Source organism: Pseudonaja textilis, chromosome 2 (assembly GCF_049901715.1).
Source record: "Pseudonaja textilis isolate UNSWEBS1 chromosome 2, rPseTex1.2, whole genome shotgun sequence".
Classification (NCBI taxonomy): Eukaryota; Metazoa; Chordata; class Lepidosauria; order Squamata; family Elapidae; genus Pseudonaja; species Pseudonaja textilis.
Window position 1 is genome coordinate 16,955,216 of NC_141991.1, and position 140,918 is coordinate 17,096,133.

At 42.4% G+C, this 140,918-nt stretch overlaps 5 protein-coding genes across 9 annotated transcripts; 3 read left to right on the plus strand and 2 right to left on the minus strand.

Moving 5' to 3' along the window:
* Window positions 1-5,441: 5,441 nt before the first annotated feature.
* LY6G6F (lymphocyte antigen 6 family member G6F) lies at window positions 5,442-19,790 on the minus strand. Its single transcript, XM_026720401.2, has 6 exons — window positions 19,592-19,790; window positions 16,692-16,967; window positions 15,325-15,654; window positions 10,733-10,877; window positions 9,096-9,133; window positions 5,442-7,444 (listed from the first exon to the last, which is right to left on the minus strand). The coding sequence occupies exons 1-6, from the start codon at window positions 19,707-19,709 to the stop codon at window positions 7,398-7,400; spliced, it is 954 nt and encodes a 317-aa protein (XP_026576186.1). The 5' UTR covers window positions 19,710-19,790; the 3' UTR covers window positions 5,442-7,397.
* Window positions 19,791-22,835: 3,045 nt separating this feature from the next.
* Window positions 22,836-71,167, plus strand: ABHD16A (abhydrolase domain containing 16A, phospholipase). 3 transcript variants are annotated; one of them, XM_026720408.2, is made up of 20 exons: window positions 22,836-23,037; window positions 31,531-31,587; window positions 33,781-33,847; window positions 39,237-39,323; window positions 40,662-40,747; window positions 41,200-41,273; window positions 42,520-42,624; window positions 52,046-52,160; window positions 52,773-52,874; window positions 55,053-55,116; window positions 56,203-56,252; window positions 58,523-58,646; window positions 60,656-60,760; window positions 62,943-63,006; window positions 64,770-64,826; window positions 65,780-65,842; window positions 66,722-66,798; window positions 67,513-67,611; window positions 69,114-69,160; window positions 70,857-71,167. In XM_026720408.2, exons 1-20 carry the CDS (start codon window positions 22,840-22,842, stop codon window positions 70,938-70,940), a joined length of 1,725 nt encoding a protein of 574 aa, XP_026576193.2. In that variant the 5' UTR covers window positions 22,836-22,839; the 3' UTR covers window positions 70,941-71,167. The 3 variants fall into 3 exon arrangements, 2 of the variants coding, with proteins under 2 accessions (XP_026576193.2, XP_087779465.1); XR_015741560.1 differs by having other exon boundaries at window positions 22,860-23,037; window positions 60,656-60,872; XM_087923339.1 differs by lacking the exon at window positions 33,781-33,847 and having other exon boundaries at window positions 22,883-23,037.
* Window positions 71,168-74,214: 3,047 nt separating this feature from the next.
* Window positions 74,215-88,004, plus strand: LOC113449348 (uncharacterized). 3 transcript variants are annotated; one of them, XM_026720416.2, is made up of 8 exons: window positions 74,215-74,351; window positions 75,380-75,691; window positions 79,939-80,223; window positions 82,200-82,413; window positions 84,780-84,803; window positions 85,975-86,003; window positions 86,668-86,732; window positions 87,671-88,004. In XM_026720416.2, exons 1-8 carry the CDS (start codon window positions 74,222-74,224, stop codon window positions 87,770-87,772), a joined length of 1,161 nt encoding a protein of 386 aa, XP_026576201.2. In that variant the 5' UTR covers window positions 74,215-74,221; the 3' UTR covers window positions 87,773-88,004. The 3 variants fall into 3 exon arrangements, with proteins under 3 accessions (XP_026576201.2, XP_087779472.1, XP_087779473.1); XM_087923347.1 differs by having other exon boundaries at window positions 74,281-74,408; XM_087923346.1 differs by lacking the exon at window positions 86,668-86,732.
* Window positions 88,005-88,580: 576 nt separating this feature from the next.
* LOC148126772 (uncharacterized) lies at window positions 88,581-104,134 on the minus strand. The gene is made up of 7 exons (XM_087923348.1): window positions 103,997-104,134; window positions 101,918-102,229; window positions 98,193-98,540; window positions 96,745-96,865; window positions 94,901-94,953; window positions 92,057-92,106; window positions 88,581-90,705 (listed from the first exon to the last, which is right to left on the minus strand). The coding sequence occupies exons 1-7, from the start codon at window positions 104,073-104,075 to the stop codon at window positions 90,577-90,579; spliced, it is 1,092 nt and encodes a 363-aa protein (XP_087779474.1). The 5' UTR covers window positions 104,076-104,134; the 3' UTR covers window positions 88,581-90,576.
* Window positions 104,135-123,550: 19,416 nt separating this feature from the next.
* LOC113449341 (TNF receptor-associated factor 1-like) lies at window positions 123,551-137,127 on the plus strand. Its single transcript, XM_026720411.2, has 6 exons — window positions 123,551-123,655; window positions 129,930-129,999; window positions 131,629-131,907; window positions 132,647-132,824; window positions 134,704-134,852; window positions 136,438-137,127. Exons 1-6 carry the CDS (start codon window positions 123,651-123,653, stop codon window positions 136,654-136,656), a joined length of 900 nt encoding a protein of 299 aa, XP_026576196.1. The 5' UTR covers window positions 123,551-123,650; the 3' UTR covers window positions 136,657-137,127.
* Window positions 137,128-140,918: the final 3,791 nt, after the last annotated feature.

Sequence of the window (140,918 nt, forward strand, 5' to 3'; positions counted from 1 at the left end):
AGCCGTGCTGAGCTTGGCCACTTTCTAAATTAGTGTGACACCCCGGGGCTGGGCACAGAAAACAACACAGCCAGAACAAAGGCAAACTGCCCTTTATTATTCCACCTCCCCCGCCCCCCCCACAAAAAAATCCCATCATTCACTGCAAGTCCAGGAGCAAAACTCTAAACATGCACCTCCAATAATTCCTGGCTGCTATTAGTCTACCGGAGCAGCACAGGTCTTAAAGCAACCAAACTTCAAGGAATTTGGTTGCAGAGTGTCCTTATCACAGGAAAAGTTCCCTGGGACTGCAGTACTGTGGTATGCTGCCGGTTCGTACCGGTTCTAGAGATCTGGTAGCGCCAGTCAGCAGTTGGCTCCGTCCACCTGCCCCGCCCTTTCCTGCCCTATATTTCCTTTGTTTGTAGCTCAGCTGGTAGGCACGACAGAACGGATTACCGTGCCTCAGCTGTTTTACTCACCAGCGCTGGCAGTAAGGTAAGTTTTCATAATTAAAACTGCACGTTTTAGAACACTTCGCGCCCACAGAACCGGTAGTAAAATATTTTGAATTCTACCACTAGACCACAGCATCACCTGCAGTATAACTGTGTCATTGTGACTTTGCATGTAACCAGGGCAGGCCAGCATGGCAAATAAGGCAAACAAGACAAGCACAGCAAAGTATCCAGATGTCCAGATAAAGTATCCAGCATGTGAAACTGGAAAAAGCAAACACTTGTTCTTGTCAAACACCCCTCACAACAGCATCTCTTTTCAATCTCATTCCCCAGGTGAGCCTTGTGAAGAGAGGCAGGGCACTCTCCTCCCAAGTTATCAGGTTGCTTGCACTGATTCTGCCTCCTCTCCATTCTTCATGCTCAGGGATTGGGGGGAGGTAACAGCTTGTTGCCCGAGCTTCATTGCTCCTCTGCTCTGCTGCCTGCCCTGTCCTCCCCGCTTGCCTGGTCCTCCTGCACCCCTCACCCCTCACTGGCAACTGTTCTCAGACCCAAGGGACCTGGGACTGCCTCGCCCTCCTCCTCCGATTGTTCCTCCGTCAGCCCTAGCTCTGTCGCATCCTCCTCCTCAGACTCAGGCTCCAAAGGGACTGTGACAAGTAGGATGAAATAGGAGGCACTTGTTGTGGTCCGTCGGCAGCCTGAGGAGACAGCAGCAGAGTCAGACAATGGGGAGGAACATGGGCCAGTCCAGGAGTCTGGGGAGGGCTCGGACAAGGGATCTGTGTCCGACACAGAGGTCATCTGAGAGTTTTGTGCAGAGCTTCCAGAATCTGACAGCAGCAAAGCAGAGGGACAAGGGGAGCCTGCCAGAAGGCAAGAGCAGTAAAGACAAAAGGGGCGACTCGGGAGTAAGGCTTGGAGGTGATTGGCCCTTCCATAAGACATAAAGGAGGAGCAAAGAGACAGGAACCTTTGCAGGAAGCAACTTTGTTCATGCTGGTTGGTTTGAAACCTGAAGCTTGGTGTTGAATTTGTGTTCCATTTTGGCCTGTATAATTAATTGGACATTTGATCATTGGCAGCATTTCAAGGAAAATAAAGGTGCATGTTTATCAGTTATCCTGAAGGATTTGGCAGACTTCCATGGGACTATTTACAAATTGTTTCAGACTCATTAGGGGCTGTGAATGACTAAAATTCACAGCCCTTGAAATAAAAAAAAATGGTTTTAGGACTAATGTGTGTTTGTTAGTATCTCCATAAGCCTTGGTCAGAACAGCACTTCACAAAACCAAGAGAGAGTTGAAGGTACTACTTGGCCCTAAGTAAAGACTTAGTTTTACACTGTATTTGTTTTTCTCTAGGAATTCGAGGTATTGAACGCAATGTTCCATTCTCTTAATTTTATATTCATCAACCATTCCATGATGTTGGCTATTTGAGCATCTAAAGTGAAGGCAGGAAATAAATAAATACACAAATAACCTCAGTACGAGTTTCCTCCATCTTGTTTTTACAGTGGAATCCAAATATAAACCAGCTGTATCCTCGTTATGAGCCTCCCTCTCAGTCTCTGACAAAGCCTCTGTCCTTTGGTGCCATGAAGCATATAAACACTGTGGTGTTTGTTCTAAAATGTGTTTAACATTTTTTAAACGGGTGGGGGGGAGAGACAGGAGGTTTCCAAGGTTGGACAGTTATTTATCTGGGATGGTCTGATGATTTTTGCCCTGGATAGGAGAGTTAGACTAGGACAGACTTGGTTCTCAACCTGGGCCACATTAAGATGTATGGACTCCAATCCCCAGAATCCCTCAGCCGGCCTTGCTGGGTTTTTTCTTCTCAGATTGTTGGGTCTTTTGGTCTCCTTAGGACAGAGGTCTCCACACATGGCAACTTTAAGACTTGTGGATTTCAACTCCCAGAATTCTCCTAGCTGGCTGGAGAATTCTGGGAGTTGAAGTCCACAAATCTTAAAGTTGCCAAGTTTGGGGACTTCAGCCTTAGGATGTTTCGAAGGGCTTTAGTTGCCTTGTGTGCTATGCTGATTCTATGTGGTTGTAGTAGTTTGTTGGTGGCTTCTGAGATATTCTTGATGTATGGCAGTGTAATTCTTTTTAGGGTTTGTGCTTGTTGTGTTGTATTGGGTTGGACTTTTTGATAAAGTTGCCGTGGATATCCATTTTGTTAGAATATGTCGTACAGATGTTCTGTCTCCTTTTCTCTGCTATTGTTGCGGTGAGTTTGGGCTCATCTAGATAAAGTCCTTACACAGCTTCTCTTGTGGGAAGTTGAGTTGTTGCTTTGGTAGTGGAGCACCTGGTTAGTGTGTGTAGTTTTGCTGTAGACTTGCATTTTTAGTTCACTATTGTAGTCTTTGCTGACCAGGATGTCCAGGAAGAGTAGCAAGGTGTTGTTTTCTTCTTCTCTAGTAAACTGGATTCCTTTAAGAATGTTATTGATGGTTCTGTGGATGTTCTCTAATTGTTCATTTTTTATTATGGTAAAGATCCATATTTTCAGATGTATTTGTGGAAGTGCTATGTCTTCTAGACATTGAATGATGGCCTCTGTTATAAGTCTTGAGCGTGATGATCCCATAGGTGTCCCTTCAATTTGTTGGTAAATTTGTCCATCAAATTGGAAGTATGACGTTAAGCAGAGTTTTATGAGATCCATAATCCTGGATGTTTCAATCTTCGTGTATTCGATTAAGTCAGGTGTGCTGTTGAGCAATGCGGTCATGGATTCTTTGGCTAATTCTGGGTTTATGGATGTGAACAGGGCTATGACATCAAATGAGACCATGATTTTGTCCTCATCTCTAACAAACAGTCTATGATCTGTGCTAGGGAGTGTGGGATTTGCTTCCTGTTTATATACAGTGGTTTGCTTTGCTAATGCTAGTGAGGGTCTGGTTTTCTCCTTGCTCATTTATTTATTTGTTTGTTTATTATATATCAAATTTAGAAACTGTCCATCTCCCTCATAGCGCAACTCCAGGTGACATACAAGTAAAATATAAAAGCTGTATATAAATATTACGTTAGGAGACCATTAAAACCAGGAGGAGAATAATTAAAATTGTACTCAATAAGGCTAAGCTTAATAAGTTAATAAAAATTGTAAGTTAAAAGGGCAGAAAGAGGACCTTCAAGCTCCTTATGTTTTTTGTTTGTTTGCCTGATGGTTATCTGGGTGTTATAACCTGGGGCATGGCACAAAGGCAACACAGTGAAATAAGCAAGAAGAGTCCCTTTATTATCTCCAACTTTGTCCCCAATGTCCAAGTTATCTTCAACTGGAGAAAAACTATCCCAGGAACAGCCTTTAACTGGAGAAAATTTAGTCCAAAACAAAGTACATACAGACTGTAACTAAAAATCCAGATAAACCAAGCTGCAGTCATTAACTTGACAAGGACTTTCTGACTAGAAAGCATGGCAAAACTCACACAGTTGGGAAGACGCCAGGAACACAGATAAACCTCAATGATACCAGATAAATTCACGATTTGCTCCCAACAGCTTGCTGCACGCACCTTCCATTTTTAAACACTGTGTTCCCAGTTGCAACTAATGAAGGGAATCAGGGCCCTTTCCTCCCCCATAAGCCACGCAACTCACACAACTCACGTTGCTCCCTTCTCCATTCCTCCCTGCGTGCCCTAGGATGAAGAAGGGATGTGCCTGGGTCTTCCTCCGAATTCCCTCTCTTCCTCTACCTATCCCGTTTTGCCCAGCCAGACTTTGCCCTTCCCTAGTTTCTTCCACAGCCAACGGGAGCCACACTCCCACTCCCTGTCAGCTGTTCAGCCTCCCTCTCCGAATCAGATTCCAACAGGGGCATGACACTGGGTGTTGCCTGCTGGAGAGGATCTATTCTGGTTTTTTTGTTTCCCCTTGATTTTTTTTTATTATCTCTTTTAAATGGTGAGTACATGTGGTTTACCTCTAAGTATCTATTGATGGCTGATTTGACTGAATGCCAAACTTCCAGGAATTTCCTAGCATATTTCCTTTGGGATTCTCAGTTTCTCCCTTGAAACTATGATTGAGTCTGTCTCTATGTTGTGATTTCAGAATTGTTGTTTCATAAATATTAGCATTTTTTTTTCTATTGCAGATTCTTTCACTCCCTCATGGAAATTAAACCACAATCTCCTGAAAAACAGGAAATATTTAGCAAGGCATGTTTTCCATGTTCTTAAAATGTCCAAAAGGTTTCTTACAAGAGAATCACTTCATATCACATAGAAGGCTGAGTTAGATTGGTTAAATTTGGTTCTTGGCCTTCTGAAAAATTCTGACACTCTTCCCAAGTTAACCCGTCCAAGAGATTATTTCTTCTATACAATTGCTAGTAGGGCAGTCAATGTTTAGCTCATATCTGTCTTCTGTTGTTTTTAATAACTTTGTGTTGATCACCGGTTGTATTACCAGATGATATAAATTATTTCCAATATTGTGAGAATGTTCACTTTCTCATTCCATCAAGGGGCAACTAAAAACACAGCTAGTTGGGGGAAAGAGGTAATAAAGAGAAAGAGCAGTGGTTTCCTTATATTTTAATGTCCTATGTTGAACAGATGGTCATCTAAAACATGTTTCACGACGCTACAGGTAATCCTCGACTGATGAACACAGTTGTGACTGGACTGTCTGTTGCTAAGCAATGCGGCCATTAAGGGAATCATCATTTGTCCATATCCAGTTTTATGACCCCTTTTGCCATGATTGTTAAGCAAATCATCATTCATATGGCTGTCAAACAATTCTAGCTTCCCCCTTTGAAATTCCTTGTCAGAAGCCAAGTCAAGATTTCAAATGGTGATAATGTGATCCTGAAATGCTTCAACTACCAGAAATACATGTCAGGTGCCAAACACCCAAATGACAATCACATAACTATAGGGACCTACAATGGCTGTAAGTGCAAGGATTGGTCATAAATGGGTCATAAAAGTTTTAACGATGATATAATATAATACGCATAGTTGATCTATATAATATGAATTTTAATAATGTATTTAGAAGGGAAAGACTATTGATATTGTGTATAGGAGATGTGTACCAACTGACACACTGTACAATGGAAAGATGGTTTTATTTGATGTTTGATGTTTGTATTTGTTAATGTTTGTTGTTAAAATAAATAAAAAAATTTATAAAAATAAAATAAAATAAATGGGTCATAAAAGTTGCGGTGGTGCAGTGGTTAGAATGCGGTATTGCAGGCTAATTTTGCTGACTACCAGCAGTTCGATTCTCACTGGCTCAAGGTTGACTCGGCCTTCCATCCTTCCGATCTGGGTAAAAAGAGGACCCAGATTGTTGGTGGCCATAGGCTGACTCTGTAAACCACTTAAAGAGGACTCTAAAGCACTATGAAGAAGTATATAAGTCTAAGTGCTATTGCTATGACCTGTGAACTTCAACGTGGCTGGCTAGGAATTCTGGGAGTTGAAGTCCACAGATTTATAAAGGGGCCATAGTTGCTCATCCCTATGCTAAGCTGCAGTCACTGTCACCATGGCTTTGCTGAACAAGCTGCTATTGGGTAAAAGATATTGTGGTTGGGCGGGCTACGTAATCCCAACGGCAGACATTTTCAAGGATAAGGGGGCAGTGTGAAAAAGATATTATTATTAAGAATTGTGGTGGCACAGCGGTTAGAATGCAGTATTGCAGGCTAATTCTGCCAACTGCCAGAAATTCAATTTTCACCAGCTCATGATCGACTCAGACTTCCATCCTTCTGAGCTGGGTGAAATGAGGACCCAGATTGTTGAGGGCAAATACGCTGAGTCTGTAAACAGCTTAGAGAGGGCTGTAAACCCCTATGAAGTGGTATATAAGCCTGAGTACTAGTACTGTTGCTATGGTCTGTGAACTTCAACATGGCTGGCTCAGGAATTCTGGGAGGTGAAGTCCATAGGTCCTTCCATGTCAGCCTTCTGAGGTCGGTAAAATGAGGAGCCAGATTGTTTGGAGGCAAGGTGCTGACTCTGCAAACTACTTACTGGTATGTAAGTCTAAATGCTATTGCTAAATGGCTTTTTTTCAGAACTGTCGTTAACTTTGGACAGTCACTAAACAAATGATCATATGCTGAGGACTACCTATACAAATAAAATTATTAAAATACAAAACCAGGAAAATGTATTTCACCAGGAAGGTCCTTTTTGAAGAACTCCCCCTACTTTGAATGGCAATTCAAAGTTTGACCCCTTTGGATGACCAAGAAATCCAAATATTCAAAGCTCAGGACTTTTTTCTTATTGCAATTACACACAACATAAATATACCCAGGCTACCCCCGTCCTCCTTTTTTTTTTCCTTATAGCCACCTTATTATTGTTCTCTACTCCTTGGCTCATGAGTAAGGCTTAAACAATCCTTAACTGTATTGATCTTAAAATAGTACTTTCCTCCTATTTTCGGTATCTCCCAAGGGCAGCTTCAAAGTGTGCTGAATCCATTCGGCTTTGTTGCTTGGAGAAAAATTACAAAAATCAAGTTTTGTGTGAACTTCAAACCAAGGCAGGAGACGAATCAGCCATGGAGACCGTACATGTTATCCCTCATTCTTTTCTGCTGACTCAAGGATGGGTGGAGGCTTCTTTTAACTCACATGAGAGGAAATTCTCCAAAATCCAAGGCTTTGTTTCTTTGTGTCCTACCATACTCCGGTGCTTTCCTGATGTGCTACACTAAATCAAGCTATCTTCACCGGCCAACCTAACTAATAGATGATGGGAGCTACAATCCTGGCAGGTTGATCAGAGGATTAAGAACAGCTTGGCAGGGTTAAAAAGCACACACAAAAGCCAGGAAAAATGGTTGATTGTGGAAAACATAACATTGGTCAAGAGTTGCTGGGTTTGTTCCAAGGTTGTCTGACTCGGTGAGAACCAAAATATTTCCTTTGTCACAGCGATAGACCTCCTGGTTAGATATTCTCATAGATCTGTGGTGTATACTCAGATAGGGGGATATCTGTAATTAGCAGAGGCAGCAGAATGAGTAAGCCCATTTGCATTAACAAATTAAAAATCACTGTGTTGTTCCAAACTAGCTAAAACTCTCCATCCCTAAAATAGGGATTTTCTAATGGAAAAAAATGACTCCATAGATGTTTGCTTCTTTGGGGCAGGTTTTTTCACTCCTTATATATATATCTGAAGTTCTAAGCCACAAGAATGCAGATGGGTTTTAGAAACCCTTAAAAGAGTGTGCTTATTTGTATGTGTCCAGGTGAGATATATATCTCTATCTATAGAGAATTAAGGATATATCTATATATATCTAAGTTCTATAGAGAACTTCATAGATAGATAGAGAGATAGAGAGATAGATTAGATATAGATATATAGATGTAGATAGACAGATAGAGACAGATTAGATAGATATACTGTAGATATATAGATAGAGATAGATAGAGATAGATAGAGAATTATATAGATAAAGAAATGGAAATAGAGATAGAGATAGAGATAGATAGATAGATAGATAGATAGATAGATAGATAGAGATAGAGAGATATAGATATACATATAGATATATAGAGATAGATAGATAGATAGACAGACAGACAGAGACAGACAGACAGACAGAAAGACAGACAGACAGACAGACAGATAGATAGATATAGATATGTGTATATACACACACAACACAAGCACACTTTTTAAAGGGCTGCTAAAAGCCACCTGCATTCTCATCGCTGAGAATATCCCATCTGTAATTAAATACAGGTAATCCTTGATTTACAACAGTTCACTTACTGATCATTCACAGTTACAACCGCACTGAAAACAGTAACCGTTTTTCACACTTACGACATGGTCATAAGTGATCAAAATCCAGCTGCTTGGTAGCAGAGTCCTATTTATGACGGTTGCATGATCCTGGGGCCATGGGATCCCCTTTTGCAACCTTCTGACAAGCGAAGTCAATGGAAAAGCCAGGTTCACATAGCCAGCTGTGTTACTAACTTGACCACTGCAATGGTTCACTTAACAACGGTGGCAAGAAAGGTTTTAAAAGGGGGGCAAAATTCACTGAACAAATGTCTCACTTAGAAACAGAAACTTGGGGCTCAGTTGTGGTCATAAATCAAGGAGTACCTCCATGTGCATATCTGTAAGCCATTACCTGAATGTTGCAAATGGGTGTGGAGCCTTTTTGGAACTAAATCTACAACACAGTCCTTTCAACAGTTCCAAGAAGGTTCCACACCCATTTGCAACACTCAGGTCAACCTGAGGACACAGATAAACCTCAGGTGACATTAAAGACCTGCTAATAGAATGCAAATATCCAGCTGTCTGCAAGCAGTATAAATCCTTCCATTCCCCCACCATCCTGTCAGAGCTGAAGAAGCTTCTTGGATGAGAAGCGAAATGTCTTCAAAGAAAAACCAGAAAGTCCAGTTGCCTCCTGACAAAAGCAACTTTGGGACAATCATGACCTGGATGACTGAGAATCTCCATAGATACTTTCATCCTTAGCAATACTAACTGAAGAACTCATTGATCTGGATTTTCTACCCAATCTTATGTCCTCCTTTCAAGCTTGGTCCCCTTTTGAACAGAATCTAGACAGCCCAAAATGGAGACATGCAAGCTGAAGATATCAGCACACCCACCTTTTGGGGGCTTCTTCAGATGGTCTGTATACTTCTGGCTGAAAGAAGAGATGGCAAAAATTAGTAGAATCCAAAGTGAAGATTTGCATCAAGGGCCCTCTACTAGCCAAAAGACAATGTGAGGCGATATGCTAAAATCGAAGAGTATCTTCAACGCACACAAAAGCAATAAATAAATGTTTCCATGAATAAATAGCCAAGAAGGGAGGGAGGGAGGATCATTATTATAGCATGATAATCACTTATTGAATGTCTATAGAGCCCAGCTCCCTGCCAAAGGAAGCTGATTTGGCTAAAGCTAAACTTTCTTAATATTAAAAGCCTGAAGAGTTCCACAAATTTTTCTGGGTTCATTCATTTGTTCCAAAGGAAGGGAGAGAGGGAGGAGAAAGGAAGGAAGGAGGGAGGGAGGGAGGGAGGGAGGGAGAAAGGAGGGAGGGAGGTGGAGGCAGGCAGGCAGGCAGGCAGGCAGGCAGGCAGGCAGGCAGGAAGGAAGGAAGGAAGGAAGGAAGGAAGGAAGGAAGGAAGGAAGGAAGGAAGGAAGGGAAGGGGAGAGAGAAGGAAGAAGGAGGGAGGGAGAAAAGGAAGGGAGAAATAAGGGAGGGAGGGAGGGAGGGAGGGAGGGAGGGAGGGAGGGAGAGGGAGAAATGAGGGAGGGAGAGAGAGAGAGAGGGAGGGAGGGAGGGAGGGAGGGAGGGAGGAGGAAGGAAGGAAGGAAGGAAGGAAGGAAGGAAGGAAGGAAGGAAGGAGGAAGGGAGAGAGAAGAAGGAGGGAGGGGAGAAAAGGAAGGAGAGGGGGGGGAGAGGGAGAAATGAGGGAGGGAGGGAGGGAGGGAGGGAGGAAGGAAGGAAGGAAGGAAGGCTGGTTTTCAGATTACCTGTTGTACAAAATTATCCCATGAAATGAACAAGACCACCAGAAGATCTGGGTTAGGAACATATGACTTGGACCTTAACTTTTCTGTACACCCCTATAAACCCAGGGTCTCCAAACCATGCTGGCTGGGGAATTCTGGGAATTGAAGTCCACAAGTCTTAAAGTTGCCCCATTTGGAGACCCCTGCCCTAAACTGTGTCCATAGCCAATCGGTGGGTGTCCAGAGATTTATCCATCCAGATTTTAGGTAAGAATTTTAAGTCCCTAAAATGGACTGGAATGAAAGAGACCTTACAGGATTTGACATCCAACTCCTGTTTGAAGACCACAGTGAAGGAGAATTTACCACTTCATAGGACAGCCCAATACATTAGCTGTCTGTCCGTTCACATATAGTGGAAGTTTCTATCTGGAATCAAATTTCTGCAGCCTCAACCATTTATTTTAGCAACTTTCTTGATATTTAACAACTATTATATTTCCTGTGTATATTTCCTATGTATATTTACTTCTTCTGTAAGTTAAAAATATCCAGATCATTCATTCGTTTATTCGTTCATTCATTCATTCATTCATTTGTTCATTTGTTCATTCGTCTCCCATCTCACATGACTGATTCTAATTGTTCCTCATAAGGCTTGGTCTCTAGACTTTTTGCTATTTTGGAACTTTTCACTGCATTTTCTGTGCCACTATCATTATTTACAGGTTAATTGATCCTAATGCCTTCCCAAGATCCAATTCATATGATTTCAACTTACCTACAGCCCCTCCTCCACAATACCACCAGAGTAAGTATGATTAGAAATTGCAAAATAATGCAAACAGCCAGTGGAATCCATGGTACTCCGTTTAGTTTGACTTTTGAGCATTGAGACGATAAACCATTTTTCACTGTCACTATATCTAGGGAAAGGCAGAAAAAGAGGACATCAGCGCGAACAAGCTCAAATAGCACAACATATCATGGTTTATATATTTAAGATCCCATTGCCCTGTCATTTCAAGTGGGGTTATATCAAATTCAGCCCTGAAATCCTTGAGAGATTCAAAACTTGAGCAGATAGAATGATTTGACTCAGATTTCAGTAGCTTCCTAGCTTCCAATGTACTGGATCTCTTTGAAACATCAGAATAAGGTTCTTAGTTTCTGACGCTCAAAATTCAAATATCAGGACAAAGGCAGAGGGTGATTTGGACAGTCCTTCCCCTCAGAGAATTATAAATTATATAAATATGCTTTTTAATCATATATATACCAGGGATGTCAAACTCAAGGCCTGTGGGCTGGATGCGGCTTTTGCGGTGCTTAGATCTGGCCTGCGGGGCTGGCCTGGAAATATCAAAGGACCAGCCAGCAGTGCCTCTGCTGGCCAAAATGGGGCCTGGTGTGTGTGGGGGTTGTACATACCCCCCCTCATGGCCTTGTTTTGGCCTCCACGGCCTCCTGCAGCACTCTGCCAGGCATAAATGGGCTGCGGGTGGGCTGTGAATACAATCCATGTCCCATTTTGGCTGGCAAAGTGCTGCAGGAGGCCATTCAGGCAAAAAATGGAGGTGTGGGGGGCTGTGCATGCTTCCCCGGGCCCCATTTTGGCTAGCAGGGTGCTGCAGGAGGCATTCATCTCGTCTCCCCCACTTTCCTGCCCCTGCCCGCCCCCCCAGCCTATGGAGGAGAACTACAGTGCTGATCCGGCCCTCGAAGAAATCCAGTTTGACACCCATGATATATATGGAACAGCCCTTTCCATCCACCTCATCATGTCCTTAATCCAAAAGTGAAGACATTCATCAATGATCTCACCATATACAGTACTCAATTTTGCAATTATTACTTCGGAAAAGCCCTTTTTTCCCTGTTTCACTTTTGTATTTTTTAACAGCAGCTATGCCATGTTGAACCTATGTCTGAATCACAAGGGGTCCTCAAATTACGGCTGTAAGGGAGCCAGTCCATTACAGTCATAAGTCATAACGGTCATAAAATGCATTGGTTATCATGGGACTGATCTGATTTTATGTTCTCTTTGCAACATTAAGCGAATCACCATGGTCTTAAATGCAAATGCTCAGTTGCTAAGCAAGCATGGCAGTCATAAGCGTGAATCCCTTCTTGTGATGGACACAGTTTTTCTGAAGGGTTGGTTTTCAGCAAAACCATTGCAAAACATGATCACGTGACTACAGGATGCTTGAAATGGCCATAATTGCAGCCATGTTGCCAAGCAACCAAGTGTGGTCACATGACCATTAGGGAGGGGGAGGCATTAGAACTTCAGATCCAGGTCATAAGTTCTTATTTCAACAGTAGCTGAAACAGTCTCTAATAATAGAGTAGACAGATTTGAAGTGAAGGAAGGACACCCCCGCCTCCCCAGATAGAAGAAGAAACCATGAGGCAGCAAATAATCCAAACACAATACAAATAATTAAATCATAAAGGGAAGAAAAGCCCTGTCTTGCTCATTGGCAGAACTCATACCTCAGGCAAGCTCAGGTGTAAACATCTGAGATAAACATAACTACAAAAAAATGCAACCTCTGTGATCATATTAAGAGCAACTGCATTCTTTTCGCTGATAATGTAAATCTGTTCAATACCACAGACAATACTGCTACCCTTCAAAAAGATCTTGACTATGTATCAGAATGGTCAAACAAACGGCAACTTCAAATCTGAACAAATAAATGCTCTGTCTTACATACTGGCAAAAAAAAATCAGAAAATAAAATACAAGCTGAATAGTCAAGATCTTGTTGATGATCCAAGCTCTGTAAAGGACCCTGAAATACTCATCTCTAATGATCTAAGTGCTAGAGCCCACTGTAACTACATAGCCAAAAAGGCATTAAGAGTTGTTAACCTAATCCTACGTAGCTTTTTCTCTGGTAATATCACACAACTAACTAGAGCATGCAAAACATTTTCTAGACCAATACTCAAATACAGCTCATCAGTCTGGAACCCACCTTACATATCTGATATTAGCACAGTTGAGAAAGTCCAGAAATATTTCACAAGAAGACTTCTCCACTCCTCTACTCATTGTAGAATACCTTATGCCACCAGACTTGAAATTCTAGACCTAGAAAACCTTGAATTACGCCGTCTTCAGTCTGATCTAAGTATGGTATATAAACTCATACATTGCAATGACTTACCTGTCAATGAATACTTCAGCTTCAACCATAACAACACAAGAGCACACAATAGATACAAACTCAAGGTTAACCTCACCGAACTTGATTGCAGGAAATATGACTTCAGCAACAGAGTGGTCAATGTTTGGAATATTCTACCTGACTCTATGGTTTCTTCCCCAAACTCCAAAAACTTTAACCTTAGACTGTCTATTATTGACCTCACCCCTTTCCTAAGAGGTCTGTAGGGGGCGTGCATAAGCGCACCAATCGTGCCTACCGTCTCTGTCCTATTGTTTCTTTTATTTTTCTTATATGTACCCATTTCAGGTATTCATAACTATGTATATACTTATACCTATTATCTTGTAAGCGATTGACAAACCAAATAAATCAAATCAAATGTAGCAAAAGAGCAAAGGTAGTATCTGTTGCTTGTTAGATCAATTACCAGAACAAACAGACACAGGAATTAGATTTCTCAACCTTGCTTCCTTTCAGGAACAGAGATTAACCTTCCTCCTTCCAGACAAAGTTGAACAGGGAAAATTATCCCATCAATAAACACAGGATTAAACGTCACCAAAAACCAGTTTTAGACAAAAACTCAAAGGGTATATAACAATCACCTTCGAATATCAGTCTTTCTAGCTAGCCAAAAAAACTTTGCTGAATGTCACTCATCTTGGTTTCTTGCCATTAAAAGACCTCTTTCCGGCAGTTCTGTTTCATTATTCCATTTATTCGTCAGTGTTGTTTCTCAGCTGGAAGAATCCTCATCAGGGGGCATTTTCCTCCCAACAGAAGGAAAGGGCCTAATTCCACATCATACTCTGCAATTTTCTCACTTTGTTCACACATACACATACACACAAACACACACACACACACACACACACCACTCCTTGTCTCAACACAAGCAGAGTAGAATTGGATTTTTTGTCCCAAGTGGCAACATGCAAAATTTAACATTGTTATCTATGTGATGGTATCCTTAATAGAATGACCATTTTGGCCTTTGAGAAAAAGTCAGGAACAAGTGGTTAAATATAAGGAGCGAATATAAAAACCTACATTGCAGTTTATAAATCTCTGGAAGGAAGAGGAATTTAACTACCAGATAATAAAAAAATAAAATATCTCTGGTTGGAGGCAATCAATAAATTGGGTCAACATATAGTAGAAAATACATTTTTTTATTTGTAGGAATATGTGTGATGAGAAGTGTTTGAGCCATATTGAAATACATACTACTTTGGCAGAAATGTTCTAATATTTTACTATAATAGTTTGCACTTTATATGTTTAATAGTTTATATGGAGTTATTAGTAAACCTGAAACCATTAATAAGTTTAATATACTGTATAAGGTACCTTTTTTTCTTTGAGTTTTTTATCCTTTGCTTTGCTTTTGGTTTCTTTTTTTATTTCTTTAAATATTGTTTCATTTAACTTCAGGATTTTTAAACCGTATTTAGCCGATCTGTCAATACATTGCTTTGTATTTTGAATAATAATGATCAGTATAAAACCATATAACATAAATAATAAACTACAAAATAAATGAAGGAACAAAGCACAATTGATTTATGATCTGTGGAAGGAACTATGTTCTGCAAACCATTTGTATTTTCCCCCAAAGACTGCTTTTGTTCCTACAAAACATGGGGATTCCTTTTCCTTCTCACCTAGGTGGCGCTGTTTGACCAGAAAAGAAATAATATTAATACCCAGACTTTAGCAATAGAAAGAATGAGCTATAAAAAACCAACCTGAAATGTTCCAAAATACAGGTTGTCCTTGACTTACAATCACAGCTGAGTCCAAAATTTCCGTTGCTGAGCAAGACAGTTGTTAAGTGAGTTGTGCTCCTTTATACAACCTTTTTGCCATTGTTCTTAAATGAACCACTGAAGTTGTTAAGTGAATCATGTGATTATTAAGTGACTCTGGCTTCCCCCATTTGACTTTGTTTATCAGAAGCTCCCTAACCAAGGTTGCAAATGAGACTTCAAGATGCTGCAACCATCATAAATACATGCCAGTTGCCAAGCACCCAAAATTTGATCACCTGACTGCAGGGATGCTGCAACGAACAAAAGGGTGAAAATTGGTCACAAGTCACTTTTTTCAGTACCGTTGTAACTTTGAACAGTCATCGATCAAACAGATATCAGTTGAGGACTACCTGCATTCAGGAGGAGAAACCTACCCTGAAAAGAAGGCATCAAAGTACTACAAGTACAGAGATCGTGATGATTATCTGTCAACTTGAACGTGATGTCAGTCTTCCGAGCAAAGCTGCATTTGACTTGCTTCTTCATGCTTTTTTCCAGAGCTGCTTTTTTCATGCAAATGTGGAGTTGAGAGGCCCTTTCCCCCTTAAATATGCTGGGTCTTCCCATCTGATCAGCATCCAGGATTTGTTTTCTACCTTCCCACCAGGTTATCACATCCCTGTAGTATTTCTTGGATGGGAATAAACAGCTCAAGATGAAGCACACGCTATCAGCCTGGTAGGACTCCATCCTTTGCTGATTGCCTGGAAGAGAAATGTTCAACAAGAAATCAGAGCAAATGATTGCAGCTGGACAGTACTGGATTGTTTTGTTTGTTTGTTTGTATTTTAACCCACCTTTATTATTTTTATAGATAAGGCAGCGCGCATACATAACATTCTTTCCTCTTCCTATTGTGGTCGTAAATCGAGGACTACCTGAAGTGTTTTCTGCCCAGAAGAGGCTGCGCTAATCTAAATTAGTGAGACTTTGTTTTGCTTCTGGTGCCAGGATAATTTGGCTGGCCTCAAGTTTCTATCCACCTGGTGATATCCGGAGAAAAGCCTCCATTTTCTGCTTAGTCTGCAGATGTTTTAACCATATCCCTGGTTGCTAACAACAACAAAAAATTACTTAATCTGGAGTTCCTGTTTATGAACAAGAAGAACCCCAAGGTCCCTTTCAACTCTATTATTCCGTTATACATGGGACCTAACCAGTTACAGAAGAGCCTCAGGCATATAAGGGGTTATCGGGATGTTGGAGGTTAAAACCCACCCCTCCCCTGGAGAAAATGAAATGTTCTAGGATATACTAAAAAGGCAGAATATTTCCCCTAAAAGAGAGGTAGAAACTCAGAGAGGTAGAAACTCAGCCCCACTCCACCTTTGTTAATGGGCCATTAAGGCCTCAGCCACTATTCTACATAACGAAGATCTACCTCCTTCAGGCAGAGCCATTTCATTGCCTTTCATTGTACCACCCACAAAGTTTCAACCAAATTTAGCACACACACAGACAACTTATAAAGCTAGCTATGACCTCTGACTGCAACCAATCAGGATACTCTTCCTCTGCCCCAGGAAGTTCAAAGCCAGAGGGGGTATAAAACCCAAGCACTCTCAGCATCTCCTGCCCTTTTCTTCGACCAAGATCTCCAAGGTGATCCTGTTCATCAATAAACCACCTTTCCAAACAGCCTCCATGTTTCCAGTGTCTTTCTCCCCACTTGGAACTGAACCCAGAAGGATATTTTCTTCCAACAAGGATTTTACTATCTTTCAAATGCTACCCCACTTACTTGTCACCACCACAAGATCATAAAAATGGTTCATGTCACACCAGTAACGGCCTGTGTCATTATCCCTCACATGGTGAAATTGAAGCGAGTTATTCTGAAGCATCTCCAGCCAGCTCCAGGCAATTGGAAAACGCTTTATATGGTCGTTGGAGAATTTGCGGAAGAGTAAAACTGTTTTGCCTTGCTGGGCATAATACCAGGACATTTCCTGAGTACCAGAACAAGATTGACATGGGCAGGGCAACTCTAGGGAAGAGCCTCTCTTGGCGTATACATCTATGAGAAGAAAAGACATAATTAGGTTCTCCAAACTTAAATAGAGATAAACTAGCAAAAAGATCAGTAGGCAAGCTATGGCCCATTGACAGGATCACAAAAAAGATGTTGAGATTCTAGAAAGAGTGCAGAGAAGAGCAACCAAGATGATTAGGGGACTGCAGGCTAAAACGTACAATGAACGGTTGCAGGAACTGGGCATGGCTAGTCTAGTGAAGAGAAGGACCAGGGGAGACATGAGAGCAGGGTTCTAATATTTGAGGGGCTGCCATAGAAAGGAGTGGGGTCAAGCTATTTTCTAAAGCACCCGACAAGGAATAATGGATGGAAACTGAACAAGGAGAGATTCAACCTGGAAATAAGGAGGGATTTTGTGACAGTGAGAATGAGCAATCAATCAATGGAACAGCTTTGCCTTCAGAAGTTGTGGAAGCTTCATCGCTGGAAGCTTTCAAGAAGAAACTGGACATTTCAGAAATGATGTTGGATATGCTTGGGCAGGAGGTTGGACTAGAACTAGATGACCTACAAGGTCCCTTCCAACTCTGTTAATCTGTAAATTTTCTAGTTCAACCCCTTGCTCAAGTGGGAAACTCTATACCAGGGCTTCAAACTTCCGGCCCATGGGCCGGATGCTTCACATGCTGGCTATGCCCATGTCCAGTTTAGCAAAGGGGGAGAAGGTCCCAATACATCATGTCACTTAGCCATGACAATGTGAATTTGACATCCTTGCTCTAGACCATTTCAGACAAATGGTTGTCTAATCTCTTCTTAAAAACTTCCAGTGTTGGAGCATGTACGTACAACAAATTGTTCTACTGATTAAATGTTCTAACTGTCAGAAAATGTCTCCTTAGTTCCAGGTTGCTCCTCTCTTTAATTAGTTTTCATCCATTGCTTCTTATCCTGCCTTCAGATGCTTTGGAGAATAAATTGATCCCCTCTTCTTTATGGCTATCTTTAGATAATGGAAAATTACCATCATGTCACCCACAGTCCTTCTTTTCATTAGACTAGACATTCCCAGTTCCTGCAACACTTCTTCATGTTTTAGCCTGTAGCCCCCTAGTCATCTTTGTTGCTCTTTTCTGTATTTTTTTTCAAGAGTCTCAATATCTTTTTATATCATGGCAACCAAAACTGAACACAATATTCCAAGTATTCCAAGTGTGATCTTACCGACACATTATAAATTGGTACTAACACTTCGTGTGATTTTGATTCTATCCCTTTGTTAATGCAACCTAAAACTGTATTGACTTTTTTGGTGGCTACAGCACACTGCTGACTCACATTTAAGTCTACTAGGACTCCAAGATCCTTCTTACAGTTACTGGATCATAATTAGTCTAGCAAACAGTCCTCACCTTGTATTGCCTACAATGGCTAATAGCTAATGGCTCTCCAAGAAAATCTTTCCAGGCCTTCCTGGAAAAATTAATTGACCTAAAATCCTGTGGGTATTTTACTGTTTTCCTGTCCTTTCTGGCTCAGTTACCTCTCCAACTTGGTCCTTTCTAGATGTACTTGAGAACAGTTCTCAACATCCTGCAGATGAAAAGAACCATAGCTTTTCTTTCCTATGGATCTTGATGATTACCTAAAGTAGATCAGGCTTCTCTACCCATTGCAGGAAGGCACTAGTTCCACATCCCTGGTAAATGACCATCCAACTTCTCTTTAAATGCCTCCCCCCAGACTACCAGAAATCCATCAGCTCCTGAGAAAATCCATTCCAGTTCTTAGATGATACTCTCAACATCTGTATCAGGGTACTAAAATGGGGGTGGTGAGTCAAACCAATCTTTGAGAACATGCCTCAGTCTTCTGTCCCACACCTCCTCTCAAGATTGCTTTCTGGGTGCCCCCAATTCTAACTAACATTTACAAAAGTTTAATATTTGTTTTGCCTGAAAACAGCATCAGCCTCATGTCAATTACTCTGTCATTAAAATATTGCCCCCTTCCTTTTCCACTTAAATTATTTTCTGCAGCAACCTTTTCCTAAATTCCTCTAGCAGTATCCCCTCTTCTCTGTGAAAGCCCCTCAGATATCCAAGGGACTGGAGGCTAAAACGTATAAAGAACAGTTGCTGGAACTGGGTATGTCTAGTTTGAAAAGAAGAACTAGAAGTGACATGATAGCAGTTTTCTGATATATCAGGGGCTGCCACAAAGAAGAGGGAGTCAAGCTATTCTCCAAAGCACCTGAGGGCAGGACAAGAAGCAATGGGGGGAAACTAACCAAGGAGAGAAGCAACTTAGAACTAAGGAGACATTTCCTGACAGTTAGAGCAATTAATCAGTGGAACAACTTGCCTCCAGAACTTGTAAATGCACCAACACTAGAAGTTTTTAAAAAGATGTTGGATAACCGTTTGTCTGAAATGGTATAGCGTTTCCTGCCTAGGCTGGGGGTTGGACTAGAAGACCTCCAAGGTCCCTTCCAACTCTTCTATTCTATTCTATTCTATTCTATTCTATTCTATTCTATTCTATTCTATTCTATTCTAAACTCCAGAAGTTCTAAATTCAGGAGACACCCCCCCCCCATTCTTATAGATCTGTATTTATGGTTTCCCTCCAGCATCTTTCCCAAACAAAATTCAGATAGTTCTTACTGTTGGCATCACAAAGTTGGACAAGTAAGAAGAGGGTGGCCAAAACAGCTGTGGTGGCAGTCCTAGGAGTTGAGACAACAGCATCCATTTCAGAAGGGAGATTCTTCCAGAGAACCATTATGCGAAAACAACATAACTTGGCTGAAATTACTATTATTATTTTTTTGCTCTGATCCAGAGGAGGTTCTTCTTTCACATCCCCAGCATTATCTATTAGGTTACATTTATTTTGTTTCTAAAACACAGTCATGATAAAAGTTTTTTTTAAAAAAAAAACCCACAAAGAACATAGACATCCAACCACATCTACATCCGGCACATTCAGAGGATACCAGATGATGGGGCTTATCAAAAGGATATAAACTGGACCATAAAGGGAAGTAGTAGAGACTGAGAGACATTTAATTGGTTATTTAAATGTCAGACATTTAAAAATTGCTTGTCATTAATTCCCCCAAATGAACATTTTTTTAAAAAATATGTCTTTTATTATTATCAATATTATTGTTATTACTGTTGTTGTTATGGTTCGTGATACAGTCAGCCAGATGTTTATACTGGATTTGGCATATTTTATCCACCTATTGAGTTCTTCCCAGGGATCTGGGATAGGCAGCTGACCAATGACATTGCTGTTTGTTGCTGATAAAGATATTGTCACAGGATGTAAGCTTTTGCAAATAAAGCTGCCTTTTGCAATTGACAGGTGCCAATTTTGTCAATGCCAATAATGTTCAACTGGTGCTCCAGTTGTTTTGGGGTTGCACCCAAAGTAGCTATTCCTGTTGCAGTTTTGTTGTTGTTGTTGTTGTTGTTGCCACAGTCATTCTACTTTTATTTGCCGGGTTTTGTATTTTGCGATTTTCTCCAATTCTTTCTCTTCTAATCAGCAATTTTCAGACACTGGCATATACACTATATAGTTTTTGTCTTATTAACCATTCTAAAGTCTGGGGTGTTATGTCACAGGTATTTGTTTGAATTATTATACCAATTCACTTATTAATAATCATTATTATAGTTTCCTTTTTTATTTTATTAATTATTATGGTACAGGTAGTCCTCAATTTATGATCACAATTGAGCCCAAAATTTATGTTGTTAAGTGAGACATTTTTTAAGTAAGTTTTCATCCCATTTTATGACCTTGCTTGCCACAGTTGTTAGAAAGAAGCAACCTAGAACTAAGGATAAATTTCCTGACAGAACAATTAATCAGTGGAATGACTTGCCTCCAGAAGTGAATGCTCCAACACCAGTGGTGGGATTCAATTTTTTTTACTGCGAGTTCTGTAGGCGTGGATTGGTGGGCATGGATTGGTGGGGAAGGTTACTGTAAAATCTCCAGTCAGAGGTAGTATTTGCTGGTTCTCCAACCTACTCAAAATTTCTCTACCGGTTCTCCAGATCTGTTCAGAACCTGCTAAATAACACCTCTGTCCAACACTGGAAGTTTTTAAGAAGAATTGGATAACCATTTGTCAGAAGTGGTGTAGAGTTTCCTGACTGAGCAGGGACTTGGATTTGAAGACTTCAAGGTCCCTTCCAATTCTGTCATTCTGTTAAATTCTATAAACGAATGAATGAATATTGATATAGCTGATATTAGTTTACTTCCAAAAGGATAGGACATACTCCTGCCAATGATAGCAAAGGAGCAACAGATATTTTATTACTTCTCCATGCTAGTCCAAGAGAACTAACAATTCCTCAGGATGGTTTTAGGACGTCAAAAAGAAAGGTGGGGAAAAAATGCTATTGCTTTCTCTTTCCTTGGAGCATTTTGTGATACTCAATTTTATCTATGGAACTTCTAGCTGATATTCAGAGCTATAGTTCACTGCACAAAATGTCTTGTCCTGACCAAACACTGGTCATACAAGAACATCAACCTGTTAGTCAAGGACACATGATGAAATATGTTTGGTGTGCATGATTCATTTTTCCATTTTTACAACCAGGAGGAAGTTGAGAGGAATCCCCATTTCCCTTTCTTGTCAAACAACAAACAACAGCAGTTTTTTTAAAAAAGAAACCTGTTGGCTAAAATATGATATACAGGTAGTCCTTAAGTTACGACCACAATTGAGCCTAAATTTTCTGTTGCTAAACAAGACACTTGTTAAGTGAATTTTGCTCCATTTTATGACTTTCCTTGCCACAGCTGTTAAGTGAATCCCTGCAGTTGTTAAGGTAGCAATATGGTTGTTAAGTGAATCTGGCTTCGTCATTGACTTTGCTTGTCAGAAGGTCATAAAAGGGGATTACATGACCTTAGGAGACTGCAACCATCATAAATACGAGTCAGTTGCCAAGTGTCTGAATATTGATCACATAACCATGGGGATGGTTATGTGATCAATATTTCCACGCTGTTGGTCACTTATTTCCACGCTGTTGTTAACTTTGAATGGTCACTAAACAAACTGTTGTAAGTTGAGGGCTACCTGTATTTTATTTATTTCTGCCTTACTGAATGCTAGGTATTGAAGTCCATTTCCTAGTATGATTTGATTGCTGATTGTACCCTATGACTATCATTTTAAATGTTGTATGTTATGATTCTTGATTCTTAACAAATGTACCTTTTCTTTACATATACTGAGAGCATTTACACCAAGACAAATTCCTTGTGTGTCCAATCACACTTGGCCAATAAAGTATTCTATTCTATTCTATTCTATTCTATTCTATTCTGTTCTGTTCTATTCCTTGCAGACAGCTGGTCATTTGCATCCTTTTAGAGGGTCGTTGAGGCCAATTGGAGGTTTATCTGTGTCCTCAGGGGTCACCTGAGTAGTGCTCCTGGTTCCTGTAATCTGCATTTTTTTCCCCTCTGGAAATCTATTCCTACTGCTAGGTTCACTTAATAACCGTGTTACTAATTTAAGAACTGCAGTGAATCAGGTAACAAATGTGGTTTGAGAAGTCGTAAAACTGGGTAAAACTCAGCTGACAAATTTCTCACTTAACAACACAAATGTTGGGCTCAACTGTGGGTCGTAAGGTGAGGACTACCTGTACACTTTTTATTTTATTTTTCCGTTCCAAACCCCCCACCCCCACCCTGCCGGATTTTGCTTTGAAATGAAGTGCTACCTGTAGGTCTTCGTATATTCCTGCCTGCCTGATCGCCTGAAGGGGGAGCTACTTCAAGGACCAGGTGCTGACATTGCGTTAAAAAAAAAAAAAAAAAACCGCTTACGGGGTTTTTGGCCGTTCTTCCTTCCCGTACAGTCTCCGGAAGTATGGTTTTCCCTGGCTTCCCCACCCACTTTCCCGCTCTGCTACCCGGCTTTAGGTCCTTCCCCAAGATGGCGAAGCTATTGAGCTGTGTACTGGGGCCTCGGTTGTACCGAGTCTACCGGGAACGAAGCCCCACCAGATCGCGCCGCCTCAGGGCTGAACCAGACGATGGGTCCCAATCCTCCTTGGACCCTTCTTGGGTGAGCCCGCTACTTTTGACGGCCCCTTGAAATATTTGGTATTGCCCACGTCACCCTTTGTAGAGGCTGGGGGGAGGTGAGCGAAACCATTATTGAACACGGACGGGGTGTGTGTGACGTTTCTTGACACTAGCCTTCAAGAAAGGGATCTGATGAAGACAGCGTGCAGTTGAAGAATTGGGTCGCTTGCAAGCTGGTTTAAGGGGGGAACAAACTCAACCCGGAGAATCCTCTTATTTGAGAGTCCGGAAGGAAAAATGCAAAACAAAAAGGCAATAGGCCGGTTAAAAACAGCATATTTTGTGCAGGCGATTAAGAAATCCGGTTTTTGTTCTGTTTCTGTTTTGTTCTTTTTCAAAACTGACCTTTCCTGAAAGGGGAGAGAAACTCTGTATGTGCATGTATAAAATATACGATAGATAGGGACAGAGACAGAAATGATATATACATTAGATAGGTAGGTAGGTAGTAGGTAGCTAGAGACAGAGAGACAGAAACAGATGATATAAATCAGATAAAGAGACAAAGAGAGACAGATGATATAAATAAGATGGAGAGAGGGAGATAGATAGCATAAGTGATGCTTTTGCAGGTTGTTAAAGCAGCGCTGCTATGGCAAAAGCTAGCCCAGTGGTATATCTGCCTGCTATGCATCTGAAAATGAACTCTCATTCAATTTTAAAGTTTCTGTGTGTCTTTCTCCTGCAGAGCCTTCAAAACAGCTTGCGATCCTATCAGAACCAAAGTGTAAATAAAACAATTTTCATTAAGCATTGTTTCAGGGCATACATGGAACCCGATCTCAAACAAATGTTTCTGGTAACACAGTGAGTTTTCTTGGCAACCCAGAAAACCTTGGGATTTTATTCCAGAATTTATGAGATGAAAATCTAGAAATGGATACCATCACTGAGAATTTTATTTGGTGGGTATCACTAGGCTGGCTTCCTCCTACCTTTTTTTAAGGTCCTTTCAAAGAGGGGGGAGTGCCCCCCTCTCCCTCCTTGGGGGAATATTTCATAGAACTGTTGTGTGGGGAAATAGAAGTAAGTGCTTTGGATATTACTTTGAAAAAAGGATGAGATAAAAAGTACAGAAACAAATAGGAAGTTAATTTAAAAAATGTGCAGTTCAACATTGAAATGAGGGGTCCTTAGTAATCTCTGGTTGTTTTCTTGCAGATGTTTCATTACCCAAACTAGGTTAACATTATCAGTGCCAGCTATCAGTACTAGCACTGCTGATGTTATCTAGTTTGGGTAATGAAACATCTGCAAGAAAACCACCAAACTAAGAGCACACCAAGGACCCCTTCAAGTGGGAAGTTGGAATGCATGCTGGAAAAAGAGCCTTTCCTTGCTTTTATATAGGAGCAGACCCTTAGGACTTTAATAGTTGGAAACTTGTGTTCCTTAGCAACTTATGTCCATGATTCATTTATTGGCTAAGCTGAGCTTAATTTGTGGTAGCCCTTGTCCAATGGAACACTGTCCCCTTAAGTTAGGTAGGCCTCCACTCTCCTACTCCTTGGTAAAGCTTTGAAGGCCTGGATTTCCCCCAAGCACTGGGATAAGATTGGATAATTTGCACATTAGAAGGCTGAACCTGCTGCCAGGTCTTTGTTCTTTGAAACATTTTAAGCTATTTGGTTTTATAGTTTTCATATTGTGTGTGTTGTTTTAACTTTTAATTGGGAGCCATCCAGAGTTGGTTAGTAGAAGATGGGCAGCTGTGTAAATGTTTTAAATAGATAAATACCGTAGTTTGCCTGGAGGTTGTGTTCTGAAGAAACTGAAATGCCATCATAAAACACCTGAATTGTAATCACCCACTCTTGAATCAGAGAGTGTTAGTGCGGAAATCCTCATGAAGCTTTCACTTTCCAGAAGGTGTTGCAATCTATATATATATATAAGTGAAATACCATTCACGCATCATCACAAACTCTTCAGAACCATAAAGCCTACAAACTTGAAATTTGGCATGTATGTTCCTCTTGGCTTCTAGGTGCTCACTAAGAAAGGATTTTTCGAAATGACCATCAGAGCATCAGTCTTTTGTATATTATTATTATTAACACGCTCTGCTGCTAAAGAGTTTTATTCCCACTCCCCACCTGAAAAGAAATCTGTTTCAAATGCAAAGCACAAGCAGAGAAGAAGAGTTTCAGTTTTAGTTTCGCAGCACCAAGCAGCTTTTAGTACAGTGTGATCTAAGTGATCTAAGCCACACCCAAGCACCTTGCTTGTCTCCTCCTTGCTCACACAGCAAATACTGTTTCAGTTTCCAATCAGCCCTCAGCTCTCTCACACACTGACAGGACGCTAGCCAGATGACTACCAATGGATGCCGGTAGGCAGAGGCAGAATTTTTTTCCCCTCATTTTCCTCCCCAAAAACTTAGCCCGACCACATAGTTTCATAGATAAGGATGGGTATGGAGCTAATAATGTTTTGGTCACAGAATCTGCCTAGATCTTGGTAATAAGAGCCAGCACTAGCAATACCCACAAGCTGCAAACTTCGTTCTTAAATATTTAAGTGAGACCAATAGGTTAAATGATACCTTCTAAACCTCAGAAGACTCTTTCCGTGTTGATTTGGCTTCCTTAATTAATGTTGTTGTTAGACACTCAACTCCATCAGTCTCTGCTATGAAAACACAGCGTATGGGGATTTCTGTTTTAGTATCCAAGTGACTGGTAGCCTTTTGGTACATTCAGGACGTTACTGAATTGAACTCAAGTACAGCCTAAAACATGTTTAGCTAGGGATTTGAAGGGGGAAGTTATTTTTAGGGAGGGTTGCTGTTCGCTGTTGCTTATTCCCACCACAATTTGAAAGTAACTCTTCTAATTCTTTGCCATATACGAAGGAGGAACTAGAATAGACAGGTTCAGTTATCCCCATGAGAAATGGGATCAGGTCTATGGCACTTTTGAGTACACTATCTCTGTGCTTACTAGAATCTGTACATCTGGGTGCTTTTTTTCAAGGGGCAATTGGACTTTCCGGTTTCTGTTTGAAGATGTTTCGCTTCTCATCCAAGAAGCTTCTTCAGTTCTGGATGGATGGTGGGGAAAAATCTCACATTAGTTGCAATACAGTAGTATTATAGATTAATACTGTTGTGTTGTATTATATTATTGCATTGTATTAGAATCACTATTTTTGCAGTGGAACATCTTGTGTCGGGACGAGTGTGTTATCAACAGGATGTTAAGGAAAGGAATAAGAGTTGTAACTCTAATTCCCTTAATCTTGATTCTCTCTTCCCTGTCACTGCAGGATATTGTGTAAAAAGAGAACATAAAAGTGACAGATCATAAGAAAAACAGTTAAAGTTACCAGGAAGGAAAAGGCGATTTAAATCAAGTATGCTATTGGTGTTTGGTTTATTTTGTTTATTAATTACATTTATAAAGCTTCCCAAATCCATAAAAGCTCACAAATAATTAAAAACTGTATAAAAGGCAGAAAACCAGTCGTACAAAAAAAAAAAAAATCAGGGGGGAAAAATTATAGCCAAGGTAATCAACTTCCTCCATAGTAGTCAATATAGCCAATGCAAAATCTCTACCATATTTTTAGCTCCCTGCACCTGTTGGCAAAACCATGTTTTTAAGGCCTTATGTCTCCTAAACCAAACATACGCACTGCCATAGGAATTGAGGTTCCGTTACTATCATCTGTCAACTGCAGCATTGAGATTTATGATCTGTTTCTTGCAGGAGGGAGTCACGAGGTTAGGAATGACTAGATGAATGCTACACAGCAGTCAATTACTTTATTACAACAAAGCTGTAAGACCAGGAATCGGGAATGAAAGGGCAGCTCAACATATTTGATGGTGCAACACAGATTTTCTTGAAATAAAACTGTACCATCAAAGTAGGCAATCTTTTGTCTTCTTAGATGTGGTTAGTTAGGTGTAACTGAAGCAATCCCTTTTCAACCTTGGTAGCTTGAAAGCTATATAGTTGGACCATTTCGGATGTCATCTGTTTGCCAAGTCTTGAATTGTTTTATCGAGGAAAATATGTCCAGCGTCGTTGGCTTTTGTTTATTTTTTAATACTTTATTCCACTGTCAAAATTTAAAAACATAAAATAAAATTATACATCATTATATCAACATCAAGAATCTCTTACATTTCTTTATCATCCCTTCTATATATATACATTACTATTCCATTACCATTGCATATTCCTTTCATTGTTTAATTTCAAATTAATATATAAATAAATATAGATATGAATATAGATATAAAGAAGATTCGATGTACTATAGTGTCTGGGGCGCCCTGGTATGAATGGTAAAAATAAAAAGAAATCAAAATGGCAATTGGGTAAAGAATAAGAAATTAGGTTTTTATTTTCTTTTTCTTCCTGTATTAAGTTCAGAACCCTGGCCCTTCTCAGCAACACAAAACAGAAGAAAATATAAATTTGTGCTTCCTGTAGGTTCTGCGCCTTGGCATGTTGGCATTCATGAGAATAGAATAGAATAGAATAGAATAGAATAGAATAGAATAGAATAGAATAGAATAGAATAGAATAGAATAGAATAGAATACCTTTATTGTCATTGCATTCAAAATACAATGAAATTTGAAAGCTACTCCAGCACCTTGCCCCAAACACCACATCACAATCACACTACACAGTATTTAAAAAGTAAAATAATTAAAATAATAATAATAATTTAAAACCCAGTCTAAAACCTATTTAAAACATATATTAAGTTAGATAGTTTAAAAATGCCACTTTATATATAGAACTAAATCACAAATGTACTGTTTGATTCAAGACAATTACTGCCTTGGAAAAGAAACTGTTTCTCAGTCTGTTAGTCCTCATTTTAAGACACCTATAATGTCTCCCTGATGGTAACAGATCAAAATATGAATGTCCAGGATGAGAACGGTCTGTGGAGATTTTTTGTGCTCTAGAGGGGAGTTTGGTCTTCGCAATCTCTTCCAAAGAAGAAAGAGAGCAACCGATGAAAGAGAAAAATGTATATACCCATGATGGTGAATCTATGGCACACAGAGCCACTTTTGCCGGCATGTGAGAGGTCGCCCAGAAGAGCCCCACTGTGCATACGCATGCGTCCCCCCACCAGCCAGCTTATTGTCTGGTATCCGCCACACCTGCGTGTGGGGAGATGCATTCATGGGAGACACGCGCGCATGCACAAAGGTATGTGTCGTGTGGTGGGTGTTGCTTGCACAGGGGTGGGGGGGAGTTGCATGCGCAGGGGCAGGGGAGTCACATGCATTGCATCATGGGTGAAGGCACGTGAGCGCATGCATGCGAGCGCACTTTCGGCACACACCGTGGAAAAGGTTAGCCATCACTGGTATATACACTCAGAAAGAAAGGCTGAGAGTGATTGATAAGTTAGGAAGAAAAAAACCCTGTAGATTAACCCACTAGAATCTAGATTAAGAAATGTCATTCTGTCATTTCACGATAAGGTTGAAAAACAGTCTCGGAAGCCTTGAGCTGCTGATCACTGGATACATGTGTGGGTTGGTAGGGAGTTTATCCTTGATTGTGGTAAACATAAGTTGGGAACTGAGCAGTTGCAAAGCCCAGCTATTTAACAAGCATCAGGCTTAGGGTATTGGAGATATATCCCTAGTGAACCAAGTAAATTACCCTCCGAGAAATATTCCCAGAAGCATATCCTGGAGTCAGAGGTTCAATTGCGCTTTCTCCAGAGACCTTGCAAGCCCCTGAGCTCTGATTCCAATCTTATAACAATAATAAAAGGCCCGTTCTTGACCTTTTTACATTGGTATTTTAATTACACGGGGAAAAAAGAAGCTTGTAAGAGAGACGGGATATGATTTAGAAAGTTGGAAATATTTCTTCTATGGTAGTTTCCTTCCCAGATCTTCTGGGCCTTAATTGTCCCAGATGTCCAGACCAAAATTTATGGGGCTTCTGAAAGGTATATTCCCACCGCACCAAAGAGATTGGAAAAATATCATCTAAATCAAGGGTCTCAAACTCAATTTCATTGAGGGCCGCATCAGGGCTATGGTTGATCTAGGAGGGGGCAGGCAGACTGGATGGGTATGGCCAGCTAGATGCCACTCCCTGGGTGTGGCCAACTGAGTGGGTGTGGCTGACTGGGTGGGCATGGCTAGCTTGACGCCTGTGCTGTCCAGACAGTATATAGGTAATGAGAATTGAGATAGTTAAGTTAGAATTGGGAGCTGTCCCCTTAAGGGAATGCCTCATGGTAAATGTAGTTAATGCATCCTAGGGATTGTAGTCCATGCCATGTGGTCACATCTGTAATCCTAATTGGTCACTGAATTGATCCTTGGTTGGGTTGGCAGAGGTTCCTTCACTCTTGCCTGGACCCCAGCAGCATGCTGGTGCCTCAAACCCTTGCTCCTTCATTATGGGATGAAAAGATCACTATTCTTTTACACTATGAAATCAGCTATACAAAGAATTGGACATTGAGATGAATCTCGACGTAACCGTGAGTCATACCTTGGGAATGTCTTGTGAACCAATAAACTTTGTATGGAAGCCTTTGTAGAGTTGACTGTCTGTCTTTCTGTTCAGCAAGTGATTCAAAAGACAGAACAGTAAAAGAATGGTGATCTTTTCTCCCATAGTGGTGGAACAGAAGGGAGAGACGCCAAACTGCTGGCATGTTTCCTCTTCGCACTGGGTAGACTGGGCTGAAGCCACGCTGGCCCGATCTTTCCTCTCCGTATTGGGTAGACCAGGCCAAAGTGACACCGGCTGGCCCCTTACATTTTCCAGGATGGCCCCATTGGGAGCAGGATGCAGCCTTGAGTTTGACACCCCTGATCTATATGATCTTGTGCAAGCAACATCTTGTTCGACAGGATGATACACACAAGATAGGTGAAAATGAGTTGTGCAGGGGAGGTCTAAAATACATACTCATATCTTCTTCTTTCTTTTATTTCCCCTCCGAGGAAGAAAGGGCAAGATGCCTGAGATTACTGCATATAATTTCAGAAATAATGCTTTGCAAAACTTTTGACGCTTGTGCAAGGAATTCTTGCTCATCTGCCAGGATCACCTTAGGCTGCTGTCATTCAGGAGGCAGGACCTTGTGTGTGGATTACACATAGATTGAGAAAGAGTTGTAAAGTGCCAGGGGGCAGCTTTACATATTAACAGGAAGTCTTTGATCCTAAAATGAAAGTCTGCACCCAGATTACTGCTGTATGTCTAAGATGGGAACACAGGTTTTTTTCCCCCCACAGCTTAATAGGGAGCCCACTTTTCATTTTTGTCTTCCTTTTTTGCCTCTGAGGGTTGCAGAGTCTGGTGATCTACCAGCGCCCCAGGGGATAAAGTGAAGAGCTCATTTGTTGCTCACTTGTCTTTTTAGTTGTTGAAAAAAAAATTTAAGATGCAAAATATTTGTTGGAGACACCTTAATCTGGGGATTCCCTAGGATTCAGAAATCCTTCTGGAGCATATAAATAGAAATATAAAACACGAGACATAAATTGCACAGAATTGGGCAGAAGTTGGAATAGAATTACAGATAAATCTCTGGTTGATTTGTAGGATTTCTGACTTCCAGTTGTTTTAACAGTAGCAATTTGGAAAACTAATTCCATAGTAATACAGAGCCAGATTTGTGTTGGTGGATATGATTAACCCCGGTCTGTGGCTCATAGAACTCAATAGCTATTCCCCCATCGCCATATATTACCATTTTTCAATAGTTTTCAGAGGGTAGACCTTAGCCCATTACATGTCCGTGCCAGCCTCAGAAATATAAAATTAAGAACCAGCCATTTTGTGTAACTTGCTGCACGCACATAGCCACAGCACTTCGACTTGTATACCAACTTCACCGTGCTTTACAGCCCTCTCTAAGCAAGTTTAAAGAGTCAGCCTTTTGCCCGCAACAATCTGGGTCCTCATTTTACCGACCTCGGAAGGATGAAAGGCTGAGTCAACCTTGAGCCTGGTGAAAATCGAACTGCCAGACTGCTAGCAGCCGGCAGCCAGCAGAAGTAGCCTGCAGTACTGCATTCTAACCACTCTGCCACCACAGTTCTGTGGCTAGCACTGTTAATCCAAATCCCTTATATTTTCTCAAATAGATAAACTGCCTTAAAAAGGGGGTTTGAGAACATTTTTATTTATATAGTAGGTGCTAATCCAGTGGTTCATTGATAGCAGTAGCATTTAGACTTATATACCTCTTCACAGTGCTTTTATAGCCCTCTCTAAGCGGTTTACAGAGTCAGCATATTGCCCCCCCAACAATCTGGATCCTCCTTTTACCCACCTCGGAAGGATGGAAGGCTGAGTTCAACCTTGAGCCTGGTGAGATTTGGACTGCCAAATTGCAAGCAAGCAGCCTAAGCAGCCGGCAGTACTGCACTGCGCCACCACGGCTCTTCACTATAAAGTTGATGGTTGGTGGATTGGCAGCTGGAAACCCAAGCTCAGCAAATGTCTTGTTTCTTTCAACAGGAATCGTATTACCAGCCACGGACCCTTGAAAAACATGCAGACAGCATCCTTGCGCTGGTGAGTGTCTCCTCCATTTCATTTTGGGGGAGAGGGAGAAAGAGGAAAATTAACAACCTCACAGTCTAGAGCAGGGGTCTCCAACCTTAGCAACTTTAAGACTTGTGGACTTCAACTCCCAGAATTCCTCAGCCAGCAAAGCTTGGGGTGGGGGAGGAGGGAGACAAAAGTTTTGCTGGCTGAGGAATTCTGGGAATCGAAGTCCACAAGTCACAAAGTTGCTAAGATTGGGGACCCCTGCTCTGGAGTGATTTGTACACGTTTGTGCTTGTGCAAGTCACATTCCAGACTGCTCCTCCTCAATGAAGAAAAAAAAAAACTTTTTGTTGTAAATATTTTCCTGTTTGCTCTGATTTCCTTTCTCCCTGTATAATAATAATAATAATACAGATAGTCCTTGACTTATGACCACAGTTTGGCTTAAATTTTCCTCCGCTAAGCAACACCGTTTTTAAGTGAGTTTTGCCTCATTTTACAAACTTGCCATCATTGTTCAGCGAATCACTGCCGTTGTTAAGTTGCTAACATGGCTGTTAAGTGGATCTGGCTTCCCTATTAATTTGGTTTGTCAAGAAGGTTGCAAAAGGGGATCACATGACACTGGGACACTGCAACCGTCACAAATACGTGCCAGTTGCCAAGTGCCTGAATTTTGATCATGTGTGCAATGATTGTAAGTGTGGGAAAATGGTCATAAGTCACTTTTTTCGTGCCGTTATAACTTTGTTCGGTCACTGAATAGTTGTACGTCGAGGACTACCTGTAGTGTATATCAGAGAAGGATAGCTTAAATATTTCCCATCAGACCCTTCCTCCAGGCTCTGTACTTAACAGTTTTACAGCTGTTAAATAAGTGTAAAATAACCTTTATCACACTTGGATTAGAACCATGACATTTTCTCTTAGGTCTCATTTACAGCTGACTGGATGGTGAAATCATTAGACACTTTATTCTCCTTAAGGGAGTCCTTGGACTGGATATTATATGAGAAGGCTTTGAATGTTTGCTGTCCATTTTCATTTCATTTTATTTATTTGAGAGCCAATTTGATCTAGTGCAGAGGTCTCCAAACTTGGCAAGTTTAAGACTTGTGGACTTCAACTCCCAGAATTCTGGGAGTTGAAGTCCACAAGTCTTAAACTTGCCAAGTTTGGGGGCCCCTGGTCTAGTGGTTAAGGCACCAGGCTAGTAACCAGCTGAGAGTGAGTTCTAGTCTTACCTTGGGCAGGAAAGCCAGCTGGGTGACTTTGAGCCAGTCACTCTCTTTCAGCCCGACCCTACCTCACAGGGTTTGTTGTTCTGGAGAAAATAGGAGGAGGAAAAAAAGCATTATGTATTTGGGCCGCCTTGTGTCATTTATATAAAAATAATAAAGGAGGGATAAATAAAGAAATAGGAGGGCCTCTATCATGAAACAGAAATTGCATTGAGTCCTGCCACCTTATTCTGCAGGAGAGCTGATGTCCGTTCCGGAGAAATCAGGTTTCTACCTCTTGGAATATTGCCTGCTTTAGGGTAGCTGATGAGAGAAGCAAGAGCTCATTAGGAGCACAATGAAAGCATGTTTACTCACAATACAATCCCTCGTGGCTTTTCAGCGAGTAGCGATGGGTACACCGCTTCTCTGAGCAACGTCGCTGTCAGCTTTGGAATCCCTATTCCACGCTGCCACATAGCCTGAGAAGGTGGGAGGGGAGTGATTTCAATTGAGTAGCTCTCAGTAGACAAAATAAAATTCTTTTGTTAGTTCAAGGTCATTTGAGTATGGCGCAGGAGGAAATAAGGATCTTCCTTTTGGGACGGATCGTGATTGGGCCATGTGATGTGATGACGACCAATGTGGGGGATGGATTTGTAGTTTGGGAAATTGTGGGAAGCCCGAAAACTTTTTAGATCCGGGATTCCACAGATATGCCAGGTGCTATTCTGATAAAGGTACTTTTGAGATAGGTTTGTCTCGGACTTACTGATTGGAATGGAGGTTTGCTGGAACGCTGACATTTGCTCTTTCCAGACTCTGTTCCCTGTTGGCTTCAACCCACTCAGCTTTCCGTAGCCTTCTCAGCTCTCTTTCTGCTGCTTTTACCTCAGCTCCTCTCTTGGGGCACACAAACACCCCCGCCTTTTGCAAAGATTCTTGGAAACGTTGGTTCTCTGTGTAACTCACCCCTTCCTTTGCTCTGTCCTTGCAGGCTTCCGTGCTGTGGTCCATTTCCTATTACTCCTCCCCGCTCGCTGTGTTTTACCTGTACAGAAAAGGTATGGGCTGCTGTGAATCGTTTGGGTGTTTAGAGGCTGCCTCTCTGCTCCGTGGTTGTAGGGCGGTTATCCTTTGCGTGCTCTGGTCCCCTACCAGAGAGGTCAGTTATATCCCCTCTGGGTGCCCCACTGCAGGTCGTCAAATCAGGGGGGCTGCTCTACTGGACAGGTTCTGTGACTTGGGAATGATGCCGGGAGGCACACAGCCTCGCGGTCATGTATACAGGTATTCCTTACCTTACAACCACAAATTGAGCCCCACGTTTCTGTTGCCAAGTGAGACATTGGTTAAGTGAGTTTTGCCCCATTTTATACCCTTCCTGGCCACAGTTGTTAAGTGAATCACTGCAGTTCGTTGAAGTTGTAACACGGTTGTTAAAGAGCCGTGGTGGCGCAGTGGTTAGAGTGCAGTACTGCAGGCTACTTCTGCTGACTGCCGGCTGCCTGCAATTTGGCAGCTTGAATCTCACCAGGTTCAAGGTTGACTCAGCCTTGCATCCTTCCGAGGTGGGTAAAATGCGGACCCAGTCTGTTGGGGGAAATATTCTGACCCTATAAAACTGCTTAAAGAGGGCTGTAAAAGCACTGTGAAGTGGTATATAAGTTTAAGTGCTATTGCTATCAATGAACCACTGGATTTGCACCTATTGTATGTTCTTGAGAACAGTGTTCTCAAAACCCTTTTCTAAGGCAGTTTAGCTATTTGAGAAAACATAAGGGATTTGGACTATCAGTGCTAGTCACAGAACTGTGGTGGTGGAGTGGTTAGAACTCAGTACTGCAGGATATTTCTGCTGACTGCCAACTGCCAGCAGTTCAATTCTCACCAGCTCAAGGTTGACTCAGCCTTCCATCCTTCCAAGGTTGGTAAAATGAGGACCCAGATTGTTGGGGCCAATAGGCTGACTCTGTAAACCGCTTAGAGAGGGCTGTAAAAGCACTGTGAAGCGGCATATAAATCAAAGTGCTACGGCTACATGGCGTGCAGCAAGTTACATAAAATGGCTGGTTCTTAATTTTATATTTCTGAGGCTGGCATGGACATGTAATGGGCAGAGATCTGAAATGCTACTGCTAAGTGCTCTGACAATCATTCAAATCATGAATCTCTAGCCGCATCTCTCAGAGTTAAAAACAAAAACAAAACAAGATTTATTAGGAGTAAATATGCTGGCGTTACCTGGATGCAGCTGAGTCTGAGACACATCGTTCATTTCACCCTTGACCCTGGTCTTCCCCTACCCCCTGGATGTATATTCTCCAATGGGACACATCCATAGCCAAGAGTCATTAATCATGCTCTCCACTAATAATCTTGCGTGCCAGAAGCTTTGGTCGCCTAGCAATTATCTATGAAAATATTTAAGGTATGCATTATTCCCCCCACTCCCTTTCTGCTTAACAACTCTAAAAGACCCAAGAAATATTTTTGAGTTGACATGCTAAGTGAATCTGGCTTCCCCGTTGAGTTTGCTCGTCAAAACGATGCAAAAGAGGATCCCGTGTCCCTGGGACATTGCAGCCATCATAAATATAAATCCGTTGTCAAGTGCCTGGATTTTGATCACATGACCCGGGGGGGCGGAGCTGCAACGGTTGTTACGTGTGGCGAACGGTAACTTTGAATGGTCGCGAAATGAAAGGTTGCAAGTTGAGCATTACCTCTATGCTACCAGAAGCCACTCACTCAATCCCTGGCATTTTCAGGCTGATTTAAGAAAAAATATCTGCAAGATACCTTGGGCCACAGCCACCAATCCGTGAAGGCAGGAGAGGATTGCATCATCATGGGCTGGATCGAGGTGCCCAGTCCCAGCTCTGGATCAGAGGATGCTTTGAAATCACTGCCTTAAAGTCTGTAGAGATTCTCGGTCACCCAGGTCATGGTTGTCCCAAAGGTGCTTTTTTTCAAGAGACAAGTGGACTTTCTGGGGGTGGGTTTCTCCTTTAGAAGACATTTCTCTTCTCATCCAAGAAGCTCCTTCAGCTCTGACAGGATGGTGGGAGAATGGAAATGTCTTCAAAAGAAAAAACAAACAAACAAACAAGAAAGTCCAGTTGCCTCCTGAAAAAGCACCTTTGAGTCATCAATGCCTTGAGTCGCCAAAGGAAATTGCTGCTTTGGCTTTGCTTCAAGGCCATTATTGATGGGCGAGATGCCTACTTGGGCCACCCCCAAACCTTCTCCAGGAGCTGCTCCTCAATCTCAGCGGAATGGGAAAATTGGGAAACGTGGGGACTGATCCCCGGAACGCTCCCTTTAAAGAGACCGTGCTTTCTTTATCAAGCTCAGCTCCTGGCAATGACAGGGATGAGTTCTACATCGCTTTCTTGGCAAATGATACCGCTTTGTCCCTGCCTTCTTCCGGGATGGTTTTTCAACTTCTCTGGGGATTTCCTTGTGGTCTCCTGTCCAAGTACTAATAAGGCCAGACCTAGATGGGCTTTTCAGAACCAACCGGGGTCAGTTCAGCTCTGCCACTTAGCTGGGCTTTAATTGTATGGCCTTCATTTTGATTTTTGTTAAGGTACCTCAAATTACACGAAATGTGGTAGATTTCTGGGTTCTTGCCCATTTGTGGGAAGCGGGGACTCTGGAACATAGATTTTTAAAAATGCCATCTTTGGCCCAAAACAGAGGTCACCGTCTGTTCTGACCCAAACCCTGTTCCAAGCAAACAAACACGAAACAGAGATAAAAGCAAAACCTTTTAATGCTTCTCTGCAAATTCCGTTAATTCACGGTTAAAAGGCTATTAAAGCTAATTGTCTCTGATAAGAACAAGCTTTGCTAAGGTTGTGCAAGGCTGCCAAAAGCACTAGATTAAGTTGCCAAGAAATATTCCAAACAAAAAGTCTTCAAACACAAACCAAGATAGTCTGAACTTCCACAAGGCTTGAAGTGCAAGAACTTCTTTGCTTCCTGCAAAGAATACCGGTCTCTCAGGCGGGCTTTTATCTCTTAAGGGAGGGGCCATCACCTTGCAGCCTTACTCCCGAGTCGCCAGTGCTGCTGCAGCTGCTCTTTCCTTCGAGCAGCACTGGGCACAGGCTCCTCGGGGTCCTCTTCATCATTGCTGCCAGCCTCCACAATCTCTGAAGGCAGCATTCCACTCTCTGATAGTCCTGGCCCCATCCCTGCATCACACCCTCATCCAAGTCACAGTTAACACAAGTAACACAGTTGAGAAAGTCCAGAAATATTTCAGAAGAAGAGTTCTCCACTCTACTCGTTGTAGAATACCTTATGCCACCAGACTCGAAATTCTAGACCTAGAAAACCTAGAACTACTCCACCTTCGGTCCAATCTAAGTATAGTATATAAAATCATACATTGCAATGTCTTACCTGTCAATGAATACTTCAGCTTCAACCATAACAATACAAGAGCACACAATAGATACAAACTCAAGGTTAACCGCACCAAACTTGATTGCAGAAAATACGACTTCAGCAACAGAGTGGTCAGTGTCTGGAATATTCTACCTGACTGTGGTTTCTTCTCCAAACCCCAAAAACTTTAACCTTAGACTGTCTACTATTGACCTCACCCCTTTCCTAAGAGGCCTGTTAGGGGGTTAGGGTTGGTAGGTAAGTAGCGCACCAATGTGCCTACCATCCCTGTCCTATTGATTCTTTTTATTTTTCTTATATGTATCCATTTCATGTATCCATAACTATGTTTATACTTCTGCCTGTTATCTTATAATTGCTTGACAAAATAAATAAATAAAATAAATAATAAATAAGTCCTCGCTCTCCGAGACCTCAGCCGTCCGCACCTGCTGGCAAACCACAACACTATCCTACAACACAGGTGCCTCCTTGGCCATTGGACTTTTACAAAAGAATTGTCTTTGGCTCCTTACCTTTCAGAATCCACAGAATTTAGGCTGAATTGATTCTTCATTTGGAAAATGGAGACAACTGTTCTTTGAGATAAGATTTGCAAAACGGAGCACCATCATCATTCAAAAAAACACACACACCAGACACTAACTGAGCAAAAAAAATTAATATTTGAAAGGTTGATGTATATGGAAGCCTTTTGCTTTTTCATAGCAATCTCTTTCAGATGACAAGGCAGCTGTAATTCAGGAGCTGACAAAAGCCTCAGTGTGAGGATTGCATAGTGGTAAGCATGCTATATGCATCTAGTAAATGCAGGTAGATTTTTTGTAATAAAACAGGAGTTCTGAATAAACACTTTCAAGGCAGAAGTAAGCGTGTAGGATTGGGTACGTGCTTATTTCCTTGAACATGTTTATTCAGAACTCCTGTTTTATGATAAAAAAATCTACCAACATTTACTAGACCAGGGGTCATCAACCTTTTGGACCTCAGGGACCACCAAACTCATAATTTTAGATCCCAAGGACAACTAACCAGTTCTGTGGGCATGGCCTAATTTGTGGGTGTGGCTTGGTGATCATGTGACTGGCTGGGCATGGCTTGTATGTAAATATTATAAATATTTATATATTGAATTTTTTATTTAAAAAAAGAGCAACTTTTACCCAAAATCAGACAAAGCAGGCAGGCAGATTGAGTTGCTCACAGAATCACAGATTCATTCAGAGATCTATCTATCTGCCATTGGCTAGCTCAGTCTGTCACATAAAATTTGCTTGCAAGCAAACTCATAAAATTTGCTAGCAAGCAAACTCACAAAATTAATTCACAACACACCATGCATATAAATATTGAATTTTTTATTTTAAAAAAAGAGCAACTTTTACCCAAAAGCAGGCAGGCAGATGACTTTGTGTTTTTTTTTTTCTGACTGCAGGAACTCTCTGCTATTTTCTTAGCAAGATTTTCAGAAATGGTTCACTTTTGGTTTCTTCCTAGAATTGAGAGAGAGGGACTGGCCCAAAGTCACCCAGCTGAGTTAAATCATTCCTAACGACAAACTATAACAAATACTGTACATTCTTGCAGTTTTCGCAAAAATCACCTTCGGTGTGGTTTCTTTATGGAATTAACTTGTAATGTGAGCATATAGGTGGATTGACTGGTAAGGGGTTTCCGTCTTGAAGATGTGAATGCTATTTTGAGGTGTATTCCAAAATGGTAGAGTTGGATCTTTGTTTTTTTTTTAGGAACTTTAGTTAGGGTGAGGAATAGCCCCCCAAAAAACTATATTGCATTTTACTTTTAGCTGTCTGAAAGTAGATTTCCTCCACCTCAGTTCTCATCAATTAAAAGACGCCTCCCTGGCTCGAAAGTCATAGAGTTGCCGTCCTAGAAGATCCAGAGGACAGATTAGGGAAATCAGTAATCAACCTCTCTTCCTTTCTAAGGGGGAACAAAATGCATTCTTAGCCTTTGATGTGCCAACTGCTCGCTCTGAACCCCTTTCCTTTCTTTTCCTTTCTTTCTTTCCAGGGTATTTAACCATGCCGAAAGTTGTTGCTATTTCTCACTATGCCGGGACCATGCTTCTACTCTTGGCTGGGATTGCCTGTCTAAGAGGTGTGTGCTTTGAGGGGTCCGGACGTTGGGTGGTAGGTCTACTGACCCAGGAATCCGTACATTAACTAAGTAGGGAATCTGGTCTCTGTGCTCCTTGAGTTTATACCTTCTCTTTGTGATAATACAGGTGGTCCGTGACTTACAGCCATATTTGGGGCCAGAATTAAGTGATGGGGTCATTAAACCAGACATCAGTGGGAGCAGACCTGATTTTGCAACTATTTTACCATGGGCATTAAGCAAATTGTGTGGACATTAAGTGAACCCGGCTTCCCCAGTTGACTTGGTTGTTGGAAGTTGGCTGGGAAAAGTTGTAAAACGCGATCACATAACTGCAAGGCGCTGCAACCGTCATAAATGTGAGCCAATTGGCAAGCGCCCAGATTGCGACATGACCACAAGGCTGGTGTGATGATAATCCGTAACGTTGAGGACAGGTCATAAGTTATTTATCCGAAGCATTGCTAATCAAGTTGTCGTAAATCAAGGACTACCTGTAAGGGCCAAAATCTAAGACCTGGAGTTGCTTCTGTTCTAAACCCCAACAGTGAAGGGAAGGGGAGAGAAAATAGTCATGGTAGTGCAGTGCTTAGAATGCAGTACTGCAGGCTACTTCTGCTGACTGCCGGCTGCCAATAGTTCAGCAGTTCGAATCTTACCAGCTGAAGGTTGACTCAGCCTTCCATCCTTCCGAGTTCGGTAAAATGAGGACCCAGATTGTTGGGGACAAGATGTTGACTCTGTAAACCGCTTAGAGAGGGCTGTAAAAGCAATGGGAAGCAGTATATAAGTCTACTGCGGTATATAAATCTATTGCTAGTTCAACTGTCCGGTGCAATAAATCGGGAAGCAAGGTGACCTGTTCAAATGGTGACAGGTTTAACGCTCTCTTGAAGAATCTGAACTGGTAATGAACGGTCAAAGCAAATTGGCAGCAGATAAAAGCCAACAGAATTTCAAGGAGGGCTGGACTTATATCTCTTGTGTGGCACGCAGGGACTCGAGACTGATGAAGCCCTTAACCCCTCCCTCGGGCTCAGCCTGGTCGTCTCTCCTACATCAATAGAGACAGCCTTGACAGAAATAATAATAGTTGTGGTTGTTACAAGGGCTGACAGGTTAAATCTTTGGGGAGGGATTTGAAGGGGAAGGAAGGAAGGATTTGAAGGTCTCCTGGGTGGGAACTCCGAACAAAATGGACCGCTTATGGCAGGGGTTCCCAAACTATGCTGGCTGGGGAATTCTGGGAGTTGAAGTCCACAAGTCTTAAAGTTGCCAAGTTTGGGGACCTCTGGCTTAGGGCCTCAGTCTCTGAAAAGCGTTCCTGCTTCTTTTCAGGCATCGGGCGCTGGACAAACCCTCAATACATCCAGTTCATTACCATCCTTGAAGATGCTCACCGGTATGGCACACCTGAGCACAAGGTAAGGGTAGCTATGGTTAGGTATTATTTGAGTTGCGTATGAAACTATTAAATATATGATTAGAGAATAATCCTATTTGCTGTTTTTCATTTTAAATCAAGGATACTAAAACAAAGTCCAATTTTGAACTCAAGAAAGATGTTTATTTGTGTTGGCTGTTGCCCCCATTCGTCGCTCCACCTTCAGCTTTAATAGTCATTCTCTTTTTAAGGAGACTAAATTTTGGGTGGCTTGAAGAGACGGTTGCTTGTATTTTCTTCTACATTCATCTAGATATTTTAGAATGTTTTCTGAACCTAGAAAAGGAAACTTGTCTTTAAGCAATCTAAACAAGGAAGGTTATTTCATGACTGTACTTCGTAAAGAAGGGTACTGGCTTTAGAAGTTGCATTAATCTCACACACCGTGTGTTTTTTTAATCATCTTTTTCTCTTTCTGATAATGCTTCACAGAAGAAACTTGCCAGCTACAATTTTGACTTCAGAAGCTGGCCTGTAGACTTTCGGTGGGACGAGTTCACGAGTCGGTGAGTTGACAGCGTGGAATAAATCTATTTTGTCCTTCACTTTCAGTGGTCTCCTCTCCTTTCAAGCAGAGCCAGAAAACTTGGCTACAGTTCACGAAATATATTATGGGGTAATGGTTGTGAATTGAATGGAGAAATGCAGAGGAAAGCTGGCTATTAGCAAAAGTTCACAAGATAGCTTATATGTTTGTATAAAGAGCATAGGTGGGGATATACATATTTTAGCTAATCAGCGTGCATGATTTTTAAATGTGTTTTGGCAATTTGCAGGATTGCCTGCTTGCCTGCCTGCCTTCTCCATCTCTCCTCCTTTTTCTTATTTCCTTTCCTTCTTTCTTTTCCTTCTTCTTTCCTTCCTTCCTTGCTTGTTTGTGCTATATCTGGCCATTTTGTGAAAACTTTAGCACCAGCCAACCATATTTGAAGGTCATAGTTACAGTTGTTTTCATTGGAATGTTTACAATGTCCACAGTGTTTTGCAATGTCGTTTGCGTTAATATGAAAAGGGGAAGAAGTAATAGGGGTTATATCTGCTGTTTAGGCAGCACTATCCCTCTCTAGAATTCATCTCCATTGTTCTGTGATGTATTTCCCGCCTCTCTAGGATTTACCTCTATCTGCTCCTGTGGGGCATATTCCAGTTCCTGGTATGTATGTATGTATGTATATCAGGAACCAGAATATGCCCCACAGGAGCGTGTATACACACACACACACACACACACACACACACACACACACATACACACATACACGAACACAATACAGAAGCCTGATGATGGCAGATGAGATACTGCTGAAACGTTGCTACAACTTTAAACGCACAACTACAATGACGGGAAAATACCCGAACAAAGCTGAATACTGTGTGTGTGTGTGTGTGTGTGTGTGTGTGTGTGTGTGTGTGTGTGTGTTTGCAGGTTCTTACATGTATGGTATTCAGCTTCTGTATATATATTTGTTTTCTTAATACACACACACACACACACACACACACACACACACACACACACACACTCCCAATGAGGGCTTATGACTTTTAACTGCATTTTGAATAAACTTCTTGAAACAGTCATGTCCTCCATCTGGATGATGTATTCCATTCTTTATTCCCCCAGTATTCTCAGCAATCCCTGGACAATGCACTCGGTGTATCTGGCTTTTATGTGCTTTCTCTGTTGGTCTTTGAAGAAGTCACAATCTTTCCCCTGGGAGATAAATTAAAACAGTTTGGTAATACTTGCAGGTCAGATTCAGGAAACGTGCCCTTGTTGCGATCAGAACCAAAGCATCGAAGTGCAATCAACGGTTTTCTCCATGCGGTCAAGAAGCTGCCCTGCCAAATTGCCAGGTATATGTCTCGTCTTGTTCTGGTTTTAACCTTTGTGAAGCAGGGGAAACATGGCTGAGGCACCAGAAAACTATGCCAATTAAGTCAGATATCAAAGACTTGTTGAACTGATGAACACCTGCATGCCTATCCAGTAGCCCCCAAGGTGTTTTTTTCCAAAAGGCAACTTGACTTCATTTGTTTGTTTTTTCCCATTAAAAAAGTTTCGCTCGTCATCCATGAAGTTTCTGCAGTTCTAACTGCCTGGTGGGGAATGGAAGGATTTATGAAGAAGATTTACAACCTTATTGTTTTGCAGGTTTTATGTGTGGCTTGATATAAAGAGAGACAACAGAGTCCTGGTATTTAGATGAATAAAGCTGAATAAAGATGCACACACCCCCTTGGCAAGGGTGAACCCTGAACAGACTTTTAACACTCATATTTATAAATTTGCTATATTGTCCGCTCCTCCACCCAGAAACACTGGCAGCTGGCATACTCCAGATAAAATAAAGAAGTACAGAAATAGCCCTCCACCTATCTTTGAAATCTTTGAAGGACATTGGATATCACTTCAGGGACTTTTAAGTGTTCCCTGAGTAACTTTCTATGACGTTGAAGGCCTGGAGAGGCAATGATGACATCGGCACATAGGTTGCCTCAAGACTGTCAATAGAAATATCAGATTCCTGGTCAATCTTATAACTGAAGAAGCTTCTTGGATGAAAAGTGAAATGTTTTCAAAGGAAAAAAACAAGAAAGTCCAGTTGTGGAAAAAAGCACCTTTAGGATGACTGAGAAGCTCCATAGACATTCACCTGTCCTATACATCCCAAAGACTTAATATGTTTCTACAGTGACAGTGTTTCTACAGTGTTAGTGTTTGGGGATAAACCCCTGAGCAGAGTGCACAGCAGCAGTCTAACCAGGCAGCCAAATGAGAGAGAGAGGCTGGGCCCAAGAGTATACACACACTTGAGACAAAAACACTGTTTGTGGTTTTCAATAGATATTTAATTCACACGGAGATTAAGAATAGTCATTCAGTCCATATGTCAGTATCCAGTATATCCATCCAGTTACCTAGTCTATAAACAGTAAATACAATGTCTTTATCTGCTTGTAAATCTTCTTCTTCTGATAACTTTCTCTCAAAGACAATGCTGAATATGAACAGCTCGCCAAGTAAACACAGTCCTTTAGTTCAGTAGAGAGAGGTATCTTGCACAGTAGACATCTCATACAGGAGTAAACAGTAGTAGGCAGACAGCAGACAGACCAGAGACCAGTAACACCAGGAACCAGGAATCAGGGACTCGAAACCAGGATCAGAAACCAGGAAGTGTTACGTCTCTCTCACTGCCTCTTATTGCAGCTTACAATCCCCCCATAATTATGCAATGACATTGCAGTTTTGAGCTTAAAGCTGCAAACACCTAAACCTAGGTTTTATATATTCATTCACCCAAACCAGTTGGTGTATTCATATACCCAACATACTCCCCTTTTGGGTGACATAAATATATAATGCCTTCACAATCTGAACCCATATTTTTCACAACTCTCTAGGTGCTTAATGGCACCTTGGGCTTTAGTAAAATTATCAGCTATATTGTCCTCCGACATACAGTACTCTAGCTGTATTATTTTACTATTTACAGATTGCCTTACATTCAGATATCTCAAATCTGTATGCTTGCTCCTAGTTTTTACTGCAATACTTGTGGCCATTTGAATTGCTGCCTGATTATCTTCATGTACAACTATAGGGTAATCTACAGTTATACCCATATCTTTCAACATTTGTTTATACATAATCAACTCAGTACATAATAGTGATAAACAGGAGAATTCTGCCTCCATAGTAGACAAACTTATATGCTGTTGTCTAATTGACTTCCAACCAATTAATGTCTTACCCAGCATTATGGCTGTTCCTGAAGTCGACTTTCTTGTGTCTCTTTCTGATGCAAAACTAGCATCTGCATAAGCACTCAATATGAGATCACCTTCTGGTTCTAAATACAGTGCATGGTGTAATGTACCTTTAAGATATCTTAAGATTCTTTTCAATGCTATCCAGTGACATTGAAGCGGGTCATTATTGTGTCGTGCCAGCTGATTAATACTAAAAGCAATATCTGGCCTTGACCAATTGCTAATATATGATAAGCTACCAATCAAAGATTGATATATTGCCTTATCAAACTTGGGACTTTGAGTATCCATTTTGCAAATATCCTGACTCATAGGAGTCTTTACAGGCTTACAAAGTTCCATTTTATAATCTATTAGCAATTTAGATATCTTATCTTCCTGAGATATCTTATAACCTTTCTGTGTTTTCATTATATTCAAACCTAGATATCTCTTTATCTCCCCCAATTGCTTGATTTTTATTTTCTTACCTAATGATGCTATAATTCTATTTGCTTCATCATTAGTCTCAGTAATCAAGGCAATGTCATCAGTGAACAACAATAATAATGATATTTTACCATTTGTCTCCCTTTTAAATAGACATGGGTCGGCTAAACCAGCTTTAAAACCTATATTGTTCAATTCCTTTACAATATACTGGTTCCATTCATAGCCCGATTGTTTAAGACCATATAGGCTCTTCTTTAACAACCAACAATCATTATTATTATCACCTTTCAATCCACTAGGCTTTTTCATATATACAGTATGTCTTAGTGGAGCATGCAAGTAAGCAGTTTCCACATCTAAATGGTTAACTATATATTTCTTGCTTGCTGCCCACACTAAGGCTGCCCTTAACGTAGCTGCTTTAAGACTAGGTGCAAATACTTCATCATAGTCATTTGCACTTTGTCTAAAACCTTGGGCTACTAATCTTGCCTTATGGATTATATTTCCATCCTTATCAGTTTTTATCTTAAAAATCCATTTGCAGCCAATGGGTTTTACACCTACAGGTAATCTCACTTTTTCATATACCTTCATACCCTTCAAGGATTTCAATTCCTTATTCATTGCTGCATACCAATTATCTTTCTCTTTAGAAGGATACCTCTTAATCTCATCCATAGTAGATGGAACTCTATTTACCTGGCACACTGTGTTAGCCTGGTATCTATCAGGCGGTCTAGATACACGGGTAGTTCTTCTGGGAATTACAGGGCTCGTATGAGGACTTTCTTGAGTTACTACCTGGTCCTTTTCCTCATCTTGCTGAGCTACTTCTTCTTTTTCTTCTTCTATGGGCACTATTTCTTCCTGTACTTCTCTTTTTACTTTATTTTTAAAGTTACAGGGATACTTGATGGGATTTCTGTAGGATTCAATAACCACTTCTTTACTGTTATCCTGCTCTAACTTATCCCATCCTACGTGCTCTAGAAATTGGGCATTAGCACTACATAACACTCTAGATGTGCCTTTCTCCCAAAATCTATATGCCCTATGGTTAGCTTGGTAACCAACAAAGAAAAATTGTTTAGCTCTATGTTGCCCTTTACGCCTGAGTTGTGTAGGGATATGCACCCATGCTGGTGCACCAAATGTGTGCAGGTAACTCAAATCAGGCTTCCTGCCATGCCACATGGTGAATGGTATTTCACCAGTAGTTGAGTTAACCACGTTGTTCAATAAGTGATTAGCACACATTGCAGCCTCCCCCCACAAAAAATCAGGTAATCCAGAATCAGTTAACATTGTTCTAACCATTGCCTGTAGTGTTTGGCCTCTTCTCTCTATAAATGCGTTGTGTTGTGGTCTGTATGGTGCAGATTTCTTATGCTCTATACCAGCTGCCTTTAATCTATCCTGGAATTTGCTGTTAACAAATTCCGTACCATTATCTGTCACCAAGGTTATCAGTTGCCGTTTAGTCTTTCTGCAAACTTTAACCAGTTGAAGAAATGTTGATATGTTTCAGTTTTGCTTTTCATTAAGTAGCAAAACCCATATCTAGAGTAATGGTCCATAATGCTCAGTATATATCGAGCACCCCCCATACTGGGTTTCTTTGGACCAATAATGTCTGCAAATACTACTTCTAAAGGTTCTTTAGTTTTAAAACCATTTAGCCTATTTGCAGGCATTATTTTACTCTTATCTTCACAACAGACATTACAACGCAAATACTTATCACAGGATTTTAACCTTATTCCTTCAGATAACTCTACTGTACGTTTTAGCATTTTAAAATTTACATGCCCCAAACGCCTATGCAATAAATGGATACATTCATTATGAGGCTTGATATTATTAAATACAGTCTGTGCCTCCCCTTTCTTACTATCATGTAAGACATACAATGCTCCATTTAAAGTTGCAGTTACCTTTTTGTTATCTCTTTCCAGTATGCACTTATTATTCTTAAATGTAACCACATATCCTAGTTTATCTAATTCTCTTACAGAAAGTAAGTTCATTTTTAACTGTGGTACATACAACATTTCTATGTTCTGGTTTAAACATGGACAATATGCAATACCTTCACCCTTGGCCTTGAGGTGCCAACCGTTAGCGAGTGATATATGCTGAGAGCTTGTAGACATTTTTATAAACTTTGTCTTATCTCTCGTGATGCAGTGGGATGCTCCACTGTCCACCACCCATATATCATTCTTCATATCACAGTTGCTGTATGTGGCTAATTCAAAGGATTTCTTCGGCTTCTTTAAATTCTGGCATTTTCCTTTTCTGCAGAATCTTGCCAAATGTCCTCTGCCTCCACAATTAAAACACTTTTTAATTGTGTATGCCGTCGAAGATAAATTCTCTTCCTCCGGGTGCTTTACCTTGCATAGCTGGTTTCTTTCAGGCTTTGAAGATAATTTCTCTTCCTTATTAGGCTTATCTTCTCTCAGCTGGTCACGTTCACTCCTTCTTCTGGCTTCTACTAATAGCCTGCCAGTTATCTCAGTTACTGATAAACTGTCTTTAGGCAATACCTCTAATGCAGTCACAAAGTCATCATAGCTTCGATCCAAAGAAGACAGTATAATATATACTTGTTGCAACTCATTAAATATAAGCTCTTTTTCTTGCAATTCTTGAAAAATGCTTTTCATACAGTTTAAATGATTCAACATGTCTCCATTTCTCTCAAGATGTGTTCTAAACAGCCTCCGTGTAAGATTAATATGAGCTCCTACACTGTCTCGAACATAAATCTTCTTGAGATTATACCAGCAATTGGCAGCACTATCCTCTCCACGAATATGTATCAGTTGCTGGTCTGAAAGAGTCAGTCCTATGATGCACAAAGCCTGTTCATTCTTTTGTTTATAGTCCTGTATCTTTCTGGCATCCTCTTCAACAGTAGGATCCAAATTGGATACATCTGGTGGGTTTGTAACTATGTCCCACAAACCTTCTCTTCGTAGCAGTAAACTACATTTCATTGACCATGAAACATAGTTTGTTCCATCTAACCTGGATATCATGGACAGACTTGGCAAATTTACTTGTGCCATTGCTCTGCAGAAAAATAACTATTCAACAAACAGTTTGTCTTTACAGCAATGTGCAACTCACCCCAAAGACTCTCAGATATAACCTGGTTAGCTAGACTGTGCACGCTGCTGGGCCCATAACCAATGTTAGTGTTTGGGGATAAACCCCTGAGCAGAGTGCACAGCAGCAGTCTAACCAGGCAGCCAAATGAGAGAGAGAGGCTGGGCCCAAGAGTATACACACGCTTGAGACAAAAACACTGTTTGTGGTTTTAAATAGATATTTAATTCACACAGAGATTAAGAATAGTCATTCAGTCCATATGTCAGTATCCAGTATATCCATCCAGTTACCTAGTCTATAAACAGTAAATACAATGTCTTTATCTGCTTGTAAATCTTCTTCTTCTGATAACTTTCTCTCAAAGACAATGCTGAATATGAACAGCTCACCAAGTAAACACAGTCCTTTAGTTCAGTAGAGAGAGGTATCTTGCCCAGTAGACATCTCATACAGGAGTAAACAGTAGTAGGCAGACAGCAGACAGACCAGAGACCAGTAACACCAGGAACCAGGAATCAGGGACTCGAAACCAGGATCAGAAACCAGGAAGTGTTACGTCTCTCTCACTGCCTCTTATTGCAGCTTACAACCACACCCATAATTATGCAATGACATTGCAGTTTTGAGCTTAAAGCTGCAAACACCTAAACCTAGGTTTTATATATTCATTCACCCAAACCAGTTGGTGTATTCATATACCCAACAGTGACACATTAGAGAAAGGTAGAAATTTCCTTCAAGTCAAGCTCAACTCCTGATAAGTGTACAGACGTCTGTGTTGTTATTGAGAGCAATAAGGAAATGGTTGCCAATACCTTTTTTTTTCTCTAAATCTTCTATATATATATATATATAACATGGTAGAGAGATGACTTACCCTCTGGAAAAAAATACTGTGGGGGTAAGACACCCCTCGGGGGTGTGTGCCTTAAAATGGCTTCTACTGTACAGCACAGTGGACTTGCCATGGTAACAGCTTCACAGTACTCCACAAGGGGGCTTCCTCTCAGCCCTCCAAGGAAATGTCAGGCGATTGGCCAAGTGCAATCAAACACTACAAAAATGAAACACCAGCATAGAGAAGAAACTCCTGAGGAGAGGAATAGAAGTCTTGCAATGCTGTGTGAGAGACAGTACAACAGCGTGAGGCCCAACTAAAGGATAAGAGAGATAGAGCTACTACATCTAGAGTTTCAGAGACAGTATAACAGTGTGAGTCCTGACTACAGGATTTTCCTGTCTTAATACTGGATCGGGATAAATAAATACCCGGGCAATGCCGGTTTATCAGCTAATTTATTATATTTTTGTGGTTGCCCCCTTAAATTCTAGCTGGGTTCAACCTTGCATACTTAGTTGTGAAATCAGCTGAGGTATAAATATGGAGAAGTATAGAAAGAGAAGGAAGTAGGAAGCGTGTTGGTTGACCCAAGGAAGAAAATGTCCGTAATGTTGGGATAACAAAATGTTTGGATTAATTGGAACTTAACGAATACATGTAATCCTCGCTTAATGTCCAGTCACTTAGCAGTCATTCAAAGTTATAACAGACCACCCCAGAACTACTTATAACCTGCTTTTAAAGTTCTAGCAGTCACACATACACCACACAATCACATGTTCGCATTATGAGTGCTTGGCAACTGGCTCACTTTTATGGTCATTTGCAGCATCCCACAATCATGTCATCTTGATTTTCTTTTGGGGTTTTTTTGCAGGGTTTCCAGCATTTACTTCTGATTTCTGGCAAAAAAAAAATACCCATCAAGGAAAACAGGCTAGCTTCAGGGTTGACAACAGATTGGCTTAACCACAGTGGCATTCGTTTAACTATCCTAGCATTCACTTAACAACTGCAACAAAATAGGTCATAAAATTGGGCACGGTGCCATGATGAGTAACATGAAGAGCTGCAGTGATGCAGTGGTTAGAGCGCAGTACTGCAGGCTACTTCTGCTGACTGCAGTTTGGCAGTTGGAATCTCATCAGGCTCAAGTTTGACTCAGCCTTCCATCCTTCCGAGGTGGGCAAAATGTGGACCCAGATTGTTGGGGGCAATATGCTGACTCTAGACAGCTTAGAGAGGGCTGGAAAGCTCTGTGAAACAGTATACAAGTCTAAATGCTATTGCTATTTGTTTTAACAACTCCATGATTTACAACTGGGCTCAATTATGATCATAAGTCAATAAAACAGGGGAATAAAAATGATTATTGGTTAGAGCATGATTTATTAGAAGAATGATTATTATATAGAGCAAAGGGTCTTCAAATTCGGCAAGTTTAAGATTTGTGGACTTCAACTCCCAGAATTCCTGAGCTAACATGACTGGAGGAGGAATTCTGGGAGTTGAAGTCCTCAAGTCTTAAAACTGTCAATTTTGAAGTCCCCTGATATAGAGCATTGACCAGAAATCTTGAGAAATATTGCAATAGAGACACTTATTTGGAGCTTCAGCATACTCATCAGAAATTCTAGAAACAAAAATTGAGAAGGACAAGATAGTTGGTCCAAACTAGGGATAGACAATGCCTACTGACCTCCAGGTGCTTCGGTGTTTTAACTTCCCAGCAGTCTAATCCAAATAACCAGTGGCAAGGAATAATGGCAGTTGAGGTGTATCCGTTATGCTTGATAAAAGGTATAGAACTTGGAAAGGAATTCCTTTCATATAGAGAGAGGAGATGATGGGATCCTTTGAAACAAAATTACTGCTCTGCATTATTCATTGACTTCCTTAGGACTTCTTTCGAAGCTTGATTTCTCCAGGGAAGCTCCGAAAATTGTGAGCTGATTCAAACTGAATTGCAAAAGAAGCTGTCCAGTTTCATTTAAATCGTACAAATAATACACTGACCATAGCAAACATTATACAAACAAGGGACTATTGTGATATTGAGAGATGTCCAAGATAACCACCATTGTAACACGATATGTACACACATGCATTGTTTGCCCCCTTCTTTCAAAAACAAGCACACTTTGTTCAAAAATGAGGCAGGTTGGGGTTTGCTGCAAAGTCCTGTTAAATTGACCTCTTTGAAAAATTATTGTGAGCTGGTGGCTGGAAACGAAAATAGAACAGAATAACAATTGCACTTAGACTTATATACTGCTTCACAGTGCTTTAACAGCCCTCTCTAGGCTGTTTACAGAGTCAGCATATTGCAATCTGGGTTCTCATTTTACCAACCTCAGAAGGATGGAAGGCTGAGTCAACCCTGAGCCAGTAAAAATTGAACTGCTAGCAGAATAGAATGGAATGGAATAGGAATAGTATTAGAATAGAATTAGAATTCTTAATTGGCTGAGTATAACTAGACACACAAGGCATTTGTCTCTGGTGCATAATTCTCAGTGTACATACATACAAGCAATAAGTGATAAATCATAATCATAGTATTGTGGTGATCAGTTGTTTCACAGAGTGATGGCATGAGGGAAACAACTGTCCTTGTATCTGGTTATTTTGGCTTGCAGTGCCCTTAATAGAGAGCTCCTAGAGCTGCGATGGTGAACCTGTGGCACTCGTGCCAGAGGTGGCACGCAGAGCCAATGAGTTGTTGCCAGCTGATCTTCTGGTTTCCGGCCAGCTGATCTTCACAGGAGCCGGAGTGTGGGAAAACTGTGAAAAACGGCCAAAAAACAGGCCATTTTCGGACTGTTTTCAGGCCGTTTTCTGACCATTTTTCGGGCTGTTTTTGGCCTGAAAAATGGCTTTAAAATGGCCCGGGAAACCACCAGAAATGCCCAAAAACCAGGCATGCATGCACCGGCCAGCTAGTCTTTGGGTTTCCGGCGCTCCAGCAAGTGCGCATGCCCGCATGTTCTGGTTTGGGCATTCAGTGCCGAAAAGGTTAGCCATCACTGTCCTAGAGTAAACCTCGGCAGGGAGCTTGCACAAGTGCTGAGACTCCTGTCCTTCATTTCCCCATCTCTTTGTTGATAGCTTTATAGTGGCACACACCTTTGGACGACGTATGCTCTACCCAGGCTCTGTTTACCTGCTGCAGAAGGCTCTGATGCCCATGTTACTTCAAGGACAGGCCCGGCTGGCAGAAGAAGTGAGTAAAACATCCAACCATGAATTTAGGAGCCCTAATTCCCAGGTTATTTCTTTTCCTGGCTATTTTCTCATCCCGATACAGGTAGTCCTTGACTTAACAACCATGACTTTATTGACTGTTCAAAGTTGCGGCAGTGGGGAAAGAAGTGACTTGCGACCGTTTCTCACACTTGCGGCCGTTGCAGTGTCCCCGTGGCCACCTGGTCGAAATTCAGGGGCATGGCAACTGAGCCATATCTATGACGGTTGCAGTGTCTCAAGGTCTCCCTTTGCGACCTCCTGACAAGCAAAGCCCATGGGGAAGCCATTTCCACAACTGTGGTACTCAACAACCTGCAGCGATTCCCTTAAACGACAAGAAAGGCCTCAGAGTGGGGCAAAACTCACTCAACAGCTGCCTGGCAAGAGAAAACGTTGGACTCAACTGTGGTCACAAGTCGAGGGCTTCCTGTACAAAAGTTAGAAATTAAGTTTCCCTGATCTGTTCTCCCCTACCTGTCCCATCCTCCCATCCTGGGAGCCTGGCGTTTGGGAAGCTTAAAAAGAAAAGCAGATGTTACCTTCAACCTCAAATAAAGGTGGTTGTTCTTTTTTTTTTTTTTTTTTGCAGTACAAAGGAAGGCGAGCCAAGTTGGCAGCTTGTGATGGAAATGAAATCGACACCATATTTGTAGATCGAAGGGAGACTTTGGAGCCACAAGGCAGGAAACTAGTGAGTTGACATCAAGTCATGGTTTAATTCACTAAGACTTTTATTGATAAATCTGCCTTGGTTTTTCCTCTCCCACTCGTCCTTTACCACAAGAATGTGCCAACATTACTAAGCTGCTGAGGGAAGAGTAGACTCCTGTTTCCACATCGCTGACACCACAATCAAATGTTCCTTCAAAGCAGAAAATATTATTCCACCTCTCTTTTATCCTCCTATTGGCTCACCTGTGGGAAAATGCCTTGGTTGCCTGTATTCATAAATTGTTACTTAGTGCAGTTGCTTCTCAGAGAAGTTGATCTGCTCTGTAATTCTGTGGGAAAGTCTTCTCTCCTGCTTTGGGAAAAAGATCTCCTTGCCTTCACTACAACAGGATAATTTTCCCCTGGAGCACAAATTATCCTGCTGGGAAAATCAACTCCACTTATCCAACTCCCTACAGTTGCGACTTGATTAGATTTGCATGCTATCCCGATTTCCCAAGAATGTTGAGCAACTGAGCAGCCCTACGGAACACACTGTCCTCAGTATGGGCAATGTTGGTGGTATCTGGATGGCAGGGAAGATATTTAAAATACAGGTAGTCTTTGACTTACAACAGTTCATTTACTGACCGTTTGAAAGTTGCAACAGCACTGGGAAAAAGGGACTTACGATCATTTTTTCACGCTTTTAACCGTGGCAGCATCCCCCATGGTCACGGGATCAAAGTTTGGATGCTTGGCAGCTGATTCATATTTATGATGGTTGCAGTGTCCCTGGAATCATGTAATCCCCTTTTGTGACTTTCTGACAAGCAAAGTCAACGGGGAAGCCAGATTCACATAGCAACCGTGTCGCTAAACAGATTCGCTTAACTTCCGTGGCAAGAAATGGAGCAAACCTTATTTAATAAGTGTCTCACTTAGCAACATAAATCTTGGGCTTAATTGTGGTCATAAATCAAGAACTACCAGAAAACTGCAGTGTCCCTCAAAAAAACGCTCAAGTTTCCTAACTGCAGGAATCTTGAGCAGGGGGTTGAACTAGAAGACCTCCAAGGCCCCTTTCAACTCTTGTTCTGTTATTCTTCATCACCTCTTATTCTCTGCTTAAGCTTCACAGAGTAGAAGCCAAGCAAGTGTTCCACATTTTGGGCACGGTGTAGGATGTACATGCATCCTTTTATTCAGAGCTGTGATGGCGCAGTGGTTAGAATATAGTATTGCAGGCTAAGTCACTTGCCCACTGCCAGGAGTTCGATTCTGAATGGCTCATGGTTGACTCAACCTTCCATCCTTCTGAGGTCGGTAAAATGAGGACCAAGATTGTTGGGGGCATTATGCTGACTCTCTAAACCGCTTAGAGCAGGGGTTGGCAACCCACGGCTCTGGAGCCGCATGTGGCTCTTTCATCCACCTGCTGTGGCTCTCTGTCATCAGTCAGTTCCACAATTGATAGGGCTTTCAGTTAGGACAGGCAGAGGAAAAAGGACGCTGCAGTAGGAGACTGTGGTGGGAGAACCAGATTTCTAGTTGGCTCCAGAATTGAATTTGGGGGGGACCCTTCCAGTTAGGACCTTTGTGGCTCTTTGAGTGTTTAAGGTTGCCAACCCCTGGCATAGAGAGAGCTGTAAAGCACTGTGAAGCGGCATATAGGTCTAAGTGCTATTGCTATTCAACTAGTCTCCCTTTGAATAAGAAAAACCTTCCCTTGCAGAGGAACTAAGTTTTCAGCTCAGGATCTAGGACCCTTGAATGGTGCAAGGAATTAAGAGACCAAATGAAAGGCACATGATGGTTTTATTTTATTTTCTTAAAGTAATTCTTTGTTGCCAAACAAAAGCATTCATGGTTTTGTAGATAACTCAACCAAAAATAAACCTATTCGGAGATCGCAGCATCTGCTGGTCCATAGAGGTGCCACAGAAAACTTGGGATGAATGATGGTTGCTGTGTGTATCTTTACTGGGGAGTTTGGTCGATCTCATTCCCAGGTCCTGCAGTGCCGTTTCTCTAAGGATGACTCCCAGCATTATCCCAGCATTTAGCACTGTTTAGATAGATCCAGCTACTCATCACATACAAGATGTTCATAGGCAGGGAATAGATGGGAAATTCCTGAACATTGGCTGATTGCACAGCACGTTTCCTGTTTGCATTGCTGGCATGATAAACGTTGTGTGTTTTTATTCTTTTCCAGGTGATTTGCTGTGAAGGAAATGCAGGCTTCTATGAAGTAGGCTGTATCTCTACTCCTTTGGATGGTATGATCCATCTCCCCTCTATGGCATTGTTTTCAAGGGAAAGAACTTTTAGATCAATTAATTTGCTACTGATAATAGATTAACCGACTTACTAAGGGGACAAGTCATATTTGAGGGGCTGCCACAAAGAAGAGGAGGTCAGCTTATTCTCCAAAACACCCGAGGGCAGAACAAGCAGCAATGGGTGGAAACTAATCAAGGAGAGAAGCAACTTAAAACGAAGGAAAAATGTACTGACAGAACAATTAATCAGTGGAACAACTTGCCTCCAGAAGTTGTGAAGGCTCCAACACTGGAAGTTATTAAGAAGAGATTGGACAACCATTTGTCTGAAGTGGTGTAGGGTTTCCTGACTAGGCAGGGGGTTGGACTAGAAGACCTCCAAGGTCCCTTCCAACTCTGTTATTCTATTCTAATTTAGATCCTACAGCATGTTCAGGGCATATTTTGGCACACTACTTTGGGAGCTACAAATAGTCCGTTGTTTAGAAATCATTCAACATTACGACAGGTCTCCCTAGAGTTACTTACAACCCGGTTGCGGAATTCCAGAGATTGCATTTTGTGCACTTGGGAACCAGCTCACATTAATGGCTGTTTGCAGCATCCTGTGACTGTGGTTTTTCACCACGTACTTCCCATTTCTGGCAAAAAAAGAGGCCCACTGAAGAAAAGAGGCTTGCTTCACAACTGCAGTTCTTGCTTAACAGCCACAGCATCGAGACCTGTAAAAAAAATCAGGCAGGGTCGCCTGGTGATCCGCTTAACGACTGCCGCAATTTATGATCCTAATTCCAGACTCAATTATTATGGTCATAAGTCAAGGATGACCTCTACAGTTGCAAAATCATTACAGCTGGTTTTGGATCAGATAGAGTTGATGTTGTGTAGGGATCCTGCTTTTTTTTTTTTTACACTAGATGGCTCCTTCTTCATCCTCTTCTTCATCTCCTGCTTGAGCAGGGGGTTGGATTAGAAGACCTCCAAAGTCCCTTCCAATGCTCTCCTGATTGATTGATGGTTCTTTTTTGTTGTTGTTGTGTTGGGATTCTAGTTATCGCTGATTTTTCTCCTTCTGTCTTATAGCTGGATATTCCGTGCTGGGATGGAATCATCCTGGGTTTGCAGGGAGCACGGTGAGTTATTCTAAGATTTATTTCAGATTATTTTTGAGTTCTCCAGTAACTACTCTCTTAGGAAATGTGATGTAGAGCTGGCCATTCAATGACATATTCGCTGTATTGCAGACCAATTAATATTTGGATTAAAACCATGTAAAAGAATAACCGTATTTGCTAGGTTGAAACAATGGTCTTTTTTGAAAGCCTTTAAAATAAGGAAGAAGGTTCTATCCTGCTATTTTCATGAAGTAAATGTGAGTCATTTAATTTCCCATTGCTGTCTGTTCTGCCCTGAATATCTTTTGCTACCTCTTTGATGAAGTTTAACAATAGTAATGGTTCGTCTCTATTTGGAAAACCCAAGAATATTAATCTTTGAAGAAATTCACTTGGGCTTATAAAAGACAAGAAAGAAAGGTTGAGAGCCCTTAAGTACACAAATGGGAAATCAGTTCAAGCATTTTTATGTGAGAAATCTAGAAACCTACACTATATAACAGGGGTGGCTAATCTTTTGGGCTACCGTGCCAAAAATTTTGCACACGCGCGCTTATGTGCCAGCACCCAGGAGGCAATGTGCGCTCCCTGGCACCCCCTGCATATGCGCGCGCAATCCTCCCTGCCCCTTTACCTGCACTGTGCCTCCCAGCTGATTTTCGGCCTGTTTGAGGTCTTTTTCGGCCTCCTGAAGGCTTGAAGAAAGCCTCTGCAGCCTGAAAAATAGACCCGTTTCGTCGCTTCCGGTATTTCCGGAAATACAGGTAGTAACGAAACGGGCCTATTTTTCGGGCTGCAGAGATTTTCCTCAAGCCTTGGGGAGGCCGAAAAAGGCCTCAAACGGGCCGAAAATCAGCTGGGAGGCACGCGTATCTGCAATGAGGTAAGTTTGCCTGCGGCTCGTGTGCCGGCACAAATGGCTCTGCGTGCCAAAGCTTCGCCATCACAGCTATATAACACAGAAGAGGGGATCCACTTATTTTCCAAAGCACAAGAAGGCAGGACAAGGAACAATGGGTGGAAACTAATCAAGGAGAAATCCAACCTAGAACTAAGCAGAAATTTCCTGACAGTTGTGGGGGGAGCGGGGTGCAACCATGGTGGCATGATTAAAATGCATGATAAGAATGCAGTGATTAGAATGCAGCACTGCAGGCAACTTCTACCGACTGCCAGCAGTTCAGCAGTTCAATTCTCACCGACTCAAAGGTTGAACTCAGCCTTCCATCCTTCCGAGGTGGGTAAAATGAGGGCCCAGATTGTTGGGGGCAAGATGCTGACTCTGTAAAGCTGCTGAGAGAGGGCTGTGAAGCAGTACACAAGTCTGATGTGCTATTGCTGCTGGAACAATTAGCCAGACTTGGCTCCAGAAGTTGTGGGTGCTCCAACACTGGTGTATTTTAAAGAAAAGATTGGACAATCGTTTGTCTGAAATGGTATAGGGTCTCCTATAGGAGGTTGGATTAGAAATGCTCCAGGGTCCCTTCCAATTATTATTCTTCCATATGCCCAACATTTCTTCTTTGCCCTTCTACAGTGGAGGAACCGATCGAACCTATTCAGTGGTTTACATAGAGCTAAAAATAATGCATTTTGGGCAGGCACCCACATTCTGGAAAACTTTAGTGTTGTTGTTTTTTTCTAGAGGATGGCTGGTGCAGTAGCACCATCCTGTCCCCATGCATGGATTTGTGGCCTAGCCTTTGTAAGAGCAAAAATGGGTGGGCTGATTGAGAATGTGAAGCAAGGAGTTAGCAGAGATGGCTAAATTGACTGTTTGAGCAAAGAAAAAAATACAAATACTTCTATTTCTACTTGGAAACCACTTCTGGACTTGGTGCTTGAGGTTGTGGGGGGGGATTAAACTTTGATTTTGGATTTTATCGATTAGGTATGTCTGTTGTTACAGAAATGGCTACTTTATACTATTACGTAAAAGTAAAAAGTTGAGGTTTGATGTTAATGCCTTATTCTATTGCAACAGAGGGAGTCAGAAGTCAATGCCCTTTTTTTTCCTTTTTTTCCCTTTTCTTTCCCTCACTTTTCCCTTCCCTATTTTCCCTACTATTTACTTTTGTATTTTCTTTGTATGCTGTACTATAAACTAATAAGAACTGAAAAAGAAAGGTAGAGAATGACAAGCAAAAAGGCCCTTGGGAAGGGATTTTCATAGGAAAGAAAAGGAGAAGGAAGAAGGGAGGAAAACCCTAGTCTTTCCCCTCAGGCATAACCTGTTTTCCCTGGCTCTCAGCAACTTTGCGTTAACTGTTTTCCCCACTTGTCTCTAGGGAGTGCCCCTACCACAGAATGAGGCCAATGCCATGGACGTGGTGATGCAATATGCCATCCACCGCCTGGGCTTCCTTCCTGAAGACATCATCCTCTATGCCTGGTCCATTGGGGGCTTCACAGGTATCAAATAACAAGGCCTAAAAGGAAACTAGGAAATTCCTAGCAGAAGGGAGAAGCTGGAGAGCAGGAGGCCGTGTTTCTCTGCCTTGGTGAATTTAAGATGTATGGACTTCAACTCCCAGAATTCCCCAGCTAGCATGCTGGCTGGGGAATTCTGGGAGTTGCGGTCCACATTTTAAAGATGCCAAGGTTGAGAAACAACCGGAGTGGTGGTCTTGGCAGACCAGAGTGGGATAGATGTAGAGAATTGTCAAAAGTTGCAATTAGGTGGGACAAGTTGTATCTCTCTTGGACAAACTACCTCATGGATCCTGTAAGCCTTAGGTGCAGCCCCAATCCCCTCAGACATTGCTGCCATTTTGTCCATTTTTAGTAAGTGAGAAGGAGAAAAATAATAGGGTGTGGGGAGTAATGTTAATGGTGATTAATTTAATACAGATTTCATTCAGCTTTGTACAGGTAGTCCTTGATTCGTTGAGTGATCGTTCGAAGTTACAACAGCACTGAAAGAAGGGACTTACAATTGTTTTTCACATTTATGGCCATGGTCACGTGATCAAAATTCAGATGCTTGGCAACTGACTCATATTTATGACCGTTGCAGTGTCCTGGAGTCACGTGATCCCCCTTTTGCGACTTTCTGACAAGCCAAGTCAATGGGGGAAACTAGATTTCACTTAACGACCGTGTTACTAATTTAAGAATTGCAGTGATTAACTTAACAAATGTGGCAAGAAAAGTCATAAAATGGGACAAAACTCACTTAACTAATGTCTCACTTAGCAACATAAATTTTGGGCTCAATTGTGGTAAGTTGAGGACTACCTGTATTTTGAATTTAAATGGCTGTTTCATTCTATCTCAATCCCCCCCTCAGTCTTGGCCTCCCTTTATTTGTTGATGTGATCCCTCCAAGGGTAGGCTAGACTAAGAAGTGGACTTAAGCCATGTTTATGTGATTGTTGCCTTGACAACAGATCTTCCCTCTCTCCATCGAGGCCATCTCGTATATCTTTAGATCTTCACTGCAATCCTTGGCTTGAAACTCCCAAGGCCAAATGTAGCTTCCAGCCTGAACTAAAGTTACGACACCTCAAATTTTAGGAGGTGCCCATCTTGAGGGATACAGAGTTTGCACTGCCAAATTCATGTATCGAGAAAGAAGGTCCATTCAAGGGTTTGATGCCCTAGATGAAATATCCAAATACAATCCTTTCCTGTAGTAATTGTGCTCAATCCACTGATGGCCCCAAATTATGTATTAATGGAAACAAGGTTCGCCATGCTGGGTGGGCCCGTAGTGGACATAAAGAAGTTAGAGTTTGGAATGATGCAGTTTTGAAGGTACATGAGGTCAATTCAAGACAGAACAATTGAAGTTGTAAAGAACGGTTGCTGGACTTGGGTATGTCTAGTCTAATGAAAAGAAAGATTAGGGGAGACATGATAGCAGTGTTCCAATATCTCAGGGGCTGCCACAAAGAAGAGGGAGTCAAGCTATTCTCCAAAGCACCTGAGGGCAGGACAAGAAGCAATGGGGGGAAACTAATCAAGGAGAGAAGCAACCTAGAACTAAGGAGACATTTCCTGATACTTAGAACAATTAATCAGTGGAACAACTTGCCTCCAGAAGTTGTGAATGCTCCAACACTGGAAGTTTTTAAGAAGATGTTGGATAACCATTTGTCTGAAGTGGTGTAGGGTTTCCTGCCTAGGAAGGGGGTTGGATTAGAAATCTTCAAGGTCCCTTCGGACTCTGTTGTTCTATTCTAAGTATTTGGAGGGGAAGCTGACTCTGGGTGATTTTAAAGCCACGGGAGGCAATATATTTCACAGTCCAGAAGATTATGGACTACGGTATCTGAGTATCTCTTGGAAACATACTCAGGGGTGAGAAATTCAGATGGAGGAGGCACAGATGTCCTACTTGTTTATGATTTCGTGATGTCCCTGCTTGAGTGTCTGTCTCTCCCTAACTATAGATTTCTCTTTCTCCTTGCACCCAACAGCCACTTGGGCAGCCATGTCTTACCCCGATGTCAGCGCTGTCATCCTGGATGCCTCCTTCGATGACCTCGTGCCTCTCGCTCTCAAGGTCATGCCGGAAAGCTGGAGTAAGGGGAAGAACAAGAAACGGACCCTTCTTTATGGTCCAATGGTTTCACCTCTTTTGAATCTGTTTCCTAGACTTCTAAATGGTTCAGTCCGTGAGGCAGTTAAAACTTGGTCAGTAAGAGCTGAACTTTTAACCACTGAGTTAGTTCTCTTGTCCTCTGGTGGCCTGTGTTCTTTCCCTTGTCATCTTGGGAGTGTTTTATGATCCTGTCACTTGGATTTCAGCTTATAGGTTGACATTCCAGTTTTACAACATAGCTATCAATTAGGCATCACGGAGTTATAAAATCCCCAGTCTTGTATAGTTACTGTGTTCGGAAATGGTTCAGGTTGGAATTCCTTTATTTTATTTTAATTTCTCTCTTCTGCTTTAACCACGATAGAGGTTGGTGGATGCATGATCTTCACCGCACGGTTTTGTTTCTCGTTTGTGTGTTTCGCAACTGGTGGTGGTTAGATTCTCAAAAGGATTTTTCCCTTTGGTAGGGAGGGCCCCTGAGATACTCAATGTTCTTGTAATATTCGTTTACAAATGTACAGGTTGAACAGATAAGTATTCAGCCAGGGAGTGTTCAGCCCAGAATAATGAAGTTTCAAGTTCAGGCTGCAGACTTTTGCATGTTCCAGGTGATAGACCCATAGCAAGTAAAACTCTGAGGCAAATGAATTCCTCGAAGAATAGCTTTATTTGATATATCATATTGGCACAGATCTGATGAAAACTGACTCTGAAGGTCCCGTGGTTTTCACCTCATTAAAAGTAAAAGTTTGTCACTTTTTCAAAACAATCGGTCCCATGGTCCAATCACAGCTCTGCCTGGTGACATTGCTCCTCCTTCCCCTGACCAGGTGTGAGAATGTGTCTTGGTTCCCAAGAGAAAGTATTTTGCTCTGGCTACAAAGTCCTAACTGTCTCAAATCTCCCTATCCGTCAGCTCCTGTGGAGCATCACTACAGTTCCAAGAAGGCTTCAGTCAGGTCAGCTTCAGGGTTGACAGCATGTTCATTTTAGGGATAAGACCCACTGAATTAAAAAGAATATGCTGGAAGACAGACCACACCTGTTATTTTCCACAAATTGTTCTCTTTGTAAACCATTTAGACAGGGCTATAAAGAACTGTGAAGTGGTATATAAGTACTATTGCTATATAGGGGGTTCTGCAAAATACATATAGTCCTCAATTTACAACCACAATTGAGCCCAAAATTTCTGTCGCTAAGTGAGACATTTGTTAAGTGAGTTTTGCCCCATTTTATGACCTTGCTTGCCTCAGTTGGTAAGTGAATCGCTGCAATCAGTAAGTTAGTAATCCAGTTATTAAGTGACTTGGCTTTCCCGTTGACTTTGCTTTTCAGGAGGTCGCAAAAGATGATCACATGACCTCGGGGCACAGCAACGGTCATAAATACGAACCAGTTGCCAAGCATTTGAATTTTGATCACATGATCATGGGGAGGCTGCAAAGGTCGTAAGTGTGAAAAACGGTCATAAGTCACATTTTCCAGTCCTGTTGTACCTTTGAATGGCCGCTAAATGAACTGTTGTAAGTCTAGGACTAAGTATACTAGTATACTAGTGGGCTGTGTACAGGCTGTTTGTTGGATTCATTGTGAAAAGCATTGTGTAGAAGCTTTATCGTTTGCCTGTGAGATCTTTACAAAACCCGTTATTTGAAAATGGTTGCACTGATTAGTTGGAGGCCGTGGATAGCACAATATATTTTGAAAAACCATGTGAGGTTGGTTTAGGTTTGAGTGATGAGGTGGCCTAGAGGTGGAGCTCTCACCTCACAATCAGGAGGCTGTGAGTTCGATCCTAGGTAAAGGCAGATATTTCTCTCTCTGGGCACCACTGAGAATATATCTGCTGAATAGAACTCCACATTGGTGACAGGAAGGGCATCCGGCCAGTAAGCACTCAGCTCTGTCCGGGTGCCCAGACTCCACCCCGCAAGGGATTATGGGATCATTAAAAGGAGATGATGCCTTGTAAAGATTTATAATGGAAAGAGGTTCTATGTTTTTAATGTTTAATGATGTTTTGTTTTGTGTCTTCGTTGTTAAAATCAATAAAATTTGTTTAAAAAAAGGGGGGGAGATGATGATGTGAAGTTGGTTTGGGTTAGAGAGTTACTTGCTGGGCAGAAAAATGATGTAATGTTCTTCTCTTTGTTCCACAGGAAGCTTGGTCACCCGGACAGTAAGACAGTACCTAAACCTGAACAACGCGGAGCAACTCTGCAAGTAGGTAACTCAGAGGACAAAACACCATGGAGCAAAGCCATTGCCAAAAGAATATTGGATGATGCCAACCCTTTTCCGGCTAACTTTTAAAATCAAGGTGTCTTTTGGTCATTTTGGACTACCACTCCAGCCCATGACCAGTGACCAGAAAGCACAAAAGGTCTGGCCAGAAGCAGGTTTCCCTCCATTGGGGCATTGATTTTGTTGCTTATCAGCAGCAAGTGAAAATTTACCAAGGAGTTGTCCATTAATTTCATCATCGCAAAGATTCAGTTCTGGAATCTACATCTTAGAACAGGAGTAGGGAACCATGGCCCTTTTATGACTTGTAGACTTCAACTCCCAGAATTCATGTGCCATTCCATGGCTGGCTCAGGAATTCTGGGAGTTGCAGTCCACATGTCAAGATTCTGACTAATGAACCCAAGCAAATCAGAACTCTAAGGCTAATGTCTTCCTCAGAGGACTTCTTTATATCGGCACAATCAAATACAAAACCAACTCTAAGTGTTTCCCGCAGTTTCAGTGTAGTTACTGTATAATAGGAAATAACTCCCTCCCCAAAAGTCACAGGTCACGTTGGCCAATTAGGTTAATTGGTGAGCTCTCCGGGCACTCCTCTCCATCTCTATCCTCCATCTATAGAGATGACCTTGGTTCCCACGAGGAAATTCTGTGTTTTGTCTAGCAATGTCTTTCATCCTCCTTCCTCTCCCCACTCTGTGTGGCAGCTGAGGAATAGAAAAATGGCTTCTGCCAGGTTCAATTAAAAGTTGACACCACAAGTCATAAAAGGGCCATGGTTCTCCACCCCAATCTAGAAGATGCCAGGCAGAGAGAGACTTTTGACTTATGACCGTTTTTCACACTTACGACCTTTGCAGCCTCCCTACGATCATGTGATCAAAATTCAAATGCTTGGCAACTTGTTTGTATTTAGGATCCTTGCTGCGCCCCAAGGTCATGTGGTCACCTCTTGCAACCTCCTCACAAGCAAAATCAATGGAGCCAAATTCACTTACTAGCTGGATTACTAACTTACTGATTTCAGTGATTCTCTTACCAACTGCACCAAGAAAGTTCATAAAAATGGGGCAAAGCTCATTTAACAATTGTCTCACTTAACAACAGAAATTTTGGGCTAAATTGGGGTTTTAAGTCGAGGACTACCTGTATTTTGCAGAGCCCCCTATATAGCAATAGCACTTACATACCATTTCATAGTGCTTTACAGCCCTTTCTGAGCGGTTTACAGAGTTACCATATTGCCCCCAATAATCAGGGTCCCCATTTAACCGACCTCAGAAGGATGGAAGTCTGAGTCAACCTTGAGCCAGTCAGGATCAAACTGCTGGCAGTTGGCAGTCAGCCTGCAATACTGCATTCTAACCACTGCACCATTACAGCTGTTAATATAATCCTTTTGCTCTTCCCTTTCAAGCATATGCTAAAATGAAAGAGATAATTCTCCATTTTGTCTGAAGCATAGAACTATCAGTTTTCAAGCAGACTAGTTGGAAATTAAAGCTTCTTGCTTAGAACAGTGTGATATGCTGCAACAATAAAAGGGACAGGAAAAGAACCCCGTCTGGTGTCCCCTGGGCGACAGTAATGTCTCCAGCTAATCCTTTCAACCCAGAAGTACCTTGGTAGCTGCTTCTGACATGAATGTAGTAGTAGAACAGTGTTTGTAGCAAATTTAGCCAGAAACATCCTGGCTTACCTCCATACTGACCCGAGTCTCCCTGTGGTGTCCTCTTTAGGTATCAGGGTCCCGTGTTGCTGGTCCGCAGAACCAAAGATGAGATCATCACCACCACGTGAGTAAAGTAGCAACCAAGCAAAATTGCCCAGATGTCCACCCAGCCTTGCCAAGATGGTTCAGGCAGTAAATAAATGTAGCTTTCATGCAACATTTGTCCTTCAGAGTAGGGAAGATCCATGTGTCAGGTTTCAAGTAATAAGTCCACATCAAGCGAAACTCCAAGGCCAGCAGATTCCTCAAAGAATAACTTTACTGGAAATGTCACATTGGCACAGATCTGGTGAAAACCGACTCTGAAGACTGTCAGGGTGTTTGCAGCATGACTGCTATTATGAGACAACCCCAGAGCAAAACACAGCACATAGATACTTAGACATTTAACAGTGGTTTATCTACAACAGTTATATACAGACATATACATGGTAGGCAAATACCTTACAAGCAATCTTTCTTCTTAACTCTACACAGAGAACTCTGCAATGAATACCGGACACAAGGAGAGAGGACATGCCTTCTAATGCCTGCCTTTATATCGACACATCTTAAAGGGATAGATCCCATCCCCAAATCTTAAGGGGAAATACCCATGCTATGCTGATTCATTCTTATTGCATCAGCCTATATTGCATCAGCTTCACTGCTGATCAGCTCTTAAATCCCAAGAGCTTAAAAAAGACCCCCGTGGTTTTCACCTAATTAAAAGTAAACGTTTTTCTACTTTCTCAAAACAATCAGTCACATGGTCCAATCACAGTGCGGTCTGGCAACCGGGTAGCATCACTCTGCCTTCCTCCAACCAGGTGTGAGAATGCCCTTTGTTCTTAAGAGAAAATACTTTGTTTTGGCTACAGAATCACCTCTATCTCAAATCTCACCTCCCTATCCCTCAGCTTCAGTGTGGCAAAACTGAAGCAGTCAAAAATGGCTTTGGTTAGGTCAGCTTCAGGGTTGATGCCATGTGTCTCTCATTTGCCATGGGTTAACTCTTCTTTTTTTCTGATCTCCTAGGGTTCCTGAAGATATAATGTCCAACAGAGGGAATGACTTACTGCTGAAGTTATTGCAGCACAGGTAAATTAATATTATAGCTGAGGTTAGATAGAGCAGTGGTCGCCGTCCATGTGGTCCACGGGAACACAAGGCTTGCGTTGCTTGCATTGTGAACAACACGAGGTAGTGAGGGAAGGGGGGGAAGGGCAGAGGACGAGAACTTGCCCCATCACCCCACGCACCTTGCCTGGCCACCAGGCTGCTTCTTTCCACTTCTTTCTTCTGCTTTTGGCTGTACTCAAGGAAAGCAGCAAAAGTCTTTCTTTCTCTCCCCTCTCTCCTCTGCTCCAAGGCTGCACCATTCTGGCAGAGTTTGGGAGAGAGAAAGAAAGACTTCTGCTGCTTTCCTTGCATGAAGCCAAAAGTCTCTCTCTGTCTCTCTCCCCCTGAGAACGGAGCTAGAGACCGTATCCTGCGATCCCAAATAAAGAATGATCGATCGGTAGGAAAACAGGGTGGGGAATTTTCCTGCAGACTTTTGGGGGGATTTTCCCAGGGTCTCTGGCCCGCACGATTTACAATTATGAGTTTGGTGGCCCCTGAGATCCAAAAGGTTGGCGGCCCCTGAGATAAAGAGTAGAACCTTCCCAATTATAACTCTGGTTACGTTGGGTTTCATCTGCCTAATTTTTCCTAGCAAAATCAGTTTTTAGGTACAGACTACATTCTTGTGGGTTTTCCACCTCAATATGTCAGGAAAACCCACTGTCCGTTTTCAGCAGGAATGCTGCTAAGATTCAGCCTTTGAGGGCAGAGAAATCCAGGGGCCACAAAAATAGGTTTTTGTAGAACTGAACATACTGGCTGACCACTTTGAGGAAAGGTTTATAAAATAGATATTTTGTCTGGGGTGGTGGAAACTGATGGGATTCTATCTATAACAAGTGCTACCTGCCCTAGGTATCCCAAAATCATGACTGAAGAAGGCCTCAGAATCGTCCGAGAATGGCTGGAAGCTTCTACACCCATGGAAGAAGGTAATGTGGTCAAAACCCAAATCTAACCCCTGATAGGTGTCACGATGAGGCCTGTCTTGACACGTACCAGAGCTGTTGTAGGTTTGGATGATTCATATCAACCACTCCATGAAGGATATTCTTGGTCCCAGCGCAAGACAGTTTTGAGAACAGGGATTGATTACTCAACAGAAAGGCTCAGAAATGTCAAGACACATTTAAAGATCTATTCCCCAGATGAATGGTGGAATTAAAACTGGAACGTTGCTGTGATGCTACCCAAATAAAGCCTGCAAGGCATGTGCGAGAGAGAACGACAAGAGTTCTTTCCAATATAGATCCAGATGCAGCCCCGGAGAATGTTTTAATGGGTGGTTTTATTGTATGCTGACCAGAGTCACTTTATGTGGGATAGGTGGGTGGGTGGGTAGATGAGGGAGGGAAAGGAAAGGAAAGGAAAGGAAAGGAAAGGAAAGGAAAGGAAAGGAAAGGAAAGGAAAGGAAAGGAAAGGAAGAAGGGGAGGGAGGGAGGGAAAAAGGAAGGAAGAAGAAGGGAGAAGGGAGAGAAAGGAAGAAGGAAAGGAAAAGAAAGGGAATGGGGAAGAAAGGAAAGGGGAAAAGAAAGGAAAGGAAGAGAGAGAGAAAGCCCTTGCAATCAGGGCAATGCCCCATCTTTGCATCTCTCTGCCATTCAAGCCAGATGGCTCTACTCACACCAGCTCCTTGTCATTGCAGCCTCTATGTATAGCCACTATGAAGTAGAAGATGAATGGTGTCTGTCTGTACTGAAGTCATACCAAGCTGAAGAGGGTGATGAATTTCCCTGGTCTGTTGGTGAGTCCAGTGCAAGAAAGCATGAAAACTAGGCGTGGCAGGAAATCGGCTCATTGAATTGCCACAATTCAGTCTTGTTTTTGGTTGGAAGAAGTCTTAAGAGTGTGCTTATCCAGGTTGGCCAGTTGAAATTTGAGGATAGGAAAGATTGACCAATAATGTTGGCCTGGCTCATGGGAATTAGCTAGTAATAATGTTGCCCTCCCACAACTACTTTTAAGTGAGTAGACCAATATTGATGACCACATTTCAAACCAGACCAGCCAATGGCAAAAACGGAAGAGGTGGGACTATCATCCGATTGGTGGGATATGTCTTATCAGCAAGAACAGGGAAAGCTTTGACTGTACCATATTGCGCCTTAGAAATGACCCCCCTGAAACAGAGTTTAGCATTCCTCAATTGTCCTTGGACTTCTTGGAAACACAGAAGAGGTGGCAATAAAAGCAGTTTGGCCAACTGAGCAGGAAGACAGGATATCCGTAGAGTTGTGATCAAAAGAGTCAAGTTGGTAGCTAGGATGTAGCTAGGATCAAAGTCACATTTGGTGGCTATGATGTTGTGATCAAAGTTCTACCATTTTTCTGAGCATTGACGGCCGCCAATTTTACTTCCTTTATGTTTACAGTTTTTTAATAATTTATAATGTAAATTACAAAAGGAAATAGTAGGAAAAATAAGGGAGGGGAAGGGAGAAGTGTGAAAAAGAAGAAGGGGAAAAGGCATTGACTTCCGACTCCCTCTGGTGCAGTAGAATAAAGACAGTACCATCAAACCTCGACTCTTTTCTTTTCCATGATAGTATAAACTAGCCATTTCTATGACAACAAAATCTTATCAAATTGGTAAAACCCAAAACCAAAGTTTCCTTTTGTTTTCCACCTGAAGTACAAAGTCCAGAAGCAGTTTCCAAGTAGAAACAAAAGTACTTGTGGGTTTTTTTTCTTTTTCTTTGATCAAAGTGGTCAATTTAGCCATCTCTGCTAACTCCCATCAGCTTTCGCTCGTGTCCATGGTGGAGATCGAAGCAATGGTGGGATTCAAATTTTTTTTACTTCCGGTTCTGTGGGTGTGGCTTGGTGGGCGTGGGAGGGGAAGGATACTGCAAAATCCCCATTCCCTCCCCACCCCACTAACCTGCTTTCCAGCTCCGTTGTCCTGTGCAGGGCAACCAAAGAAGACCCAGCCAATCAGCTGGGACTCAGGAGGCAGAGACTAGATGGGGGCGGGGCCAATCAGAGGTGGTATTTGCCGGTTCTCCGAACGACTCAAAATTTCCGCTGCCGGTTCTCCAGACCTGGTTAGAACCTGCTGAATACCACCTCTGGATCGACGTGTCCTTCCACTTTTGTGCATAGGCCACCAACTTGACTCTTTCGACTGGAAGGAAGTGAGCTTTAATCAGCATTTTTCAAACCCAAATTGACTGAACAGAGATACCGTTGCATCTTGCCTCCCTGTAAGCACCTTTTCAACCCACCTCATTACTGTTTTCAAACCAGGTGAAGATATGACCCTAGACGGGAGACGGCAACTTGCACTATTCCTGGTGAGTTCTCCTAGCCTGCACCCATACATTCTGCTCCCCACACTCCGTTGCTCTAGCACATCCGCCTTTCTTTCATCCACCATTTCCCTGCACAGCCAGGTAGGTTTCACAAGGGTGTTGCAATGCCCTTAGGATTAACTCCCATGTTGTGCATGCAATGCCTGGCAACAACTTAAGCGACGTGTTGGGAGGCCCTCCCATCAAGAAACACCAGAATTATCCTGAGGAAAAGGGAACACAGGTAGCCCTGGACTTAAAAATCACAATCGAACCCAAAATCTCTGTAGCTGAGCGAGACAATTGTTAAGTTGACCTCGCCCCATTTTACGACCTTTTGGGGCCACCGTTGTTAAGTGAATCACTGCAGTTGGTAAAAGTTAGTCACATGGTTGTTAAGTGAATCTGGCTCCCCCATTGACTGCTCGTCAAGAAGTGATCATGTGACTCCAGGAGACTGCAACCTTCATAAATATGAACCAGTTGTCAAGCATCTGAGTTCTGATCATGTGATCATGCAATAGTCATAAGTGTGAAAAACCGTCCTAAGTCCCTTTTTTTTTCAGTGCCATTGTAACAAGTCACTACTAAATGAACTGTTGTAAGTCAAGGACTGCCTGTATTCTCCCCCCAATTCCGACCATGTTTCTTCAAATCCAGTACGTTGACCCCCTAGTTTGCTCAACCCATTCTCATCCTGATGGCATTTTGCCCAAGACCTGGCTGAAAACTTCCTGGGCCCATCAGACCAGTGGCAATTGTTGCTACTTTTCCAGTGTATTTAATGGCTTTTATTTTATCATTATCTTTCAACGACCCCATAATCCCTTGCGGGATGGAGCCTGGGCAACTGAATGGAGCTAGCAGAGTGTTTTATTGGCTGGATGCCCTTCCTGTCTCTAATGCAGGGTTTTGTTCAGCAGGTATATTCTCAATGTGCCCAGAGAGAGAGAAATAGCAGCCTCAACCTAGGATCTAACTCACAGCCTCCTGATTGTGAGGCGAGAGCTCCACCTCTAGGCCACCACAACACTTGGGTGGGATTCAAAAATTTTAACAACCGGTCCTGTGGGCGTGGCTTAGGTGGTGGGCATGGCTTGGTGGTCATGTGACTGGGTGGACATGGCTTGGTGGTCATGTTATTGGATGGGTGTTGCCAACTCAACATCACTCACATCGAGGCACGCATCTCCTCGCCTGGCCTCTCATGACTGTGGGGATGCTGCAACAGTCATAAGTGCGAAAAATGGTCATAAGTCACTTTTTTCAGTGCCATTGTAACTTTGAATGGTCACTCCACACAAGCAAAGTACCAGCAAAGGAAGGGGGGAAAAAACTCCAGAGACATTCCTGAGACAGGAAGTCTAGTCCTGCCAAGAATGTAATAAGAGTTAACGGAGAGGCAGTTTCTGTAAGCAACACCAGAATGTTTCCTTCCTGCCTTCCTTACAGGATTAGGCCAGTAATTTCTTCTAACAACCGGTTCTCCGAACTGCTTAGAATGTTAACAACCGGTTCTAGCGAATAGGTGAGAACCTGTAGAATCCCGCCCCAACACCACTCCTAAGACTTTTATGATATGGTCCTCTTAAAATAAGGCAGTTAGATGGCCACCCTTCAGGCCTTGGAAAGCAGAGATGGCCCAGAAGCTACCAGCCACGTCTCCCCCAAGGTAACTTTTTTTTTTTCCATTCCACAGGCACGGAAGCACCTACAAAATTTTGAAGCGACACACTGCACTCCACTTCCACCCCAAGAGTTTCATCTCCCATGGAGCTTATAGCATCCTCCACCACCGTCACCGTCTCCCATTCTCCTCCTGCAGTCACGTCTTCTGATCTCCTCCTCTCCCTCCACCTTTCTTGCCCGTGCGCATATACGTGAACGGCCATCACTCCCACCCACCCACCCTGCTGTAAATCTGCTTTCCCCCCCTGTAATATTGATCCTCTGACCACCAACCCTCACATCTTGTCGTAAGGGTTCACAATAAAGATGGTATTTTTTATACTTCCTGACTCTTTGATCTCAGGAGCTGCTGGCCTTGTCTGGTGTTGGGAGCTAAGTGGATTTGGTCTGGGTTGGAAACTGGATGGGAGAACAGCAAGATATTTCAGAGCTGGAACTTTGCCTGGGGAAAATGGGGGGGGAATGGGATACCACTTCCTTGATGTTTCCAAGGAGACAGCATGCAAGTATCCCATCCTCTCTAGGAATCCAGTCAGCCACAGGACGTCTTCACTGCCTCTTCACAGATATACTGTATATTGGAAAAGCAATAACCTTCAGATTGATAGGAGCCTAATAAAATGGACTTCCATGCTGTGTGGTTCTTCCTGTCACTGGGTGAGCTGTTAGCCCTGTGTGGAATATTTCAGGACACAAATACAGGTAGCTTTTAACTATTCTGAAGAATGCTTAGAAATAAAAAGGGCAAGAGAGCATTTGAGTAGCTGAAAAAACAGCTTGTGCCGGAAACAAGGACAGAGTAAGCAGAAAGTATACCGATAAATATTGAAGAAAGGCTAATAAATGTCCTCATGAATTTTGACCCTAACCCTAATCCTCAAAACTAAATAAGGGGGAAAGGAATAGCAATAGCACTTAGACTTATATACTGCTTTATAGTGCTTTACAGCCCTGTCTAAGTGGTTTACAGAATTAGCCTATTGCTCCCAACAATCTGGGTCCTCATTTTACCCACCTCGGAAGGATGGAAGGCTGAGTCAACCTTGAGCCTGGTGGGATTTGAACTGCCAAATTGCAGGCAGCCGGTAATCAACAGAAGTGGCCTGCAGTACTGCCCTTTAACCACTGAGGCTCTGAACAGGCAATACAAAATATTGCCAATTATCCAATTGAGTCGAGGATTTTATTGCTGTTTTTTTCTTAATTTCTTAGGGCTTCTCAATAGTTTCAATTGGGAAACTGACCATCCTAGACCTAGCCAAGTCGAAAATCACTAGGGAATTTCTAGAAGCCAGGCACTCTTAACGAAATCAGCCATCGATAGACACATAGATGTAAACAATATCTACAGACTATTCACAAGAGACGATCAATAAGCCAAAGGGGGAACTAGAAGACTGAAATACCTCCCCGCCACCAATCAGCATCCAGATGAGCATAAGTGAACTCCAAGATTAACATCAACCAACCATCAAGTAAATAATACCCCAGTCAAGGAACTGCCAAACAACCCAACAGTAAACAGCCCAACCAGCCCAACCCCTACCAACACTGACAGGGCAATCCAATAGAATATAAACAGAGCAAATCCCATTCCTTAGCACTGATGATGTTGCCTAGTTTGGTAATGAAATGTCTAGGAAAACCAAGCTCGGAGTGCATCAAGGACCCCTCATCTCAAGTCTGAGCTACAAATATTAACCTTTATTAAGGCAGCTCTACCTTGGTATGTTTAAGATCTGTGGACTTTTCCGAATCCTTCCTGTAGCATCGCTGGCTGGAGAATTCTGGGAGTTGAAGTCCACAAGTTAAAAGTTTCCAAGTTTGGGGACCCCAGTCATAAATACACTCCAGTTGCTAAGCATCCAAATTTTGATCACTACATCAGTGGTGGGATTCAAAAAAATTTTATTACCGATTCTGTGGGCATGGCTTGGTGGGCGTGACAGGGGAAGGATACTATAAAATCTCCATTTCTACCCTACTCCAGGGGAAGGTTACTACAAAATCCCCATTCCCTCCCCATCCCACTAACCTGCTTTCCAGCTCCGTTCTCCTGTACAGGGCAACAAAAGAAGACCCAACCAATCATCTGGGACTGGGAAGGCAGAGAATAGATGGGTGTAGGGCCAATCAGAGGTGATATTACGAACTACTCCAAATTTCCACAACCAGTTCTCTGAACTCCTCAAAATTTCTGCTGCCAGTTTTCCAGAACTGGTCAGAACCTGCTGAATACCACATCTGGACTACCTATGAACAACCTACCCACTCTGAACAAAGTTTCACTGCTCTCATTTGTTGGGCTTCATATGAAGGTTTATTCCTAATATGTCCCAATTCTTTGGAATTGAATTGTAATTTTTTGTAAACCACCTAAGAGTCACTGAGAGGGAGTGGGGTAGCCATATAATTTTTTCTAAATAAATAAATAAACCGAGGTGCCTTCCTTCTGGAATTGTGGGGTCTTCATCCCTGGAAGTTTTTTCAAGCAAAATATGATTTAAGGCTTCCTGCCTTGGGCAGGATTAGAAGACTTGGATTAGAAGACTTTCAAGATGCCTTCATGGTTCCATGATTCTAAGAAACGTTTTAGTTAAAATCAACAATCATGGAATGAGTATTGCTGATTCCCTGAGCTGAGGCCTGTCTCTTCTGTTATTGTTGTTGCTTTGTTTTGTGTTGTTTTCAGCAATAATCGCATCTCTAGTTAGAATGTTATGATTGATAAGATATTTCAATGCGCCAAAATGGATAGGTTGATATTAGAATTGAAGGATCAAAATGAATTAGAATACCATAAAATATGGAATAAATTGTATTTCTGGAGGGACATGAAAAGGAATTCATAAAATTGAAATAAGAACTTAAGTTGAAATAGGGAAGTGATGAGGGAACAATAAGATATTTTATATTTGAGGAACAATGAGAAAGATCTAAAAATTACAAAGATTAAATGTGTAAATAAATGTATATACATGCATATAAATGTACATATAACTTCATCTTTCTAAATGCAAAATGTATTGACAGAAATGTATGTCAAAGAAGACCACCATGTTCAATGTTTTTAATGTGTGTACTTAATAAAATTTATTTTTTTTAAAAGAAGAAGAAATAGTCATATTTTAAGGCAATAGGTAAGTTATGGGTGTTAGCCATCAGCCTGGGTGTGAGATGAACATGAACAAAAACAACTTGGTTGTCCATGAAACAGCCTGGCCTTTCCTACCCACAAGGTTGAAACCACACCATGGCTGGCTGGAGATGATAAAAAATTGAGTTTTCTTCCTTTGACTCACAAGAGGAAAACCAAACTGCCACCAAAGAAGCGATAATCTTTTCAGAGGGCTAATTTTGGCCTCCCGTTCAAAAATGCTTCCCTCCTCCTTGAGTGGAATTAATGATGGTAAAAGGCGTTGCCAAACATCCAAACGAGGCGCAAATATGAAGTTTTGTCTCCTGAATGTATTGGTGGAAATAATTCTCCTGAGGAAAGGGCAAGGTAACAAAGCCACCGACGGGGTCATCTTGGATCTGGGCGGTGAAGGAATAAGATGAGGTGAAAGACTTGTCTTTTTTTGGTCTTTCATTTGCGGGTCTAAATTGGAAGACAAATTTTGTGTAGAATTTCCTTAGGTTAAATATTAGGCTTGTTTGCTCAAGGGCAGGAGTGTTGGATATCTCAAAAAAAGAGGCATCTGACTCTTTATTTATTCTCTAAAATACCTGTAGGCCAGACAAGGAATAATGGATGGAAACTGAACAAGGAGACATTCAACCTAGAAATAAGGAGAAACTTTCTGACAGTGAGAACACTCAACCCATGGAAAAGCTTTGCCTTCGGAAGTTGTGGGAGCTTCATCACTTGAGACTTTCAAGAAGAGATTGGACTGCCATTTGTCAGAAATGGTGTCGGGTCTCCTGCTTGGGCAAGGGGTTGGACTAGATGACCTACAAGGTCCCTTCCAACTCTGATTATCAGTTAGAGCAGTGATGGCGAACCTCTTCAGGACTGAGTGCCCAAACTGGAACACGCATGCATGTGCATGCCAAAAAACAGAAGACCACCTGGCCAGTGTGTACATGCCTGGTTTTTGGCCATTTTGGGGATCATTCTCAGGCCGGTTTGGGGAGTTTTTCAGGCCATTTTGTGCACGCTAGAAACCAGAAGACCAGCTGGTGATGGCACATGTGCCCACTGAGAGAGCTCTGTGTGCCACCTCTGGCAACCATGCCAGAGGTTCACCATCACGATGTTAGAGCAAGAATTATAACTCTAAAGGTGCCTCAGCATCCTCTCCACAAGACAAATTTCAATGCCCATTCTCCCAAGTTAATTGGGGGTGATGGGGAATGTGTGGCCCACTACATCTGGGCACCATGAGGTTAATCAAAAGCCACTTAAAAGCAGCATCAAAATGGTTCTTGCAAGTGGGATTATTTTTTTTGAAAGGTAGGATGGGAAGTAGCATTTGGCTGAAGAGATGGTTAACATCTATTTGGTTAATGTCTATTTGTCTTCTCCATCAGCCATCTTGGTGAAAAAGCTCACTCATGGACCTGGGGAGGAAGCCTCCTTCCCCTGTGAAGCTATGGGCTATCATACACCTGTGTTCTGGCTCCCTCTGAATCCCAAATGTGCGAACACCAACACAGAGAGAGTGGAAATAAACTGGAATCCTACCAGGAATGAAGTGATTCCTCTTCGGTTCAAAAAGCGTCTCATCTATCAGCCTCCACAATTACTAATCCTTAAGAACCTCATCATGAGTGATTCAGGGATTTACATCTGTCACTTATCCAATGGTTCAGAAACTCACACCATCCTGCAGGTAACCACAGGTATGTCTGAGTGAATGCATAATAATTCTATCCTATCCTATCCTATCCTACCCTATCCTATCCTATCCTATCCTACCCTATCTTATTATTCTTATTCTAATTTATTTTCTATTCTACTTTCTATTCTATTCTATTTTCTATTCTATTCTATTATTCTATTCTATTTTCTATTCTATTCTATTTTCTATTCCATTCTATTTTCTTTTCTATTCTATTTTCTATTCTGTTCTATTTTCTATTCTTTCTATTCTGTACGGATAGATACAGATATCAGATATCAGAGTTGGAAGGGACCTTGTAGGTCATCTAGTCCAACCCCCCATCCAAGCAGGAGACCCTACACCATTGGTTGATTGTTCTCACTGTCAGAAAGTTTCTCCTTGTTTCCAGGTTGAATCTCTCCTTGTTCAGTTTCCATCCATTATTCCTTGTTTGGCCTACAGGCGCTTTAGAAAATAGCTTGACCCCTTCCTCCCTGTGGCAGCCCCTCAAATATTGGAAGACTGCTATCATGTCTTCCCTGGTCCTTCGCTTTACTAGACTAGTCAAGCCCAGTTCCTGCAACCGTTCATTGTATGTTTCAGCCTCCAATCCCCTAATCATCCTGGTTGCTCTTTGTACGTTTTCTAGAGTCTCAACATCTTTTTTATAATGTGGTGACCAAAACTGAATGCAGTACTCTAGGTGTGGTCTTACTAAGGCTTTATAGAGTGGTATTAGTACTTCCCTTGATCTTGACTGTATTCCTCTGTTAATACAACTTAGGATTGCATTAGCTTTTTTGGCAGCGGCTGCACACTGCTGGCTCATATTCTATTTTCTATTCTATTTTCTATTCTATTCTTTCTATTCTATTTTCTGTTCTATCTTTATTTGAAAATCTCCGGTAACTAGGCACTTACATCAGTGGTGGGATTCAAATTTTTTTACTACCGGTTCTGTGGGCAGGGCTTGGTGTCCATGGCAGGGGAAGGATGCTGTAAAATCTCCAGTCAGAGGTGGTGTTTGCCGGTTCTCCAAATTACTCAAAATTTCTTTTACCGGTTCTTCAGAACTGGTCAGAACCTGCTGATTACCGCCTCTGAATCCCACACTCGCCGGCTGAAGGCCTTCGAAAGATTTTCCTTCATAAAATCCACTGGCAGCAATCGCTCAAGCCCTCATCACTTCATGAATGGACTACTGTAACCAGGGGTGGGCTGCTGGGTGTTCTCAGGGGTTTCGGAGAGCCCCTAGCTAAGATTCTGTGCAGTTCGGAGAACCCCCAAATCTCACTCCTGGCTGGCCCAGCCCACACCGCACCACCCTGCCCCTCCCAGGAATCCCCACGCGGCCCGTTTTGGATGCAAGTAAGAGCAGAGGCTCGGAGAGGGTGAAAAACGGGCCTCTCAGAAGTTCAGGAAGGCCATGGGCCTGTTTCCAGTTTCCAGACATCCTCCGGAGCCCGGGGAGACAGTTTTTGCCATCCCGGAGGCTTTCCTCAAGCCTCCGGAGCCCGGGGAGGGTAAAAATGCCCCCCCCGGCATGGTGCAGAAAGCTGACTAGGCCACGCCTACCATGGCCACACCCACGCCCACCCAGCAACTGGCAGAGAACCCTTTGCCAAAAATTTTGAAGCCCACCCATGACTGTAACCCACTTTGCATGGTGTTGACTTTGAAGATGACTCAGAAGCCTCCATTGGTCCAAAATGCAGTGGGATGACTGAAGAAGCAGATGGTCAAAATTGTACTTTTGATCGATTGGTTGATTATATGTCATCGTCATTTTTTATTTCTAGGGACCACATAGACCTTTTTTCCATAATGACTGAGGCTTGATCTCCAAAGCCATAGGGAAGATATAAACGATATGATGACATCACCAGCTGAAGAGAATTTGAAAGTTGGGGTCAATTTTTTTTTTTTTTAGAAAGAAGTATTTTATTTTTGCTAAAATAGATTAAAAGGTACCAGAATCTTAATCATTTTAAGCAAAGTCTTAAACATACCAGAATCTTAATAACTATTTGGTCACAAGCTCAGGAGTTTCCCTTTTGCCTGATATGGACTTCCTAGAAGTCGTCTTCTTATGTCCCGTCCCAGCTGTTACCACAACTTCCCTTTTTTTCATTTGGGGAAAATTGCTTCTGTGTCCATCAACCAAGTGCTGTCTGGAGATTTGTGTATTTCTAGCTTTGTCTCACAGTTTCTTTTCCTCAGATGGATCAGCAGAAAGAAAAGCCTTCAGCAAGTGAGAGAACATTAAAAGTAGTAGATTCCCTAATTACAGAAATGTTTACCTGACAGTTAATTTCGTGAAGATGGGCATAAGTCCCCTTACAGATAAGATGAAGTCTGCTTTTCATTCTAGACCCAAATGAAAAGATCCAAAAATGGTACAGTAAATTATCTTCACTTTTCATGGAATGTTGCTTTCTCAGATCCTTTGATTAAAGATCTAATCAAAGATCTCTTTAAGAAGCTGAAAATATCTGACAAAGTATGGCTCACATGATGCTGTCTCTATTTTCAGTAATTTAATCAGTTTCTGATTTTCATACTTTGCTACGAAACATTCTAAATTCATAAAAGGTGATGATCACTCATCCAGGCCTTCCAGGTTCTCTTCTCCATCTAATTCTCCAAGCCTGGAGAATGGCACTGGAAATAAAACAGAGGCTGATTCAAGGAAAGAAGGTTTATTTGGTTTCAAGAAACTTCCACGACAGCAGCAATGTTTCTGGGGTGACTGGCAAAATGGCTGCGTGAGTGGATGGATCTTTATAGGGTTCTGGGGTTTTGTGTTTGAGATGCTCCAGGGGGGTGGTGCAGTGTAGTGAGACTTGTGACTTCTTTACTATTCCAATTGTGGTGGGTAAATCCTACCACTGTCCTTAAAGTCCTGTCCTGTCCTTAGAATTTGGGGGATGTGGGGTATAGATTCTTAATGGGACTGCAAGTGTTTTGTTTATGAACAGATTGGCCCAGTCTTTCTGAATGGGTACAAACTGCATTCCTAAAGGCCAGCCACTTCAATCTTCTTATTTTGAAGCTGTTTTCCTATGGCAGGAAGACTGGGGCTACTTTCTGCCTTTCTTACGATTTTTCTCCATTTTTCTTTTGGGGAAACATGATATTCTCCCTCTTTTAATATTCCCCCAAAATATTTCATTCCCTGGGGTGGGGGGAGCTTCCCACAGCTTCCCAAACATGTTCCCTGGCCCAGAAAGAGGACCTAGTTCCATGTTGTTTTGATCAAGGCTTCCTGAGACATTAACAAACACTCACTAGGCCCAAAAACCTTTTGTTTTATTTCAACGGCTGTGACTTCACAGCCCATAATGAGTCTTAAACAGTTTGTAAATAGTTCCACAGAAGTCTGCCAAAGTCCTTCAGGATATGTCTGATAAGCATGCACCTTTATCTTTCTTGAAATGCTGCCAACGACTAAATTTCCAATTAGTTATACAAGGCCAAATGGAGCACAAATTCAACACCGAGCTTCAGGTTTCAAACTGACCAGTACGAACAAAGTTGCTTCCTGCAAAGGTTCCTGTCCCTTTGCTCTTCCTTTATGTCTTATCTGAATCAAACAATGCATATGTGATTTAGCCCTATGTATATGGTGGCATTTTTAAATTATGTAACTTACTTTATGTTTTAGATAGGTTTTAGACTAGGTTTTTAATTATTATTTTAATTATTTTAATTTTTAAATACTCTGTAGTGTGATTGTGATGTGGTTATTTGAGACACTGTGCTGGAGTAGCTTTCAAATTTCATTGTATTTGCAGAATGCAATGACAATAAAGGTATTCTATTCTATTCTATTCTATTGTATTCTATTATGGGAGGGGCCAATCACCTCCAAGCTTTACTCCAGAGTCGCCCCTTTTGTCTTAACTGTTCTTGCCTTCTGGCAGCTCTGCGCAAATGTGCACTGGGAATGGGCTCCCCCTGTTCCTCTGCCTCACTGCTGTCAGATCTGGGGGCTCCGGAGTCAGCATATAACTCCCAGATGGCTCTGGCCCCATCTCTGTATCAGATGCGGGACCCTCCTCTGAGTCCTCCCCAGACTCCTGGATCAGCCCATGTTCCTTCCCACTGTCCGACTCTGCTGCCATCTCCGCAGCTGCCAGTGGACCACAACACATGTTGGGAGTGTTGTGGGAGACAAAGCATTCCCGATTTCCTAGCATGCCTTAAGGATTCCTTCAAATCCAGCCTTAATCCTGCCATTTACCTCATTTCCTTCTTTTTCTTCAGGCTGCCACAACAATATCTTGATCTCCTCCCAGTGGCTCAATGTCTCCTCTTTGCAGCTCACGTGCCAATATTGCAATCAGTGGAATACGGACAGTCTCCGTTGGCTGCTGAACTCCAAGCGACTAGGCAAATTTCGTTGGGCTAAGAAGAGAGATATCGGCTCTTCAATATTATTACATCCCATCCAGGATAAGATATGGGGACGTTGGGAATGCCAGTCAATTTTAAATCCTGATTGGAGTTCTGAAATTTGCTTGAGGCCACCTGCTGGAGAGACAGATGAAAGTAAGTTGGGGATAAATGGTTTGCTTTCAACGGTGGTTTACGTTTATGTTTAATGCAGGACTGTCCAACCTTGGCAAGTTTAAGCCTGGCAGACTTCAACTCCCAGAATTCTGGGAGTTGAAGTCCTCCAGCAAAGCTGCTGGGAAATTTTTATTTATGTATTTATTTGATTTTATTTGATTTGTCAATCACTTACAAGAGTAATGAGGTATATAACATGAGTAAGAATACAGGAAATAGGTACAAATAAATGGGGACAATAGGACAGGAGTGGTAGGCACGATGGTGCACTTATGCACACCCCTTACAGACCTCTTAGGAATGGGGTGCGGTCAATAGTAGATAGTTTGAGGTTAAAGGAGTGGGGGTTAGAGGATGTAACAATAGAGTCAGGCAATGCATTCCAGGCATTGACCACTCTGTTGCTGAAGTTGTACTTTCTGCAATCAAGTTTGGAGCGGTTAACATTGCGTTTGTATCTGTTGTGTGTTAAAGTCCTCCAGCAAAGCTGGCTGGGGAATTCTGGGAGTTGAAGTCCTCCAGGCTAAAAGTTGCCAAGTTGGAGGCCCTTGCATTACAGAATTGCATGAAGAGGGGAAACGTTCAGCGGATATGGCTTCTTCCCATCAGCGGATATGGCTTCTTCCCAACAGAGTTAGATGTGCCAGGTGTCCAAAAATTATTTGATTTCCCCTTCAGATATTGAAAAGAGACAGTCAGTCCTTCAGATTCCTTCTAGAGAACCATCCCTGTCCATTTCTCTATCTGGTTTTAATACAGGTAGTCCTCAACTTACATTTGTATAGTAAATTCAAAGTTACAATGGCACCGAAAAAGTGAGTTATGATAGTTTTTCATGCTTACGGCTGTGGTCACGTGATCAAAATTGAGATACTTGGCAACTGACTCATATTTTTGACAGTTGCAGTGTCCCGGGGGGTCACGTGAACCATTTTTGCGACCTTCTGACAAGCAAAGTCAATGGGGAAGCCAGATTCACTTAACAACTATGTTAGTAATGTAACAACTGCAGTGATTCACTTAACAACTGTGGCAAGAAAGGTCGTGAAATGGGGCAAAACTCACTTAATCCATTTCTCACTGAGCAGCATAAAGTTTCAACTCAATTGTGCTCGTAGGTTCAGGGCTACCTATAATTAAAACCCCTTAAGATCTGAAACCCTGTCAGAAAATGGAAAGAGGCCACAGTGCTTGAAAAATAATATATCATGTACAACACCGTCCTTTCAACAGTTCCAAGAAGGCTCCACCACCTATTTACACTACTCACAGATAGTGACAATACAGATAAACCTCCAAGTGCCCTTAACAACTCTCCAAAAGGATGCAAATGACCAGCTGTCTGCAAGGAGTATAAATCATTCCATTCCCAACCATATAGTCAGTGTCAGGATTCTGGCAGTTACACCAATTAAATCATGAGCCTTGAGCCACACTCCCAAAACTTCAAAGGATTTATTAGAAATTAACATGTCAGAATTAACCTAGGTGTAGACAACTCTGAGATACATAATTCACTGTTATCCTTGATCCTGCTTCCCCCCACCCCCGCCCCTCTGGCTGTATCATCCAACGAAACATGTCCATAGCCAAGAGTCACCAATCATGCTCTCCAATTAGAGTTTTGCACGGCAGAAGCTTCAGTCATCTAATCAGTCTCGGAAGAAAATATGAATGGAATGTAATTTCGATTCCACACTGCTGCCTGCCCTTTGAAACTCTCTCTCCCTTCTTTCTGTTGACAACTATAAAACGTGTATACAAAATGTTTTATGAGTTGACAGTCAGAGCTGAAGAAGCTTCTTGGATGAGAAGCGAAAAATATTTAAAGAAAAACCTGACAGTCCAGCTGCCTCTTGAAAAAGCCCCTTTGGAACAACCATAACCTGGATGATTGAGAATCTCCATAGACAATATATTATGTATTTTTCATCCCATTGTCACTCTCGCAACAGTTCCTGAATATATCGATTCTACTCAGCCCACCTGGTCAGCATTATCTGCTTGGTCAAGTCCTGCTATCATTCAGACAACCGAAGTTACACAGAGACACCATGCTGTGGATAGAGTTGCTACCTGGACTTGGATGCTGCTGTTAGCTGGTCTGGCTCTGATCACAGCTGCCCTGAGCGTGACCTTGTATTTTTGGAAAAAAGATTTTTCGGGCAGGTGGGTCAAGGTGCTTGTGGGAAGAACATTGATGGGAGCGAAGTGATGCATTTTCAACCAGGTATTTCCCAAAGGTGCTTTTTTCAAGAGGCAACGACTTTCTGGTTTTTCTTTGAAGACATTTCACTTCTCATCCAAGAAGCTTCTTCAGCTCTGATTGGATGGTGGACTTTTCAAAGGAAAAACCAGAAAGCCCAGTTGCCTCTTGAAAAAGCACCTTTGGGACAACCATGACCTGGATGACTGAGAATCTCCATAGACCAGTGGTGGCTAACCTTTTGGGGCTCCTGTGCCAAAAATTGTGCGTACGCTGTTGCTTGTACGCTCACATGCCAGTACCCAGAAGGCAATGCGCACCCCCCACACTCCCTGTGCATGCACACGCAATCCCCCCACACCCCCAACACCACCACTCCTTACCTGCACTGTGCCTCACAGCTTATTTTCGGCTGGTTTGAGGCCTTTTTCAGCCTGTCAGAGGCTTGGAAAAAGCTTCTGCAGGCCAAATAGTCCAGTTTCATCACTTCCTGTGACGAAATGGGCCTATTTGGCCAGCAGAGGCTTTTTTCAAGCCTCTGGCAGGCCAAAAAAGGCCTCAAACCAGCCCAAAATTAGCTGTGACGCATGCGCAGTGAGGTAAGTCTGCCTGCGGCTCACGTGCCGGCACAAATGGCTCTGCATGCCACCTATGGCACACGTACCATAGGTTCGCCATCACTGCCATAGACTTTCAACCAGCTATTACTCCACTCTCCATTTAGTGACTGCTTGAAATTACAATGGCACTGAAAAAATGTGATTTACAACTGGTCCTCACACAGTATCCCCATGGTCCTGTGATCAAAGTTTGGGTCCTTAGCTGCAGGTACATATTTACAATGACTGCAGTGTCTTGGGTCATGTGGCCGCCATTTGCAATCTTCCCAGCCAGCTTCTGACAAGCAACGTCAACAGGGGAAGCTGGATTCTCTTCATGACCACATGATTTACATAACAACAGCAGGGTTTCACTGAAATTCAAAAGCAGAAAAGGTTGTAAAAAAATAATAATCAGGAGTTACTCCCTTATGAACAGTCTTGCTTAAGCAACACAGATTTGGATCCCAACTGTTGAAAGTTGAGAACTATCTGTAATTTCATTTGTCTTCCATTTGCTGCTAAGCCAATTGCCATTGGTCATAAAGATGAAAATATTAATCATTAAAATACTTGTTAAATTTAGAAGCCCTGTGATGACCCAGGGTGGGATACAAAATAAACACAGTCACAAAAAACAGGTGAAGCCCCTTTTGTTCCTTCACTTTGCTTCCAAGCTCCAAATATCCTTGACTGGAGACAAAAAAACTCCCACACAAGCAGTTACCGGAAGGAGGAAATGCCGTTTAAATTATAAAGAGTAAAAAACAACACAAACCAGGCAAGATAAGGGCTTGAAAACGTCCACAGAAAACAGAACACACACTGGGAAGGACGCCAAACTCAGAGAGGAACCATAAACTAGAGATATTTCCAACCTCTTATCCAGTTGTCACAGCTGCAGCCCATGAAGAGGATCAAGGCCCCCTCCTCCCCAGTAGACCACATCTCTCCCTTATCCTCTCCTCCCTGCGTGCCCTAGGATGGAGAGGGGATGGGCCTGGGTCCTCCTCTGACTGCCCAGCCAGCCTTTGCTCTTCCCCAGCCTCCTCCACAACCTCCGGAGCCACACTTCCACTCCCTGTCGGCTGTTCCTCCTCAGAGTCAGTCTCCACCAGGGGCATGACAAACTCATAGCTTTTCTAGTAGACCATGGGAAGGGTTAACTCCAAAAGCTATAAGTGTGACATCCCAAAAACTTTCTCCCAATCACTTTGCGCACCTTATGCAATTAATGGGCTTTGGAAACATACCTTTTTCTTAGGCAGTGGTGTGCTTCAAAATTTTTAGCAAAGGGTTCTCTGCCCGGTTGTGGGATGGGCGTGGCCATGGTGGGCATGGCCTAGTCAGCCTCCTGCACCATGGTGGGGGTGGTTTTGCCCTCCTTGGGCTCCGGAGGCTTTCCTCGAGCCTCTGGGAGGGCGAAAATGGCTTCCAGAGGCTCTCTGGAAGCTGGAAACTGGCCCATTTCCGGCCTTCCCAAACTTCCGGGAGGCCCATTTTTCACCCTCCTCAAGCCTCCACTTACCTGCATCCAAAATGGGCTGCGTGGGGACTCTGGGGGAGGGAGGGGTGGGCGGGGTGGGGCCAGGAGAGGGATTTGGCGGTTCTCCAAACTGCACAGAATCTTAGCTAGGGGCTCTCCTGAATCCCCTGCGAACCCCCAGCAGACCACCCCTGTTTTTAGAAAGGATTTCATTGGTTGTATTCATACTCTTCCTTTCTTCCAGGTATCCTCATAACAACGCTGCAAGGTCAGTTGAACAAAGACATTGGTGATTGACTCATCATGAAATAACCTTCATGTCATGGGTGTGTGTGTGTGATATTTTAGGTCCAATGCTTTAACCATTACATTATCCTTGGCCTTGCAGTTATCTTCAAGGATTATAGTGTTGCAGATACAGCCAAATGGGAATCAGGTTGCAGCCATCCCCAGCATTATCCATCCAGATCTTAGAGCAGAGTGTCTACTGTAAGCATTTAAACTCCCTACAGCAGCATCTCTCAACATCAGCAATTTTATGAAGGGTGGACTTCAGTTTCCAGAATTCCCCAGCCAGCATGCTCCATGATCTCATTTAAAATGTCTCTTCCTCATAGATGCGACTTTTCCACAAAATATATGAGGTTACATCTATTATGCAATTCTAAAAGGTCCCAGCAGAGATTATACTACCTGAGACTTCTCAGAAAACAACAACTGAATGAGAAACTGCTGGTGACCTTCTACCGCTGCACCATAAAGTATCTTAACTTACTGCACCTCTGTATGGTTTTCCAGTTGCACAGTGACAGATAGAAAAGCACTCCAGCAGGTTAACGTCATTGCCCAGAAGATCATTGGTTGCCCTCTCCCCTCTTTGGAAGAGCTTTATAGCTCCCACTGCCTTAAGAAAGTTCAAAACAATCTCAAAGATCCATCTCATCCTGGGAACCCTTTTTTTGAACTATTGCCATCTGGCAGATGGTACAGGATAGTAAAAACAAGGACAATTAGGCTGAAAAACAGCTTCTATCCCAGGGCAGTAGCTCTTTTGAATTCTATTGTATAGTGCAGTGTTGGTGTAGTGTCAGGGTTTTCAATTCAATATGTGGAGTGTGAAGGATGTGTTCGTTTGTGTTTATTTACATGATCAAGATGTGCACTGAAAATGGTGTTTGATTTCGTTGTATGAGGTGCAATGACAATAAACTAACTAATCTAAGCACAGAACATTTGAACATGACATTAACCTACAACCTGACCCTAAACCTAAAGTTTAAATCTACTACTCTCAGTAAGTCCTTGCCAAGGTAAGAAACATTGCCAAGTCTGCTTATTGAGAAAGGAGTTTAATAAGGAAGAGGATGCTATTTTAGCTGGTCTTGCCATATTGATTATAATATAGTGCCACTCTAAAAAATGTTTTTAATTCTTTCTAGAGCTACTGGTGAAAGAATGGAGCCTACAGGTAAGGAGTAAATGAAGAAGTCGTTCTCACTGATTGTTTTTAAGTAATATTTCTGGACTAGCCCTCTCCTTGTAGAATATTTTTGCTTTTAAGTGGAACATTGTGAGTAATGTTTGCAAAATGACCCTGCAACTTACCTGTTGCTGCTTCCTACAATCATAGTGTAGTTGAGTTAATACAGGTAGTCCTCGATTTATAGCAGTTCACTTAGTGACCACCTAAAGTTACAACACTAAAAAAAAAGACTTATGGCTGTTTTTCACACTTATGCAGTGTCCCCATGTTCATGTAATTTACATTCGGATATGTGACAACTGACTCGTATTTATGATGGTTGCAGTGTCACCTGATTCCTTTTTTTGTGACCTTCTGACAAGCGAAGTCAATAGGGAAGCCAGATTCACTTAACAACTGCATTACTATCTTAACAACTTGCAGCGCTTCACTCAACAATGGCGGCAAGAAAAGTTTTAAAATGGGGCAAAACTAAGCAACATAAATTTTGGGCTCAATTGTGGTCGTAAGTTGAGGACTACCTGTAGATGTTTTGGAAGTTTTCTAGACCAAATCTCTACTGCCATCTTTTCTGTTATTTTATTCCATTATGTCCAATTCTCTCTCTCTTTTTTTTTTATCTTGCTCAATGTGACTGCACAACCTCAAGATTTTGCTTCTGCCCGAAATCCCATCAGAAAGGAGAAAATAGGCAAGCAGGGGAGTTTGGATGAGGTAAATACCAGCTGTGTGATGACCCAGGGTGGGATACAAAATAAACACAGTCACAAAAAACAGGTGAAGCCCCTTTTGTTCCTTCACTTTGCTTCCAAGCTCCAAATATCCTTGACGGAAGACAAAAACACTCCCACTCAAGCAGTTACAAGAAGGAGGAAATGCCATTTAAATTATAAAGAGTTAAAAACAACACAAACCAGGCAAGATAAGGGCTTGAAAATGTCCACAGATATCAGAACGCACACTGAGAAGGACGCCAAACTCAGAGAGGAACAATAAACTAGAGATATTTCCATGCTTTGTTTCCAGAACTGACCTGTATGCATGTCCATCCTCTTATCCAGTTGTCACAGCTGCAGCCCATGAAGAGGATCAAGGCCCCCTCCTCCCCAGTAGGCCACATCTCTCCCTTATCCTCTCCTCCCTGCGTGCCCTAGGTTGGAGAGGGGATGGGCCTGGGTCCTTCTCTGACTGCCCCAGCTGGCCTTTGCCCTTCCCCAGCCTCCTCCACAACCTTTGGAGCCACACTTTCACTCCCTGTCGGTTGTTCCTCCTCTTCCTCAGAGTCAGTCTCCACCAGGGGCGTAGCAAGCTGGACGTTCCTGGGAGCACTGTATAGTTAGAATAAACCTGGGCAGATTGTGAGTTCAAGGTATTATGCCATATTTCCATAAATGAACTCGCCACAAATAGTAACTTTTCAGTACAGTTCGTCCTTGACTTATATCCGGGGGCTGCAGTCTGATAAGTTTGTCTTTAGGGGTACAGGTGTTGGTATTCTAACCGATAAAAAAGGACATTTGTGGCCTAGAATTGAACTGTGGGGTCCCATGGTGGTTTCTGAGCTTGTTTGCTTTCTTGCAGACGTTTCATTACTCCACTAGGTAATATCATTAATATCCTAACCATTTATCTAATGCTGCTTTCCTTTCCAGAGATCTGCTTCCCTTAATTATGCTCAGCTGCAGCATCTCCAAAGAAAATCTCCCCCCGTTCACACTCCGGACAATGCCACAGTATATGCTGTGATTGTCTGATATCAGCTTTCCTCCCTTCCTACATGCATTTGAAGACTGCATCTTTTACCTGACTGTGTTACCTGTTAAGCTTCATCTGGGCTCTGCTTCTAACAGCATGTTACGGAGCCCATCAGGCAGAGGACCGAGCGAGTCTTCCCAGCTCCAAGTATTGAATGAGAGTTTTCCTTGACTACATGTTTCCTTTCAGAAGGGCGGGATAAGACATAATTGAGCCTTGGTGGCGCAGTGGTTAGAGTGCAGTCCTTGCAGGCTACTTTTCCTGACTGCTGGTTGCCTGCAGTTTGGCAGTTCGAATCTCACCAGGCTCAAGGTTGACTCAGCCTTCCATCCTTCCAAGGTTGGTAAAATGAGGACCCTGATTGTTGAGGGCAATAGACTGACTCTGTAAAAACCGCTTAGAAAGGGTTGTAAAAGCACCGTGAAGTGGTATGTCAGTCTAAGTGCTATTGCTATTGCTATTCTCCTACAGCCACATAGATTTAAATGTACTTGGGGGGGGGGGTGTCCTGTATTTTTATCACCTTGTAAATTTAATGTAAATTTATGATGGCGGTAGAAATATAGAAATCATATCCAACATGGTGTTATAAATATAATAAATATTCAGTACCAGCCATGGATTCCTGGCAATTGAGGTCTTTCTTTCCTTCCTGTATATGTTGTTGATTTACAAGATGCACCAGAAACACAAAGGAAAGTTTGTACCATAACAGCAAGGTAATATTGCAAAGGGAGATTGCAATCCTCAATGTTTTCCCTAGAATATAAGTTGCCCAGAACAAAATGACTCTTGAGAGAACTGGCGCAGAGTGACTACTTGCAAGACAAGCCCGCTAACATTTATTTAGACATAAAGCAAAAACTGTGCAAAACAAAAATACCATAAACGGTGACCCAAAATACACTTTGTATTTTACATTCCTACAGGTGATCCTCCCTGCCTCCAAGCCCACTGCTGGTTGTCTGCTTTCTCTAATCCCAATGAGGTTTATTCATGGTATAATGTCATCTTGCTTATACAGGTAGTCCTTGTCTTACAACATTTCATCCCGTGATCGTTCAAAGTTATAACGGCATTGGAAAAAAAATGACTTATAACCGTTTTTCACACTTACAAACTTTGCAACATCATCACCGCCCTGTGATCAAAATTCAGATGCTTGGAAACCGAGTCCTACTGAAGACTGTTGCTGTGACCTAAGGTCACGTGATCATTTTTTGCAACCTTCAGATGAGCAAAGTCCATGGGGAAGCTGGATTCGCTTTACAACGGGGTTATGCGATGACCTGGGGCGTGGCACAAAAGCAACAAAGTCCCAAAAGCAGGTAAAGTCCCTTTAATATCTCTAACTTGGCCCCCAATGCCCATTTATCATCGGCTGGAGAAAAAAACCTCTCCCAAGAACAGATTTTAAAAGGAAGAAATTCAGTCCGAACCCAAAGTACATATAAATGATAAATAAAAACCAACACAAACCACGCTGCAGCAATTAATGAGACAGGGCAGGATAAGGAATTGCAGACTACAAAAGATAATGAAACACACACAGTTGGGAGGACGCCAGAACCCAGATAAGACTTGACAAACAATGATAATGCACGCTTTGCTTCCAGCATGGTGCTATGTGCAAACGCCCTTTAAAAATCCTGTTTTCCCAGCGGCAGCTAATGAAGGGAATCAGGGCTCTTTTCTCCCCCATAACCCACATTGGTCCCTTATTGTCTCCTCCCTGCATGCCCTAGGGTGAACAGGGGATGGGCCTTGGTCTTCCTCTGAATGCCATCCGGCCTGTGGCCTTCCCCAGTTTCCTCCACAGCCACCGGAGCCACATTCCCACTCCCTGTCAGCTGCTCAACCTTCCCCTCAGAATCAGATTCCAATAGGGGCATGACAGGTTTCCAATAGGGGCATGACAGTTTAACAACAGCAGTGATTCACTTAACAACCGTGGCAAGAAAGATTGCAAAATGGATCAAAACTCACTTATCAAATGTCTCATTTAACAGCAGAAATTTTGAGTTCAATTGTGGTCATAAGTCAAGGACTACCTGTAATCCAATCCATAGGTTCATATTGTGGATCGCTGTAGAACCGAGTTTCTTGCCAACCTTAGCAATGAAAACTTTTGCTCTGTAGAGCAGCATTTCTTCACTTTGGCAGCTTGCCTGAAGATGTGTGGACTTCAACATCCAGAATTCACCAGCCCCTCAACGAGGTTGGGAAACGTCACTCTAAAGGATTGTATGAATTCTGGGAATTGAAGTCCACACATCTTCAGCTACCAAGGTTGAGACAGACTATGCCAGGGATGTCAAACTCAAGGCCCTTAGGGTGCTTAGGGTGCTCAGATCTGGCCTGTAGGACTGCCCTGGAAGCAGCGAAGGGCTGGCACACGGCCATCTCGAGCTCCATTTTCACTGGCAGAGGGTTGGAGGATGCTGTCTCAGCTGAACATGGAGCTTGTGAGGGCTGCGTGCGGCCTGCTCAAGCTCCGTTTTCGCTGGCAGAAAGAATGGAGCTCACAAGGCCATTTTCACTGGCAGAGAGCTTGGGCCACCCCAGGCGTCCCCCAACACGAGGGACACCAAGCTGGTCATTCCCCCTGGCCACACACAGACCCCGCTCCCCCGCCCCCGAGGTCAAGCACAGCCCTGATGTGGCCCCCATGAAATCGAGTTTGACACCCCTGCACTAAACCAAAGGATTTTACAAATACTGGGAATTGACGTCTAACCCTCTTCAAGCTCCCATGGTTGAGAAACTTTGCACTGGAGGATCGTATATCAACCTTTGGGACAGATCAGCTTTTTGGACAATTGCTTGAGAGCATTTCTGCATAGATGATGGCAGGCGTCTCCTTCTTTGTCTGACTCTGGCATTGCTCTGGCTCCTTGAATTGCAGTACTGAGTATTGGATTCCTTCTGCCCCCTAAAAAGACAAAATGGGGGAGAGAAAGATCAAAAGATTTCTCTGCGGTCAATGTATAGAAAACTCATTCAGCCCCCATCAAAGTTACTGAATTTTACCTCATGTTAATGACCAGACCATAGAGACAAAGCTTTCAAGAAGAGACCGTACTGTCAGAAATGTTATAGGATCTCTTGCTAGGGGACAGAGGGGGTATTCAGCAAGTTCTGACCATTTCTGGAGAACCAGTAGCGGAAATTTTGAGTAGTTCGGAGAACCGGCAAATACCACCTCTGACTGACCCCGCCCCCATCTATTCTCTGCCTCTCAAGTCCCAGCTGATTGGCTGGATCTTTTTTGGTTGCCCTGCATAGGAAAATGGAGCTGGAAAGCAGGTTAGTGTGGTGGGGTGGAAATGAAGATTTTGCAGGAACCTTTCCCCTGGAGTGGGGAGGGAATGGAGATTTTGTAGTATCCTTCCCCTGCCATGCCCACAAAGCCACGCCCACAAAGCCACACCACGCCCACAAAACTGGCAGTAAAATTTTTTGAATCCCATCACTGAACAGGATGCTCTCGATCGTCCCTCTATAGCAGAGGTGTCAAATTTGCATTGTCACAACATCATCACGTGACATATTGTGACTTTTCTCCCCCCTCGCTACACCGGGCACAGGCGTGGCCAGCCCGTGATGCATCCGGCCTGCAGGCTGAGAGTTTGTCAGCCCTGCTCTATAGGAAGTGGTAAGGACCCGGAAAGGAAGATGAATTTTTCTCATGAGACATAGAAGATCCAGAAGGCCACCAGGGGGCAGCAAAGGAACATCCCTAAGGTCTGTCACAGGCTCTTTGGAGTACAAGTAATCCTTGATTTATGACCACAAAGGAGCCCAAAATCACAGGTGTTCCATGTGGTTCATTTAAGCAAATCTGGTTTTCCCCCATTGACTTTGCTCATTGGCAACCACCTGGGAAGGTTAAAGGTCACTTCTGGGCACCTCAGCTGCTATAAATACACGCCGGATGACAAGTGCCCAAATTTTGATCCCGTGACCATGGGGATGCTCCGACAGTCATGTGAAAAATGGTCGTAAATCGTTTTTTCCAGTGCCGTTTGTAACTTGGAAGGGTGACTAAACAGACGGGTGTAAGTCAAAGACTACTTTGATGAGCCTAGACTGGCCTAATATGCAAATAAATGTAAATTAACTTGTAGAACCATTTTAATTTATAATGGCTTGCACTTGGAAACAAACTGAAATGGGCATCACGTTTATACCACTCTTTCTGGTATTGGAAAGGTCATATTACTCTGTTCAACAATCAACATAACAATCAGAAACAGTAGCAACAGTAGTAACTCAAACCTTACCTCATTCATCTCTACATCTTTTTCTTGGTTCTTTAGGGGTTTTTCTGTACCTAAGATTGAAAGATATTAGAACAAGCTACAGCAACTGATTTGTTAAAGGCCTTGTCAACAGCTAGTCTTCCCAGGGATCCATTCTGAAAAGATGGACTGGGATAACTCACTGTGACCAATTCGCCATGGCTACCTCAGTGCGGCCAACTTCCCATGGCCAACTCATCGTGGGATAACTCACCAGCAAATATTTAAAAAATATTTTAACTTTCATCATTCACATTTAATTTCCTCCCCCCTTCGGCATCCTTTCTTTAATGATTCGGTTCCAACATTTTTTCAATATTAGTATAACTCTTGTATCATGGTGAGTTGGCAGTGGCGAGTTGTCCTAGCCCTGTGATAGCAAACCTATGACACAGAGCCATTTGTGCTGGCACAGGACCCGCAGGCAAAGTTACTTCACTGCGCATGCACGCGCCTCACAGCTGAATTTTTGACCTGTTTGAGGCCTTTTTTTTTTTTTGCCTCCCAGAGGCTTGTGGAAAGCCTTTGCAGGCCAAAAAATAGGCCCGTTTCATCACTTCCTGTATTTCCGGAAATACCAGAAGTGATGAAACGGGCTCATTTTTCGGCCTGTGAAGGCTGCAGAAGTTTTCCTCAAGCATCTGGGAGGCCGAAAAAGGCCTCAAATGAGCTGAAAATCAGTTGGGAGATGCAGTGCAGGTAAGTGGGGTGCAGGGAGTGGGGGGATTGCATGCGCATGCACAGGGGGTGTGGGGGGCGCAAGCGTATTGCCTTCTGGGTGCTGGCACGTGAGCACCCAAATGCAAGTGCCCGCACAATTTTTGGGACAGGAGACCAAAAAGGTTAGCCACCACTGTCCTAGCCCAACTTCAGTGGACTTCAGTCATCATATCATGTCACAAGATAGTTTTGCTTAGTTTTGGCTTAGTTCAATATGGGAATCCTACCACTATCAGGGCTACCATTCAGTAACTCTGTGTACGGACTGCTGCTGGTTGCCTGAGATAGAAACATGGAGGTATGGGATGGGAGCTGTGGGATAAGACAGGAGGGTTAACCCTGAGGAAATGAAACCACCCCATGGGAATAGCCGGCTGTTCCAAGTTCAGCAAAGGAATGCAGCCAGCTGTAAAGACAGGGACTATGTCCCAAAACAATTTGTAATACCTAATTGCATACCTCTTGATAAATGGGGTGGGGGTGGAAGGGAACAGGGGAAAACTTTGGGCGCAAAAAACCTCAGATCTAGCTTCGCTTCTTCTGTAACCACAAGCAATTATCGCAAGAGTTGAACCCATATGCCATAAACCAAGCAAAAATGCCTAGATCTGGGAGTGTCAAACTCAATTTCATTGAGGGCCGCATCAGGGTTGTGTTTGACCTTTGGGGGGCTAGGGTGGGCTGGGGCCAGATCTCAGCACCCCTTGGCTAGATTCAGCCCACAGGCCTTGAGTTTGACATCCCTGGCCGAGATTAAGATCTGCAGCAAGAGCGGGTTACATTCTGAAGTAATAGAAGTATACAAGTAAATAATGATGCATATGTGTATATTATATACACATAACATACACTTGAAAAATAAAAGAAGGAAGATAGAAGGAAGATACAAAAGATCTTGAGAGACCCTTCGCATCCAGGCCACTCGTTGTTTGAGATACTACCATCAGGAAGACGATAAAGAGTGCTGAAAGCCAGGACAAGTAGATTTAAACAGCTTTTACCCAAGTGCTGTGATCAGGTTAAATGCAGAGTTATGAATCTGATGGTCTTAACATATATATATCCTGGTTGTACAGTTTTTAATTGTTATTTGTTTTAATTTGTTTTACATTGTTATTTTGTATATGTCTTTTGGTGTTGTTCAGTTGTATGTTGTGAAAGAGCACCTTATTTCGTTGTTCTCAGGTTTCTGAGTACAATGACAATAAATTTATCTTATCTTATCTTATCTTATCTTATCTAAAAGGTACAAGACAACTAAACAAGGATACTTATACACACACACATTCAGTTTTGCAAATTGGATTAAAGGATAGATAGATAGATAGATAGATAGATAGATAGATAGATAGATAGATAGATAGATAGATAGATAGAGATAGAGATAGAGATAGAGATAGAGATAGAGATATATAAATATCCTAAATCAGGGTGTAGAAATCTCTCCAAAGCAGTGTTTCTCCACCTTGGCATCTTGAAGATACGTGAACGTCCTACTCCCACAATTCATACAGTGTTTTAGTGCAATATTTTTCAACCTAGATGAGAATGACAGCTGGGGAATTCTGGGAGTGGAAGGCCACACACATTGTCAATTTGAAAAGATTCAGAAGCATTCTTCTAAAGGTTGTCACCGAATTGTAATGTTTAAGGTGACATGAAAAGTTTTTTAAAAATCCTAAAAATATGAGAACGAATTAGAATTACTTAGGAAATGTTAATTTTCTATTATGTCAAATGTAGTTTGTGTCTTAGACCCACCCACTTTGGAAAGCAATCTCCAGCATACTCCTTAAAGGCCAGTTCTATCAATCAGCCCCAAAGAAGTTATTTTCTCAAATAAACAATATCAACAGTTTATTCATCAGATTCAGGTGTGTAATAATCAGAATAAAAAACTGGTACAGAGTTTGAAAGCTCTTTGCTGCTTGCAGCCAGTAAAATAGAGAAACAGTTGTGGACACCACAATATTGACTGTCAACAATGCACTGATTTGGACTATACTAAGCATTACCAGGAAAATGGAAAAATGAGAAAAAACCCTTTAGAACAGTCATCGATCAGAAAAAAAGGGGGGGAAACAGAAGTGTAAAAACTATACTCACCAATTGAATTCTGAATCGCTTGTGATTTTGGCTCCTTTTCAATTTTACTGGGGCTTAAAAGGATGACAGAGAAATGCCTCTTAAATATCTGGTGTTTATAAGATTCATTGAAACAAGAAAAACCTGGTGTTGTGTTAAGTCAGATGTTTGAGATATTTCAACAGGTACAATAAAGTATGGCAAAATCCAGTAATTTTAGAATCTGAGGGTACCTTAAGGATCATCTCTTCCAACCCCTGGTTTGGCCAAACAATAAAAGAAATACTTCCTGAAAGGGAATTGACTGAGGTGTTCTATCTATAGCTCCCTTAAAAACTTTCATCACTTTCTGAACGTTTATTCTATTTATCTAAAGCTGTGTTTAGATAAAAGCCATAATTTTTGTGACTTAAAGCTGTGAAGACTTCAGCTCCCAGAGTTCTCCAGCCAGCAGCCTGGCTGGGGGTTCTGGGAACTTAAGTTCACACAGCTTAAAACATCCCAAGTTGAGAAACACTGATCTAAATCAGGGGTGTCAAACTTGTGGCCCACGGGCCAGATGCATCACCTACACTGGCTATGCCCACTCCTGTTTTAGCGAAGGGGGGAGGAAAGTCACGATATGTCACGTGATGACAATGTGATGACGCAAGTTTGACACCCCTGATCTAATTGGATAATGGCTAGCTTCCTGAATTAAGCTTTATATTATAACAACCCAGGAGGTTTCAATTTTAGCTCCAGAAGGAGCTGTGCTCCCCTAAAAGAAACTTGTTTGTAATCTGGAAGAGTTGCTGGATTCCCAGTTCCAACTAGACCTGACTACTGTAACTGATGCTACATGGGACTGCCCTTGAAGATCACCTGGAAAGTACAGCTGTGCAACGGCCCACATCCTGATGAGACTGACTCAATTCTCCCAAACAGCAGCTGTATTTGGGTAGCTTCATTTGTTCCAGGGTGCAATTTAAGGTGCTAAAAATAGCTTTTAAATTTGTATATAGCAGTGGTGGGATTCAGAAATTTCTACGGCTGGTTCTGTGGGCGTGGCTTGGTAGGTGTGGCATGGTGTGGTGGGTGTGCCTTGATGGGCTTGTCAGGGAAGGATACTGTAAAATCTCCATTCCCTCCTCACTCCTGAGGGAAGGTTACTACAAAATCCCATTCCCTCCCCACCCCACTAATCTGCTTTCCAGCTCTGGTCTCCTGTGAAGGGCAACCAAAGAAGACCCAGCCGATCAGCTGGGACTCGGGAGGCAGAGAATAGATGGAGGCGGGGCCAGTCAGAGGTGAGATTTGCCGGTTCTCCAAACTACTCGAAATTTCCGCTACCGGTTCTCCAGAACTGGTCAGAACCTGCTGAATACCACCTCCGGTATATGACTTAGGACCTGCGTATCTATAAGATTCTTGCTTACTCCCAGTAGAATCTACTGGTACTAAATAGAACATCGTGTCACTCCCATTAAGTTGACCACGTCAGGAAATCAACAGGAAGGCTTAAATTATTTTATTGATATTGGCTATAATAAGAGGATCTTACGTGTCAAATTGTGCTGTACTTTCTTCCCCTTCTTATGCTCCACTTAATTAGGAAGGTGTCTGTCTGACTCCCTTCTGGATATGATTTATCTGTTGTGGATTTAATGTCTTTTTCACTCCTCATCACTTTGATAATGGAGCTGTCAAGGTCTTCTTTTTTTGGCTCCATGTCATTTTGTTGGCCAGATAGTAAGGATTTCATCCCAGAAGGAGACAACCACAAGCTGTTTCTGCCCAACCTCCCAACACCATGGAGATCAAGGGTACCATGAAACTGAACTGAATTCAAGGGAGACATTACTTTCTCTTTTTTAAACTTTTACCTGGTTCTCCATGATGGAAGCTTCTCCCGGAAAACAAATATAATCACCCCTATCGATAGGAGAGCGATAATTCCTATCATGCAACCGGCAATGGCTTGGAACGGAAACTTCTTCTCTTTATCTTTGGAGAGACGTAAAATAGAACGGAGAAAAGAGGTTATTCCAGATCAGTCAAAAAAGTCAAGATGGCAGCCTCCGTCATGTGGTGGAACCCTTACCCACGCTGCCCATGTGTGGGTTTCATAATAAAGACCCAGAAAAAAAATTTAAAATTAAAATAGAGATGGCAAAATTAAGCTGTTTTAATTTTTTTAAAAAGCACGGGTAATTCTCGACCTCGTTGTTAAGTGAATCTGGCTTTTCCATTGGCTTTGCTTGTCGGAAGGTCATATGACCATCATAAATATGAATCATTTGTCAAGTGTCTGAATTTTGATCACGTGACCATGGGGAATGCTGCAACAGTCATTAAGTGTCTGAATTTTGATCACGTGACCATGGGGAATGCTGCAACAGTCATTAAGTGTGAAAAATGGCAATAGGTCACATTTTTCAGGGCCCTTCTAACTTCAAATGGTCACTAAGTGAACTGTTATAAGCTGAGGAAGGACAACCTAGATTGTGGTTTCAAATAAAGTGAGAGAGGGGATCAACTGTGAAAATCAGCCCTGTGATCCACACAGGATCAAAATGAACTTTGTCTTGGAAAACCACCCTTGTGTTAAATGCTTGAAGTGTTAGAACAGGGGTTTTCAGATTCAAGGCCCACAGGCTGGATATCCAGCCCATGGGGCCATCTCAATGTATCCACGTCGCTTCAGCTTGGTCTACCCATTGCAAAGAGGAAAGATTGGGCCAGCGTGGCTTCGGACCGGGCTGCTCAAAGCAAAGAGGAAACATGCTGGCCACACCCACCCAGCTGGCCACACCCACCCAGTCGGCCACGCCTGCCCGGCCCCTCCAAGGTCAAACACAGTCCTGATGGAGCCCTCAATGGAATTGAGTTTGACACCCCTGTGTTATAAGGTTGCTCCTAACTGTTTGAATTCAACTGAGCCATAATCTAGGCCAGGGGTGTCAAACTCAAGGCCGGGGTGTGTGTGGATCCGGCCTGCGAGGTGCTTAGATTTGGCCTGAGAAACCTGGAAACAGTGAAGGACTGGCCCGCAGTATCTCTGCCAGCAAAAACAGAGTCTGGAAATGACAAAGGACTGGCTTGTGGTTCCTCTGCTGGCCAAAATGGGGTGCACAGCCCCCTCATGCCCCATTTTGGCCAGCAGGGTGCTGTATGAGGCGTCCTTCCCGTCTCACCCCACCCCACCCCACTCCAGCTGGCCCACAGAGGAGAGCTACATTGCTGATCCAGCCCTCAATGAAATCCAGTTTGACACCCTTGATCTAGGCAAATGGTAGTTCTGATATGGGCAAGGCATAAATCTGATACTCACAGAATGGTGCTGGGGTAGACCAGGGCATTTCCTCCATCTCCGATCTCTCTGAAATTCTGAATTCCTCTTCCAAGCAATAGCCGTCAGATTGTGTAAAGCACCTGGGATTGCTGCATTTCCAGAGACCATAATTTGGAGGGCTGTCTTCAACTATGATTGCGGTTCTTAGCAATCTTAGCAAAGAACCATGATTAGAAGCGGTTTTCCCATTAATAGTCCAGATGATGGGAGACCTTTCATAAGTTTGGCCGTCCATGTTGTCAGCACAAGTATTGCAGATCAGTTTTACTGACTGTTTCCTTCCGTGGGATTTCTCCAAAGGGACAATTGTCATCCCCTGTCGATTATCTGTCAGAAACACCAACATGTTATTCCTTCAAAGATTTGCAACTACAGAGGGACGGATAAATGTCTATGGAGATTCCTAATCATCCAGGGCATGGTTGTCTCTAAGGTGCTTTTCTAAAAGGCAACTGGATTCCCTTGATTTTTCTTTTAAAAAAAAAATCTCACTTCTTATCCGAGAGGCTTCTTCAGTTCTAACTGAAAAAAAAAATGTTAGAAAAAAAGTTAGAACTGAAGAAGCTTCTCGGATGAGAAGCGAAATATTTTCAAAGAAAAAATAAACCAAAGGAGTGTTTTGGAAAAGCAACTTTGGAAGAGGTAAGGATATCTTTTGAGAGACATGGGATCTAAATGAAAGGTTTAAATGATCAGCTATTACCTGAAAACTGATATATAAGTTACATATAGAATTCCATACAGAATTCTATACTGTGGTTAGTAAAATACTCCGAATAAAAGGAGATGGGGAGGTATAGGGAGAATAGTAGAAGGAAATTTCTCTCCTTTTAACAGATAATCAGAGTTGGAAGGGACCTTATAGGTCATCTAGCCCAACCCCCCGCCCAAGCAGGAGACCCTACACCATTTCTGACAAATAGCAGTCCACCCTCTTCTTGAAAGTCTCAAGTGATGGCGCTCCCACAACTTCTAAAGGCAAAGCTGTTCCATTGGTTGATTGTTTTCACTGTCAGAAAGTTTCTCCTTATTTCCAGGTTGAATCTCTCCTTGTTCAGTTTCCATCCATTATTCCTTGTCTGGCCTACAGGAGCTTTAGAAAATAGCTTGACCCCTACCTCCCTGTGGCAGCCCCTCAAATATTGGAAGACTGCTATCCTGTCTCCCCTGGTCCTTCTCTTCACTAGACTAGCCAAGCCCAGTTCCTGCAACCGTTCATTGTATGTTTTAGCCTCCAGTCCCCTAATAATCCTGGTTGCTCTTCTCGCTACTTTTTCTAGAGCCTCAACATCTTTTTTATAATGTGGTGACCAAAACTGGATGCAGAACTCTAGGCTTGCACCTGGCTATCCAGCAAATCAAAATAAATTTTGGAGAATCAGACAGGCAAAAGTTCCTCATCTAATCATGAAGGAATCCATCTGAAGAAATGAGAAATACTAGCAGACTTTATTTTTTTTAATAGGTTAACGGCTATACAAGGTAGGCCTCGAGTTAAAACCCCAAGGAAGTCCAAATTTTTCATTGCAAAGCAAGGGAGTTGTTAAGTGAATGTTGTCCCCTTTTACAACCTTACTTGCCATAGTTGTTAAGTGAATCGCTGCAGTTGTTAAGCTAATCATTTGTTCGTTACGCAGGTCTCCCTTCCCTCATTGATTTTTGCTTGCCTGGGAAGGTCACGAAAGGTGATTATAGGACCCCAGGACAGGGCAACTGTCATAACTACAGGTGTTCTGACCCACGCCTTTTTCCAACAAATCAAACATAATCCAAAGGGAACAGAAACCTTTTAATGCTTCTGCAAAATAATTAGTTGTGATAAGCATAAGTCTTGCCATACTGTGCGAGTATGCCAAACGATAATAGACAAGAAATAATTTGCAATACAAGAATCTTCAAATACAAACTCAGGATACTGGAATGTCCATGAGACTGGAGTTTCAAAATGTCTTTGCCTTCTGCAAAGAACGTTTGTTTCACAGCTGGCTTTTATCTTCTTGAAGGAGGGGCCATTACCTTGCAGCCTTACTCCCGAGTCGCCCGTGCTGTTGTAGCTGCTCTTTCCTGTGAGCAATCCTGCACGCACGCGCACTTGGCACAGGCTCCTCGGGAACCTCCTCATTCCTGCTGCCAGCCCCCACAATCTCTGAAGGCAGCAGTCCACTCCCTGATGGTCCTGGCCCCTCATCTGAGTCCTCGCTCTCCTTACCCTGCTGCCGGCTAACCACAACAACGCCAGTTTCCAAGCGTTTGAATTTTGATCATGTGATCATGGAGATGCTGCAAACCCTTGTAAGTGTAAAAAACGGTTGTCACATTTTTCAGGGGTGTTGTAACTTTAAATAGTCACTAAATGAATTGAGGCTTACCTGTATCATTAATAACATTTAAAGAGAACCCTCTTGATTTGGGAACTATGCTCTCTGTCAATCAGATGCAGGGGATGAAACCATGATCAACATGTCCTTGCTTTCCTGTCAAAGACAGGTGCAGGGGGGTGCTGGAGATCATCTAGACTTAGCTCAGTAAAATCTATGAAATGCTACATACCAAACAAATGGCCAAGTTGTCTTTGTTTAAGCCTCCATTGAATGGAAACCAACCTGTGCTTTTCTGTTATCAAACAATAGATTTGGAATATTTGGATGTGTTCCTCCCAGGTTTCTTTTTTCTCTACTGTATTTAATTAGATTTTTTTTTAACCTTGCCTTTATTATTTTTATAAATAACTCAAGGCAGTGAATATACCTAATCCTTCCTTCCTCCTTCTTCTTTCCCCACAATTATAATCCGGTAAGTTGGGCTGAGAGAGAGTGACTGGCCCAAAGTCACCCAGCTGGTTTTCTTGACTAAGGTGGGACTAGAACTCACAGTCTCCTGGTTTCTATTCTGATGCTTTAATCACTAGACCATTCGCTGATTCAAGCTTGTTTTTCCAATGCACCAAAGGAGAAATCTGGCCTATCCTCTAAGGGTAGCCTTTCATAAATTTGAAATCCTTTATCATCCATCCAAACATCCATCCATCCATCGATTGATCAATCGATTGATCGATTTATTGACATATATATATGGTTTTTGTTCAGTCACACATGCATAATGTCGGTTGGCTAGGAAATTCTTCACACAACTTAAAGTTGACAAATCTAAAAAGTACTGGTCTAAAATTATGAGTTTGGATCATTCAAACCAGTGGTGGGATTCAAAAGATTTTACTACCAGTTCTGTGGGTGTGGCTTGGTAGGCGTGGCAGGGGAAGGATACTGCGAAATCCCCATTCCCTCCCTACCCCACTAACCTGCTTTCCAGCTCCGTTCTCCTGTGCAGGGCAACAAAAGAAGACCCAGCCAATCAGCTGGGACTCGGGAGACAGATAATAAATGGGGGCGGGGCCAGTCAGAGGTGGGATTTGCCGGTTCTCCGAACTACTCAAAATGTCTGCTAACGATTCTCCAGAACTGGTTAGAACCTGCTGAATACCACCCCTGATTCAAACCCAGGGTGTGTATTAAGGCCCATGCATGACATTCCTTCAAGCTAACAGCTGGCTAGGCCATACAAATGTGTGGAAGCCTTCTGGAAGATGTCAGAGCCATTTTCAAACAGCCTGCTGCCATTTCCACCCATAATTTGGTGCCACAAGGATATTCAATATCTACTTCCCAAAGCCCTAAAATGTGCCCCCCCTTTTTTTTTTTAATTACCAGATTTCACCATGACTGAGAGAAAGGATGAGTTTCTTCTTCCATCGAAACAATAGAAAGTGCCAGAATCATTCATGTGTTGGAACAGGACAGTGAGAAAGAACTTTCCATTATTATTTTTTACCACCATCCTTTGAAATCTCTTCAGCTTTTCATTAATGTGCGTCGTGTTAGAAATTACACTGCAGATTTGTATCCGGACCATTTTTAGGCCTGCACAGATGGGGTAACGGGGAATCCAGTACCATTCGAGTTGGATGCCTGTCAGGTCGCATGGAATTTTAATCTCACCTCCAGCATCGACCTCCCTCTCTGAAATTATAAAAAATGTTAACTAAATATTATTTACGCACATTCACACCCTCCACACAAAGCCAGTTCAGCACCATTTCCTGGGGATGAGCAGCCTATGCCGGGCGTGATAGGGGAGGAAGCAATAGGAGTTAAGCCTCCATCGATCAACAGGTCTGAAGTAAAAACAATAGAGCTAATCACAGATGGGAGGCGGGTGGATGGGCCTATTACGCGCGCAATGGCTAAATTGATCCATGATGCATAAAGGCGAATATCTCTTCAATGGTAGTTTTTACACTCTGACGATGTTAGCAGAGGCTAATGAAAGCTAAGTGGATAATATAGTTTAAGTTCCAGAGATTGTGATGTCTGTCTCTTTTATGTGTGTGTGAGTATGTGTGTAAAAGAAGAAACAGACATCCTGCGATCTCTGGAATTTAAAATTACATGCAATGTACTTACTAAGCTTTTGTCAGCCTCTGCTGACATTAAGGTACCATTACAGAGATCTTTGCCTTTATATATCATTAATTAATTTAGCCCTTCCATGCGTAATAATAGGCCCTCTCAACTGCCTCCCATCCGTAATTAGCTCTGTTGGTTTTGCTTTCATCATGTTGGTTAAATGGTAGATAGATAGATGATAGATAGATAGATAGATAGATAGATAGATAGATAGATAGATAGATAGATAGATAGATTTGTGTGTGTGTGTGTGTGTGTGTGTGTGTGTGTGTGTGTTATTCAGCTTTGTTCGGGTATTTTCCCACGTTATTGTAGTTGTGCTTTTAAAGTTGTAGCAATGTTTCGGCAGAATCTCATCTGCCATCATCAGGCTTCTGTATAGTGTTCATTTGTGAGTCAGACTTTTACAGTGGTTTCAGATTTAAATTTGGGGCAGCCTGTAAAAGTCTGACTCACAGATGAACACTATACAGAAGCCTGATGGTGGCAGATGAGATTCTGCTGAAACGTTGCTACAACTTTAAAAGCACAACTACTATGATGTGGGAAAGTACCTGAGCAAAGCCGAATGCCACACATGTAAGTACCTGCAAAAACTTAAGAATATGTGTGTGTGTGTGTGTGTGTGTGTGTGTGTGTGTGTGTATACACATACAAGAAATACGTTTTCTTTGTGCTAGGAATCACAACATTTGTGCAAGATGCCAGTTGCTCTATGGTTTTCAGTCTATCTCAGCCATGGACCCAATTGATTTACCTTAATTTATTTAGAACAATTTAACTTTATATTTTATCAAAGCTTTTAACATTTTAAAAAATATTAAATTAATAATTTAATGAGCCTTTCTGACCAGATCAGGATTGACTTAGCCTTCCATCTTTCCAAGGACAATAAAATGCGGACCCAGATTATTGGGGGCAATACGCTGACACTGCTTAGTGAGGGCTGTAAAGCACTGTGAAGCGGTATATAACTCTCAGTGCTATTGTTGTTACTATTCCCCTTTTCTAGTTCCTGCATTGCTGACACAAGGCCAGATGTATTTGTTTGCCACATTTATATGGCTGCCCATCGCCCAAAACATATCTCTGGGTGCCATACAACATTCAGTTATTTACTGGATTTAGTGGTGCCTTAACCACTAGATCAAACTGGTTCATCCTTTAATTTCCAAAGAAAATACGCCCCCCACCCCACCTATAATGCCACCCAGCTGTACCAGTCCAGCCTGTGACTTCCTTCAACTGAGCCCGACCTGAGCTTAAGAGGGCTTCCCCAAGGATCAGGCAACTTCTTGCAAGGAAGGACTGAAAGCTTACCTTGGAGATGCCACACAGATGTCCCTGCCTGGGTGACAGCAGCCACGGTGGCTGGAATTAAGAAGAGAAAGAGCTTCATTGAGGGGCAAAGGCTGGAATAGAGGCAAGGCACAGCTTGTGGCCAGTTGTAAAGAGGAAATGGGGAAGCTGGAGGGGAAAGAGAAACCACAGATGTTGTCAACAAGCTCAAGAAAGGAGAAGGGAACAGAAGGGCAGCTTCTCTGTGGGTGGGACCCTTCAAGGGACCTGGCAATCATCAGGAAGCTCTCCTCTCAATTTCACATTATTCTCAGTTAATAGAATAGAATAGAACAGAATAGAAAATAGAATAGAATAGAATAGAAGATAGAATAGAATAGAAAATAGAATAGAATAGAATAGAATAGAATAGAATAGAATAGAATAGAATAGAATAGAATAGAATAGAATAGAATAGAATAGAATTCTTTATTGGCCAAGTGTGATTGGACACACAAGGAATTTGTCTTTGGTGCATATGCTCTCAGTGTATATAAACAAAAAATAAAATACATTCATCAAGACTCATAAGATACAACACTTAGTAAGTCATCTTCAAGTGCAAGTCATCTTCACTGCAAGTCATCTTCTGGGTTCAGTTCAAGTCTGTGATTAGGCAGACTTTCGAGGTAGACCAGATTGAAAAGAGCTAATTCTGCTTGATCGTAAAGCTGGGTGAAAAGAATCTCGCAAGTCTGGCAGTGCCAATCTCTGTCCATCTTCTCCAAGGGGCATATAATATGTATCCAATGGTGGGATTCAAAACTTTTTACTACCAGTTCTGTGGGCGTGGCTTGGTGGGTGGGGCAGGGGAAGGATACTGTAAAATCCCCATTCCCTCCCTACTCCTGGGGAAAGGTCACTGCAAAATCCCCATTTCCCCCACCCAACCCCATTAACCTGCTTTCCAGCTCTGTTCTCCTGTGCAGGGCAACCAAAGAAGACCCAGCCGATCAGCTGGGACTCGGGAGGCAGAGAATAGATGGGGGCAAAGCCAGTCAGAGGTGGGATTTCTTGGTTCTCCGAATTACTCAAAATTTCCGCTACCGGTTCTCCAGAACTGGTCAGAACCTACTGAATACCACCTCTGTATGTATCTTGTAATATTCTTCACTAACATAATTACTTTTTATTTTAACTTGACAACCATTTGAAGATGGTGATAAGAGTTTACCGGGCCCTTGCAGACTGGAGTGGAGGAGAACCTTTTATCCTATTGATGTATGAATTGATTGATAGCTTGTCTGGACAATGTCTGATGATAATGAGAGAGAGCTCGTTGACACTGGCATCTGGTTTGTCTTGTGAACCCCAGGCAGCCTTTGGGTTATTAACATCCTGAAAATTGTGCCCCTTCTGTCATCTCACTTCATTTTAATGAGCATGTGAGGTATTATGGGATGCAAATAATATTTGACTACAGGTAGAGGTTGCCTATGCAAAGAGGAAGTAACTTTTGTCCTGACCAATCACCTTTTCTCTTACATTTTCTTTGATGCCTTAACTATAAAAGGGAATGTAAGATGGGTCTCAGGATCCCCCTTTTTCATAGGGAAATATTTTTATCTGAGTACTCTAATAAATTGCTTTTAAATGATCTTCCGACTTGGTTGCTTTTGGAAAAGATAAACTGAGGAAGAACCTAGGGTCAGATTTGACTATCATCCCCCCTTCTCCCCCCCAAAATAGGAAATCTCCCTTTTAAAGCCCCGTTTCAGCTTTTTGACTCACCAACTATGCAGCTGCAGGCTATGCAGTCTATTATCTAACTGTTCCCTAGGCCAATGGTCACCAACCAGTGGGCCAGGGACCACTGGTGGTCCATGAGAAAATTTTGGTGGTCCACAGAGAAATGTCACCCCAAAGCACCCCCCCAAAGCAATTAATCCAGGCTGCAAGGGAACACAAGGCTGCGCTGCCCACACGTCCCATGGGAACACAACTCATTTCTGGTGGAGTTTGGGGGAGAGAAAGAAAGACTTCTGCTGCTTCTGCTGCTTTCCTTGCATGAAGCCAAAAGTCAGTCTCTCTCCCTCTCTCTCTCCCTCTCTCCCTCCCCCCCTTACATCTAAAAAACATCCAAGTTACCCAAGAGCTTGCTCTTCCTGAGTCCATAATCTGTGAACTGTCCTTAAATATCACATTTCGATTCTTACTACATTACAGAGCACCTGATTATGACATCGAACATGCAAACAAGCTAAATACACTACTAACATGGGCAAAATCCTGCCAACACGCTTTTATCTTTCTTGGTGACTTCAATCTACCTCATATGAACTGGACCCTAAACGAATGTACAACTGAACCCATACATGCAACCTTCTACAATGCTGTTACAAATCTGGGACTGGAACAACTAGTAACCAACAATACTAGACTAAAAACTGCCTCAATCTCATTTTCTGCAGTAGTTTGAATTTAATTTATGGAAAGCAAACTAAAGAACCCTTTTCCAACAGTGACCACAATATGATTGACTTTTGTCTCAACATACACCCACACAAAAATTATCACAATGATGTAATCCCCAATTATAGCTTCAAAAAAGGCAACTATGATCTTATAAACAACAATCTCTCATCCCTTGATTGGCAATCTCTATTCACTGGATGCAATACTGTTAAAGACCATTATAACATATTTTTATTTGAAGTCAAAAGAGTCATCAAACTATATGTACCAACAACAACTCCCAAAGCAAAACAAAAAAAAACAGATTACCCATAACAATAAGGAAACTTCAAATCAAAAAGAGATCACTCTGGTGGAAAAACAAATCTGGTCACGTTGCCAATTTCAAAAGCTGATACAAAAATTTATGTCACCAGATAAAGACTGGATGCACCAATTATCACATTAAACAAGAGGAAAACCTTCTACGCACCAATACCACCCGCACTTTTTACAATTTTGTAAACAACAAACTAAAAGACTCAAGGTCCATCCCACCCCTGATAGGACCTAATGGTAAAGACTGAAATGACAACACCATTAAAGCCAATCTTTTTAACACATTCTTTGGCTCGGTATTTGTAAACAGCAATGGATCATGCCCAGTATTTCCTAGCCGAACCACAGAAAACTACAATGATCTAATACATATCGATTTTATGGAAGACAATGTTGAAAAAGCACGGCGCAATCTAAAACCATCTCTATCTATTGGACCGGACAGAATATGTGCCTACTTCTTATAAAAAAGCTATCCCCTGCCATAGCCGAACTTCTAAGCATAATCTTTGAAAAATCTTTCATGACCAGCTCCTTGCCTAACCTATGGTCACAAGCCACGGTCATCCCCATCTTCAAAAAGGGAGAGCCCAGACTGGTTGAAAATTACAGACCAATCTCTTTATGCTGCATCACCTGTAAAGTCGTGGAATCAATTATTAACCAATCCATTATCCTCCACTTAGAGACAAACAACCTACTCTCCAATAAACAATCTGGTTTCAGAAAAAAATATCCTGTAATCTGCAACTCTTACACTGCAAAAACATATGGACTATACAACTCGATCAGGGCAAAGCAATAGATGCAATCTACATAGACTTCTGTAAAGCCTTTGATTCAGTGGTACACAACAAACTGCTCCTAAAACTAAAATCTTACAGTATATCTGGACAACTGCATAACTGGATAGAAGCATTCCTGTCAAACAGACAACAAATGGTCAAAATTGGGAGTGTCCTATCAAATTCTGTACCTGTCAATAGTGGTGTCCCCCAAGGCAGTGTTCTAGGACCAACTCTCTTCATACTCTACATAAATGACCTCTGTGATCATATTAAGAGCAACTGCGTTCTCTTTGCTGATGATGTAAAGTTGTTCAATACTACAGACAATACTGCTACCCTTCAAATAGATCTTGACTATGTATCAGAATGGTCAAACAAATGGCAACTTCAAATCTCAAAAAATAAAAGCTTTGTCTTACATATTGGCAAAAGAAACCCAGAAAATAAAATACAAGCTGAATAGTCAAGACCTTGTTGATGATCCAAGCTCTGTCAAGGACCTTGGAATACTCATCTCTAATGATCTAAGTGCTTAGAGCCCATTGTAACTCCATAGCCAAAAAGGCATTAAGAGTTGTTAACCTAATCCTACGTAGCTTTTTCTCTGGTAATATCACACTTCTAATTAGAGCATACAAAACATTTGCTAGACCAATACTTGAATACAGCTCATCAGTCTGGAACCCACATTACGTATCTGATATTAGCACAGTTGAGAAAGTCCAAAAATATTTCACAAGAAGAGTTCTCCACTCCTCTACTCATTGTAGAATACCTTATGCCACCAGACTTGAAATTCTAGACCTAGAAAACCTTGAATTACGCTGTCTTCAGTCTGATCTAAGTATGGTCTATTAAATCACACATTGCAATGACTTACCTGTCAATGAATACTTCAGCTTCAACCATAACACCACAAGAGCACACAATAGATACAAACTCAAGGTTAACCGCACCAAACTTTTTCTTATATGTACCCATTTCATGCATTCCTAACTATGTATATACTTATACCTATTATCTTGTAAGCGATCGACAAATTAAATAAAATAAAAATAAAATAGAATGGAGCTGGAGACGGTATCCTGTGATCCCAAATAAAGAATGATCGATTGGTAGGAAAACGGGATGGAGAATTTTCCTGCAGACATTTTTTGGGATTTTCTCAGGGTCTCTGGTCTGCGGGATTTAAAATTATGAGTTTGGCCATCCCTGAGGTCCAAAAGGTTGGCAACCCCTGCCCTAGGCAACATCTCTAAATCCTGACTCCCAAGGCCTTTCACACATACCATTTCAGGATCAGGATATCTCTCTCCTTCCCAGGTTGAATCTCCCAGCCTGGAAATCTAGTCCAGAGGGTTCATTGGTGACCCCAAATTTAAAGGAATGTCATCTTCAGGATCCCTCTGCTGAATGGCCTCTACCTCCAGGACAACTTACCTTCAGAATTTGTCCACCCTTCCCTAATACAATATTTTCCATGTATGGTAATATTATAAATCTTGCTACATTGAATCATATCATATATAATCCTATGCATTTGGGGGAGTTATTTAAAATTCACTTGAAGTGTTATGTAGAACTGAACCCAAGGCATTGCCCAACCTCATCATTTATTGCAGCATCGAAGGCCATGAGCTTTTCAAAACTCAACTTCCCAGAGAGCATCTGATTTCTGAAAACTCTAAAGATCAGTGTTTCTCAGACTCAACAACCTTTAAGATGTGTGGACTTCAATTCAGCATGGCTGGCTGGGGGATTCTGGGAGTTGAAGTCCACCAAGTTGCCGAGTTTGAGAATCACTAATCTAGATATTATAGTTTCAACACCTCTGGAGAATCCATGTTGCAAACGGGTTTTAAAATGAGAAGATACTAAGAGTCATAATCATGACGCAACTTTACAGGATAGTGGGGAGAAGGAAAGTTCCTTTTTGAATACCTCAGGGTTTTACTAATATTATGAAACAGTTTTTAAAAGAACATACACATTAAAAACTCAACTTGAACTTTTACTTTAGCATGATAGATTTGAGTCAGCTGCCATCATCCTCCATCTCTCTGATTAAGGACTGGTTTGGTCAAGTCAGGCATTTCTGTCCTCAAGTATTTCATAAATATAGTTTTTATTTCAATAGTAATCACCACTGACTGGTAATACTGCTATAACACTCTATCAGGGTTCCTCAGAAGTTTTTTAAAACTCCTTCCCACTTTTAAAAGACCTTTTTGCTTGTAATCCTGACCATTATATTTATCAATATTGTCATATTAAACATTAAAACTGATACACTTGTAGAATATTTATTGAATTATATAAAAATCAATATTAAATCCATTATTAACATAAATAAAATACTTTGGGAAGAAAACCTTGTATTGATAGTAATGAATTACATTGGTTTAACTTTTTACAAATATCTTCCATACCTGACAAATAATTTTGATTCTGTAGACCTCTGAGAGACTCTTGTGGGATCTCCAGGGATTCTCAGACCCTACTTTCAAAAACACTTGTCTAGATTTAACAATGTCTAGATTATAAACATTTTGCTTTTTTTTTTCAGTAGAACATTCTGCAACTTCATATCTCAGTATTCTCTTAGCCCTCTGCTTATGTTCAGGAGCTCACCTACTCACAAAGGTTCCTGTTCAGTTCAAACCTGCAACAATATTATGCACCAGAGACAAATTCCTTGTGTGTCCAATCATACTTGGCCAATAAAGAATTTTCTATTCTATTCTATTCTATTCTATTCTATTCTATTCTATTCTATTCTATTCTATTCCATTCCATTCCATTCCATTCCATTCCATTCTATTTTCTTTTGCCACAGATAGAACTAAGTATGTGTGTGTTTATTTTGACAAATCCGGGGAATTTGTGAATAGTGGGGAATTCCATTGGTCAACAAACAGCTAGTGCAATGTCAAAGCTAGTAAGACACACCAGACATCCGCACATTTTTCTTCCTTCCTTTTTTTGCATCCGCCTCTTGTACTGACTCTCTTGCTTCCTTTTAACACCTTAAACTATTGGAAAGTGAAAACGAAGGACAGATGCAGCTCTCCTTACAACATCTCTGAGCTTCCCAAAGACCCTTGACTGGCTACTGTGTGGTGGAGAATGCTGGATTAGACAGGCCTCAGACCAGATCCAGTGGGGCTTCTGAAGTTTGGCGATTGTTTAGTTTTAGGCCTTAAATGCAGCAGTTTTTGCAAATCCAGTCACAAAATAAGTTTAATATCAATAGCCATCCCATTGTTTTAATGTAGCAGACACTGTCCATATTCTTTTGGAGTGGTGTAAGGGGTGGGCCTTTAACAATCCCTCAGAAACTTTCCCTGGTTCAAAATACAGCTGCATGAATTGCCACTGGCCACAGGCCTTAGGACATCCCTCCTTCAACCTTCCTGGCCTTGAAACACAGGAAGAAAGAGCTGCTAACAAGGCAGTGATCAGAAAATAGGGGTCTGAGTCCTGAGTAAAAATGTAATGTGAGTAAACTTTTCACAGAAGCCCCTTCTTTAGTTCTGATAAAGGAGCCCCAGTGGCACAGTGGTTCAAATACAGTATTGCAGGCTAACTCTGCCCACAGCCAGGAGTTCAATCCTGACCAGCTCAAGGTTGACTCAGCTTTCCATCCTTCCGAAGTTGGTAAAATAAGGACTCTAATTGTTAGGGGCAATAGGCTGACTCTGTTGCCATTGCTAAAAGGAAGGGATGGGAGAAGCATACTTAGAGTTATAAGTTTCTGTCACTATAGAAACTGTGAGTTCTAATCCCACCTTAGCTATGAAAGCCAGTTGGGTAACTTTGATCCAGTCACTCTCTTTCAATCCATAGAGGGGTTGTTGTGGGGAAAATAGTAGGAAGAAGGATTATTAGATATGGTCACCGCCTTAAGTGGTTTATTAAATAAATAAATAAAAGCGGGATATAAACATAAACGATAGCTTTAGAATCAAACTAGTACTGACCTAAAGGATATGGATTTCCTAGACTGATTTACTTTGAAGAACTGACACAACCTGCATTGCTTCCCTGCCTGCCCTATAAAATCTGCCAGGGCAAAATGTCTGTAGAGATTCTCAGTCATCCAGGTCATAATTGTCCCAAAGGTGCTTTTTTTTTTTTTTTTCAGGAGCCAACTGGACGTTCTTGTTTTTCTTTTGAAGAGGTTTCACTTCTCATCCAGAAGCTTCTTCAGCTGTGACAGGACAATGGAGAATGGAAAGATTTGTATTTCCCCACTGTCCTGCCAGAGCTGAAGGAGCTTCTTGGATGAGAAGCGAAACATCTTCAAAAGAAAAAAACAAGAAAATCCAGTTTGCCTCCTGAAGAAACACCCTTGGGACATCTGGCAGGGCAAGGCTATGATGTCCTATCAGCTACACAGTCCCCTCTTGTGGCAATTGGCTGATGTGCCTTCCCTACTGCTGCCCTGCAATCCTATCCTACTTCATTTGACCTCAGTCTAGCTCAGTGATGGCTAACGTTTTGGGGGTCCTGTGCCAAATATTGTGCGTGCGCCAGCGCACACACACTCAAATGCCAGCACCCAGAATGCAATGCGTCTTCCATGCCCCTGTGCATGAACGCACAATCCCCCCGGCACCCACTTACCTGCACTGTGCCTCACAGCTGATTTTACGATTGGTTTCAAGCCTGTTTCGGCCTCCCAGAGGCATGGAAAAAACCTCTGCAAGCCTTTTCAGGACGAATTATAGGCCCGTTTCGTCACTTCCAGTATGACAGGAAGTGATGAAATGGGCCTATAATTCATCCTGAAAAGCCTTGCAGAGGCTTTTTCCATGCCTCTGGGAGGCTGAAAAAAAAGGCCTCAAACCAACCGAAAAAAATAGGCTGTGAGGTGTGCGCATGCGTAGTGAGGTAAGTTTGCCTGCGGCTCGTGTGCCAGCACAAATGGTTCTGTGTGCCACTTGTGGCACGTGTGCCATAGGTTTGCCATCATGGGTCTAGCTTTCCAAACAAACTAATGAGTGCTCTTGACTGACGATGAGTGGTTTCCATACGGTATTTCCCTCAATGTCCTAGTTTTTCTGTACTGAGTATTTCTTAAAGAGTTTTTAAAAACTCCATACAATTCCTTGAGTCTTTTGATTTGTTGGCTATTAAATCTAAATAACCTTAACCACAGTATTTCAGAAGAAGGCCTTACTGTAATAAGAAACTTCCCTCCTCCTTCTTATAATTTACGTACTTTTCTATTTTTATCCAGGCCTACCTCAATGGCGCGTTGTTGTCTAGGTTGCTGTCTAGGATTTGATTGGAGGGTTAGATTTTATTACAGGTAATCCTCGACTTATAACCTTTCTGTCAACTCATAAAACATTTTCTATGCCCATTTTCTAGTTGCCAACAGAAAGGGTGGGAGGAGAAGGAGTTTGAAAGAACAGTGCAGCAGTTTGGAATTGAAAGTGCATTCCCTTCATACCTTGCAAATATTATATTAACCGACTGGAGTGTTTCTGCCGTGCAAACCTCTAACTGGAGGACATGATTGATGACTCCTGACTATGGACGTGTTTAGTTGGAGAATATGAATTATGACACATCCAGAGTGGTAGGGGAAACCCAGGGTCAAGGGTGACAGTGAATTACGTGTCTCAAAATCAGCTACACACAGGTCATAATGTCATGTTAGCTCCTAATAAATCTCTTATAAGTGTTGAAGCTTGGCTTGAAGCTCATGATTTAATTAGGGTACTGTAGGAATCCTGATGCTTTCATTTAGTGACTCTTCAAAGTTACAACGCAACAGACAAAAGTGACTTATTGCCGCTTTTTACATGACCATTGCAGCATCCCTGTGGTCATGTGATCGAAATTCAGATGCTTGGTAACTGGCATGCAGTGTCCTGGGGTCACGTGATCTGTTTTTTGTTTTTTTTATTTATTTGTTTTATTTTGTCAAGTGCATTGCATTTTGGGGGTGTGCGTGCTTGCGCTTTGGGCACTCGATGCCACAAAGGTTAGCTATCACTGACCTGGACTGCAACTGACAGGCTTCTGATGGATTAGATGCCATCAAGTCAATGTTGACTTTTATCAACCACATGGATAGATTTTTCTCCATAATTATTTGCCCTGGTGTTTTAGCTCTTCCAAGGGTGCTCCCATCGCTATTGTAGCTGAGGCCATCCATCTTGCTGTGGTTGATCTTTTCTTCTCTGGTCCTTCCATCATCTCCAGCATCAGTGCCTTCTCCAGAGAGCTAGTCTTTGCATATTTTTAAGAATGTCACCTCGAACACCATGTCTTGCACGATTCTGATCGCTGGAGGGAATATGCTGAAACTAATTTGCAGAAATTAGCCATTTATAGCTTTTCAAGGCTCGGATGTATACATTTAGCAGCTGTTAGTGGAGAAAAATCTATGCGGTTGCCAAGAACCGAACAATGATTTGATGGCAAGTAATCCATCAAGTAATAACTAGCAAGCAAATTGGCTATCCAAGATATATAGGCAGGATAGGTCCCCAGAGCTGGTCCTTACTGAATGTGGAAAGCAAAACATTTCAATAATCTTTGTTCACAGGGATAATTGTATTTGCTCTACTTCATGTTCATTCCAATTTGAATTTCTAGCTTTTCTGTTTAATAGTTAATATTAATAGCTTAATAGCTCAACAGTAATAACTGTGGGAGGGATCTCAGAATCCTAGTGGACAACCATTTAACTATGAGCCAGCAGTGTGCAGCAGCTGCCAAAAAGCCAACATAGTTCTGGGCCACATAAACAGAGGGATAGAATCAAGATCACGTGAAGTGTTAATAATACCACTTTATAAGGCCTTGGTAAGGCCATACTTGAATACAGCATCCAGTTTTTGTTGCCACGATGTAAAACAGATGTTGAGACTCTAGAAAGAGTGCAGAGAAGAACAACAAAGATGATTAGGGGACTGGAGGCTAAAATATATGAAGAACGGTTGCAGGAACTAGGTTTGTCTAGTCTGATGAAAAGAAGGACTAGGGGAGACAGGATAGCAGTCTTCCAATATCTCAGCGGCTGCCACAAAGAAGAGGGAGTCAAGCTATTCTCAAAGTACCTGAGGGCAGGACAAGAAGCAATGGGTGGAAACCAATCAAGGAGAAAAGCAACTTAGAATTAAGGAGAAATTTCCTGACAATCAGAACAATTAATCCATGAAACAACTTGCCTTCAAAAGTTACAGGTGCTCCATCACTTGAAGTTTTTAAGAAGATATTGGATAACCATTTGTCTGAAGTGGTGTAGGGTTTCCTGCCTTAGGCAGGGGGTTGGACTAAAAGACCTCCAAGGTCCCTTCCAACTCTGCTATTCTATTCTAAATATGTAGCCTTTCTTTTTTTTATATCACTTTTATTAAAACTTCTGTGAATAGGGAATTCCTTTATTACAGAATTTGTTTAATTTCTGAATTAAAAGAAATATAAGAAAAAGATAGAAACTAGAAAGGTTATTGAGTAGCTGCAATTTTATTCTTTCCCCTCCCTCTTTTTTTTAATTCCCAAAATCCATAAATTAACAATTCAAGTCTTTTCTTCTTTAAACCAAAGTCCATGTAAGATTTTCAGTCTTTCAAAAAAACGAAGTTTCGTTTTTTTTCCCTTGGCCACCTTTCTGATGGTCCATTCTGCTCCATTTTACGGCCAGAAACTGTATATGACAGGAATTGCCAAGGATTTAAGGATTACCTGTATTCCATTTATACACTGCCCAACTCCCAAGGGAAACAGTGTGTCTAAATTCATGGATTCATAGGCAGGTGTATTAGAATGAGGATTCCTTTCTTATTTTCCTTTCAAAATTTAACTTCTGGGCCACTACAGCTGTGACAGGAAATTACTTCAATGCTGATATGGGGGATGCTTTACATAAAATGAATTTTAAATCGTTCCAAAATAGCAAAGGAAGAGCACTGCTGTTACTTAGACAGAACAGCCATTAATTCAGGCGGATGCAGGAATCGATAGGATGCCAAGCAGAATTGTGGACGGTGTCACCAGCTCATATCTACCACACTACATCATGGTATTTTATGCCCTGGAACTCTCTATTACTCCTGAGGAATGGCCAGCCATATTTCCCCGCTCACAATAATCACCTTGGTGCGGTTGTAGATAAAAGGAGTGAGCTTCTGATTGTGTCTCGGAGAGTTCAGCATCAGATCACTATGAATAATCTCTGGTCAATCGAAGTCTAGATTTGGTCAAAACTATGTATAAGCAGGGGGGTGGGCTGCTGGGGGTTTGTAGGGGTTCAGGAGAGCCCCAAGCTAAAATCCTGTGCAGTTTGGAGAACCCCCAAATCCCACTCCTGGGTGGCCCCGCCCACCTCTCTCCTCCCAGGTGTCCCCACACAGCGCATTTTGGATGCAGATAAGTGCAGGGTGTGACAGAGGCTCTGGGAGGGGGCCTCCAGGAAGTTCAGAAAGGCTGGAAATGGGCCTGTTTCCGGCTTCCAGGGAGATCTCCGAAGCCCGGGGAGGCCATTTTCCTCCTCCCAGAGGCTCGATGAAGGCCTGTGGAGCAAAACCAGCCCCCTCCAAGCCGTGGTGCAGGAGGTCAACTAGGCCATGCCCATCGTAGCCACGCCCACTCAGCAACCGGGCCGTCGCTACGATTTTTGAAGCCCACCCCTGTGTATAAGCCAGCCTTTTTCAAGTTGCTGCTCATTAGAAGTGGTGAACTTAAAATTTTCACTGTGTATAAGATACAAAGCAGCCACATTCAAAATACAAACAGTAAAACACAAAGGGTTGGGAGAGAAAAAAAAAATCACAAGCCAAGCGAATACATCTAATGCTGCAACATACATTGCTGCGTATTACAATCAAGTCACAACTTATGTGTACATTAACAGCGAATTTCAAGTGTGAATTTCAGTGAACAGTGAATTTCAGAATACCAAATCATCATCATCTCCTCCTCCTCCTCCTCCTTTTGGTAACCTTTAATCTACCACCCACTCCAGTGAGTATATTAGAATGTTTTCTCTTGACTATGGTAATATGCCTTGATGGATTCCCCAGGTCAAAATTCATTTGTATAATTATTCCATTGGGGGGGACCCCATCTTATTTTAATCCTGTGAGGGAGGTCCCCCAAATCAGATTCAATAGGAATTGAATCTGGATCTCCATGATCCAATCCAATAGTCCAGCTGCTAGCCTAATGTAGTCTGTGCATGTGTTGGAAGTTATAACCCTCTCCTAGAGAAATGAAATATTTTGGGATATACTAAAAAGGCAGAATATTTCCCTCAAAAGAGAAGGAGAAACTCAGAGAGGCAGAAACTCAGCCTAACACCCCCCCCCTGCACCTTTGTCAATGGGCCATTACTCAGGCCTGGGCCAGTCTATTCTACATAACAAAGATCTACCTCTTCCAGGCAGACCCATAATAGGAATTGTCCAAAGCCCTTTCATTACATCATCCTCCAGCAAGGCTCCACCAAGCCTGAGACTCAGGATAGCCTACAGAGTTGCCCCTGCATGGCCCCGTGGGAGTCTGACAACCAATCAGAATACAAGCTCAAATTCAAATCCCAACAGAGGGCATAAAACCCAGGGACTCTCAGCATCTCTTCCCTTTTTCTTCACCCAAGAGTTCCAGGCTGGTCATCCTGTCCACCATTAAGCCATCTTTCCAAACAGCCTCCATGTTTCCAGTGTCTTTTTCCCCCACTTGGTACAGGACCCAGAAGGATATTTTCTTCCAACACATGTGATTGTTAAAATATATTTTCAGACTTATTCTTTAACTTTGGGATTTAATCCAACCCTTATGCTTCTATTTTTTTATTGTCTGGTCTGTCACCAAGGGTCATGAGACTGCTGTGGGCTCTAAAAGGAAGGTGCTTTCCAGCCTTCCAGAGAACAGAGATTCCCTGTCCTGAAGTGGCATAAGAAGAAAACAACAAAGATAGGGCTGGAAATAATGAGGAATTTGGGGGCATTGCTGCATAAGAACTCTTTGAGTTCAAAAGCCGTTGTGACTCCTGTGATCTCATGATGTTGACTTACTTCCAATTTAGCTTTGCAGAAAGGGTGTGAGAAAAGACAGAGAGAGACAGAGAGAGAGTGGGGGAGGGAGGGAGCGAAGGAGGGAGAGAGAGAAAGACAAAGCAAGAGAAACAGAAAATGGAGCAAGGGACAAGGGAGAGAGGGAAGGAAGGAAGGAAGGAAGGAAGGAAGGAAGGAAGGAAGGAAGGAAGGAAGGAAGGAAGGAAGGAAGGAAGGAAGGAAGGGAGGGAGGGAGGGGAGAAAGAGAGAAAACCAGAGAGTGGAAAAAGAAAGAAGAAGAAAAGAGAGATCTACATAACCTGCTTTGTGTGTGATCAGTCTGTTTCCCCATTCCCTCAGGTTTTTCTTTGGGGTGGGGGGGGCTCTTGACATGCTGTCTGGGGAATTCTGGGAGTTGAAGTTCACACATCTTTAGAATTCAGTCTGGGTTGGTTACCGGGACCAGGACGTTTAGCCTTCCAAGTTTTGGGACTCGTGCTGGAGCCCATCTTCAGGGAACTTCTCTCTCACCATTCTGGTGAGGGAGAGAAAACTGTTCTGTGAGAGAGGAATTCCCTGAGGATGAGTCTGAAAGCTCGGAAGACCAAAACTTCTGGTCTCAGAGACCAACTCAAATGGGATCCTGCAACATTATCCTGGGACATGTATATTTCCCTTCATTTGTCACCCAGCTTTAAGTCATCAAGCTAGAAAAACATGGTCCGGCACATCCTTTAAAGGAGAAAAAGGTGGCTTGATCAAGCATTGGTGAAACTGACAAGAATTTCCCTTTAGAAGAGGAGCAGAAACCCTGGAGCAAAGCAGGAAGTGCCTGGATTTTTTTAAAAAAAAATCCTGTCCTTTTCTCTGTATCAAAGAATCCTAGCTTTTAAAAAGTATGCCTTTGGTTTACTTTACTTTACTCTACTCTACTCTACTCTACTCTACCCTACTCTACTCTACTTTACTTTATTGTTATTGCACCTCATACAACGAAATCAAACACCATCCTCAGTGCACATCATGACCATGAAAATAAACACAAACACACATCCTTCACCCTCTACACATTGAACCGAAAACCCCCAACACCACACCAACACTGCACTATACAGTAGAATTCAATAGAGCTACTGCCCTGGGATAGAAGCTGTTTTTCAGCCTATTTGTCCTTGTTTTTATTATCCTGTACCATCTACCAGATGGTAATAGTTCAAAAATAGGGTTCCCGGGATGAGATGGATCTTTTAGAATGTTTTGAGCTTAAGGCAGCGGGAGCTATAAAGCTCTTCCAAAGAGGGGAGAGGGCAACCAATGATCTTCTGGGCAATGATGTTAACCTTCTGGGGTGCTTTCCTATCTGCCCCTATGCAATTGGAAAACCATACAGAGGTGAAGTAAGTTAAGATACTCTCTATGGTGCAGCGGTAGAAGGTCACCAGCAGTTTTTCATTCAGTTGTTGTTTTCTGAGAAGTTTCAGGTAGTATAATCTCTGCTGGGCCCTTTTGACTAGGGCTGCAATGTGAGCATCCCCAGGTCAGGTCCTCTTTAAGTCCCCAAAGACTTAAAACTGGTCACTTGCTCCACTTGGTCTCTATTGATAAGCAAGCACTGGGTGTCTGATCTGTTCCAACTATAGTCCACTATAAGCTCTTTGGTCTTATTGCTGTTGAGGACCAAGTTATTGTCTCCACACCATTAAAGCAACCGGTCCACCTCATCTTGGTAGGCAGACACATCCCCACCCCCACCCCACCCCGGATGTTTAGAACTGTTTAGAACTGAGTACAGTGGTTAGAGTTAGGGTTGCTCTCTGATTTATTGTAACATGTTGTTCTAATCTATGCAGGGGTGAGATATCACAGGGTTAACTACCGGTTTGGGATTTATGAGCTTCTGGGCAGGCTGCGAAAGCCGTACACCTGTAAATCGTCAGCAGCAGCTGCCTGCAGAGAAGCAGCCTTAGAAACAGCCCTCTTTTCTTGCTTTTCTAACTGCAGCTGTGCCTCATTTGGCAGCTGAAGTTGAAAAATCAGGAAATAAAGATCAGGTAAGAGCCTGGGCAGGCGGATGGACAAAAACATCAGCAGACATAGAACCAGTTCTATGTCTGCTGCTCTTCAGAGCTACCAGTTCTACGGAGGTGGACAGAATCGGTAGAAACCCACCCCTGAATCTATGTCCTGCGATTAGTTATAAGTGCATGTTAACTACTGCTGCTGTAATAGGTAGGTAGGTAAATAGATACATACATTCGTAAATAAATAGAGATAGATGGTAGGCAAGCAGGCAGGTGGACAATATAATTGTTTGCCTGTCTTTTTATCTCCCTAGGGGGAAATGCTCTGTTTATCTAGGCTAAATTTATCATGTATTTATTTATATAGATCAGCATAATCAGTACACTGAAAATTTGGGCAGAGATAGGGCCCCCAGGCACTTACTTCATTTCCTTTCTGTCCAACGTGGAAGAAAGGGGATTTTTGCTGCTCCCAGCGTTACAAGAACAATGGGAATCATTTACTCTGGGAACACTGGGATTTAAGTTCTGAATAAGCATGCTGGGGAATGTGCTCTCCGAGGTATTTTCCAATGAGCAGAGCTGTGAGTGAAAGGAGACGCTGAGCTGCAGGATTTGTGACTTCGTCTCGCATTTATATTAGAAGGAAGAGAATGTCTAATCATTACAGAAAGCAAGAGTGGAGAATTTGTAACCTGCCAGTTCTTATTGACTTAGAACTTCTAGCTGCTTCTTCCAATAGGTAGAATTTGCAAGTTCCCTGATATTGGGAGCGCATTCTTTTGAAAAATTGCACAGGTAAAAGAAGAAAAAATAGATGTGATAGATCTTTTGGGCTTTTCTCAGCCCTGAGATGATCAGGGATCCACACTCAACAGAACAGAACAGAATAATACAGTTGGAAAGGAGCTTTGAGGTCTTCCAGTCCAACCCCCTTCTCAGGCAGGAAGCCCTATACCAGTTCAGACAAATGGTTATCCAATATCTTCTTAAAAACTTCCAGTGTTGGAGCATCCACAACTTCTGGAGGCAAATTGTTCCACTGATTAATTGTTCCAACTGTCAGGAAATGTCTCCTTAGTTCTAAGTTGCTTCTCTCCTTGATCAGTTTCCATCCACTGCTTCTTGTCCTGCCCTCAGCGGCTTTGGAGAATAGATTGGCTCCCTCTTCTATGTGGCAACCCCTCAGATATTGGAACACTGCTATCATCACATTCACCATGAGTCAGCCAAAGGTTACTTGAAGGTCATACAAAGCCTTCAGATGTTAGATTTGCTGAGGAAATCTAACAAATCTGAGGAGATTTGTTGTCTCCTTATCCTATCCACTACTATCAACAATGGGTGGTGTTGGAAATAAATATCCTTCTGGGTTCAGTTCCAAGTGGGGGAAAAAGACACTGGAAACATGGAGGCTGTTTGGAAAGATGGTTTAATGTTGGACAGGACCACATGCCTTGGAGCTCTTGGGAGAAGAAAAGGGAAAAGAGATGCAGGGAGTCCCTGGGTTTTATGCCCTCTGCTGGGATTTGAATTTGAGCTTGTGTTCTGATTGGTTGTCAGACTCCCATGGGGCCATGCATGGGCAACTCTAGGCTGCCCTGAGTTCCAGGCTTGGTGAAGCCTTGCTGGAGGATGATGCTACATTGAAAAGGGCTTTGAGAAATTCCTATTATCGGTCTGCCTGGAGGAGGTAGAGCTTTGTTATGTAGAATAGACTGTCTGAGGCCTTAATGGCCCATTGACAAAGGTGTGGGGGATGCTGAGTTTCTGCCTCTCTGAGTTTTTACTTCTCTTTTAGGGGAAATATTCTACCTTTTTAGTATATCTCAAAATATTTCATTTCTCTAGGCGAGGGGTGGGTTATAACTTCCAGCAGTGGAAAACAGAATATGAGAGCCACTACAATAACTAAGATTTAACTTATCAACAGGATGGGCCAAGACAATGCAATGAGATGGTAAAGAAGAAGTTGAAGTACAGGCAGTTCTCAACTTATGACTGTATTGGAGTCTGCCCATCATAAGTCATAAGTCATGATAGTTTTAATGGGACCAAACTGACTTAAAACCTTTTCTGCAGTGGTCATTAAGTGAACACTATGCTTATAAAGCAACCCAATGATTCTCTAGGGACATGATTTTGCTGAAAACGGGACATAAGTTGCAGTTTTCGACAAAACTATTGGAAAGTGTGGTCATGTCACTGCATGGGGCAAACAGCCATAAATGCTGCCATGTTGCCAAGCACTGAAGTTCGGTCTTCTGACTGTGGGTGAGGGAAGAAGTGACCATTGGTACTTTAAACCCAGTCCTTAATATAGCCCCAAGATAGCTCCGTTGTAACTTTCAATGGTTGCTAACCAAGTGGCCATAAGTCAAGGAACCTGCAATCACAGCCTTTTCTTCCCAGGCTCAAGCATTCACAAGGATGGTGACTTAAGCATCCCCATAGCAAACCATTGGGTTGCTTAATGACCATAGCGTTCTCTTAATGACCGTTGCAGAAAAGATTGTAAAATCAGCTTGGTCACATTCGAACTGTCATGGCTTATGACCACGATGTGTTGGCTCCATTACGGTCAAAAGTCAAGGGCTATCTGTATTTTAACTTCTTCACCATCTCCTTGCGTTGGGTTGGTACTGCCTGTTGATATAGTTAAATCAAATCTCTGTTATTGTCATGCCCCTGTTGGAATCTGATTCCGAGGGGGAGTAGCTGACAGGGAGTAAGAGTGTGGCTCCAGTGGCTGTGGAAGAAACTGGGGAAGGGCACAGTCTGGCTGGGAATTCAGAGGAAGACCCAGGCCCATCCCCTCTTCATCATAGTACATGCAGGGAGGAACAGAAAAGGGAGCAATGTGAGTTACGTGGGTTACGGGGGAGAAAAGGGCCCTGATTCCCTTCATTAGCTGCAGCTGGGAAAACAGGATTTAAAAAGGGTGTTTGTGTATAGCACCTTGCTGGAAGCAAAGCGTGAATTATTTTGGTTTGTCAAGTCTTATCTGGATTCTGGCGTCCTCCCAACTGTGTGTGTTTCGTTATCTTTTGAAGTCTGCAATTCTTTATCCTGCCCTGTCTCATTAATTGCTGCAGCATGGTTTGTGTTGGTTTTTATTTATAATTTAGATGTACTTTGGGTTCGGGCTGAATTTCTTCCCTTTAAAACTGTTCTTGGGAGAGATTTTTTCTCTTCAGCCGATGATAACTAGACATTGGGGGCCAAGTTGGAGGTATTAAAGGGACTTTACCTACTTTTGGGACTTTGTTGCTTTTGTGCCACGCCCCGGGTCATCACAGTTATTTTAGTATCCTTGTATCCATGTGTTAAACAAAATATATGTTACTAGGTAGGAGCAGAGGTGGGAGTCAAAAATCCCAGCAACCGGTTCACTACTCAGTTGCTGGGTGGGTGTGGCCTACTGGAACTTCCAGGTTCACTTAACACCCGTGTTACTATTTAACAACTACAGTGACTCACTCAACATCCCTGGCAAAAAAGGTAAAATGGGGTAAAAGTCCACTTCACTGTCTTAGGATTACTGGTCCAAGGACAAGTCGTTAGAGTAGACCTTGAAGTTTGGGGAAATCAAAGGCAGTCAAAAAAAAAAAACAGGTGACAGATGGCCACCTGTCATTGCTGACGACACGAAGATGGATTTGTAAGGACCCAACAACCAGACAGTCCTGATCCAATGGTCACCCTGAGGTCATGAAGAGCCAGAAATATTTTTAAAAATAAAATGTCACTATTATTCCTGTCCATATTAGGAAAGTGTGACCTCCAACATGAAAGCTTTGTGGTCTGGCAATAGCTGAACAAACATTCCACCTGAATGAGCTTTTATTTTCAGTTTTGAGTTTAAAGAGTGTTATCATTTGGAAACTGGCTTCCTCTGCCCCGCAGTTGGGATTCCCCCACCCATTGAAGCTTCCACTGGTAGGCGGTCTTATCCTCCCACTTTTTTTATTCTGACTGCATCTTTTTTAAGAGAGGAAAGGGTTAGTCTTGACTTTGCCTGGAAACTTATAAAACTTCAGAAAGAGAGATGTGGAACAATTGAAGGCCTGAGCAGCCCAAAATGAGGTATGTATCTGGGATGGTCAAAATGATTTTTTGGAATGTGATGAGGGGTGGTGGGGAGTAGAATAAGATTTATATTAAAGATGTAACAAAAGGAAGAGAGTGGATATCAGCAGTTCTCGGAGCAGGAATATTTAGTCCTAGAATCTGTTATGTTACTGGGACTCGGTCTAGAAGAGGGGTCTCCAAATTTGGCAACTTTAAGATGTATGGACTTCAACTCCTAGAATTCTGGGTGGTGAAGTACAGAAGTTTTAAAGTTGCCAAACCTTGGCTGAGATAAATGATATTTGTGCGCCTGCAGAATCCTTTCCTTCTTTCTCTCTGTTCTACTCACAAGTGATGAGTATATTTTTGAGACTAGAGAAGATACTGAACCAGAATGAATTAAAAGTGGTGCCTCATAGTAATGCATTTTGAGCTGCAGATATTTTCTTTAAAAAATGTGAGCAAATATTATAATTAGGCACCTTCATTGAAACACAAGTGTGCTTTTACTTCCTAAGAAAAAGGAGACAGTAAAAGTCATTGTAGCACATTAAAAACTAACAAGACGGTTTTTATGTTGTTTTAATTCTTGATTGGAAGCAGCCCAGAGCTTGGGATGGGTGGTTATATAGATGATGATAGATGATAGAGATAGATAGATAGATAGATAGATAGATAGATAGATAGATAGATAGATAGATAGATAGATAGATAGATAGATAGATAGATAGATAGATAGATAGATAGATAGATAGATAGATAGATAGATAGATAGATAGATGAGAGGGAGAGAGACAGACAGACAGAGACAGACAAACAGAGACTGATAGACAGAGACAGACAGAGACAGACAAACAGAGACAGAGACAGACAGACAGATAGAAGATAAATAGATAATTTATTGCATGTAATATGTGGTTTTAATCTATATCCTGTTATAAGTGCATATTAACTACTGCTGTTGTAATTACATCTATATATAAAGTATACATGTGGGGTTATAGATAGTAAAGAAACCAGGAAATAGAATAAAATAAAAACAAAAAATGAAAATTGCCTTGACAATAGTAGCCATTCACAAAAGAATTGTTTGTTTCTCGTGACCCAGATGTTCCTGCAGTGGTGAACTAATTGAAGCACAGGGTAGAATGAAAAGCTTTTGTTTCCTGCTCAAGCCACAGGAGATGCAGACAGATTGAATTATAATCTCTTTAGGATGGAGGGGGGGTTGCTTTCGTATATGTAAATAATTTGAAACTCTTGCCATTTTTGTTTGCAAAGATCAGAGATCAGAAAATTAGAGTCTTCTACTGTTAAAAAAAAAAAAGCTAACTGCATACAGCATCTTAATCTGGAACATCTCCGTGAATATTATATCTCAGAGGCCTTGAGGCACGTTACCATAGTTTACACATTAAAAAGGGTTTTGGGGGGAAATTTACTGAAACAAATTCAGCTTCAGGATGAACTCAACTTGGATGGTTTTTGTGCTTTGTTGATTTAGATTTAGATTATTCATATCCTGCCTATATTACTTTTACAAATAACTCAAGATGGCAAACATATCCCAAGCACCTTCCTCTCGCTGTTTTCCCCATCACCCTGGACTGAAAAAGAGGAACTGGCCTAAGGTTACCCAGCTGGCTTTCATGCCAAAGTGGGACCATCTTTTGCTTTCCAGCCAGGTGCCTTAACCTAATTACCCTGCTGGGGTGTGGTGGGGTGTAAGTGTCTGTGAGTGAGTGAGTGAGTGAGTGAGTGAGTGAAAGTGAGTTAGTGAATGAGAGTAAGATAGAACAACAGAGTTGGAGGGGCCTTGGAGATCTTTTAGTCCAGGGGTCACCAACCTTTTGGACCTCAGGGACCACCAAACTCATAATTTTAACTCCCGTGAACCAGAGTCCCTGGGAAAATCCCCAAAAAAAACTGCAGGAAAATTCCCCACCCTGGTTTCCTACCGATCAATCATTCTTTATTTGGGATGGCAGGAAAGCATCTCCAGCTCCGTTCTCAGGGGGAGAGAGAAAGAGAGAGACTTTTGGCTTCATGCAAGAAAAGCAGCAGAAGCAGCAGAAGTCTTTCTTTCTCTCCTACAAACTCCACCAGAAGTGAGTCTTTGCCTGCGCAGCCTCTTGGAGCAGGAGGCCTTGCAGGGTCCCAAAGACTCATTTCTGGGGGAGAGAAAGAAAGATTTTTGCTCCTTTCCTTCTGTACAGCCAAAAGCAGAAGAAGAAAGAAGCAGAAAGAAGCAACCCAGTGGCCAGGCCAGGCACACGTGGGGCGAATGGGGCAAGTTCGCTCCCTCCACCCTTTCCCCCCCTCCCCTCACTACCTCATGTTGTTTGCAATGCAAGCCTTGTGTTGCCAAGGGCCATGTGGGCGGTGCAGCCTTGTGTTCCTGCACAGCCTGGATTAATTGCTTTGGGGGTAACATTTCTCTGTGGACCACCAAAAATTTCTCATGGACTACCAGTGGTCCTCAGCCCACTGGTCGGCAACCACTGTTCTACTCCAACTTCCTGCTTAGGCAGGAAACGCTATACCATTCCAGACAAATGGTTATCGAATCTCTTCTTAAAAACTTCCAGTGTTGGAGCATTCACAACTTCTGGAGGCAAGTGGTTCCACTGATTAATTGTTGTAACTGTCAGGAAATGTCTCCTTAGTTCTAAGTTGCTTCTTGATTGGTTTCCATCCATTGCTTCTTGTCCTGCCCTCAGGGGCTTTGGAGAATAGCTTGATTCCCTCTTCTTTGTGGCAGCCCCTCAAATATTGGAACACTGCTATCATGTCTCCACTAGTCCTTCTTTTCATCGAACTAGACATACCCAATTCCAGCAAACATTCTGAGTGAGTGAGTGAGTTGGCAAGAATTCAGAAATGGTTTGCCACATCATTCTCCTTCTGTGATGGTTTTCTGGAACGAGCCTCAAGTTCTGGGATTTCCTGAATTCTTCTACCTCAAATACCAAGCAGATACAACACAACTCTAATTCAATCTCCTCCAAACCCGTCTAATGTCTTGAGACCAGAGCCCTCAAAATGTCCTGCCACTTTTCATCCACTTCTCCACTACCAAGTGGAGGATGCTCAACTCAGGCTGGGATTTAGGGACCATCAGCTCTATCCTCTTAACATCTTATAGCAGAACAAAGAAGACTGGAGGACAAAGTCAAAAGTGGAAGTGAATAATCCCCCCCCCCTTTTTCCCCCTAAACTGAACCCTCCAGGAACCTCAAAAATGCAGCATAATTGTTCTTAGGCAGGCTTCAGCCCAAATGGAGGGATGTTGTATGGATTGGGGAGATGTTACAATTGGTTTTGTGAAGTCTTCAGTTGCTCCTAAAACCTCTAGAAATGATTCGCTTTTGCCATGGCCTCTGAGAAGAGACCCTGTGGATCACCTTGTCTCAAATGTGCTTTTTTTTTTTTTCCAAAAGGCAACTGGAGTTTCTTGGGGTTTTTTCTTTGAAAACATTTCACTTCTCATTCAAGAAGTTTCTTCACTTTAGAAGTGAAACATTTTCAAGGGGAAAAAAAATCAAAAAAATTCCAGTTGCCCTTTGAAAAAAAAAGCACTGGGACAACCATGACCTGAATGGTTGAGAATCTCCATAAAGCCCTGGGCCACCTTGTGTATCGGATAATTTTTCCTTCCAAAATCCAGAAACACTCCACTAATATCATTTTAAGAGCTCACCACACATTTTACCCCTGGGGTTTCCCTCAGAAGTCTTGTTCTGACTGCTGAAAAATTTCCCCTCACCCCCAAATGTGGTATCATCTTGTGATCTAACCGAGTGGAAAAAAATGTCTGAGAGTCAACAGGGGAGGGAGAAGAAAAGGGCCTGTGATTGTGTGATAGGCAGAAACCTAGGGAAAATCCAGAGGGCTGGGGCTGTTATCTTAATAAATAAAAGAAAATTTATCTCATTCAAGGAGAGAGTCAGAGCTGTGGAGAACTGCTGAGATGACCCTTTTAAAGGTATTAATGAAATTATTGGGTCTGTATGGGTAGTCCCAATACTTGAGATCCCAACTGGGGCCAGAACGTCTGTTGCTAAACACGGTGGTTGTTTTATTTATTTTTATTTATTTATTAAATTCATTTTGCCCAATTTGCAGTTGAGAATTAGTAGAAAAAGGCTGTTGCAGGGAGGGAGGGAGGGAGGAAGGAAGGAAGGAAAGAAAGAAAGAAAGAAAGAAAGAAAGAAGTAGGCAGGCAGGCAGGAAAAAAGAAAGGAAGAAGATGAAAGAAAGAAAGAAAAAGAAAGGAAAGGAGGGAGGGGGAGGGAGGGAGGGAAGAAGGAAGAAAGGAAGGAAATTATTTTATAAAATTTAGGTACTGCCCATGTCACTTTTGTGATGACTTGGAAATTTAAGAAAAATTTTATGGGGAATGTTCGGAGCATGTTTTTACAGAAAACACAATTACCAATTAATGAGCGAGGATTCAGGTTATATCCTCAAACTTAAAGATAAAGGTTCGCCTCGCACATACTTGCTAGCTGTTACCTTCCCACCAAAGGTGGTCCCTATTTTTCTGCTTGCATTTTTACATGCTTTCGGAACTGCTAGGTTGGCAGAAGTTGGGACAAGTAACGGGAGCTCATTCCATTACGAGGTGCTAGGGATTCGAACCGCCAAACTGCCGACCTTTCTGATCGACAAGCTCAGCGTCTTAGCCATTGAGCCACCGCATCTCTACATCCTCAAATTTAGCTGTTGTCTATTATTAAATATTGTTATTCCACGTTTGATATTAATTTTCCAATTTAGGCAACTTTAGTATATCCATAAATAGCACCTTTGGCTAAATGGACAGTATTAAGACCTAAATACAATAGAACTGTAGTATCTCTGGAAACAATTATATCAGTTACAAAGCTATGGAATGGAATGTCTAATAAAAACCGATGCAATCCATTTTCCTATGCTAAATTGGCTTTATGGAGAAATCCATCATTGAAACTTGGGGAAAAAATTGTGATATAGAAAAATTGGATGAAAGCAATGTCCACCACATGTATGGATTCTGTCCTCAATCTGGTCTTTCAGTGATTGCCCCCATTGGCACTGTAACTCACTCCTTCCCCCTTATGGCTGGTTATCCTTTTCTTCACTTTCCTTCCATTGTTTGCAGCAACAGAGACTTCTCCAAAAAAATTGGGTCTTTGTATCATGAGTCCAAAATAGAATCATTTGAGCCTGGTCATTTTTGCTTCAAGAGAAAACTCTGAGTTGATCTGTTTAATGATCCACTGGTTTCTTTGTTTGTTTATTTAGGCTGTCCATATTTATTTATTTATTTATTTATTCATTCATTCATTCATTCATTCATTCATTCATTCATTCATTCATTTAGGTTGTTCAAGGTGTGTGTGTATTTATCATCTATCTATCTATCTATCTATCTATCTATCTATCTATCTATCTATCTATTTATCTATCTATCATCTATCCTGTCCAAGGTATGTGTGTATGTGTATTTATTTATTTATTTATTTATTTAGGCGTCTTCTCCAGTGCATATATTCCTCGACTTACAACAGTTCACTTAGTGACCATTAGAAGCTACAACGGCACTGAAAAAAGCGACTTACGGCTTTTTTTCACACTTATGACTGTCAGGGCATCCCCAGGGTCATCTGATTTACATTCGGATGGTTGACAACTGACTCACATTTATGATGGTTGCAGTGTCGTGGAGTCACGTGATCTCTTTTTGCGACCTTCTGCCCAAGCAAAGTCAGTGGGAAAACCAGATTCACTTAGCAACTGGGTTACTAATTTAAGAACTGCAGTGATTTGGTTAACAAATGGGCTGAGAAAGCTCATAAAACGAGGCAAAATTCACTTACCAAATTTCTCACATAGCAATATAAATTTGGAGCTCAATTAGCAATAGACTTATATATCGCTTTACAGTGCTTTACAGCCCTCTCTAAGCGGTTTACTGAGTCAGCCTATGGCCCCCAACAGGCTGGGTCCTCATTTTACCCACCTCAGAAGGGATGGAAGGCTGAGTCAACCTTGAGCCTGGTGAGATTTGAACTGCCAAAATGCAGGCAGTTGGCAGTCAGCAGAAGTAGCCTGCAGTACTGCATTCTAATCACTGCGCCACCATCAATTGTGGTCGTAAGTTAAGGACTACCTGTACCAAAGTTCAGAGCAGTCAATATTCTTCCCATCCTGCTTCTTTCACTTTTAGGGAGTGTCCCAGAGAATACCATGACTTGGATATTTGGATCGTGGTAGGTTATCTGACACAATTTGTTTTGCTTCCCAGCTGTAGCAGAAAGACCTCTTCTGAATATCTGAAAGAGGAGGAAATTGAGCCACTCATCCATTTTGACAAGGTGGGTTGTACGTTTTCATGGTTTATAATTATTGTGGTGCATATGAGTATATGTGTGTGTCAGAGAGTGTGTGTGTGTGTGTGTGTGACTCTTTGACTTACGACAATTCGTTTAGTGACTGTTCGAAGTTACAACAGCACTGAAAAATGTTACTTATGACCATGGTCAACCATCAAGGTTGACACAGCCTTCCATCTTTCCAAGATGGGTAAAATGAGGACCTAGATTGTTTGGGAGCAAATATGCTGACTCTGTAAACCACTTAGAGAGGGCTATAAAGCACTGTGAAGCGGTATATAAGTCTAAGTGCTATTTGCTAAGTGTCAAGTGGTCATGTGATTTACATTCGGATGCTTGACAACTGGTTCATACTTATGACGGTTGCAGTGTCCTGGGGTCATGTGATCCTTTTTTTGCAGCCTTGTGACATGCAAATTCTAGGGGGAAGCCAGATTCACTTAACAACGGTGTTACTAATTTAACAACTGCAGAGCTTCGCTTAACAACTGTTACAAGAAAAGTTGTAAAATGGGACAAAACTTGCTTAACAAATTTCTCACTTGGCAACATAGATTTTGGGCTCAATTGTGGTTGTAAGTCAAGTACTACCTGTATGTGTGTATGTATGCATGTATGTATATGTATGTGTTTCTGTGTCTGTGTCTGTGTGTATTTAAAGACTACCAAAAACACAGCAAGGAAGGGAAAATAAGCAATAAAATAGAGTAGAATAGAAAAGAGTATAAAATAGAAAATAGAATAGAAGCAAAGAAGAAAAGCTATAAATAACAGTATGCTGAAAGAATATTGTAAACATTATGTAGATTCTATGTTAAATTAAAATATAAACCCAAGAGACAAAATTTGCAATTCCATGTATAAAACTATAGTCCAGAAATGGTTTCCAAGTAAGACTGAATTCTAGATTAGATTTACTTGGCAAAGTGGGATTCACTTAACAAACGTGTCGCAAAATGGGGCATAACTCACTTAACAAATTTCTCACTTAGCTGCAACATAAATGTTGGGCTCAGTTGTGGTTGTAAGTTGAAGACCACCTGTATCTCACTTAGCAGCAGAGGTTTTGGGCTTAGTTACGGTCATAAGTAAAGGGTTACCTGTACTAACTTATTAAGGGGGCTTGGACAGGCTGGTACCCAAGGGCTGGGCCAACCCTAGATGCAGGGGTGGGCTGCTGGGGGTTCGCAGGGGTTTGGAAGCCCCTTTAGCTAAGATTCTGCGCCCCCAAATCCCGCTCCTGGCTGGCCCCACCCACCCTGCCCGACTCTCCCAGGAGTCCCCACCTGGTGCATTTTGAATGCAGGTAAGTGCAGGGTGTGCGCAGAGGCTCAGGGTAGGTGAAAAATAGGCCACCCATAAGTTCAGGAAGGCCGGAAATGGGCCCGTTTCTGAGTTCCAGAGAGCCTCCGGAGCCCGGGGAGGCTGTTTTTGCCTTCCTGGGGGCTCAAAAACGCCCCTCCCCAAGCCGTGGTGCAAGGGGCCGACTAGGCCACGCCCACCATGGCCACGTCCACCCAGCACCCGGGCAGAGAACCCGTTGCTAAAATTTTTGAAGCCCACCCCTGTCTAGCTGACTCACGCCTGTTGATTGACTTCCATTTTTAACAGATGCCCGGTGGACAAGTGGAAGGAATCGTGCCATCCCAGCATCCTCTGCTTCCTAACACCCTGCACCAGTTTGTGGGCCTGGACTTCCCCCTGGACCATCTCCTGGAGCAGCTGAGGCCTGACCTGAAAATCAGGCAGCAGGTGGCTGAGCTGGAAACCCGCCAGAAGACCTTGGAGAACATTGTCTCCGTTCTGAGCCGGGAGCTGGGCAGAAAAGAAGAGGCCCCTGACGTCAGGGTTGGAGAAGCTCTGGCCAGGATCCTCTACCTGGAGGAGAAAGTAAGAGGCGCCTTTTGGAATGATCGAGTCGATGCCTTTGAAATCAAAGGTCTCCAATGAGAACTTATACTGTAGATCGGAAGTGGGGAAGGATGGGCCCTTTATAACTTGTGGACTTCAACTCCCAGAATTCCTGAGCCAGCCGTGCCTATCTCAGGAATTTTGGGAGTTGAAGTCCACAACTTATAAAAGGGCCCATCCTTCCTCACCCCTGTTATAGATTGACCTCAACTTACAACTTACAACTCAATTTACTTAGTGACCGTTTGAAGTTACAATGCCACTGGAAAAGTTGGTTATAATTGGTCATCACTATTTCAGCATCTCTGTAGTCACAATGACAATATGGACATTCTGCAAGAAGCCTGTATTTATGATATTCACAGCATCTCTAGATCAATGTCGTGGGATTGCCGCTTGTGACCTTCCCAGCCAGCTTCTAACAAGCAGGATAACTCGGTTATCATTGAAGCTGGTTTCATTCTTTCTTTGTGCTAAGGCAGGAGTGGGCAACTATGGCCCCTTTGAAGTTTGAACCATTGGTGGCTCAGTGGTTAGAATCCAAGGTCCCTTTTAACTCTGTTAATCTGTATCTGCTATTGCTATTATGCTTTATACATTTTCTCTCCCCTAGTTATTATAGTTCACTTGTCTCTGTGAAGTAATACAATGTCAGTTTACTGAATTTAATTGAAGGTATCAGTATTTCTCTTTCATGCGTTCCATGTATTCCTTCCAGATAGAACAGCAAGATTTACTCTTGGCTCTGAAAGATGTGATGATCAGCGGCTTGGTGTCCCGGATCCAGGCCCTGGAACATACCAGCTATGATGGCTGTTTCCTCTGGAAGGTCCCCAGGGTGGGGCTTCGAATGCGGGAAGCTCAAACCGGCAAACGGATCGCTCTTTATTCCCCCCGTGAGTGACCAAATCGGGACATGAACCAAAAGGGGGAAATTGGTTTGGTAGAACAAAAGTCCCTGCTTGGTGGCCGTGGAGATTCTCAGTCATGCAAGTCGTAGATGTCTCAAAGGTGCTTTTTTTTTTCTTGAAAAGTCAGCTGGGTTGGGGGGGTTCCCCCTTGAGGAAGAAGACGTCATCCAAGAAGCTTCATCAGTTCTGATGGAAGGGGGATGGAAGGATAGGTACCAACCATTGAGACGGGATAGCAGAGGGACAGAAGGTTAATTCTGATAGGATTGGGGAGTGGAGGGAAATGGAAAGATTGTCGTTTCTTTGACATACCACTCTTTCCACTCCCCCCTTCATCCTATCAGAAGCAGAGGGCAAGACAAGAAACCATGGGTGGAAACTAGTCAAGGAGAGAAGCAACCTGGAATTAAGGACAAACTTCCTAAAGTGGAAAACATTTCACCCATGGATCAGCTTGCCTTCAGAAGTTGTGGGTGCTTCATCACTGGAGTTTTTTTTAACAAGAGCAGAGGTCTCCAAACCTGGCAACTTTAAGACTTGTGGACTTCAACTCCCAGAATTCCTCAGCCAGCCATGCTGGCTGGGGAATTCTGACAATTGAAGTCCACAAGTCTCAAAGTTGCCAAGTTTGGAGAGCCCTGAACAAGAGACTGAACAGTCCCTTGTCTGAAATAGTATAGGATCTCCTGCTTGAGCAGTGGTCTGGAGTAGGATAGGATAGGATAGGATAGGATAGGATAGGATAGCATAGCATAGCATAGCATAGCATAGCATAGCATAGCATAGCATAGCATAGCATAGAATAGAATAGAATAGAATAGAATAGAATAGAATAGAATAGAATAGAATAGAATAGAATAGAATAGAACAGAATTTTTCATTGTGATTGGACACACAATTGGTGCATATGCTCTCCGTGTACATAAAGAAAAAATAAAATACATTCATCAAGAATCATAAGATACAACACATAGTGATAGTTGTAGGTTACTCACAGGCAATCGAATCATACTAGGAAACACATAAAACAAGCAACACGGTTATGGTCATAAGTGGGAACATATAGGCAATAGGAAGGATGAGAAGAGTAATGGTAATACAGTCTTAGTAAATAATTTGACAGTGTTGTGGGAATTAGTTGTTTAGCAGAGTGATGGTATTCAAAGGGAAATTGTCCTTGTGTCTGGTTTTTCAGGAAACCTGGCCAAATGAGTCAATTGATGATAGTAGCCTGCATACCCCAGGATTTCAGATACAAAGAGCAGACAAAACCTCTGAGATCCCTTCTAGCTCTATTTTATTCTATCCTTCCATCTCCCCACCATCCAGTCTCCACTGTCAGTACCTATCCTTCCATCCGCCGCACCATCAGAACTGATGAAGCTTTTTGGATGAGAAGCAAAACATTTTCTTCTTTCTCCTCAAGGGAAAAAAAAACAGTCCAGTTGCCTTTTAAAGAAAAAAGCCACCTTTGAGATGCCAGCTTGGTGGTTGACTTTCTGACTACAGTATGGTTTCTGTGGGCTTGCGCTACGGGGAAACACAGGAAGATCCAGCATGTGCCTCCTGCTGGGACGATAAAAGTTGCAAATGCATGGCCCCATTCAGAAATAGGCATTAAGGGGTGCTCTCAGACAGTTTGTGGGTGCCTCCAGGCTTGAAGCGCCTAGGGAGGAAGGGCGGGGAGAAGGAAGGAAAGAAGGAAGGAAAGAGAAAAGATGGAGAAGGGAGAATTAGATTCCAATTTCCTTCAGAAAGTTTGTCTGGTTCATCCTGCAATAGAGTTTATCGACAAGACACAAGTCAGTATTATTGTTCTTGCTGCTCTTAGCATCTTGTCTTTTTCTCTTTCACGCTCCTCCAGCATTTTATACCGCCCGCTATGGCTACAAGCTTTGCTTGAAACTTTTCCTGAACGGAGATGGAACCGGTACTGGAACTCACCTTTCACTCTTCCTGGTTGTGATGAAAGGAGAATACGATTTCCAGCTGAAGTGGCCTTTCCAACATAAGGTATGATAGAGCTTCTGAACGGGTGGTAAGGAGACATCACATAGGAAGCTCCCTCCCTCAATTCTCCTGGCTGTGGCTGCCACTTGTTCGCCAAACAGCAGCTATAAGTTCAAGAGGATTCCCAAATTGTGTTGTGGCCCGACAGTGGCCAGAGGAGCTGGTGGCAGATTCAGACAGTGAGGAAGTTGGCGGGGAACATGGGCCAGTCCTGGAGTCTGAGGAAGGCTCTGATGAAAGTCCTGCATCAGAGGCAGAGATGGGGACAGGACCGTCTGACAGTTATCAGCAGCCTTCGGAGTCAGACATCAGTGGGGCAGACGAACAGCTGGAGCCTGTTCCCAGTGTGCACATGCACAGAGCTGCCAGAAGAAGGGAACAGCTGAGGAACAAGGGCCGACTTGGGAGTAAAGCCACAGGTGGACAGTGAATGGCCCCTCCCCTAGAGTATAAAAGAGGAGCAAAAGGGGAGTGGGGTTTTGCAGGAGACAATTAGTTCATTCTGGCATGCTTGCCAAGTATTGCGGCATCTGAAAGATATCGCCCACTCTCCAAGCCGGATAAAGGTCTGTAACTGGGAACTATTTTGAAAGACTGTTGGGCGGGACTTTGTTGGAAAGGAAATGCCAGGATTCCAGCACTTAACCCCATTTAAATCATGAGTTCTCGGGCCAAACTTCCAAAACTTCAAAAGGATTTATTGGGAGTTAAAAGGTCTCGCACTGCCTGAGTGTAGCCGACTCTGAGACACATCATTCATTGTCACCCTTGATCCTGGTTTTCCCCTCACTGCCCAGGTGTATTGTAATTCATATTGTCCAATGGGACCCATCCATAGCCAAGAGTCACCAGTCATGCTCTCCAGTTAGAATTTTGAGAGGTGGAAACTTCAGTCACCTAGTTACTATCTTTGAAAACATTTATGGAATGCAGTTTCGGTTTTGCAGGCTGCCACACCGCTCCCTGCTCCCTTTCTGTTGGCAACTATAAAAAGACCATAGAAATATTTTATGAGTTGACAGGAAATTCACTGTAAATTAAATGAAAGGGGTTTATCAGGATGAGGATCGACTTTGTGCTGTGTGGAAGCCTATATCAGAATAAATTGCATGCCAACTCTTTTCGAGAGAGTGCCATCCCAGTCAGGATAGGATATCCCAGTCTGACAGGATATCCTGTCAGAGCTGAAGAAGCTTCTTGGATGAGAAGCGAAACGTCTTCAAAAGAAAAACAACAACGAAGTCCAGTTGCCTCCTGAAAAAGCACCTTTGGGACCTCAGCTGGTAGCTTTATGTACCCTAATAAGTGTTACGTGGAAGTAGGAAAAGAGTTGAGCCCTCAGGCACACTGAAATGCTGGGTTCTAGAGCTGACCTCCTCCCCTAAAATCATGCCCCACATTCTTTACCCCCTAGCCTAGTCCAGGTTACAATTCATGGTCTTGAAAGACCCAGAAAGTAATCTGGCCTAGAGACAAGGAAATACATGGCTCCAGACCAATGCTATCTCGTTTAGTGCATGTAAATTGGTGCACATAATATAATGTGCAAAATATAGTGCATATAATTTCTCCCTTCTTTAAAATGTAGGTAACCTTCACTTTGTTGGATCAAGTCAACAATCGTCACGTTTCCATCTCCTTCCATTCCTTGGAGTCCTCGTCTTCATTCCAGCGGCCCATCAGCGAAACCAACCTGGCCAGCGGCCTCCCCGAATTCCACCCCTTGAACTCACTACACGAACCAGGGGCTGGCTACATCCATAATGACACATTAGCCATTCAAGCGGTGATCCACACAAAGGCTTAAAACTATTGGGCAACCTTTATCTCAGATGAGGAGACCAAACTAACCACAGTTGCTCCGACATGATGGAAGGCTCCAGAATATCTGTCAAAAGATATTGCAGCTGCATTTATTTTTCCAATCTCTACTCAATAAGGCTACAATGGAAGAAACTCTTGTGGAGCTTACTCAACCCTTTCCCTATCAGCCATACAACAGCCCAGAGGTTGAAGGACTCCCTAAAGTCTGGGTTCCTGATGCAAATTTGAATCCATTAACTTATTCTAAGATCTGCATACCACAACGGGATGGTTATGCAGAATCCAAAATATTCTGTCAAGAGTGAAAAGGAGATATAAACCTAAGGTTTTCTACTACAAACCCATTTCTAGTGTTTGGAAAGGTAAAACTATTATCTCTTCACATCCTTGCCAGAAGAGTTGGACCTATTGCTATTTTATTGACCGTTAAATATATTTGTCTTATTTCTTATTACATATTGTCTTGTTTTTATTATTTTTTGTTATTACAGGTAGTCCTCAACTTATAACCACTACTGAGCCCAAAATTGATGTTGTTAAGTAAGACATTTGTTATGTGAGCTTTGTTGTCAGGGTTCCAACGGATGCCCTAATTAATTCATGAGCCTCGAGCCAAGTTTCAAAAGAAATCCAATTATTTATTAGGAGCAAATGCCGGCACTTTTCCCAAGTGCAATCGACTCTGTCCCATGTAATTTACTGCCCACCAACCGTATGACCCTGTTTCCCCCCCTCCTCCCACGGTGTGTCATAAATCACATTCTCCAACAGAGTGGGCTACAGAAAACACACCTCTCTGGCTTGCTGTAGTAACCTGGGATACAACCTGGAGAAAGGTATGTGTGGAATGTGTTTCTGGTCATAGCAACCAAGCTTCTCCCCCTCCTGCGTATGGCAACTCAAGAGCAGTCCAGGAATGCTTTACGAGTTGACATTTGTCCCATTTTACGACCTTTCTTGCCACTGTTGTTAAGTGAATCGCTGCAGGTGTTAAGTCAGTAACACGGTGTTAAGTGAATCTAGCTTCCCCATTGATTTTGCTTGTCAGAAAAAGGGACCACCTGGCCCCGAAACGCTGCAACTGTCATAAATATGAGTCGATTGCCAAGCATCTGACTTTTAATCACATGACCAGGGGGACACTGCAATGGTTGTTAAGTGTGGAAAACAGTCTTAAGCCATTTTTTTCACTGCCATTGTAACCTCAAATAGTCACTAAATGAACATTTGTAAAGTTGAGGACTACCTATGTTTATTATATTATTTTCCTTATTGGTTATTTTCTGATCGCTTTCTTCATGTGCCAACCAGAGCAGAGTCTTGATGCAACCATTAAAATGATTGATTCTGCTTTTGAAAGCCAACGAAGTCAGATTTTTCTCTCAAGAGAAGCCATGTTCTGAAGACCTGGGGTGGCTTTGGAAACACCTGAACCCATGCTGTTGGGAGACAGATCAACGGTGAAGGGACAGTAAGGCAGATCTTGAAGATTCAGACACAAGTTGTGGTGATGTAATGGTTAAAAATCTGTTTGCTTTACCATATTTCATGTGGAAATATTATAAATATAAGTGTGCAAATGCAAGTACCATATTTTTCAAAGTATAAGATGCTCCAAAGTATAAGACACACCTAGCTTTTGGGGAGGAGAACAAGAGGGGGGAAAATCTGGCACTGCCTCCTAGCAATTTGCCTCCTTGCAGCAAACAGCAAACAACCTGTTTCAGCTTCAGCACAGCCTGATTAGCACAAGCAGCTGATTGTTGGTTGGATCAGCTTCAGGCTGCAGAGATTGCCATAGCCTATTGCCGCCGCCTTGCGCCCCATTTTCAGCCTCCACGCCCCGTTTTCATCCTTCTTGTGCTCCATTTTTGGCCCATTCCGGGCAGCGAGGATCAGAACAGGCAGAAAATGGGGTGTGCGGAGGCTGAAAATGGGGCGCACGGAAGCAACGATAGGCAATGGCAATCCCTGCAGCCTGAAACAGCTGATCGTCGGGAGGCCGATCCAACCAATCATCAGCTGTTTGTGCTAATCAGGCTGCACTGAAGCTGAAACAGGCTGTTTGCTGCAGAGTCAGATTGCTGGGAGGCAAAGGGCAAAGGGTGGGGGCCGGCAGGCGGGTGGAGCTTCGACAACATTCGTTGCATAAGACACATAGACATTTCCACCCACTTTGGGGATGGAAAAAGGTGTCTTATACTCTGAAAAATACGATAGATTAATAGGTACTACTTTGCTGGGAAGGTAAGAGTTCCGTGTGTCTTTGTACATAGCCATGCTGACCACATGACCCTCGGCCAAGAAATGAAGATGAGCACCATTCTGTAGAGATGGATATGACTGGACAGGGAAACCTTTACCTTTTTACAGGTAGTCCTCGACCACAATTGAGCCCAAAATTTATGGTGTTGAGCGAGACAGTTGTTATGTGAATGTTGTCCCATTTAACAAACCCGTCTTGCCACAGTTGTGAATCACAGCAGTTGTTAAGTTACTGTTCTGACCAAGGCTTCCTAGACAGTAATTACGCGCATGCTTATTTTAAAAACAAGTCTTATTTTATTGCAACACTGGGAATTGTTTTCATTCCCAGCCGGTAATTAATCTCAAACAGTCTCTCCTGTTTAGCACCCACCTTTCTTTCCTGTGAAGTGCTGCCAATAACAGAAGTATCAAATGATCTAGGAAAAAAAACCAACTGAAGTTTGAAGAGCTTCAAGAATGACTCTGAACCAATCGAACGACTTTGCTTTCCTGCAAAGGTTTTATCATCTTTGCCTGTCCGTTATCCCTTATGGGAGGGGCAATCACCTCCCAGTCTTACTCCTGAGTCATCCCTTTTGTCTCAGCTGCTCTCACCTTCTAGCAGCTCTGGGCACATGCATACTGGGAACAGACTCCCCGGGGTCCTCTACCTTGCTGCTGCCAGATTCCAAAGGCTCCAGAGGCAGCAACCCACTCCCAGATGGTCCTGGCCCCATCTCTGCACTGGACACAGGACCGTTGTCCGAGTCCTCCTCAGACTCCCAGATTTATCCCTTCTTCCCCACTGTCCGATTCCGCTGCTGTCTGCACAGGCTGCTGGCGAACCACAAAAGTTACTGACAAGGTTGTTAACTGAATCTGGCTTTCACACTGACTTTGTCAGAAGGTCGCAAAAGTTGATCACACGATCCTGGGGCACAGCAAGCGTCATAAATATGAACCAATTGCCAAAGCATCTGAATTTTTTATTGTGTGTCCATGGGGATGCTGCAATGGTCATAAGTCAGTTTTTTCCAGTGCCATTGTAACTTCCAACGGTCACTAAAGGAACTGTTGTAAGTTGAGGTCTACTTGTACTTGTACTGATGGTTGGCGGAAGGAGTTTTCTTTCCCTTTGAAAAAAAAAAGTGGCTGTAGCAATGGAGATATTCCAAGGAAAAACACAAATTGGATTAACTATTTTGATAGTATTGGATCACTGACTCCCATCCAGGGATCCTACAGATGGAAATTTTGATTTCATTACCTACTTGAAATTTTCCTCTAATGTTTACAAAGTGAGTGTCAGGATTCCGGCAGTTACTCCAATTAAATCATGAGCCTCGAGCCACACTCCCAAAGTTAACATTGAAGTTAACATTCTACGTCTGGCACTAACCTGGGTGTAGCCAACTCTGAGATACGTAATTCACTGTCACCCTTGATCCTGCTTTTCTCCCCGCCCACCCCTCTGAGTGTATCATCCAATGAAAAACGTCCATAGCCAAGAGTCATCAATCATGCTCTCCAATTAGATTTTTTTTCCTGCAGAAGCTTCAGTCATCTAATCAGTCTTTGAAGAAAATATGAATGGAACGTACTTTTGATTCCACACTGCTGCCTGCTCTTTGAAACTCCTCGCCCCTTCTTTCTGTTGTCAACTATAAATGTGTATACAAAATGTTTAATGAGTTGATAGTGAGAACTTTGTTCTTCCTTCCTACCGAGTACACACAAAAAAGTAGTAGTAGTACATGAAAAGCCAAGTTTGGCAATAAATATTTGATAGCATATATCCATGATGGTGAACCTATGGCACAGGTGGCACACAGAGCCATTTGTGTGGGCATGCGAACCCCAGCCAAACTTACCTGCACTGCGCATGCGCGCACCTCCCACCTGATTTTTGGCCCATTTGAGGCTATTTTCACCCTCCCAGAGGCTAAGGAAAGCCTCTGCAGCCTTGGGAGGCCGAAAAATGGGCCTTCCGGAAATACC

Excerpts from the sequence above, each read along its gene's own strand:
- LOC148126772 (XM_087923348.1), bottom strand. The coding sequence starts at position 104,075 with ATGAAGCTCTTTCTCTTCTTAATTCCAGCCACCGTGGCTGCTGTCACC. Across the intron at positions 92,107-94,900 it reads AGCGATTCAGAATTCAATTG|GTACAGAAAAACCCCTAAAG; the intron begins GTGAGTATAGTT and ends TTTCAATCTTAG. Across the intron at positions 90,706-92,056 it reads AAGATGTAGAGATGAATGAG|GGGGCAGAAGGAATCCAATA; the intron begins GTAAGGTTTGAG and ends TTGTCTTTTTAG.
- LOC113449341 (XM_026720411.2), top strand. Across the intron at positions 131,908-132,646 it reads TCCTCTACCTGGAGGAGAAA|ATAGAACAGCAAGATTTACT; the intron begins GTAAGAGGCGCC and ends TATTCCTTCCAG. Across the intron at positions 132,825-134,703 it reads GATCGCTCTTTATTCCCCCC|CATTTTATACCGCCCGCTAT; the intron begins GTGAGTGACCAA and ends ACGCTCCTCCAG.
- LOC113449348 (XM_026720416.2), top strand. The coding sequence starts at position 74,222 with ATGCTTCCCTCCTCCTTGAGTGGAATTAATGATGGTAAAAGGCGTTGC. Across the intron at positions 80,224-82,199 it reads TGCTGGAGAGACAGATGAAA|TTCCTGAATATATCGATTCT; the intron begins GTAAGTTGGGGA and ends CTCTCGCAACAG. Across the intron at positions 86,733-87,670 it reads AGCAGGGGAGTTTGGATGAG|AGATCTGCTTCCCTTAATTA; the intron begins GTAAATACCAGC and ends TTTCCTTTCCAG.
- LY6G6F (XM_026720401.2), bottom strand. The coding sequence starts at position 19,709 with ATGGTTCTCTGGAAGAATCTCCCTTCTGAAATGGATGCTGTTGTCTCA. Across the intron at positions 15,655-16,691 it reads TGATCTTGTGGTGGTGACAA|GCAATCAGCAAAGGATGGAG; the intron begins GTAAGTGGGGTA and ends TTTCTCTTCCAG. Across the intron at positions 10,878-15,324 it reads TTTGATGCCTTCTTTTCAGG|ATATAGTGACAGTGAAAAAT; the intron begins GTAGGTTTCTCC and ends GCCTTTCCCTAG.
- ABHD16A (XM_026720408.2), top strand. The coding sequence starts at position 22,840 with ATGGTTTTCCCTGGCTTCCCCACCCACTTTCCCGCTCTGCTACCCGGC. Across the intron at positions 58,647-60,655 it reads GTCCATTGGGGGCTTCACAG|CCACTTGGGCAGCCATGTCT; the intron begins GTATCAAATAAC and ends TGCACCCAACAG. Across the intron at positions 63,007-64,769 it reads AACGCGGAGCAACTCTGCAA|GTATCAGGGTCCCGTGTTGC; the intron begins GTAGGTAACTCA and ends TGTCCTCTTTAG.